At 32.2% G+C, this 144,179-nt stretch overlaps 14 protein-coding genes and 6 long non-coding RNA genes across 23 annotated transcripts; 8 read left to right on the top strand and 12 right to left on the bottom strand.

Moving 5' to 3' along the window:
• The first annotated feature begins 886 nt into the window (after positions 1–886).
• LOC123916921 lies at positions 887–4,091 on the top strand. Its single transcript, XM_045968510.1, has 4 exons — positions 887–1,164; positions 1,423–1,556; positions 2,860–2,964; positions 3,286–4,091. Exons 1-4 carry the CDS (start codon positions 1,105–1,107, stop codon positions 3,731–3,733), a joined length of 747 nt encoding a protein of 248 aa, XP_045824466.1. The 5' UTR covers positions 887–1,104; the 3' UTR covers positions 3,734–4,091.
• Positions 4,092–4,925: 834 nt separating this feature from the next.
• Positions 4,926–6,949, top strand: LOC123918321. 2 transcript variants are annotated; one of them, XM_045970328.1, is made up of 2 exons: positions 4,935–5,436; positions 5,485–6,949. In XM_045970328.1, exons 1-2 carry the CDS (start codon positions 5,387–5,389, stop codon positions 6,704–6,706), a joined length of 1,272 nt encoding a protein of 423 aa, XP_045826284.1. In that variant the 5' UTR covers positions 4,935–5,386; the 3' UTR covers positions 6,707–6,949. The 2 variants fall into 2 exon arrangements, with proteins under 2 accessions (XP_045826285.1, XP_045826284.1); XM_045970329.1 differs by having other exon boundaries at positions 4,926–6,949.
• A 1,043-nt stretch (positions 6,950–7,992) lies between these two features.
• Positions 7,993–8,427, bottom strand: LOC123915285 (egg cell-secreted protein 1.2-like). Its single transcript, XM_045966421.1, has one exon. The coding sequence runs from the start codon at positions 8,425–8,427 to the stop codon at positions 7,993–7,995; it is 435 nt and encodes a 144-aa protein (XP_045822377.1).
• Positions 8,428–12,612: 4,185 nt separating this feature from the next.
• Positions 12,613–14,272, bottom strand: LOC123918381 (probable polyamine transporter At1g31830). The gene has a single exon (XM_045970409.1). The coding sequence runs from the start codon at positions 14,207–14,209 to the stop codon at positions 12,695–12,697; it is 1,515 nt and encodes a 504-aa protein (XP_045826365.1). The 5' UTR covers positions 14,210–14,272; the 3' UTR covers positions 12,613–12,694.
• Positions 14,273–22,320: 8,048 nt separating this feature from the next.
• LOC123915778 lies at positions 22,321–28,876 on the bottom strand. The gene is made up of 2 exons (XR_006811978.1): positions 28,535–28,876; positions 22,321–22,597 (listed from the first exon to the last, which is right to left on the bottom strand). It is a non-coding gene; the product is annotated as an uncharacterized LOC123915778 (long non-coding RNA).
• A 4,127-nt stretch (positions 28,877–33,003) lies between these two features.
• On the bottom strand, positions 33,004–33,890 carry LOC123916339. The gene has a single exon (XM_045967776.1). The coding sequence runs from the start codon at positions 33,807–33,809 to the stop codon at positions 33,141–33,143; it is 669 nt and encodes a 222-aa protein (XP_045823732.1). The 5' UTR covers positions 33,810–33,890; the 3' UTR covers positions 33,004–33,140.
• Positions 33,891–40,307: 6,417 nt separating this feature from the next.
• On the top strand, positions 40,308–45,795 carry LOC123912694 (homeobox-DDT domain protein RLT1-like). Its single transcript, XM_045963249.1, has 8 exons — positions 40,308–40,661; positions 41,486–41,593; positions 41,816–42,502; positions 42,785–42,864; positions 43,235–43,711; positions 43,838–43,921; positions 44,223–44,311; positions 44,740–45,795. The coding sequence occupies exons 1-8, from the start codon at positions 40,655–40,657 to the stop codon at positions 44,801–44,803; spliced, it is 1,596 nt and encodes a 531-aa protein (XP_045819205.1). The 5' UTR covers positions 40,308–40,654; the 3' UTR covers positions 44,804–45,795.
• Positions 45,796–46,926: 1,131 nt separating this feature from the next.
• LOC123912695 lies at positions 46,927–47,565 on the bottom strand. Its single transcript, XR_006811439.1, has 2 exons — positions 47,367–47,565; positions 46,927–47,276 (listed from the first exon to the last, which is right to left on the bottom strand). It is a non-coding gene; the product is annotated as an uncharacterized LOC123912695 (long non-coding RNA).
• A 6,604-nt stretch (positions 47,566–54,169) lies between these two features.
• LOC123916370 lies at positions 54,170–54,794 on the bottom strand. Its single transcript, XR_006812115.1, has 2 exons — positions 54,617–54,794; positions 54,170–54,516 (listed from the first exon to the last, which is right to left on the bottom strand). It is a non-coding gene; the product is annotated as an uncharacterized LOC123916370 (long non-coding RNA).
• Positions 54,795–58,235: 3,441 nt separating this feature from the next.
• On the bottom strand, positions 58,236–59,153 carry LOC123915284. The gene has a single exon (XM_045966420.1). The coding sequence runs from the start codon at positions 59,151–59,153 to the stop codon at positions 58,236–58,238; it is 918 nt and encodes a 305-aa protein (XP_045822376.1).
• Positions 59,154–60,927: 1,774 nt separating this feature from the next.
• LOC123916371 lies at positions 60,928–61,598 on the bottom strand. The gene is made up of 2 exons (XR_006812116.1): positions 61,322–61,598; positions 60,928–61,237 (listed from the first exon to the last, which is right to left on the bottom strand). It is a non-coding gene; the product is annotated as an uncharacterized LOC123916371 (long non-coding RNA).
• A 3,802-nt stretch (positions 61,599–65,400) lies between these two features.
• LOC123916396 lies at positions 65,401–65,817 on the bottom strand. Its single transcript, XR_006812121.1, has 2 exons — positions 65,695–65,817; positions 65,401–65,599 (listed from the first exon to the last, which is right to left on the bottom strand). It is a non-coding gene; the product is annotated as an uncharacterized LOC123916396 (long non-coding RNA).
• Positions 65,818–67,949: 2,132 nt separating this feature from the next.
• Positions 67,950–69,478, bottom strand: LOC123916862. Its single transcript, XR_006812268.1, has 2 exons — positions 68,414–69,478; positions 67,950–68,316 (listed from the first exon to the last, which is right to left on the bottom strand). It is a non-coding gene; the product is annotated as an uncharacterized LOC123916862 (long non-coding RNA).
• Positions 69,479–73,377: 3,899 nt separating this feature from the next.
• LOC123917310 (PH, RCC1 and FYVE domains-containing protein 1-like) lies at positions 73,378–84,496 on the top strand. Its single transcript, XM_045969000.1, has 9 exons — positions 73,378–74,237; positions 76,690–76,776; positions 77,967–78,056; positions 79,027–79,107; positions 79,530–79,724; positions 79,820–81,958; positions 82,451–82,597; positions 83,349–83,716; positions 83,966–84,496. The coding sequence occupies exons 1-9, from the start codon at positions 74,145–74,147 to the stop codon at positions 84,096–84,098; spliced, it is 3,333 nt and encodes a 1,110-aa protein (XP_045824956.1). The 5' UTR covers positions 73,378–74,144; the 3' UTR covers positions 84,099–84,496.
• A 3,522-nt stretch (positions 84,497–88,018) lies between these two features.
• On the bottom strand, positions 88,019–92,430 carry LOC123917308 (pentatricopeptide repeat-containing protein At3g49730-like). 2 transcript variants are annotated; one of them, XM_045968999.1, is made up of 3 exons: positions 90,201–92,430; positions 89,691–89,882; positions 88,019–89,049 (listed from the first exon to the last, which is right to left on the bottom strand). In XM_045968999.1, the coding sequence occupies exon 1, from the start codon at positions 92,353–92,355 to the stop codon at positions 90,376–90,378; it is 1,980 nt and encodes a 659-aa protein (XP_045824955.1). In that variant the 5' UTR covers positions 92,356–92,430; the 3' UTR covers positions 88,019–89,049; positions 89,691–89,882; positions 90,201–90,375. The 2 variants fall into 2 exon arrangements, with proteins under 2 accessions (XP_045824955.1, XP_045824954.1); XM_045968998.1 differs by lacking the exon at positions 88,019–89,049 and having other exon boundaries at positions 89,441–89,882.
• A 1,014-nt stretch (positions 92,431–93,444) lies between these two features.
• LOC123917307 (reactive oxygen species modulator 1) lies at positions 93,445–96,742 on the top strand. The gene is made up of 3 exons (XM_045968997.1): positions 93,445–93,620; positions 95,578–95,615; positions 96,386–96,742. Exons 1-3 carry the CDS (start codon positions 93,548–93,550, stop codon positions 96,497–96,499), a joined length of 225 nt encoding a protein of 74 aa, XP_045824953.1. The 5' UTR covers positions 93,445–93,547; the 3' UTR covers positions 96,500–96,742.
• A 3,072-nt stretch (positions 96,743–99,814) lies between these two features.
• On the bottom strand, positions 99,815–104,806 carry LOC123917306 (pentatricopeptide repeat-containing protein At3g49710). The gene has a single exon (XM_045968996.1). The coding sequence runs from the start codon at positions 104,663–104,665 to the stop codon at positions 102,494–102,496; it is 2,172 nt and encodes a 723-aa protein (XP_045824952.1). The 5' UTR covers positions 104,666–104,806; the 3' UTR covers positions 99,815–102,493.
• Positions 104,807–107,271: 2,465 nt separating this feature from the next.
• Positions 107,272–108,439, top strand: LOC123915283 (agamous-like MADS-box protein AGL80). The gene is made up of 2 exons (XM_045966419.1): positions 107,272–107,350; positions 107,862–108,439. Exons 1-2 carry the CDS (start codon positions 107,272–107,274, stop codon positions 108,437–108,439), a joined length of 657 nt encoding a protein of 218 aa, XP_045822375.1.
• A 9,409-nt stretch (positions 108,440–117,848) lies between these two features.
• Positions 117,849–123,848, top strand: LOC123917305 (pre-mRNA-splicing factor CWC22 homolog). 2 transcript variants are annotated; one of them, XM_045968995.1, is made up of 8 exons: positions 117,849–117,865; positions 117,902–119,285; positions 119,388–119,577; positions 120,408–120,511; positions 120,620–120,722; positions 120,815–121,110; positions 121,212–121,517; positions 123,141–123,848. In XM_045968995.1, exons 2-8 carry the CDS (start codon positions 118,089–118,091, stop codon positions 123,489–123,491), a joined length of 2,547 nt encoding a protein of 848 aa, XP_045824951.1. In that variant the 5' UTR covers positions 117,849–117,865; positions 117,902–118,088; the 3' UTR covers positions 123,492–123,848. The 2 variants fall into 2 exon arrangements, with proteins under 2 accessions (XP_045824951.1, XP_045824950.1); XM_045968994.1 differs by lacking the exon at positions 117,849–117,865 and having other exon boundaries at positions 117,883–119,285.
• Positions 123,849–126,150: 2,302 nt separating this feature from the next.
• LOC123917304 (serine carboxypeptidase-like 45) lies at positions 126,151–129,906 on the top strand. Its single transcript, XM_045968993.1, has 11 exons — positions 126,151–126,514; positions 126,899–127,000; positions 127,096–127,191; positions 127,551–127,643; positions 127,726–127,796; positions 128,118–128,312; positions 128,474–128,560; positions 128,655–128,779; positions 128,940–129,032; positions 129,150–129,267; positions 129,524–129,906. Exons 1-11 carry the CDS (start codon positions 126,259–126,261, stop codon positions 129,674–129,676), a joined length of 1,389 nt encoding a protein of 462 aa, XP_045824949.1. The 5' UTR covers positions 126,151–126,258; the 3' UTR covers positions 129,677–129,906.
• Positions 129,907–144,179: the final 14,273 nt, after the last annotated feature.

Genomic DNA, 144,179 nt, shown 5'->3' with positions numbered 1-144,179 from the left:
TTAGCCCTCTGATTTTCAAAATATCATTTTTGACCCCTATGTTTATCCCCTTTTGCAAACATGGTGGGCCAAAATTACAAGTTTTCGAAATATAGGAGTTAAAAGTGTAATTTAACCTAAAAAATATTGATAACTTACTTTTTTTTTTGACTAAGTTGATAACTTACTTTGAAATCATGAAAATAATATAGTAATAATTAAAATGTAATTATTGAATATTGTATTAAAAATTGAGTAGGTAAAATATTCACATTATGTTTGCATTGTTATAAATAAATATTTTTATAAATATGTGTAACAGTTTAATAATATTGTATTTTAAAAATTAATATACATATATTATCATATAATAATATAAATAGAATAAATAAATAAATATGTATTATGCAGGTATGAGGTGGTATGAGTACTAACTCATACTTGTATCCATACACGCTCATATTTTACATACAATTCCCGTGCTTGTACCAAAAATCCCTATGTGTACCCCTATCAATTATAAATATATTACGGTAAAAAAAATATTATAAATATATTATTTACGAGTACCCACCGCATATGAGTACATTTGTCATCCTATCTACTTAAAAAAAATTATTATACAATTTAAGTGATGGGAAATGTAGAGGTATTATGTCTTTAGATATGAGAGGTATATCTATAAAAATTCCAAATTTAAAATAAACGAGCACAAAATAACCATTATATATATATATATATATATATATATATATATATATATATATATATATATATATATATATATATATATATATATATATATATATATATAACATAGGGCCCAAAATATCATATACCACAAAAAATATATAATAAATAAAATAAAATACCTATATTAATATTAATTAAAAAAGAATAATGCTTTGGACCAAAAAAAAAAAAGAGAGAATAATGCTTTCATTTGGTCCTCACTTTGAATTCAATGATTTTACTATTTCCCTAACCTTCTTTTCTTTCCCTTTGTGTGGCATCTCAGAATCATTCTTCAGCATCTCTCCCATATTCCCTCTTTCTCTGTCCTTTTTCTAGGGTTTCCAGACACACACATACATCGCACTACTGCAATTTCCACCTTTTTCAACTATGTCTTCTTCACTCGTCGAGATCCAACACGATCTTCACGATCTTTCTATCAAAGATCTGGTATTTTTTCATTCCTTCTTTTTAATAATTGGTATGTTTCATTTTTTATATGAACAAATTCTATGTTTCAATTTTGATTTTTGATTGTTTTTTAGGGTACCCAATTGGATTTTATTATCAAAGTTTTAAATTTTTTGTTCTGGGTCGTTGATTTTTTTTTTGAGCTAAAAATTAGGGTTTTGTTTGTTTTGTGAATGGATATATGTTATAATTGATGATTTTTTTGATTCCATTGTTTTTTATATTGTTGATTTTCAGAGTGAAAATGGGTGTGAAGAACAAGAGAATCACTCTTTGGGATTTGGAAATCATGGGGCAACATGTGCCATATGTTTAGATAATATAGCACTGCAAGAAACTGCTCTTGTAAAAGGTTGCGAGCATGCTTATTGGTAAAGAAACATCTCTTGCTGTTAATTTTGGAATTAAGGGCCTGTTAATTTTGCTTTCATGTTTTTTAGCTGACCATATATTCTTTATTTTTTGATTGCTTTTGGATTGATTTAGATTTTTAGTCATAACTTTTGTGTTCTCGGATATGGATTAGTGCTACTTTCCAAATGGAAGTGTCTTTTCTCTTGAAGCTTTACATTAGATGTTATGTTGATGTATTAGGACCAGCTGGTTTGTATCTGAAGATGAAATGTGTTTCTTTGTCATTTTCGAGCTTGAAACAATACTTATGTAGTAATTGTGTTAGGTTTTTAAACTTTCGTGCATGTGATTCGAGAGTTTATACATGTCCAGAGCTGAAATTCAATTTTATTTCGAAGAATTTTGTTTTTTGAAGAATGGGGGTGACATCCATTGAACTCATGATTATTCGGTCTGACCGTTAGAGAGGGTCTCTGTTCTCATTTCAGGATTAAGTATTAGAGTTTAAGTCTTAGGTAAAAGCATGGATAGTTTTACAATATGTCTAAGCTTTGGTGTGATATTTGTTAGAATTTTGCACATGTACCTGGCATATTTGTTCATTACTGAAATGCTTACATCAAGAATTTATGACAGAATTTATGTTTGGGGAATATAGGTAACGATAGGGTCATAAAGAATTTATGACTACATCACGTTGAATTGATTTGTATTGGGCCTGCGATGTGTCAATGGTATCGAAAAGCATATAAGTCTGAAATGTGGATAGATCTGGATCTGAGTTGTTACTTGTTGGACATATTTTAGTTATTTTTTTCATTGCTTTTAATCCTGCTTTCTTGGTTAAAAAGTTCGCTCAGGGTCGCATTTCAGACATAAGCAAGAGGTTTATATGATTTGCATTATTACTTTTCTTTCCTAAATATATTATATCCTTTGGGCTAGTAAAGGTTAACATAGTAGAAATTTTAATAGTGCAGAGTATTCTCCGTTTTCTTTGCTTCCACGTTGCATATAAAATAGTTGCTTAGTTGACAATAATAGGCATTGTTTTGCATTCAAATACAGCACAAATAAAATTGTTGATTAAATTCTCTTATCTGTTATATATAAGATTCTCTAGCCATGCAATTACCTCATTTCATTTCCCTTCAGGTCATCTCATAAAATTGTTGTGTGATAGATAAGTGATGTTCTGTTGCATACTTGTTGAGTTGGCTTAAACTACAATCTCCCTTGCTTTGGAAAAGGTTATGTTTATGTATATTGAAACAACTGTTATGTACTTGTTTTTAATGGTATTGCTTTATTTTTTTGTAGTGTAACGTGCATCCTTCGCTGGGCCACATACAGTCAGAAAGTTACATGCCCTCAGTGCAAACTTCCATTTGAGTTCCTTACTGTCCATCGCACACTTGATGGAAGGTAATGGCACTTGACATTTTGGTCTTTATTTTTTATTCTGTTCATGCTACTGCTTGTTGAAATGTTAATCGAAGGAAGTCGTGCTACCATTGTGTTTCCATTATATTTTCAGTCTTACTAGTCATCTTGTTGAAAAGGTTTTCTTCGTGTCTATTGCATGAAAGCTTTCTTTAATGGATTGAACATAGATCATATTTCGGAAATACCTGGTCTATTAATATCTGGTTAAATGTTGCATTAGGTTTTGTACCCAAAAAAAGTGTTGCATTAGGTTAAATGCATGCTTAATATTCTAACTGCTTGACCTTTTACGCATGACAGCATTCAGGATTACATGGTGGAAGAAAGCGTTTGCCTGCTACTTCGGGCTAAGTGGTTCACGCCTTTAACTGTTGTTGAAGAGCGTGTGATTGACGAAGATATCTATTTTGAGGAAATAGAAGAAGATTACTATTTTCAATATGAAGAAGCCGATGATGATCTAGATGACGAAGTTTACTATGGTGGTTCAGCAAGTGTCCGGATTGGCAACCGTAGATGGGGAGACAACGGTTATGTAAGGGCTGGGCGTCAAGAAGCTCGGCCGGTCCATCGACCAAGCTTCCAGGATTCAGGAGCAAGCTCATCACGCGAGCCAAAGAAAAAAGAGCAAGAGGAGTCAAAACGTATGACAGGGAGACGGGCGAAGAGGGCACTGAAAAGGGAAGCTGCTGATAAAGCAGCCGAAGCAAAACATCAGCAGCATTTGGCTAGGTTTGGTAGGAAGTGATTCTAATTTAATTACGTCAACCGAAGCCAAGCCTCCTTCCCTCGAAGTTACATATTTTTTCTTTTTCCTCATTTAAATATTTTTTTCTTGTACAGTTTCTGTGCTCTGTGAAGCATGTGGGGGAAGCTGTTTTAGAATAATGGCTTTAGTTGGATGAATCCTTAACTCACTGTATCATTGAACAAATTTAGGGTTTAAATAAGTTGTCAATGCATCTCCAAGTTGTAAATAATTTCCTTGTGATGATGATGATCCTGTACCTCAATGATGTTGATGTCTGCTATTTTTTCAAAGCAAAGCATTTCAAATTGATGAATGAAATAAAGAAAACTCCAATTGTGGAGAGTTACCAAAGAAATTGTTCAAAAACTTCTATGCTACATCAGATTTAAGAATTGCACCAACATTTTACTTTAATAGTGTAATTCAGAAAGAACTCATAATGAATCCATAAGTTTCCAAACACAACTTTGGTAGTTGTAATGATAAAAATGGCTTGTAATGCTAAAAGCTATGCTGATTAAGAATCAGGTTTTAGATCTAAATTGGTTGTCTGCTCTGTGAACTTGTTATGACAAAAACCAAGAGGTTAGAAATTGGCCATTTAAAGTAAATAAGCGTGGAATTCTTAGTCGAGCTCCGACTCTAACATATTGTATTTTGGTTTTAGTAATTTCAAAATAATCTCAAACACATTATTTGGAAACAACTTGACCATAAGTATTTGGAGTACAAGCTAGTTTGGTCATCAAAGTACTCATCATGGCTCATATTTAATTCTCTATTCATTTACCTAGAACAAGAATTAAGAATCAAGCATAACAGCAATTAATGGCGAACATTCCCAACTGAAAAGTCTGGTATTTTGATTGGATTCCCTTGTTATAATCACATAGTTAAGCACTATTCAAATAGTAGAAAACTATTCAATTTGTCACTATATGATAAGTTAACTAAAAGGAAAACTAAAATTGGGTATTTACTCATCCTAATATCACCTTTAATTTAAGCACTATATGATAAAAAAAAGCTAAAATGAAAAGTTAATATAAGAAACAAACACACTGTTTCTACGTTTCCATCATGAAAAGTGGACTAATGTTGTCAAAGTAGGTCCTCCAATACCCATACTACCAAATGCCCTTAATAAGTGAAGCAAGTAAGTAAATGAAATTAAAAGCTACACATTGTCAAGCAAAACAAAGCAAACAAAACAAAACAAAACCTTCTATCACTACCCACCCAAGAGAAAGTGTAGCATCAATCAAAGAAAAACAAGGTGGCATACAACTAAGCCAATTACAACATCAAAATTCATAACCTTCCCTATTCATTTTAACTAAAGCAGGCCGATATAGTTGGTAAGGAGCTGACTCATCCGTTAAATAGTACAAGTTTAACTCCTGGTATCAACGTAAGAATTTTATTGGTGGATAATCTGTAAATACTTCTATCAGCGCTTTATGAGTCTTGAGACATGCTCCGACGAGTATCTAAGGAGCAAAACTCACCTAATTATTATTTAATTTAAAAATAAAATATTCCTTATTCATTTTCATGCTTTCTCCTTCAATTTTCCACCTACTTCACCACCACAAGTTCCTTAACCAACCATCTTACAAACTTCTTCTATCTACAACAAGTTAATTTTGTATGAATTCATTCAATCAGAATCATCAGAGTAGCAGCTTCAGGTATAATTCAAACTCTAACAAGATGAACAATTATAATGATCATGATGATGATGTTGAATTCTCAGGTTTTCTTGATATATATATTCATCATGCTAAGAATATTCATAACATATGCATATATGATAATCAAGATGTGTATGCAAAATTCTCTCTTACTTATAATCCTGATGAAACCCTCTCCACAAGAATCATCAATAAAGGTGGAAAAAATCCAATTTTTAATCAAAATTTGAGGTTAAAGATTATTCAATTAGATGCAGTTTTAAAATGTGAGATTTGGATGTTTAGTAGGTCAAGAAATCACTTAGAAGATCAACTTTTAGGGTTTACTTTGGTACCAATTTCACAAGTTTTTGGTAAAGGAAAAGTAACTGAAGATTATAGTCTTTCTTCAACTGATCTATTTCATTCCCCTGCTGGAACTGTTCAATTAACACTTTCGTTAGATACATGTTTTCAAATCGATCCGAGTTTGAGTTCGATACCACAATCGAGTACTAATTCATCGATTTCTTCTGAAGTTGTTTTGCTTGATCCAATTGAGTATTCTAGAATTGAATTTCCTGATATCAATGTGGTGAATGAGAATCATAAAATGGTTTATGAGTATTTCAATTCGGAATCTTATGGTTCGGTTTCGAGGCCTAATTTAGTAGGATCATTGCCATTTCTACACCTTGGTGGTTCTTCTTCTCCTCAAGATGTTGTTGATTGTGAAATGATTATGAATTCGTCGGGCGAGAATCATGAATCCATTATTTCTCCAAATGAGAGCATTCAGAATTCTAGGTTTCCTAGCTCTACTAGTACAAGCTTAAGCGATGATCGAAACTCGAATGATTCTGTTAAGAAAAAGACTAATTTGAGGCATGACTCGTCGAGTTCTTTCAATGCGTTAGTCTCGATTGAACATAATATTCAAAATTCTTGTGTTGGTCCTGATACTCCAACTTCAATGTTTTCGAGCAAGGAAAAGGTAACGGATAACGGTAGGAATATAGAAGCTGCAAAATTTGGACAAGTTTTTTCAGTTCCGCCTAGGAACATCGATATGGAGGCCGAACAATCTTCTATGCAGCAGCAAATAGTTGACATGTATATGAGAAGTATGCAACAATTCACTGAGTCTTTGGCGAAAATGAAACTACCAATGGACCTTGATCACAACCATGATAATCAAAATCAAGATGTTATTCAAAATCCTAACAGCAAATTAGAGAATGATAAGAAGAAAAACGACGGATCACGCGTGTTTTACGGTAGTCGAGCATTCTTCTAATTAATTATCTCTTAATTTAGCAGCCACATGACAATATTTTTGTTATAACAAGACAGACATGAAAGTTTACTTCATTCTGATCAGGTACCAAAGTTTCTTTTTAAATATTTATATTTATATTTTTTTTTTGTAGTGTGTTCATTGGAATACTATTGTATGTTTCCTTTGGCATTGAAATTAAGGACCATTTTGAGATGTTTATATGTTCTATGTACTAAAAATTAGTAATTCATTGAGTGTTTAGTAATGATAGCAATAGCAAATCATTGTGTTGAAGTAAATTGCAAGATTTTAGCTATTGTTTTAAAGAAATGAAGTACATTCATCATTTGCATATATTGAGGCTAGATTGTATGTAGCTTCAAAAATCTTACCTACTTTTCAAAAATTATATTAGAACACACTAAAATGCGCCACAAACCTCTCCCTCAAACCAGATATTCCCATAAACTCTAACCTGCCTAGAACTACAATGCGCGACAAACCTCTCCGTCAAAATTTTGAAAATTTTCCAGGCTAGATTCGAATACAGGATTATTATTATTATTATTATTAACCAATTTATCAAATTAAAATGTTCATGTGTTTTGAAGTAGTATCCTATCTATACAAGATCCTAAATGTGTGATATATGGCTTTCTTTTGGGATAAAATGGGGTCCCAAGTCATGATCAAAAGTTGAGAAATTAAAGCCGGAATCTGAATATTACATTGTAGATCTGGTGAGTGGTAGGGTAAGTTTGCACCAATTTTGTCATTTGTCCACACAGTTAGTTGTGCAAAAGATTCTAAAATAAGCTAAAGAAAGTGCTTAATTTAAGGAGTAAACGTGTAATGCTCTAATTTTTTTTTTTTACAAAATTGCGGTTTCGGCTAATATGGACCTCAAAAAAAAGTGGCTGACTAATATGATTTTTTTTTTGTTGCTAGGACGTCATTAGGTCAAATCAAATTTCATTTGTTTTGTCAAATTTAATCGAACCAATCTCTATTAGAGAACTTGTCAAATTTAATAGGGTCTCCACTATCAATCACATTTTTCTCATTTTACAAAGTCCGATTATGAACCCTTCTCTTACGAGTTCGATATAATTTTACTCGGACCAACATATTATTCATAGAAAGGAAGAGTTTGGCAAAAATAGATGAGATATAATGAAAACACCCCTCATATTCTTAAGAGACCGTAAATTAAAGCTAAATGAAAAATAAAGACAAGATACAAAATAGTACTTTATTTATTTCGTGTTACCATAAAAGACCAAAAGTTACATAATATTATTCCATTATGGAGCAATCTTCTTAGGATCAACAAATGATACTAGTGGTGTAGATGGTGTAGGTGGTGGAGGTGAATGAATATTATCATCAACTTCATCACAATAACCTTCCAATATATAACTCTCTTCATTGGTAAATCCAAGAGATGAAACAACATTAGGCCAACAATCATGTCCAATAATCTTAATTGCTTTGCAACAATCATTGCCTAAATAAGTTTCACCATTGAGAAAAAATGTTATAATTTCACCACTACATGCTTGGAGTTTGAAAAGTGATTCCCAACAATTTGGAGACTCACCATTCACCTTCAATCTTGCTTCAAGACTCATCGAGTTTGAAGGATTAGAGATTTTCCTAGACTCCACTATTGATGTTGATGACACCAATGAAATGATCAAAAAAGCAACAAAAACTAAAATTTTGTGAGAGAAAGACATTTTAGAAAAAGTTTATATTTCTATCTATGATAAGTTTTGATTGATTTTGTGGTAACTTACTTAGGGTATATTTATATTAGCTAACTAGAGTGAATGTAATTAGTAACGGTAGGTTGATGGGGGATATGAAGAGTAAAAATAATTGTGAGTGGAGTTCAACATTAATACTAATTGGGTTGAATTTAAGGCAAGTAAGTGCATCATATATTCATATGGTCTTGTGCAAACTCAAAAATAAAAAATAAAATAAAAAATAAAAAATTTGTGAAAGTTAGACGGCAAAAAATGCTATTTTAAAAGTTAGGTGGCCAAAATCGCAAGTTTGTAAAACTTAGAATGCCAAAAATGTAATTTAGCCTACCATTAAAGAGGTTAAATTGAAATTTTTAAAAATTATATATTAGTAAAAGAGAAGATACAAATAACATACGCAAACATCAATTTTAATGCATTAATAGTGCTCTCAATCTTTAAACAAAATATAAAAATAAAAATATGTCGAGCTATATTGATAGGCTTAACTAATTTATAAAATGTACTAAACTCAAGCATTTATGTTTTTATTTTAGTTTTGGTAAAAACCTTTATTATATTGGGAAAAATATTTTTTTAAATATTATATGAAATAATTATATCTATGTACATGCATCTATAGAGAGTAAGAATTTTGGTACATATTTGATATTCCAACCCTATGAGAGTAGGTACATCAAATTTATTATTTATATTACCAAAGAAAATAATCAAATAAAGTATTTACTTAATCTAAATTTTATGTATTAAACATCATAAAAGCACTTTAATTTTCTCTATCTTACATGGATGGAATGACAATAAAGTTTGAGTAATATTAATGTCTAAAAACAGTAAACTAAAATCCTATTATAAATATCTATTTATGTTTACGAATATATATAGAATAATAATAATAAAATTCATCATCAAAAAATAATTTTGAATGTATTCCAACCCTCTCACAACATCTACATCAATTAAAATATTTATATTACCATAAAAAAAATCAATTGATTAGAAACTTAAAATTTCACACATTAAATGTCATAAACAACTTGATTTTCTAATCTTCACAAATGAAATAATTTTTTTTTTCTATTTCACTTGTGAAGGATATAGAAAATCAAGTGAGGAAAGAAAATATCACATTAAAGAAAAATATAATATGGTTCAATGTTTTTTGCACAATTAACCATATCAGCATCCTTGTATATAATATATAAACCTATATTTATTGTACTTACAACTTAAATAAATCAAAGAAAAATGAAACAAAAGAGATAAATTGCTCAGAGCTATGTCTTCCATCTCCCGATTCTCTAGGTGCAACAACAACATCAATAGATCACTGAGAAGAGTTGAATCCGGATAGACCCGACCGTTGATTTGGAGTCAAAGCAGCAGAAACACCAACACCAGCACCACTACCACCAGCACCACTATCACTCATATCAGAATTACCACTAGGAATGGAAGTGGTGCTGAGAGTACCATTATTGGTGAAGCTCTGAGGCCAATTGTTAGAAGCAACATCAACACTAGCATTGGACATGGTAGATGAGGGAATCAAGTCCAAGCCTTGTTGTGAGGTAAACATTGATCCTCCATTACCAGCCATTTGATAGTAATGTTGCAGTGATGGACGATTTGACCATTGTTATGAATCTAATGATATCTTTAGATTCATCACAAGGGTCAAATCGTTCGTCGCTACAACAATACTATCAAATGAGTGGTAATGGAGGTACAATGTTTATCTCACAACAAGGTTTGGACTTGATTCCCTTATCTACCATGTCCAATGCTAGTGTTGATGTTGCTTCTAACAATTGGCCTCAGAGCTTCATCAGCACCACTTTCATTCCTGGTGGTAATTCTGATAGGAGTGATAATGGTGCTGGTGGTAGTGGTAACGGTGGTGCTGGTGGTTCTACTGCTTTGACTCCAAACCAATGGTCGGATATGCTCGAATTCAACTCTCCTCAGTGATCTATTGATGTTGTTGTTGCACCTAGAGAATCTAGAGATTGAAGATATAGCTCTGAGCAATTTATCTGTTTTGTTTCATTTTTCTTTGATTTATATATCTGTTGTTGCACATAAAATGTTTTTGCTTTTCTTTTCATTTGAATAAGTGATTATTCAGATAGGTTTGCTTCTTCATTTTTTGTTTTTTTAAGTTTGTGGTCGTCTTGTGCGGCGTTGTGTTTATCGTCGTCTTGTGCAGCGTTTGTTGGTTTTTCATTTTAGTACGGTGTTTCGTTAATTCAAATTTACATATCTACCTCAACTCATTACAGATCTGATGAAGACTTCGACGTCAACGTTGCAGATCCGGGAGTATGAATATTCCGGTTACTTTTATTTTGTCATATTTATAGGCACTTTCATGATGCTGTTGTATGCTATTAACCTAGGTGCTACAAGTTTTTTTTAGATTCACCTTTTTCAGTTTTTAGCAATCTGGAATTTGTAATGATCTATGTATTTTCAATTTGAATGAGTGAATACATTTGTTTTAGTAGAAAAAAAATGTACAATAAATATAGGTTTATATATTATATACAGGGATGCCGATATGGTTAATTGTGCAAACATTGGACCCTATTATATTTTTCTTTTATGTTATTTTAAAATATTACATTTATTATCGTTATTATTGTGAAATAATGTTTTGTGAGATTTTGTTTTTGTTACTTGCTCTGTTGCTGAAATGTTCTACTTATGCGAAAAGTAAAGTTAGATTGCAGATTAATACAGGAGAATTAAGAGAAATTATTTTAATCTTATTATGCATGCATAAAAAGGGAGTGATATGTCTTAGTTAAAGAAGTTGATGGAATGGTTCCATGTCAAGACGAGCATGTGGATGACATGAACATATAAAATTCTCTTTTATTTTCAAAGCCTATTCGTTTTATTAGCATCAGTGTTTTGTGCACTTTTTTGTTTGATATATAAAATAACCCGCAACCACCAGCAGCAACATCTAGCAATGGTGAAATGACAATGATGATGAGTCTGGACCATGGTGGGATGGAGGAATAAAAAGATTCATCACAAATATGTGCCATAGTTTATGGTTCGTATGAGCCAAAATCTGAGATTTGGCCATCATCCCCTTGGGTTGGAAAGTCCAAAAGGTGGTATCGAAATTCAGGACAAAACCTGAATTTGAGCAAAGTAAGAAAAATTTGAATTAAGATGATTACTTGAAGCATAGAGTTGCGAATATAGCCTATAAATAATTCATTTTGAATTCTGAAATTCACTAACAAAAATCAACAAAATCACAAATCCTCCAGAACACAATTCTAATGTAGCCTATTCAGGACAATACCAATGTAGCCTATAAATAATTCATTCTGAATTCAGAAATTCACTAACAAAAATCAACAAAATCACAAATCCTCTAGAACACAATTCCAACACTCTTCGCTACATTCGAGTTTTCATCGGTCTTGTGCAAACTCGAGAAGGCTGAATTATCATGGGTATTCCTGCATCGAAACTCTAGGACAAATCGAGAGTGCTTGAAATACTATAAGGAAAGTGTTTCGTACACGATTCCAGCCTGGGTCCATTCAACTTTGAAGCTTTATATAACATTTGTGTGGTTGCTAGGTCAAGTTCTTGTTCCGCAGCTTGTTTTGTACCTTCTTTTTATTTAATGTATTGTTATTTGCTTAAAAAAAATTCATCGAACAGGAAAAAAAAATCCATTGACCTAATTTTTTTATGTATAAGATCGGAAGGACTATTAAAATTCACTAAAAATAGTAATTCCACCTTTGAATCTAGTATATATTAGACACCATTTAAAATGGGAAAGGATTTTTGTTTTTGGTACAAAATGGGATAGAACTTAAAACATTAAAATATAACTAATTGTGATCAACAATAATGTAAGTTGAATATAATTTACTTGTCATATATAAACTATTTTAATTGTGATAAATACACATAGTGAGTGATAAGCCTTTACTCAACACACTAAGCCCTTAATTCTAAAGATATAACTACCAAGTGAAGATAAGCTCACATATAACAAATCATTCTACAGACTATGTCCTAAATTTTATAAATAACAATTACAGTAACATTTTTTTTTGTCCAATAGCCTAATGATTAGACTCATACAGTATAAGTAAGGAGAAGTGGAAAAATCCGAAATTTGAATCACAATTCTTTCAATAATATTTGTAATAACTATCAACTGTGTTATACTTACTATACACTAAACAATTAACATTTATTGCACCGAAGTTTGAGTACCCTCATTGTCCAAATGATTAGGCACCAAAGTTTGAGAACCCTCCCCATTGACCAAATGATCAGGTACCAAAGTTTGAGTACCCTCCCCATTGTCCAAATGATGAGGCACCAAAGTTTGAGTACTCTCCCAATTGTCCAAATCAGGTAGGTCAGGACTAACAGAAAACTTGATCCATTTCTTTTTCTCCACAAATTTGAGACAAGGTTGCATCACAAGACCAATCACCATAACAATGAGACTTATAACCATCACTTTTAGAGAAGAGAAATATAAAACAAAACCAATCAATATTGTTGGAGGAATACACAAAATAATAGCTCCAATTTTTCCCCCAGGTACCTTATAAGGCCTTAATGCATTTGGTTTTTTAATCTTCAATAAAATGAATGCAATAAACTCAAGAATCATTCCAAAACAATATAAGAAATTCTCTGCAGCCACAATTTCATCAAAACTAAGCCATGAAAGTAAAACCACACCTGTGGCCGAAAAAAGTATCCCAAAAATGGGTGTACCGTATCGCGACCTTTTAGTAAAGAGTGCCGGCAACATTCCCCTTTCGGCCATACCTAAAAGCTGAAATGAGTCTGCGCTCATTTCAGCAACAAACAAGCCCATATTTGCTAACGCGGCCGCAGCATTAAGCCACCATCTCAACCAACCACCACCAATGATCTTAGCAATATCGGAATAATATCCGTCACTCCAAACCGCGCGGTCCACTGGGACCGCGCCAATACCAATCAAAAGAGGAAACAAATACGCCGAAACAATTAAAACCAAAGCAAAAAACAAACCTTTCGGTAGCGTTTTCTTCGGATTTTCAACTTCTCCAACTAAAGTACTAATAGAATCCCAATAATTAAGATTCCAAAAAAGAGTATTCAAATATAAACTCCAATCAATATCTTTTAAATCAACTTCAACCCATCTTGAAGGTTCCAACTTAGGAATTGAAATAAATCCCATAACAACAAAAGGGATTAATGAAAAAATTCCTAAGAAAACAGCAACAAATCCAACAATTGTTAAACCTCTATAATTCAACAAAGTTAACACTATAGTAAGACCCCAAGAAGCTAAAACTCTAGGTAAACCATTTTCTAAAGAAGGAAAAGTTGATTTAAGATAATCAAGAAATAAAACAGGATATAAAGCATTATCAATAACACCACTAATCCATTTCATCCAACCTTGTTGAAAACCCCAATAAGGTCCTAAAGCTGTTGAAACCCAAATAACATAACCACTATTTTCAGGAAACATTGTGCCCATTTCAGCAGTGATTAAAGCTTCAGGGATACTCCAAATAAATGGGAAAATTATGAAACCAAGAAGTGTTAAGAGTGGACCAGCTGCTTGTACTGCATCTTCTGAACCAAATGGTCCACCTGAAACTTCATAGAAGATGATGAAGATTAGAGGTAGGATTGAAATTTTTTTTATATGATTTGTTGTTCTTGTTGTGGTTGGTAATTCAGTCACCGCCATTGTATGATTAGGAAGGTTGATCTTGTTATTGGATTGAGATTATTGTCCTTTATAAGGTTTGTTACTCAATTTCTTTTTTCTTTTGTTTTTTTATACGATATTCCTTTCGTCCTAGAATGAATGATTCAGTTGACTGTTTTATATATGAAGATGTATAACTTTGATCATTAATATTTTAGTCGTATAATAATGTGAAAGAGTGTGTTTTGTTTAAGTAGGCAATCTTAATCACTATTTTCTTGTAAGGTCAAACTCAAACCACCAACTTGTGGCTGATCTCTTGTGGTAACATTAAAGTGGAGTTTTTTTTTTTAGGTGGTGTTCAAGTGGAGTTGTTTGGTAACATTTATAATATTGTTATGGCAAAATTGTGTCCTTTAACAAATGAAGATTAAAGATCGTGTCCTTTAATGAATGAAGTGTAAAGAAAGGGAAAAATCTTGACATATCTATGTGATTTATTTGATTATTATAACATCATGTGTGTTTTCTTTAACAATTTTTTTTTCAAATGGATAAATGTGCAAACAAAAATATAACATAAAAGACTAATTTTTTTCTTTTGACTAACATAAAAGACTAATTTGATAAGACTAAAGAATATAAATATACCATTTTTTTAAAAAAAAAGAAAAAGAAATGGCCTAACTTATAGGACTGCAGAAGTAATTTTGTCAATTTTTATTATATGTTATGTAAAGTGTCATATAATCTGTAACACTATTTTTTTTTCCTTTCAATTTTACCTTATTTTTACCTTATTATATCTTCTAAACTGAATAATTAAAAATATATTAATATAATATTATTTTATATTTATTAGCTAATTTTTCCATAAATTGCTTCAAATTCAATTTAGGAGTAACTTTTATCTATAAATTGCTTCAAATTCAATTTAGGAGTAACTTTTATCTACTATCATTAAGTTTATCGGCTAGTCTAAATTTATTCGTCATAATTAGTTAGTTCTACATCGGTTAAAAAATAATCTGAAGATATATTTATAAATATATCAGGACAATCAATATTCATCTTACAAATTAATTTTGAAGAGTTTTTTTTTAATTAAAATTAATTTTGAAGAGTTAAGTGAAGTTAAAATTTCAATTAATTTTTTTTTTACCATAAATTCTAAAAATCTAAAATTCAATCAACTTCTCTAATAATATCTTGGCTTTAATGCACTTTTGATCCCCTTATTTTGAAAAACATGAACTTTTGATCCCCTTATTTTAAAAGCCAACTTTTTGATCCCCTATTTTAAAAAATATGAACTTTTGATCCCCTTATTTTAGATTTTTCTGAATTTTAGTCTCACAACTCAATTTTGTAAGATTTTTGCTGATGTGTCAAGCTCATTAATGACGTGGCAGTTTCCATGTTGACAAAACATTTCCGTGCCGGTTCCCAAATCATGACACCCTAAGAAATTAGAGACACAAATATTCACGCTCGTATTAACATCCTTCGTCTTTGTTCGCTTCCTCTCAATCGTTCATTGACTTTGTTTTCAATCGTTAACTTTTTTTGGGTAATTTACTGATTTTTTATTATCATAGAGGTTAATTTTACTGTTTTAGTTCATCTCTGCCCAATCCGTATCATCCATGTTTGCCGGCTTCATTTCGCGCAACGCCTTCTGTAAACTCTGTTGAGCCAACATATCCTTAACCCTTCTCTGCCATAATCCGAAATTGCCCGTTCCGTTGAATCTTGCCATTTCGAATTTCTCTGGGTTAATCGTCATCTGATACCAATTGTTGACACATCAGCAAAAATTTGACCAAATTGAGTTCGGGGACTAAAATTCAGAAAAATATAAAATAGGTGATCAAAACTTCAGGTTTTTCAAAATAGGGGATAAAAAGGTTGGCTTTTAAAATAGGGGATCAAAAGTTCAGGTTTTTCAAAATAGAGGATCAAAAAGTTGACTTTTAAAATAAAATGATCAAAAGTTCAAGTTTTTTAAAATAGAGGATTAAAAGTGCATTAAAACCTAATTATCTTTAATGACCACCTACTTATAAGTTATTTTAATGGAGCACCGAACACTCCTTACTTTATTTTTATGGAAAATGATCAATGGCACGACAGATTTGTCGTCCAAGCCGCACGACTGTGTTTGCCAACTAATAATTTCATCCAATCAAATATTGTTATCATCCATTCCCCCTTTTATTTATACAAGACAATATTTATCACTAATAAAATATTGAGAAAGTTTTGTGAATGTAATTCGGTGGGTTTGTTTTTTTAAATAAAATATTAGGATGCTTTTTAAAATTTATTAAAAAATAAATAAATAATCGTTAGTTGGTTCAGTAGTGATCAGTGCTGAATTTTGTAGGAAGGACCACAGTTCGATCCCCACAACGGCGATCGGGATGAGACTGTAACCACTTGATGTCAAATTGACCCCCAAACTAGATTAAATTGTTGGTAAAAACAAAAAAAAAAATTATTCAAAAAAAAGAAAAAAATTATAAATATTGAGGCAACTATGTCAAAATCCAATGTAGCTTAGTTTATAGCTATTAGAGACACAAAGAGCCGATAATGAATTTTTCACTTTTTTACACTAAAAGTGTGTGACTTTTTTCCTTGAGATTAACTCGGTTGATAGAGACATCGCATTATATATATATAAGTGTTGGAGTTCGAAAACCGGACACTCCACTTATTCTCTAGTTACTTTATAAAAAATATCTGACTCTAATCATCAGGATATTTAATTATAAAAATATAAATTAAAAATGAATAGAAAGTTGTCATTGAGAAATAGTGTACAAACAAATAGTGTACAAAAAAAAGAAGAAATTCACAATTGTTTTCTACTAATTAATTTTTGGACTTTTTTGATAAAAAAAATCCACAAGTGCGCACATAGCCACATATTAGGATTTAGTTAGGAACATGGATATATACATACTCGTGCAATTTCAACGACTTGGCTGTCATACCATATAGCATGGCTGTATTTTTATTTATTTTTTTGGTAAACACCCTTAACTTTATTTTGCCCCCACACTGAATTGAATCATGTTCTTATTCCATTTAATATTTAAACTTAAAATTGTACAGAATTGACCAAAAAACACGTATAAAACTTTTAATTTTTTAAGGTACTTTGCTTTTCCTTTATATATATTATCAAAAACGTGATTCATTCACTGTGAAGAGAACTTAACAAAAAATTGCGTGTTGTGCGAAAATAAGTTTATGTGGGGTCTATGTTGAACTTAGTGCTGATAAGTAGTTAAGTAAGTTAAGTACATGTTTCCAAACTCACTTTGCATAAAATGGTTAAAAACAACAAAGACATATTTGGTCCTTTTAAAAATAAAAATAAGATATAATATTTGGTAAAAACTGACACTGTCTGACACGAATTCTTTGTTTAGAAATATTTTGCAAAATCACGTTATAAACTGACTTGGTTCAGGAATTAATTGTTTGTGAGAAAATAGCTCAATTTTCATTCCTCATTATAGACGCATGAACGCCATGATCAATTTTGTCTATGTATAATATTAACTAATAATAATTCAAGTGATAAGAGTTTTATTCTAGTTAAACATGTGGTGAGATGTTCGATTTCTGCCTCATATGTATGAAACAAATCCAGTTTGAAAGAGCAAATCTGTCACGGTGATTAATCATCGCTAATGGCGACGGAAACTTCATATCAATAAAAATGAAATAACCCAGAACCTATAGTCTAGCTACTACCCAAACTCCTCACCATTAGAGCAAACCTAGTGACTTTAATTTCGTTAAAAAAAGAGGACAACCAAATCCAATAGAGAAAAAATACAGATCCACCTATTTGAGAATACAAACAAGCGGATAAGTTATCCATTCCAGTAAACTTGGCTTTAAAATTTGGAGTTATACATATAATACATGTGCCATATCTCTTATTTTGGCTACAAAATGGGTTCTAAGTTTATCACTATTGCCAGCTAGGGAGAAAATATGTATGTATCCATTAAATACAAAAGAAAAAAAAGGGGTTAGTGTGCATGTGTTGTGATGGGCTTGGATCATGTTCACGTGGGATGATGTGTTTATATGTGAGAGATATAAATCCCAATGTTACAAAGCGTAACAGTGTGTGCGTGAAGACAATTCCGCCGCAAAGTTTAGTCTAGTTGTGAGGAAATTGAGTAGTATGTTATAGGTTTTTGATTTGATTCTTATCTCATTGTAAACAAAAAAAAAAATAGTGTGTGCGTGAAGCAATGTTTTAAGAATCGGACCGGACTGGCCGGTTCGACAGGTTCGACCATGAACCGGGCATGGTACCGGTCCGGAAGAAAGTCCAAAACCGCTAGTCATCTAAATCGGAGAAAAACCACTTTAAACCGGCATGAATCGGGTAAACCGGAGAACCGGAAAACCGGAAAAACCAGCCGGTTCTCTCTTAGTTAAAAAAAATAAACGAAATTTTAAAAAAAAAAACCCCATTTTCACAGCAAAAATGCGCGATAACTGAAAACATAAGAGTGGAGGAATATTGGATCTGACATTGTATAAATGGAAAAAGAATGAATATAGGATTTGTGAGATAAAAGAAGAGAATTTAGAGTGGAGAGATCATCATGTATATCCTTTTTATAGCTTCAAAAACACCATCTTGAATGAATAGATTCTCTGCTATTTCATTCTCTGTTGAGAAGTTACTGTTGTTGTAAAGCAGTGTGACGGCTAAAGAAAGATCAAGTGAATAAGAATTAGGGTTATGTGCTTTTAAATAAACCTATTGGGCCTAATCTCTTTCATGTGAATCATAAGTCCAATCACTTTTTTTTTTTAACTACTCTTTACCATACTCATCAAATAAGTTTATTATGTTTTTTTTAACTTATTTTTTCTTATATGAATTTCTTTTTTTTTTTTGTCAAGTTGGGTATGAATTTTTTTTATAATAATTTTGTTATGAATTTTTTATTTGCTTCTAAGTTTTATTTATGAATTTTACTTTATAGATTATGATTAATACTATATTCATATATTCAAACATTTTTTAATATATTTATTAATTATCCGGTTCAATAACGGTTTAACAACGGTTGAACCGATTGAACCGATTGAACTATGAACCAAAGGTCTTACCGGTTCGATCTCCGGTCCGGTTCTTAAAATATTGGCGTGAAGACAATTCCCGCAGGAAACAAAAGTGTGCTAAGGCACACATGTTTTGAGAGAAGAAGGAAAGAGATTTAAGTGCCAAAAAGAGGTACGTTCTCCGTTTGAAATTTGAAAATGTTGTTTTAGTCACTTTATTAGTTACTAGCGGGCTAGACAAGCGCGTTTTGTGTCTGTCTGTGTCTAACTTATGTTAAAAAAAACATATGTCTTATGTTATTGTGAGTTTGTTAATAAAAAAAATTTATTGCTATTAAAAAAATCAAGGGTATTGTTGGTATTATTGTCAAGTGTTATTTCAAATGATAGTGAAGGACAAAATGGACAAAAAAAAAGTCAGTCCAAACTCTCTTATCCCCTTTATATATTGTTATAGATATAGATAGATAATTTTTCTAAATGATTTTATTTTTACTTTGTGTCGGTTTGTAATACTCACTTGTTTGTGAAACTTTCACCATAGGTTATGATTATTTTATGCTTTGTAAATTCATAGAAAAATTAGAAAACATTGGTTACACTCATTATTTATTTGATTATAGTGAGGTTTTTTCTTTTGTTTGGACGAGGTGTGATTTTTTACTGACATTGAGGGTTATCCACAATAAAATTGAACAACTAAATTATCCAGCGCGTAGCAAGACCAACAATAATAACAATAAAAATTAGGGGTGTACATGGGTCGGGCAAATCCGGTTGACCCGGTTAAACCCACCCAATCCAACCCAAAAAAGTGGGTTGGGTCGGACAAGTGGGTGGGTATGAATTTCAAAAATGAAAAACCCATAAAAAAAGTTGGGTTACGGGTAAAACTGGACCCAACCCAAAAAACTCACTTACCCACTAGTTCAATGTTTTTTTAAATATTTTTTATGAAAATACTAAAGATTTTTCCAGTTGATCATTAAATATTTTTTATATTGAAAGTAAGTTATACTATTTTTTAAGAAAATAGAAAGATTGAATAATTTTTATAAACAAATATGATAATTTATCGCACTATTTAAAAAATAAAAAGAAAAACTTGAATAATTTTCATGAATATATATTATAATTCATCATTTAGTCATTTGATATTAAAAAAAGCAAAAAAAATTATTTGGGTAGCAAACTATCTAACCCGTAAATTAGTGGGTTTACACGAAAAATATGTGATTATTTTTTATAGTGAAAAAAGTTACACTATTTTTCAAGAAAATAATATGGTTCAGTTATTTTTATAAAAAAATATGATGATTCGACATTTAAATATTTAATATAAAAAAATAGAAAAATAATTTGGGTAACCCACTACCCAACCCAATCCAACCCGGAAATTAGTGGATTTACCCAACCCGGCCTAAAGTTATAACGGGTGGTTATTTTCCTCGACCCAATCCGGAGTATCCTATGTGGTTCGGGTTTTGATTTTGGTCAAACCCAACTCAATCCGGCCCACGTACACCCCTAATAAAAATAGTAAAAACGATAAATAACAACACATTAATTTTAACATGGATAACCATGTAAGACTAAAAAACGATGGGTCATTCAACGAAACTCCACTATAATTAAATAATGAATGCAATGTCTTCCTAATTTTTCTAAAAACTGACAAAGCATAAAATAAATAATTACAGCCTATAATGAAATTAATAACAAGAGAGAAAACAACATTATAAATAAGAGTTTAATTGTTGTGCACCGTCGGTGTAAAAGTTTTTTACACATACATCCAATGACACGTTGCCACATCACTTAATGAATGTGACATATCATGTGTTTTTAATTACCATACATGATGTGTCGTTATATTATTGGACGAATGTGCAAAATAACTTTGCACTGACGGTGCATATAAATTAAATTCTATAAATAAATGGTTATTACAAACTGAGAAGATAAAACTAATTTAAAAAATTTATCTAAATAACCAATAAAATGACAGAAACACCATATTCAAATTATCTAACACTCTCTTGCTTTTTTCCAAGTCCTCTTTTATGAAAAGTATGGACTAAAAATATTGACGGATAAAATTTCAAGGACTAAAAAGTGTGGAAAAAAATTTAGGGATTAAAATGAAAATTCTGAAAAGGTATAGAGACCAAAAACATATTTAACCCTAATTTATTTTAAGCTTTCTCTTAGCTAACAATAACATGTGACTTCAGCTACCAGCAATGCCAATAAGGTTAACCAAAGGTAACGCTATCAAGACAATTCTTGAGCTTTTGACAATATTAACTATTTTTCTTGATAAAAATGTCTCGTATTCTACTATTTTTTATGTTAAAATTAATTTCTTAAAGAAATTAAATTTATCGATATACTAGCAAACAAACTAGAACTAAACAATTAATAGATAAAGCGTCTGTTTGGTTGTACGTTTTGACACCCCAAACATGAGTTTACTTTCCCAAACGTGAGTTTTTCATTTTCTAGTGTGTTTGGATAAAAGCAAAATCGAATCCTGAAACGTGATTCAACACCCCAAACGTGAGTTCAATGGAAGCTACAATTTCAAGCTTCTGCGTCAAAGTAAAATCGATTTGAAGATTTTTTTCTTTAAATCACTACTACAAAAAAGGGCTATTATAGCACTTTTTTTTAGCTTTAATAGCACTTTTAAGTGCTATTGAAGCTGGTGCTATTGTAGGTCTGTAGCTATTATAGCACTTTTTAAAGTGCTATTGTATGATCAATCTTTAATAGCGCTTTCTACTCTAAAGCGCTATAGTAAATCTGTTTTGGCAACACGCTTTAATAGCGCTTTTCAGAAAAGTGCTATCATAGGTTTCAGTTTTAATAGCACTTGTGTACAAAAGTGCTATCGTTTACCCCACTTTTAATAGCGCTTCATCACAAAAGCGCTATTGTATGTCTTTTTTTTTTTACAAGCTGCAATATTTTTTTTCAACAATGGAACTTAAATTGTATTTTTGACCTGAAGCTTAAATTGAAACTTAAAACACAGGAGCAAATAATACAAAGGTCAAAAGGCAAAAACTATATTAATAAAGATATAAAAAGGCACAAAGAAGGCCAATAAGTACCATCAAATTACATGAGTCTCCCATCCTTCACAAAACAAACATAGAAGCATGACAATTTTGTGTCCAAGACAAAAACAAACTAATTATCCTAATCCCCTAGATGATGTTCATGACACTAATTATAACAAGACAAACCAATCAACCTAAGCAAATCCTCTGCTAATTGCCAAACCAAGCAAGCATCTTTCATGTTTTTAAGAAGTCCCTGAAAAATTAAAAAGAAGAGAATGGAAAAGTTTAGCAGCAGCTACATTTCATAATTTTGAGCCAACGGTCCAAAAGTTCTATAATTTATATTTACATAAACTCCACACAATAAGATAAAAATTATTGTGACACATGAGAAGTTGTCAGAGTAAAAGTAGTTAAGGAACCTCAAAATCAGTGTGCAAAATGAGATGTCATCTTCTTTAAGATCAGGAGCAATATCATTCTTTAACTCTACCAATGTGTAACATCTACAATTTGTGATTCTCTCGTGACTGCAGATCAATTTACTCATTCACTAGCACATCATACGCCAATTCTCAACAGAGATCAAGTCAAAAGAATTTGGACATGGAATAATACATCAATAAGGACATGCATATACAAGAAACAAGCTTGACTACTAATATCATGATCAACTATGCCAACTTATTCATACAATTTAAAACATAATATCCCTTTTCCTATGATTGATACCTAAATGCAGAAAAATGAACAAAATCATAAAATCACCCAATTCCAATAATAGAGGTGAACCTGAACACAGTTATTGACCATATATGTTTAAGTCAAGGGGACCTAGAGGCTATTTATTTGAATACATGAACTAGAGGCTAATAATGTATCAGTTGCTTTGAACTTTGATCTCATGTGGGTTCTAATAGTAAAACACAAACTGCATATAAATAAAAAGATGTATAAGTTGTTAATAATGTTCATAAAACATTTTGATCCCCCAAAATTATCAAACAGTTCCTGCAGTATGTGACATAAAAAGCTCAAAAAAGATAAGAACAATGCAAAGAAAAATTCATGAAAACTAGAAATCAGTGTGAGAAATTGAAACAAACCAGCTTACCATCCATTTGCATCAATTACACAAATGCACTCGTTGATAGAAACAGGGATAAGAGATGGGCCTTGATACTATGAGCTTTGACACTAGGCCCAAACCAAGAGAAGGGCATAGAGAATGATGACGTGGCCAAGTGAGGCATGGTGTGCATGGGATTATAGCTATATAAGTGGTGTCAGTGATAGAGAATAATCATCTTGGAATTCTGTTATTTGTATGGGATCACTTGTTAGTGATTTGGGGCACTTAGTGCTTTGGGGCTAGTAGAATCTCTCTACTAGTTTGTTACTTTCTTACCTTTATTTTGTTATTTTCTACCTTGTAGTTGAAACTCCATTAATATCAATTGCAAGCTTTTCTTCCATTCTACTTCATTATTACTGTTTCATTCTTTTCCATAATTCACAAACCCATCAATTGGTCCGACCTACCGGATCCATACCACCCATACCCGATTCACCATAGGTGCGACAAACACGATGGGAGATAGCATTAAGTTGTTGGTAGAGAAGTTGATAGAAGGGAATGCAAAGATGTTATTGCTATCAAAACAAATGTATCAACAGACTCTCGGGTTGAAGGAAGAGATCGGAAGGATGAGAGAAGAGATTCAAAAAGTGAAAGAGATAGAATCTGAATCACTGCAGAATTTAAACGATTCAGAGCAATCATCGGAGCCGTCAAATCGGAAATTTCAGAGCCACAAAGAATCGATGGATGGGCTCGATGCAGCAATTGAGAAGAAAGAATCAGATAACAGAGAGGTGAGTGTTAAGGTAAATCAAGTGGTGGTGATCGATTCACCGCTATTGCCGGAACCACCAGATGTGGAGATTAATACGCATCACGTTGAGATTAAGTCGTCGGGCTTTGATCAACATGCGAAAGTTAGTTCACGGCGAGAACCGCCGGCTAAACCGCCAGATCGAAGCTTAGCTTTGGATATGGGTGGATATGCGAGAACGGATGCAGAGCGAAGGAGGATACAAACAAATTTGCTCAGGCCACTGCCTTCACCAGAACCACCAGACACCGATCGATTGACGACGGCGCTACTACGGCAAACGTCCCTGCACAAGACGTCGTATCTAAACGGAGGAGTATATGAGTATTTGTGTGTCATTGCTTTGGATGGAGAGAAGGATCCGGAGGAAATAAGGGTAAAACTGGCATTTGATGATAAAGTAAGATTAAAATTGACAACTAATGAGTTGGGTATCATTGTAAACTTAAAAATGGGCCAGATAGACAAATATCTGCCCTCCATTCTGCACAATCACAAATTGTCACATGTGTCTTCATCAGAGCAGCACACATCTACTCTTCTCTCATATGAGTCATCCAAGGCACCTGGTATGTATTCCACTCACACAATGCAATGTGAGTTGTTTATAATGAGATTTATAAAATGGGCTGTAGTAGGAACACTGAAACTGGCCCAATTTAATTGCCCAATGATTCAGAAGAAAATGGTTATAGATGACCCAACACGAGATTTATTTGGTATTGAAGGTCTCACTACTAAAGATTTTCTGGTGGGTGAAGGATTGTTACCAATAACGTGGAACTCCTTTATCAGTGAGTATGTGCAACAAGAGAGGTACGTGGAAGTTTTTAAGTACTTCAAAAAGATACAATGTGCTGATTCACATATGTTGTTAAATGGAAATGAGACACATGAATATGTTAGGTGGATTTGTGTTATTAGAGATGGAACTACCATCATCACAGCTGGTGGTGATCTCATGAATTTGAAGCTGAGAGAAGCATTTTCTGGGCGTGTTTTTTGGTTTATGATGCTTCTCCAGTGCCTGATTGGTATGTACTGCAACTGTGATTCTCTAATTGGTGTGAGAAAATTGTTTGAATGGTTAAATGTGATAGGAACTATATCATGGAATTCTTTGATTTCCAACAACTATGTAGGATGTGAGAATGTTTTTATAGTTTTGAAACAAATCTCAGCTCATAAATTTTTTGAGTTAAGCTCACATACTGATTCAAGGGTACCCTTAAATTGTTGTGGAAAATCTTATGTTCCACCAACCAATCTGAGTATTGGTTTAGAGACTATCTCTTATTCACTTGAGTTGATAAATAAAGTTATGATAAATTGTATTAAGCAAATTATCAAACTGACAAGTTTGAACAGGCTATTGAGAATTGAAGAGAATGCAGCATTGACTATATGGGATGATACAAATGAGTTTGATTGTCTCTTAGCTAAAGATGTGACTGATGACATATATTTCCCTCTGCTTATAATAGAAACTAACTGCAACATGGCTCCTTATGATGTTTATCGGTGGAGTGAAAAGGAAGAGATAAATCAGGGGGTACTCTGTACTTTATATGCACATGGTCTTTGGTATGTTGTTTGGCCTTCAAAGCACACTGTGGAAGGATTGAATAAGCAATGGGGTGTCAATGTTTGCTTTGAGGAGTTGTTAGATTTAACCATTGTGAAAATTATGTCATTGTCTTCATCATTGGGGATCATACAATGGGATCCAAGGAAGCCCAATATTCCTATGCTAGTTAGTACTCATGAATGTGGCTGGAAAAGTTTTCCATCATTATACAGTTTGCAGATTTTTTTTTATGATAGAGGGAAGCTTTGTGAAATTCTATTTGATGCTAGAAACCACAAGTTGTTAGAAACCACAATTTGTGTTCTTTCAAGCTATAATTTGCTTAATTTAGTATATGACAGAGGGGAGATTATGCTCAAAAGCATTTGGGTGGTGGTGCTTATGTTGGTATATGATAGAGGGAAGTTTTGCCACTTAAGCATTTGGGTGCAAATGATGTCCGACCTCAGTAGCTTCAATGGTTTGATTCTTATGTGTTTCTCAAGTGTATTGAAGGGCCTCCTAGCAGCAAGAAGAGTAATAGAAACCTCTCTCAACCTTGAGGACAAGGTTGTTTCTAAGGAGGTGGGAATTGATAGAAACAGGGATAAGAGATGGGCCTTGATACTATGAGCTTTGACACTAGGCCCAAACCAAGAGAAGGGCATAGAGAATGATGACGTGGCCAAGTGAGGCATGGTGTGCATGGGATTATAGCTATATAAGTGGTGTCAGTGATAGAGAATAATCATCTTGGAATTCTGTTATTTGTATGGGATCACTTGTTAGTGATTTGGGGCACTTAGTGCTTTGGGGCTAGTAGAATCTCTCTACTAGTTTGTTACTTTCTTACCTTTATTTTGTTATTTTCTACCTTGTAGTTGAAACTCCATTAATATCAATTGCAAGCTTTTCTTCCATTCTACTTCATTATTACTGTTTCATTCTTTTCCATAATTCACAAACCCATCACTCGTCCACAAGAACAACCCCTCATAGAGCAAAATCAATAACAGCAAATATCGCTTCAGCCAAGCACAAAAAGCAGCACGCAGACAAATGCACTATGCTGAAAACAAACCATAAACCTGCCCAGCAACAAATCATTGTCATGTATCCTACACAAATAAACAAAGTATAAAAAATGAGACTTAGTGGTTGATTTTGCATAAAAGTTTCCTATATTTTGAGTTCATACTCATAGACTAAGCTTTCAATGTAGGAAACTTTTGCACCAACAAGAGAAAGTGGATTTGAAGATGGTGTTTGGTTTCTCTTGACCAGTGTCTCGTTTAGTAGATTTCCAATTTCTAAATTTTCCTATATTTTGAGTTCATACTCATAGACTAAAGTTAAGTACAATAGTGACAAACACAATTAAAATTACCTTGATTGTTGTTCAAATTTCGTCCCTTAATATAATGCGAGCACAATACAGTCATCAATCAAAATACTGACTAATGTTAACAATCATCATCAATCAAATTAACAAATAAAACCAATCAAAATGTTGGGCACTCACCTTGTACATGTCCAGGCTAGAAATTGAAAATTCCCTTGTATATGCTGGAATCAAGCTTAGGGAGTGATTTCAACTATTTAGTGTGCTTATCATAAAGAGCAGTGAGATCGGCGGATTCGTCGAAATCAAAATAATCTATGGAGTTCATGACTGACCCTGCAATTTTTGTAAATACTAATCAAATTAAAAATTAACAATAAAAATAAAATCGATGTTCTCACCTTGTACAGGTCTAGGGGCGAAATCAAATGTGTTCGTGATTTAGGAAAAGTAGAAAAAATATAGAGAAATTAGGGTTGTTACTCTTAATTGCCCTTTCCAAGTATATTGATTCTTGGCCTTTCTTGCTAGAATCTAAAACACATACAAAAAGACGTATAAAAAGGGAGTGAGGGTATTAGAGGTATTGGGCGCGATAAATTAGGGTTCGACATTGAGGGTTGGGAGAGAACTTACGAGATTTAGGGTTCGGCCAGATTGAGGTTGAAATATGAGAGGTTTAAATCCACCTTCACTTTCAAATTACTTTGAACTAAAATCAATTTGACAAACTGTGAAACGCGTGATAGATACTCCGCCTCTTTAACTATTTGGTCTAGGGTTCAATCCCAAATATAAAAACAAAAGAACCAAATACACTTATGAATTAACATAAAAGCTTATTAATTTGTATAAATTGTTTTTCATAAGCCAAAAAATAAGTCAATCCAAACGGTTTGGATACAGAAGACTATGTTGAGCTGCACCAATAAAGCTTATGATCAAGGGATTGTATTAATAAAGGATATAGGATAGGATGGATTAATGCTAGATCAGCTGGTATACGTACAAAAGCTTTGCATCCAAATTTTTTTTCGAAGAGTGGACATGAAATGTTTGTACTTTGTAGGAGAGTTTTATTCAAGACTACTTTATGCTTCTGTTTAATTACTCACTATTAATTACTAATGAGTTCCTCACATCTTTGGACAAAACATCAACAACAAAAATTTCGATTAAGTCAAAACATCAATTCAAAGAGAACTTCCATCAACCCAATATGAAACAAAGTGAAACAGAAGCAATTAATTCATCAACATCAGAAAAATTCATCCAAGCTTTAATCAACAAAATCCAAAAATCCAATTAACGAGGAAAAATTCATACAAAAATCCAAAATATAAAAGGCATCAACAACAGAAAAATACAGAGAGGGGAAATTTGTACCTCCTTCAAGCCTTCAAAGACGCAGAGGAACGATGGAGACGATGGTGCGAAGATTGAATCGAGGAACGAAGATTGAAGACGATGGTGCGAAGATTGAAGAGATGAACGATGGAGACGGCGAGTTCGTCGGTGGTGTGAGAAGACGGTAGAAGTGAGAAGCTGGTGGTTCTGAGACGGTGGTTTCTGGGTCGGCGGTGGTCAACAGTTCTGGGTCGGCGGTGGTTTGGGTCGAGGGTGAGCAGTTACGGTCGACGGTGAGCAGTTACGACCGGCGGTGGTTTTTGGTGGAAAGGGTTTTTATCTCAAAGTGAAAAGTGAAAAGTGAAGAGTGAGGGTGCAAAATGTTTTTTTTTTAGATCCAGCGTCAAAATGAAATTTTCAGTATTTTTTTTTTTTCACTTAGAAGGCTCAATAATAGCACTTTTGAAGATGTGTTATCTAAGGTAACAAAAAGTGCTATCTTAAGTACACTTATTATAGCACTTACACAAAAGTGCTATTAAACGCATTTGATAAAAAAAATTCACTACCTACGATAGCACTTCTGTTAATAAAACGCTATTATATTAATTTGAGTGACATATTTAATAGCACTTGTGTAAAAGTGCTATTAAATTAGTGCTATTGTAAGTCATAATTGTAGTAGTGAATGCTTTTTATTCTTCTTTTTTATTCCTTTTCTGCCCTTGACATATTGTCTTTCCCAAATTCATCCTTCAGATCCACCACTCCAACAAGATGCATGTTGCATTTCCCCTCTAAAATCAACAACCACGCGGATTTGTCAGAGCACCGTAGCAATGTTGATGATGAGGGGAAAGAGAGATTAGATGAAAAATTGCTAGAATGGGATAAGAATATTGAGAGATGGGGAAGGAGAAGTGAAAAAAAAAATGGTATGATAAGATTGAGAGATGGGAAGGAGAAAAGGTAGAATCTCGTTGAAGATTCTGGAAAAATTCTAGAAAAATGAATGGATAATGGTGGTGTTTTAACTTTGTTTTTTTTCACTAAGGTGGTGTTTTAACTTTTAACAAAACAAGTGGTGGTGTTTATTTTAATTTTTTTTAAAAGTAAAACAACTAAACAAGTGGTGGTGTTATTAAGGTAGTTTATTTTAATGGATATTTTTTTTTACTAGTGTCTTGGTGGCCGTGTGGGTGTTGTTATATGTTAAAGACATTTTGGTAATTTATAGGTTTAAAAGCAATTTTGATGCAAATTACCCAAACATCATAAATCGATAAGAATCACTTTTGTTTTAACGTATCCAAACATAAATCAATTCTATCAAACTCACTTTTATTTTAAATCAATTCTATCAAACTCAATTCTATCAAACTCAATTATTTTCAACTTCAAACCAAACACATACAAAAGCTAAGTCACTGGATTTAATTTAATGAAAAGGAAATACTATTTATAATTTAATTTAAATACTATTTTATCTATATGCTAAGCCACTCTATATAAATTAGAAATAGTATTGACTTCGACACTCTATTATATAAATAATCTCTATAGTGGCTTCAGTTACCACCCAAGCTATTTTTTATTTTTTATTGCTCTTTTTTTTTAAATTTTTTTTTTTATAAGGTCTTGAGTTCGACATTCTATTGTAAAAAAATAAAATAAATATGAATAAGCTCTATATAGGAAATCTTGGGTGGGAATCTCTATATTAATATACTATACTATGCAACTTGTTAGAGTTGGGTTTAACCTTAGTATTCTATTTCCTCTGTTCTAAATTTTTGATATTTTTAGTGTTTTGTACATAAATTAGAAGAAAATAAATATTGATAAGTTAAATTTTTTTTATTCTTATATCTTACTTTATTACGAAAGAGAAAATTTTATTTGATGAATGCTTTATTTTTTTTAAGTTTGACATCTGATTTTTATATATACAAAATAGGAAAATGATAAACAGTATCTCTGACGCACTAATTAAACATATTAATAAAAAAATATTTTAAAATTTGTGCATTAATTCAATATACATTGTAAAAAGTTAACTTCCAACATTATATTATTTTTATCTTTAATTTATTTTCTTAGTATATTTAACAAATGTCCCGAAGGCATTGTTGACCCTACAAAATACTACCTCTCCGGTATTTTTTATAAGATATAATTGATTTTTTAGGTTCATTTGAATAATAAATGTATCAGGTTTATATTATACACCAGATACATCAATTATTTAACTAATCTAAAAAGTAATTGTTTCTTATAAAAAGGACTGGAGAGAGTATTCAGTTGAGAGGATATAATTCATCTTGTATATGCCACAAATTATCCGACGAAAATTAATCATCAATAGAGAAAACTTATATTCTCTCTATTCTTTTTTTTTGGTAGAAATATTCTCTCTATTCTTTATTAAGTGTCGTTTTAACAAAAAAAAAACTTTCCAATTAAGATAGTGGATTATTGTATTCTTTTTTCAATTATACTCTCATTTAATCCACCATTTACTTTCTGTTTCCAAATAATTTTAGCATACATCGTTCCTCTCTCCATTACATTTTATGGAAAATGTAAAGTGAAGTTATTGAGAAAACAATGATATAATTAATAAATTGTACTTTAAAATCTCCAAACGCCACTTAAATAAAGAACAAAAAAAATCTTCAAAGATGACACTTAAAAAGAAAATGGGGATCTCAAAAAGAATGTTGGTTAATAGTTTTGCACACATGTTACTAAATGCAATTATGTTGTCAAAAGAAGTAGGAGTAATTAATACTCTTACTAAATTATCTTTATAATTTAGTAAGAGTAATAATTGGGGAGAATAATTGAAAAATAGTGTATAAAGTAATAATTGGGGAGAATAATTGAAAAATATTGCATTAGAAAGTGAAATGATATTCATTTTGAAACAAAATTTTATTTTTAAAGTGACACTTATTTTGAAACCGATAGAGTATATTGTATCATGATAATTAAAAAAAATGGGTTGTATTTGTGTAGCAACAAGAATACTAATACGGTTAGTGTGGTTAGTGTTGGGTCATCACGAGGGGGCAGTCGGGGGATTATCCACATTGGGTCTAAGAACAATTTTACAATTGAGTTGGACATCACACTTTAACCCAAAACCTTAAGGTGTTAGTTTTATGGGTCCTCTCACTTAAAGTGTTCAACCTCCACTTTTCTAAGCAATGTGGGACTTAACTCACACTTACCACAACAATCTCCCCCTCAAGTGTGAGTCCTTCAATTCATTATCCTACACTTGTACCGCCGTTAGCCACACTGCTCAGCGAGACTCACCGCTTGACCACCTGTCAAGAAGATTTTCGATACAAGGAGCCAGTTCCACCCTTCGTCGAACCATCAGCTCTGATACCACATGTTAAAGTAGAAGAGAGGGAGATAATAGTTTCATCAAAAGCATTGATTTTTATTATTGCTTAAGGTACAACTTATAGAGTTTACAAATTGACCATTACTTAGATAACAAGTAATCATAACCAACTACCAACTAACAAACTAACAAAGTAGTTACAACAAACTGTTATAACTAACAAAATAAAATACTAACTTGCAAATCAAGTAACTAACAAAATAGAGGAACATATGAAATAGCATCTGGTGCAGCATCTGGTATAAAGCCATATGTTACTACATCTGGTACAACATTATGCAGAGATTGAATTGTTTCTCAACGATTAGAAGATTGACTATGTTACTATGATGCATTTGGCATAACGACAATAGTGATATGGTTGGAAGAGTGACTATGTTACTTTTAGCCATGAAATAAGCTAGATATATAGAAGATTTGATCGAGTTCAATTTGAAAGTGATACAAAATTATATTGTTGGTTAACGCTATTCACGTGAAACATAGAGGCAATTCAGAGTTTCTTTCAATTGTTCATGAAATTGTTATTTTTATGTCGTCTTTTCTATAAACTTTGATGTTAAGTTTGTTAGGAGGCAAGATACTTCAGTTGCTAATACTCTTGCTACTAACGGCCAATTCTTGTATTAGTTTTCATACATTTAAAATTATTCCTATATATATTGAACATTTAGAGTTAATGAAATGCATTAATTTTGTTCTATTAAAAACAAAAAATGGGTCAAGATATTTTCAGCAACCAGCAAATTTTATTGCCACTTGTTAAGTTACCGCAGACACAATTATGGCTCGTTGGCCCAACTTTTTGTAGATCTTATGTAAATAGTTTATGCAATTTTTATATATTATTATAAATTTGTGAAAGTAGTTTATGATAAAATAGCTTATAAAATTATAATTTTATAAAATAACATAAAACTTAATTTATATTGCATAAGCTTTAAAAAAACTGTGCCAAACCGATCGTGAAGCAATTAATCAGAAATATGGGGGAAACCAAAACTGGATAATTCATCAATTATATCCTATTCTTCTTTATACACCTTTCAATTCATCAAAATATACTGTATTTGACTACTCTTCAAACAATTAATTTTCATCCCATCATTTCCATTTAATTTCCACATATAATTATGCACAGATCAGAAGAAAATTACAACTAATTATCAAAACTGTTGCCATAAATTTAAAGTTAACTCTAAAAATTTATACATAAATATGTATTAAACTCTATCTAGCAAATACAGTACTAGTTTGTGCTTTTTCTCTCTTTCTTTCCTTTCTAAGTCTAACCTTATTTTCCAAAATAGTTTCAAGCTTTGGAGACCAAACTTGATCCTTAGATTTCACAAGCATTTCATAATGTTTTTTCAATTCAGGAGTACTACAAAGAAAACTACTTTTACTATCAAGACAACAATCATTCCCTCTATCTCCATTAACAAGTCTTGTGATGAACTCTGGCATAACTTTTATCAACACTTTTCCATCTGAATCCTTCAAATACTCAAAAGGGCACTCTCCAAATTTGATTGTTGATGACTTGTTATTATCATTGTGTGATGATTTCAATGATAAGAGTGATGAAACTGAGAGTGTTTTGCATGAAAAAAGATCAATAGGTAAAACAAAATAGGCTTCTCCGGGGACGAGTTCGTCATCCAGAGATAAACTAGGGATCGCGTGTCCGATAAAGAACGAGTCTGCATGGCAAATCATTGTCTCCGGGAACTCAAACAAGATCTCACCGGCGGTTAGCTCACCGTCGATCAATCTCGTGGTGCCTTGCCAAAAAATGAGCTTAGCTGACGTGGACGACAACAAGGACGCTGACGAAGACGACGATGATAACTTTCGATTATAAGGATGAAAACATGGAGTCACTACTGAATTTCCCATTAGAAAAAAAAGCAAGAGAAATATATTTTTTTGAGAGGGTTGAGTTGTTAATGGTTTGAGAATGAAAAATAAAATTTGATTTTTATATATGAAGAGATGATAAGATGAGAGACATTATTTGACTTGGATAAAGTCTAGGGTTGGTGTTTTTTCTTATGCAATAGGGTCGGTGTGGTCTTTAGTCAACCATGCCGGCTTTGAAAATATTTTGAGCTCTATTTGTTGGGACACTCGTGTGTTAGACTTGAAAAAAATACACCAATAGGAGAACACAAAGTTAAATATGACTATGATATTCTATCGTTATAGTATTCAAACTTTATATAATAAATTAAAATGTGCTCAATTATTATACTTTCTTTGATGTTTACGTTAGGAGTATATTCCTATGGTTTTTATCGATGAATTTTATTTTATGGCCGAAATTGGGTTCTCAATGAAGAAAAAACAACGCCTTCTCGATTCATATATACGTCCAATAGGAAAAGACAAAATTTATTTTGGATATAATTTTGTGATAATCCCTCTCCTAAATTATTTCAACTAAAAAATAATATTTTGTATCATAAATATAATTTTTTTGAACCAGTATCGTAAATATAATTTAGTTGATAGTTATTTGAGATATTATTGGAGCAATAAAAAATTTTCATTTTTTCATGTATTTGAATTTGGCCAATAAACAACTTGACCAAACCAAAAAAAAAAAAAAACCACTTCTTTTTATTCCAAAAAAAAAAAATCGACTTACAGAGATTTTGATTAAGCTTTAAAAAAATAATTTTATTTTGAAAAAAATCTAGATTCTAGTTTTTTTTTTTTAAGGATTTTTAAAAAAATTTAAAGCTACTTTTTGTTTATCTATATAAAAAATTAGTATTTTTTAATGTTAAGCTCCTGCATCTAAGGCTCTGTTTTGATTGATGAAATATAATGGAATGGAGCAGAGCGAAATTCGGAGGAGTGAAATGAAATTGAGTGAAATGGAATAAATCTTTCATTCTATTGTTTGAAATTTTAGAAATTAAGGAGATAAACAAAATTGAAGATAAGTGGTGGTATGAGATAAAATTCATTTCATCCTATTCCATTATTATTTTTCAAATCCAAACAATGAAACATTATTCTATTTCAATCTTTTCATTTCATTTTATTCCATCAATCTAAACATAGTCTAAGTTCCTTGCTCTTTGAAAAATATAGATTTTGAGAAAAGCTATTAGGATGAGCTTTTCATTTCAAGGGTAAAAATAATTTTCTAAAAAGTCTAAAACAAACACTGTTAAAAAAAATAAAAAGAATGTTTTTAAGAAAAATAGATTTTTTTTTTAAAAAAAATCTATAACAATTGCACCCTAATACTCTATTTAAAAATGAAAAATCCATAAAAAAGAAAATTGAGTTTCGGGCAAAACCGGACTCATATCCAAATAACCCACTGACCCACTTATATGATATTGCTATATATATATATATTTTTTTTTTGAAATATTTTTCATATGAATATCAAAGATTTTGTTTTTGCCATTTGATCATTAAAAAAGAAAAATCCAATGTTCAATACTCTAATTTCCAAAACAAATTGTATGTGTGTATATTTCAAACGGGAAACACATTATTCTTCCGTACTTTGGTCTTTGAAAATAGTGAATATATGTTATTTTTAAGAAAAAATATGATGATATTATTATTTTATGATGCTAAGAAATAGTGAAAATAGGTTACACTAGTTTTTAAGAAAATAAAAAAGTTGAGTTATTTTTTAAATGATTCGTCATCTAATCATTTAATATTAAAAAAAAAATTGAATAACTCACTACGTACCCACCCAATGCAACCTGAAATTAATTGGGTTTATCCAATCTGACTCAACCCGAAATACCTTATGTGGTTCGGATTTTGATTTTAGTTTTGGCCAAACCGAATCGAATCCGACTCATGTACACCCTACTATTAATGGTGTTGCTCTAAAAAATTATTTTTACTTATTTTTTTAAATTGAATACAAGATTTATCTTTCTTTTGTCAAGTTTATAAGATTTCCTTTAATATAGAGTACAAAGATACTCCTGGACAAAAATAGAAAAGAGAGTCCAAAGATACTCTTAACACATTGTAGTATCTGTTGGTGCAATATACACCATACACAGCTTTTAAGGATATGGTTGGCTGGCTACTAAAACAATAACGGTACTATTTGAGAATGTATATGTCAAACCATGCCATCACTTATTGACTTTCAAATTAATGAAGGCCATGAAAAATAAACTTGAAAGAATATCATCAAATCAAATAAGAAAAAATAAGATTGTACCATAGTGTTCATCTTCATAAAATTGATTGCTTTTGAAAGTAACTAAAGATTGCTTGGAGACCGAGGCAATATAAAAGAAAATGTTCCGAGATAATAACATTTTAATGAAATAATAATAAATAATTAAGGGGTGGCTTTGGGTCGTTCTTTGACCTGGAATCACTCTTGTGCATATATTTTCCTCTGTTTTAATTTAAATAAGTGGTTTCCACACAGATTATAGTTTTCTTGTTTTATTTTGTGATTTATTTGCCTTAGTGCGTCCCATCTTCATGCGGTGTTTGTTTGATTTTCCGTCTTCGTGCGGCGTTCGTTTGTTTTCTTGTTTTTTACGGTGTTTGTTTGGTTCAGATTGACAGATCTACTTTGATCAATTACAGATTCATCAATGACAAGGTCATCAACGATGAAGATCCGAAGACATGAATATTTCGGTAACTTTTATTTTGTCATATTATTTGTAGACCTGAGTATGCCGTTTTATGCTATTAACTTGGATGATGTGAGTTTGTTCGCAGATTCATCCTTTTAGTTTTTAGCGCTATTGAATTTGTGCTTGTATATGATGTATCTATCTATTTGAATGAATGAATGTTATATTTTAGTCAAAATAAAATATTCATAAAGTTTTTTTTTTACAAAAAAAAAAAATCTTCGTAAAGTTGATTGCTTTTTAAAGTAACTAAAGATTGTTTGGAGACTGATTAGAGATAATAACATTTTAATGAAATAATAATAAATAAAAAAACCAACAATCCATCCATTCATCCGATGATTTTATTTATTTATTTTTGTTTATGATCTAGGTTCAAATTTCACCTTCTCCACTTGTGTTCGTGAATTTATAATGACTCTTTAATTTTATCCATCTAAAAAAAATTCAACATAAGATTGAACATAACAATTGCGCAATGGTGGTGCTTCAGAATACACTATAGTGGTGTGTAGTCTTGAACTCTATTTCAGTCAACATTACATATGCTCAATTTTAGGGTGTAGTTCAAAATAATTGTTATCTCAATATAAGTACGTATTCCACTCCATATCAGTGGTGGATCCACAACCCGGCTATTCTGGGATTCTGGGCACTTGCTCAGGTTTTGGTAAAAAAATTTAGTATTTTAGATTTTAGTTTAAAATTGTTGTGAAAATTCGTCTTAAAAATCACACCAATAATAGAACTTGATGTGTGGACTAAATACGATTAAAACAACCAAATAAGTTAATGTCAATAACAATCACAATCAAAAGAAAAAAACGGCGATAAATAAAGAACACAATAGAATTGTTTACCCAGTTCGGTCAAAGTGACCTAATCTGGGGAGAGAACAACTCTTCGTTCCACTATCAATGAAAAACTTGATTACAAAGATTCAATACAAGAGTTGCAAGAATTTAGAGTTTTCCTAAATTCTACCATTTTCCTGAATCTCTCCCCGTGACCAAGAGATTCAATCAATAAGTATTTACAAGGTGATGAATCAATCCCCAACCCTAGAGTATGCTCAAGAGAAGTTCTCTAATAAACCCCTAGTATTTTGTTGGCTTTAGAAACCCTAAAAATCACCTTAAAAAAGTCAGAAAACGCATAACATATATATAGGCTCGCAGGCGCTACGTCTGGACGCAACCCCCACGCCTAGGCGTGAGCAGGCAGAGTCCAGCCTAGTTTTTCACGCCTAGGCGTCAGATCCCACGCTTGGGCGTGAGCAGACATCCACCAAAACATGATTTTCTGATTTTTTACATTATTTCAAGGCAATATTCAACAAAAATAAAATTAAGATTTTTAGATGTTAGTTTAGGGTAAAACTGATTTTTTTTTTAAACTGATATTTTTCAATGCAAAACAAAGATTTTGCCCAGACTTTATAAATTTTCGGACTCCTCCACTGCTCGATGTGAAGTATAGAACTTGTTGTGAAATTAATTCAATATTTCCACACACTACATGTTACTATCATATGCTCTAAACATATGAATGAGACTTTTAAGGTTATTCATATGTGAAAATTACAATTGCACTAGTATAATACCTTGAGGATTTTCAAAATCCTCTCTAGATAATAATTTTGTTAAATGATGAGCCAAACTTTCCCTCTTACAATTGTTTTATCGAGCGCCAACAGTTCAAAGCCGTGTATTCCAACTCCTTCAAGTTCAGCTTTCAATTGAACAACAATGGGTATATGAATAATAATTTTTTGTTTTTAATTGGTTAGAGTATATTTTTATTTTGGGTTTATTTTTTTTATAACAATGAGGACCTAACCCCCAAAAACAATTATAATAAGATTAAATTTGGGGTAATAATCTACATAACATCAATAAACAATACATTTATCAAATGAACAATATTTAGTCAAATAAATAAATAAATAAATAAGCAATACATTCATCAAATGAGTAAGACAATCTCATAAAAATTGGACAATATTTCAGGGTTTTTCGATTTGGGAATTTTTATGACTATAATATAATTGTATTAAATAAGTTGGTTATCATGCAACTTGGACTATGAGTTATCTATTTGTGTTGTAAATTAGGTGTTTTATAAAAGTTTTATATTTTTAGTGAACATTTAACTATTTTATCACATTCGCTTGTATCTGGAACTCATCTCAAAATATTAATTGGAAGTGTCCCATCCAAACACATTATTTTTTTCTCTTTTTTTTTTGTCTAATAACACTTGAATAAAAATAAACTTAATTTATTATAAAAAATTAATTACTTATTTTTTACAATTTCACATTCATTCATTACAGTAATAAAAAAAATGAAAAAGCTGCTTCAAGTAAAATGACCAAATATGAGAAAGTGTGTTTTGACAATCGACACATTTTTATATTGTTTACATTCAACACTTTTGGCTTTCTAACATCAGAGACCGTAAACCTTTTGAAAAAAGTTCAAAAGGTCATCCATAGAAACATTAAACTTTATATAAAAAAAAATCAGCTGATAATATTTAATTTCAAAATAAATTTTAATATCTGGTGTCAACAAATCTTCACTCTCTTAAGAATATATTCTCTATGTTTTAAAATAAAACTTAAAAAATAAAATAATAATTTGTCCCAAATACCTTATATACTCAAATTTCATTGCAATGTTTACAATTATACTTTTTTTTTTAATATCAAAAGAGACTACAACGCTTACAAAAGCGTCAATCAAGAAAACAACATGAAAAACAAATTTAGATGCCCAAACAGATAAACGAGCTAGACCACCAACTATAGTAATTTGAGACTAGATTAGTGTTTTTTGCCTTCAGTTTGACTTTGTCTTTATCCAACAATTGAGGTAAGGACTTTTCTGAATTTTTTAATAATTTATGATATATTTCGTTTCATACAACCCATACATATGAGAGCTAAATGAGATGCATAAAGGAGCGCCGCACTCTCAGCCACCCGATGAATAAATAAACTGAAGAAAGTGTTCTGATAGATTTTGAGAATCCACCGACGAGAAGTCAATCCACGATCGAACTAACGACCAAAGAGAACCAAAAGTACTTCACGAAAGAAATAAGTGTTGAGCTGATTCGACATCGCCACACTCAGACACACAATAGTGAGCATCTAGAGAGATAATGACTCGAGTTACCAAATTTGTTTTTGTTGGCAACCTGTCTCGCAAGAGTCTCCACGTAAATATAGAAACCTTCAAGGGAACCTATTTGTGCCAATGAAGATCTTCAAGTGCATCCAAAATAACAGACTATTGTTAAGTCAATATCTGATATACACCCCTAACTAAATAGCCTCTAACAAGATTAGGTTGTCAGTGCCACTTATGTGAAGACTGGTCCTGCAAAATGAGATTGTGAAGTAAAGTCCAACACTCCCCCAACATCTCCTCCTCCCACGTCCACAACTGTCTTTGCCACACCCACACCTCCCCTCTTGCCTCCTACCCTAATGAAGAGATCTCAGCTACCGTACTCGATTTATTCTCCGCCAAATCAAATAAGCCCCTAAATCTCACGAAAAAATTAATTGTACTCTCTAATCATTATACTTTCACAACTCGCAAATAAATCATCTATATTTTTTTAAGGACAATCAAGTAAAATTCACATTCTATCCCTTTGAATATTACTTTTTTTGGTAGAGTTATTACATTTTTTTTTAAATTGTGGTATTGTAAAATAAGTTACTCCTATCTATAACAAAATTTTGACTTTTGTTACAATTATTTTTTCATTGATGCTTAATTTTCTTTCTTTTTTAATTTTTGTTTTCCTTTTCTTCCACATTCATTCAATCTGAAAAAAATAAAATAACACACGGATAAACGTAAATCCGATTCAAATATTATATTTTTTTGGTTGATAATCCGATTCAAAAAATAAAAAAATTGATTTTCTTTTTCAATTACAACACGACACAGAAGTAAAAATTGATTAAAGCAAGAACCAAATGAATGCACAGAGAGAACAATTGAGTCTCGTTTTTCTGAGAAGACAGTGAAAAAGTTTGCACTTTGAAAAGAAAGAGATTCACCAGAATCTCTCACAGCAATGGAAGGTATTGTGTTGACAGAAATTTGGATTTTTCATGTTATGCTTTTTTCTTCTCTCATGATTGATTCAAGTTCATGCATTGTTTGCATTTGTTGTAATGGTGAATAGGCAACAAAAATTTGGGGGATTTGGTTGATTTTTTTGTCATAAATTGAAATTTTATTTTTGATATATTAAAATATTTTAGCTCTTTGTAAATTAATTTAGTTCTCTTAACCTTTTTTATGATCCTAATGTATTAGTAATGTTTAATGGTTTGCTTTGTTAATGTCATACAATGATGCCTAAGGCTTGGATCAACTTTTTGTGTGTTGCACAATGATGTACAGACACTCATCCGATTAGGCGTGTCCTAGTGTCAGGACGCATGTAGGACCATGCCAGTGTTTGAACAACGACACATATGATTCCAATGAATTATGTCATTTTCTCAAATTATTATCGGTGTCGACATGTTAATGTCCGTGTCTGTGTTTCATTTTTCATAGGCTGCTGTTGCATTCTGTGTCTTTTGCAAAGTAATGGTAATTTTGAGCTTTTTTTAGGCGTGGTTAAAGTTTGTGTTTGTAATTTCTTTTTCAAATCTGACATTTTGGTTTTATAATATATAAATATAATATGAGATAACTTATATAACATCAATGCAGTAATCTGACATTTCGGATCATTTTCTTATACTGGATGTCTAAGGAAAGTGACACTTTTTATCATTTGGAGTGATTCATATGACATTAGATTTTCTTTTGAGGTTTCTAAATGCATAATATTGGTGATTTCCATTACAACACATATACTTGACTTGACTTGTACTTTTCTTTTGGTTTTCAGAACCGATTGAGTTGCAATCGGAAGACAATAAAACCTCGATGGATAAAAATAACAAAAGAAAGCTCAAAACACCGGCGCAGCTTATGGCCTTGGAAGATTTTTATAATGGTAATAGTACTTCGTTTCACGGTTTTATATTGCGGTCAAATGGGTCGATGCGGCTGCAATTTCTGTTGTGGTTGCAATGCTGTTGCAAATAACTCAAAAACCGTTATATTTCGGTTACGGACCACAATCTAAAACTATGCTTCTTTTGTCATATGGATAGATGTTAATGTACCTTGCTAAGTGCTAGTTCTTGAGGAATTTATTTTTCGTGTTTGTTTACAGATCACAAATACCCCACAGAGGAAATGAAACTTGAACTCGCTAATGAATTAGCGCTGACAGAAAAGCAAATCTCAGGATGGTTTTGTCACAGAAGGTTAAAAGATAAGAGATTGATGAAAGGTGAAATATGTGCTAATGGACGTCAAGACCGTTCAAGTGGCGTTGTTCAGGATCGTGGCAGTGGACGGCAAGACCGTTCAAGTGGCGTTGTTCAGGATCGTGGCAGTGGCCGGCAGGATTCATGTGGAAGTACTAAGCATGATGACTATAGGTATTCAGAACCCAAAGAGGTTGAGAGTCATGGCGTCTATAATCATGAATTATCAGCTGCAGAAATGAACTATGCACACAGAAACCATTATACAGAAAATGATAGTGAAACGGATAACACATCATCCGAAAATAGCTCATCTTTGCAAGAACGATTGTTTCTTCAAGGACAGGATCTGTATGATACGGAGCCTTCAAGATACATTACACCAAATGGATCTCTTCCACCCTTAAATCCCAAGGGATATAAACCATCAGGATATTTAAAAATGAAGGGAGAGATAGAGCATGCTGCTATAACTGCTGTTAAGAATCGGTTAGGAAGGAATTATCTGGAAGATGGTCCGCTACTTAATATAGATTTTGATACAATTCCACCAGGGGCATTTGTATTTCAAACTGCGAATCCAGTTAATGGTAGGTTTACTATATGCATTCACTTATCTGGAAACATGTTTGTGAAGTCAGATACCTTCTTTTAAGTACCGCATATGTCTATTGCATGCTCATCTTTTTTGACTGTGTGATTTTGCTTGATTTTTAGGGTATGAGAATTTATGATAATTAATTATTTCATCTTAACTTACCAGGAGGGTTTATTTTTTATATTTTATGTTGATTCGTTTGATTCTTGATCAATTTTCTGATCACATCTAGAGATTTTGAGAATATTGTCTGATCTTATAAATGTTTTGGCAGAACCATACCATGTTGCAAACCCGTCACTTTCAAGTTCTCCTGAAGTCTCACCTGCAAAAAGGAAATATAGTCTTAACTCTGTAAGTCGAAGTTCCGGATGCATGCTTTTAATTTTATTATCCTATTTGAACAGTGATTTGTGCAAAATATATGAAACATGTTTCATAAATAGGACATTTACCGGATTTTTAATGTTACTAGTATTGCCAATCTCGGATCGCAGAAACTAGTCTTTATTCAAATTCTGCTACATAGCTGTGCTATAGCGCCGCCATTTTGTACTAAATAGGATATCGCAGTACAATAGCGGTTTGTTCAAATTGCACTACGCTGTAAATGCTATTTAACACTAACGTTAGACAGGCTTATGATGAGTAATGGTTTCTTTAGAATCAGTGCTGAATTTTCAATCACTTGTTTCACACTTTGTTTTTCCTTGTATATTTGCAGAGATATGATTCAAATTTGAACAAATTAAGTTCCGAAGATTTACAAATGGAAGGAAGTGGCTTTGGGTCCTTGCATGGTTCTGATTTCCACGATAAGAAATCCCGCCAGCATATAAAACAAAGAACGAATATTCAGGGCCGTGCAATTCGCGCCAATCATTTGCATGGCAAGAACTTTTCCAATGATTTGTACGTAGACTCGACTGGGGAAGCACCTGCTTATGATAGCACTAGAAATCATAGAATAGGAACTAAACATGTAGTTGAGAGGATGAGTTCTGATTCTGCATCTAGTCCTAGTGATACTGAAGAGAATAACCCGGCGGTTAAGCAGATAAATCCACTACTACATGATTACAGTAACAGCAATGTGAAAAATGTACAAAGGAGTGAATATGTAAAATCTAAACCTTCACATTCAATACGTAATTCTCAAATTTCTGAGGATACTGGAGGAAGAGGGCTTTCTGAAAGAATGGTAAAGGTCTATGAAATATGAATATATTTATGCTTTATCTGCGTGTTTTGGGTTTTGCATGTAATCGTCGATTTCTTTTGTTTACATATATGACTTAACTCGCTTGGTTGGTTGCATTTTTGGCAGGAACAAAAGTTTAATGGGGGTAGAAAGATTAAAAAACAATATCATGAGTCAGATGGAGTAAGAATGCCTTCGAAAGAAACAATGGTGAGTCTTAGATGCATAACTTACCTGCATCCGTGGTATTTGATAATTTAATTTTTTTTATGACTGTTGTCAATCGTGGATCTCAGAACATAGTGGTTTGATCAAAATCAAATTCCTCTATGCAGCGCCGCTATTTAACAATATATACTAAATAGCTTATCGTGGAACAGTAATGATTTACTATAGCACCCTACCACCGCTATTTAACAACACTCTTTTCTATTGAGCTCACCCCTCTCATTCCAGGCTTGTATATAACTATAAGATGTTAGCTTTATGTATCCTTATCCTTTTTTAACAGGTTGCAAAGCGAGCGAAAGTTGATTTACTTCATCAATATGATATTAAACAAGCACATGTTGCTGAGATTGAACCAAGGAAAACTCAGAGGTGACAATTTCTATCTGTTTGATTTTTGCCTTTTCATGACCACATGTTAACCAGACATCTTGGAACTCCGTGATTTTATATTTCTGTCGATTACGGTGTTTCCCTTTTTTGTCTTACCAAAAGCATTTCTATTTTAATGTTTTTTTGGTGACTATCATTACCTCATGAAACTAGCATAAGAGGTTCATTTATAAGCTATGGTTATTGCTATGTCATTAAAGAGGAACCAAAGTTATTATGAAAAATAAAATGTGGATATTAAAACCTTGTATAGCTTTTAGTAATAGTTATAGATAATTATGCCCTTATCCTCATTATTTCTCTCTTCATTGAAGAACAAAATATATTGTGCATAGCCTTAGCAGGTCAAATTTGCAGTTCTTATTTTGATTTATCTAAAAGCATGAATTTCAATTATGATGATGTAGATCTGCTGTCGAGATGCCATCTAGCTTTAGTGAGGATGATGAAACCAGTTCCTCACTGGATTGAAAATTGATATTCATATTTTGAATGAATATTTTTACAATGAGAGACACTATTTGTAGGATTTTGGAAGCTAGATAGTCACTCTTAGGAGTCCCACATCGAGTAGATCAAAGTGCTCAATATGGTGGGAGAGGCTCATAGCTTAAGTATCACATTGAGCACTTTGATATACTTGATGTGGGACTACATTTGATTTGATGTTGTGCTTTCCTATTTTGAATGCCTTCGCAACCTAAAAGGAAGCCCTACAGCGGTGGTTTCTGTGTCGAAGCAACAGTGGCAGTATTGAATGTTGAAGCAACAGCAAAACCGCCGTTCAGACTGAGTTTGAAATGAAGAAGGTTAAATGGATAGAGAGAAAAATGTGCACAATTCAGCACATTTTTTTCACTCCGTCCATCTATCTATCTATCTATCTTCTTCACCGTTCCTTCAAAACTCCTCTTTCTCAACTACTTAAAAACCAAAACCAAACCAAACCAAACCAACTCATCACGCACATAGATATAAACTATTCAATTTTGTTATTATTTCTTTCCAAACTCTTTATTTAACCAAACAACGTACAACATTTTAAAAAAGAGGCACAAAATAATAGGAGTAATGTCCAAGACCATGCAACAATAAACCTTTGATTCCTGGTGTACGACAACAGTAACCCCGATTCCAAACAACTCGATCTGAACAATTCCGCTGTTGCACGGCGGAAAAATTTCTAGAAAGAGAACTAGATGATCCATTGAAAAAAAATATTATTGGAACTGAAAGATTCTTGACAAAGCCCTTGATTCTTTACCCTTACCCATACACAAGACACTTAGTTTCTCCAATTTATAAAAACTATACTGTATCATTTAGAGTCGAATACTATAATATTTTATTCAATCTTGCCTTTCTTTTTTTTTTTATTATAAATACATTAATGTAAGATTAATAAAATCTGAAGCGTGAAAAAAATCACAAGTGGAACAATTAAATACCACAATTTCCAATGCATTGACTTTACGTATTTTTATAAAAAAATATGTAAAAAATTTACTATTTAACTTAAAGAGTATCCCGAAGACACTCGTTAGCATTTGTCTTATAAAATTATATGCATAGAATTAAAATAAAACTATTTTTGAAATTAACTATTAAAGATATTCTAATAAGCAATATGGTTGAAAATAGGGCTGGAAATGACTTGAGTCGAGTCGAACTCGCTTAAACTCGACTCGACTCATTTATTTAACGAGCTTAATTTTCAACTCAAGTTCGACTCATTTGGTTCATGAACCAAGTTCAACGAGTTAATTATCGAATCAAATCGAGTCTCGGATTATTTTCGAGTTGGTTCAGTTCATTGCCAACCCTAATATAAACTTACTATCATATATGAAATAGTGGTTTGATACTTATATCAACCAAGATGTAACCAATGCTTTCATTTTGTATGATAAAGTTGTAGTGTTATATTGTGTTTCATTCAGATAATATTGGAATGTGGACTTGAATTGTCCACATATATTAACACATATGATCGATACTCACTAATCATTATGAAAGTAACAGATAAATTGTGTACGTCACTATCTCTTATAAGAGCTTTTTATTGGTCCCATATACAAAAAAAGCTTACTATTATATATATCGAGTTGCTCATGAACCAAACGAGTCGAACTATATATAGTTCAAGTTCAACTCATTTATTTAACGAGCTTTTTTTATTTTGAAAACTTGGTATCCGACCTTAGGACCGACTAATCCAAGGGGACCAATCTCACCGCCCACTTGCGGGGGCCCCATTTAAAGCCAGAGTTTTTTTTTGCTCTGTATGGACTTAGCCAACCGAAATTGGCACCAGTGGGAATCGAACCTGAGACCTTGCGAGGAGCATACTCCAAGGGTCCAAGCCAACACCACTCGACCAACCCCGAGTGGGTTTTTATTTAACGAGCTTAATTTTCAACTCAAGTTCGACTCATTTGTTTCATGAACCAAGTTCAACGAGTTAATTATCAAATCGAATCTTGAATTATTTTTGAGTTGGTTCGGTTCATTGCCAGTCCTAATTGAAAATAAAATGTGATAGGTCTAAATCGAAGGCGATATTGTTATCTTTGTTTATGAAAGAAGAAAACAACTTAATAATAATATTATTTGCTGTCTTATTTCATTTCATTAAAATCATCTTAGATTACAAAACCATAATCACAAAGTTCTTGAAATAAAAAAAAAAAAAAAAAAAAAAAAGACAAATTATTCCATGCAAATTCAATATATAAATGACAGCTCATAGAATATTCTAACATGACATTTATTTATGTATTCTTCTTTTGGCTTTGACAATAAAAAAGAATCACATGCACTTAAGTTTCCGGGTACACCATAGCACATACACATATTCCGAACCTTAGACACTTACGCTGTGTCCATGGCAAGAGGCACTCCCTGTTTTGACATTCAGAGTCATCCTTACAGTATATAAATTGTCCTGAATGAAAAAAGAAAACATAAGAATTTAACTAAAATGGAATAAATAATATTGTGAAAGTAGTAAAGAAGAAAATTTAAAAAGGGTTACCTCTTTCAGCGTTCGTTGCAGCAAGAAATAGAGAAAATATGATAATCATAACACAAACGAACTTAATAATTTTTGCCATATTTCTCCCTTTTGCATGTAACAAATTGTTTTATTTATAGTTTATAAATCTCATTTCCGTACATCAATTAAATAGTGTTTAGCTCTTCTGAAGTTGTAAACAGCACTTGCTAAAAGAGAATTATTTTTAATGTCTTTTTTTAAGTAATATCAAGTTGTGTATTTGTCCCTTCAGAAACATATAGTAAAAAGGTAACATAAAATACTTATTTTTATTTTACTAAAGGTCACATAAAATACTTACCAACCATAAGAATTGTTTCTTCTTTTTTAATTTATAAACTTTTCATTATTTTATAGTCTTTCATGATAATGTTGTATTTTTTTTTCCTTATTTATTTATTTATTTATATAAAAGTATAAATTACTCACTAGTGCACATCGTGGTAATTAAGGTAATTTCTCATTAAGCTCGAGTGATCTTTTTTTTCCTCAATTATAGTAATTATCCATTAAGTGATGATAGTTGGACGGTTAATATTTTGGATGTTAAATTATTTTTGTCGTGGACAAAAGTTGCGAAAGAAAGTCTTTTGACTTGGGGTCTGTTTGGTAAAAATAAGCTATAAGCTAGCTGATAGCTGAAAAGCTAACTTATTGAAATTAAAGTGTTTGGTAAAATTAGATTTTAAAGTGGTTATTAAATATAAAATTACATAATTGATAGTGGGTAGTTTATTTTTTAGAGTGGGTAGTTATTAAATTAAAGGGTAAAAATGGAATAAAGTGTAAAAAGCTATAAGCTATAAGCTCAAATGCTACTTGAAATAGCATCTGAAAAAAAGCTATAAGCTAGTACAAAAAGCTTGTTACCAAACACCTCTAATTTTTTGAAACAAGCTTATAAGCTCATATAATAAGCTATAAGCTAGTTTATTTGTGTTACCAAACACACCCTTGGTGTCTGAGACTGAGTAATTGTAATTTTGATGATTATAATGAATAAACTCTCTTGGCGAGAGGACTAGACGTAACCCTACTTAACGGGTGAACCAATATATATAAAATCTTTAAGTCATTCTTTCTATATACATCTTTTATACTTGTGTTTCAATTCTTACAAACTATTTTATCTTAGAATGAAGTTTTTAGAATATTAATAACACAATTCAATACCCCCTTGTATTTTTCTCACTTTCACAGTTAATATTGTCATACATAGAAGATAATACTTGATTATAGAGGAATTGTCGCTATGATTCATGTACTTTGTTTCTTATTTCTCGACCGAGTGGGAGAAATAAGCAGTCTTTCATTCTTTCCCTCAGTTATAGTAACTATCCATTAAGTGATAATAGGGCAGTTCATACTTCACCTTAAATTATTTCTGTGATAGATAGAAGTTATAAAAGGAAGTGCAGTTCATTTGTTTTGGTTCCCTAAGGCAAACAATCTCTTTCGGTAAAACTTACATCATCAAAGTGAAACAGTGAAATGTTTAGAAGAGTTTTAACATCTTCTGTTAGAAATAATATAAAACCATTGATATGGCTCTATCCTAACACCTTAAGGTTTTGGGATAATCGGTTATTTGATATGGTATCAGAGCCTCTATGACTAAGTGGTCTAGAGTTCGATCCCCGCTCTCCTCACTTTCTAATTAAAAAGTGGAATTTAAGCATATGGTAGGTGGGCCTATGCATTATCCACGCTTCAAGCCCAAATGGGCTCTTGCGTGAGGGGGCGTGTTAGAAATAATATAAAACCATTGATATGGCTCTATCCTAACACCTTAAGGTTTTGAGATAATCGGTTATTTGATATCTTCAGGTAAGAGCAATGGATGAAGGTATATATGTGGCTATTAAATTCCATTTTGTTTATGTTTAAGTAAAATTTGGTGTTTGAAACTGTAGAAATTCTAACATTGGTATTAGAGTCATTAAACTCTGGCCTTGCAATTTTCGAGTTCTGATTATGGGGTTTTAGGTGTATTTGAAATTTTTAAATTCACTAGACTCCGACATGTGCGTTGCACGGGTTTTGTGGAGTGTCAGATTCACATGCATATATACTATTATAAAAAAAATTACCACCATATTATTATCATTATTAGTCTACATTGACATAAATTTATTTATGGCAAATGCTAAATAGTGCCTCCGGGGCACTCTTTAAGCCCATAAATAGTAAATTTTTTATAGAATTTTTATCGGAATTTTTTATAAATGATATGAAAGTAAAAAATTATTGATTCCATTATTAATTTGACCAAACCAAGATTAAAAATGAGAATAATAAAATATAAATAACTGAATCTCGTTGTTATGCACATTGACAAACCTCACTAATTTGCGGTCCATAGTAATAAACCCACCACCATGATAGTTACAACAAAACATAATTTTTTAAACTTTTGAGGAATTGACTGCACAAACTTCAATGCCAAATTACTATTTTTGCATCCTTAATCAGTGTTACAAGGGCACTGTTTAGCATTTTCCTATACATTTATCATGAGTCACAGAAGGAAACTATATTACTATAACTACATTGAGGAAAAAACACTAGTAGAAAAAAAAAAGCTTAAATAGAATGGCGCAAATTATTTAAAAAGTTATTCATGCGTCTTAGTGGTTGATACGGTTCCTACTACTATGACGTCATGGGTATTGGGTTAGATTCCACAGTTAGCCGGTTTCAAAAACTAGAGCTCTGTATTTTAAGGGTTCGTCTGGTGCGTATGATAAGAAACATGATATGATAATTATATTATATCTTGTCTCAATTCAGTGTTTGGTGAGACAACGGAATATGATAAGTTTACATGAAACTTATTCTATCATGTCTCTCTAGTTAAAAAACTTATACTTAATTTGAGTTGGGCTACCGACATGATATGACAAGAAAATAATTTACTGATTTATTTTATAAAATATATTTTAAAACAAAAAATTAATAAAATTTAAATAATAAAATAATTTGATATTAAATTAAAAATAAAATCATTAATTTGTAATTACATACACGATTTTCTTACATGGGTAACTTTGTAATTTAAATAATCTAAAAATCAAAATTCTACTAAAATTACAATATTTAAAAGTATAATAATTATTAAAAATTGCAAGAAAGGGATATTAATTTAAATTTTATAACAAATTAAATATAATTCTTTTGCGATGATAATTTTATTATTTACATATGACATATATTATATCTACTGAAATGAATTAAGCCAACTTAGACATATGAACAACTTATTCTCCATTTCATATTCTCACGTTGTAGACATACACGATAAGATTTAGCTTTGTTTACAGGCGTCATGACACCACTTATCAGTCATGAACATTAAACTATAGTTGAATGAATCATTATTCCAACACATTTCCAACTTTTATTTCACCTACCGACAATTCACCTTATGTGATGTTTGTTATCCCTATTAGTTTGATTATTACCTGACCAGACGGTGATTTACAGTTGTTTTAAAGTCATTTTATTATGTTTTTTAGTCTAGTGACGTACTTAGACTTATATGTAATCCTCTATGAAAAGAGAGTAGTTCTATTGACAAAAGGAGTCAAGACAGACCACTAAGTGAAGTTGAAGAATACCTCAGAGATAATTAACGATAATCAGAGTCAAGACATCCTGAGTCCGTACAGATTTGATGACTGAAGTCAAAGCGTGAGTCAAACTTGGCCACGTCAGAGTTGAATGTTTGAACGAACCTGCATAGTGGAGGAAAGACAGCCTGACTATTTTCTAAGTGTAGTACAATACTTTCTATTTTATTGACTACTTTGGGGAATATTCTTTGGTAAGTGGGCTGATCTTTCTCCACTCATTAAAGGCTCAAATCTCGATGTTGATGCTTGTATAAAGGGGCCTCTAGACCTAATTTTACTATCTTTGAAAGCATATCTTAGATCTATCATCCGTACTGTCAAGCGCAGCCGTTCCGGTGAAGAGAAGACGCAACTCTGAGATCTGATAATCAGTGTTTCGCCGCCGTTGATCGGAGGTTTATCTTTCTCTATGATTTGTAAATCTCTATCTATGGTTGTATCGGTTACTCAACTCAATATGAGCTAAACTCTCTATAGTTGGAATTATGTGAAGCTTAATTGATTTCGATGTTGTTCATGTGATGTGATTGTGTGTTGTTATGCTATTTTATTTTCTCTTTAGTTAATTCTATATATTTTTATCTTAGCTTGATCACCTTAGATTTAAACACAGGTTCATTGTTATGAGACATCTAGCACTGAATGGATCTAGAGAAATAATATGGTAGGGTATGGACACATCATTCTTTCTTAAAGGACTTATACATAAGCCTTAAGGCCATAGTGAGAATGAAGCGATCTTTTCCGAAATAAAACGTACTAAGTGTGAACCTAGACATATGAATCGCCTTAACTACTGTTTTATCATCTAACGTTGCATACATGCACCACTAGGTAAGCTTGCTCACAATAGTTTTGACACCACATATCACTCACACAACAATTTTTTTTATAAGCACTCACACAACATTGATTGACGTTAAGTGGATCATAAGTCCAACTACTCTTTACTCTTGATATCAAACCCTTTTTAATCATTCCTTTACTTTACTTATTGTTACCAAAATGATGTTTTATTGTCTTTTCCCTAATAAGCATAAGTACAATTGTGAAATTGATGAGATAAAGCTCCACTAAGCAATCCTCGTGGGATCAATATTTTTCTTATTACTTGCTACAAAATTGACTGTGTAGTGTGTATACTTGCACACGATAATTGCGGACCACCTACCCTTTACAATTTATTTTCTTTTTACTTTTGAAACCCTAATTATATTTGGTTACCTTTTTGTTCATAAGTTAAAGAATGATTTGGTATGCTAAATGGAATGATGTTCCCCTGCTTAAAAAACATGCTTGTTTCTCCAATCTATGAAAACTACTCTTAGAATTGAGTTTTGGGCCTAACTCATCCTTACAAAACCGGCTTGTAAGGTGATGATTGCCTCTAGTATATAAATACTTATTCAGACCATCTCGCAACCGATGTGAGACTTCTCAACACACCCCCTCACGCACAGCACTATTGGGCTTGGTGCGTCAATATAAACGGTGGGTGGCCCGATTTCGGAAACCTGATAATAGGTGGCCCAACGGATCGTGGAGAGGCTCTGATACCATCGTAGAATTGAGTTTTGGGCCTAACTCATCCTTACAAAATACCAAATCCTCACTTTACAAGCCAGTTTTGTAAGGATGAGTTAGGCTCAATACTCCTTTCTAAGATGGTATCAAAGTCTATCCATGATTCGCTGGGCCACTTCGTCGGGCCGCTTGCAATCAGGGTTCTGATCGGGCCCTCCACCATTCATATCCGCGCCTCAAGCCCATATCGCTTGACACAAGCGGGTGTGTTAAGAAGTCTCACATCGGTTGCGATATGACCTGACTAAGTGTTTATAAAATAGAGGCAATCCTCGCTTTACAAGCCGGTTTTGTAAGATGAGTTAGGCCTAATAACTCAATTTTAAGAACTACATCATTTAGAATTGAATACTATAATAATATTTAATTCAATCTCTCCTTTCTTTTGTTATTATAAATACATTAGTCTAATTATCAAAAAAATAAATACATTAATTGCTTAGAAAAATTACATTAATCTATATTTCCGAATCGATGTAACATAGTAAATTCTAACATTCAAATTATTGCAATGATTTTCTGAAAAATAGTGATGTGCAACATATTAAATTATAAATTATTCACATTACAATTATAACTTCATCCATTTCATGAAAGGCATAGGGGTTTGTAATAAAACCTGAAGCGTGAAAAAAATCACAAGTGCAACAATAAAATTATATGCATAAAACTATTTTTAAAATTGAAAACAAAATTTGATACGCCTAAATTGAAGGTCGTGTTGATATCCAAACGCTTTATCACTATAAAACCCATTGACTTTTTTTTTTTTTGAACGGCATAAAACCCATTGAATTTTTTTTTGAACGGCAAAATATATTATTATTAATAACCGGTCTTTATACAAGACGAACAGAGGCCGGGAAAAACAGAACTACAAAACAATGACGAGCGGAACCAATGAATAAAACCAAAATTAAACACCACCTAATGGATGAACCCTTCTAAACCCGTACTTAGAAGGACAATCCTTAGCCTTCAAACCACCAAAGAAAACCATAAGTCCAACTCAAAAAGATGCCACTAAACTCTAACTCCCGAACTTGAATCAAAAGTGTTCGGTCCATCATAATCCAAAAAGCAGCTCCTCAAGTCAAAACTGATGGGGCAACGGTAGAGAGAAAACCTAGGCAGATAAGTCTTGCCTCGCAGTCCGCCTCCAAACAGTCAACATCGATGCGGAAGTGGTCAACCCGATACGAAGAAACCTGCAAATCCCAGCAGATTTTGAAACCATCAGAGATTCAAAAAAAAATCCTGCAAATCTCAACAAATTTGAAATCGGCCAGAGAATCTCGTATCGAATAAAGCTCATCACACACGACATCAACCACTCACCAGTGGTGCCAAATCCAACACTTCCACGTCAGCACCTCGCCACCACACTACCGCATCACCTCTAACTCATTTTTGTCGCAGCCAACACCACATCCCTTCTCAGATCCTTCGTAACCACCACCACCCCAACTCAAATCCGTCGCAGCCAACACCACATCTCTTCTCAAATTCGTCGTAACCACCACCACACCAACTCACACCACACAAAGAAGAAGAAGAAGAGACAAATTAAATAATATTATTTGCTGTCTTATTTCATTTCAATAAAATCATCTTAGATTACAAATCCATAACCACAAGGATCTTGGAATTAAAAATAAAAATAAAAAGAAAATAGAATCAAATTATTTTGTGCGAATTCAGCAAATAAACGACAGCTCATGGAATATTCTAACATGATATTTGTGTACTCTCTTGGCTTTGACAATAAAAAAGAATCGCATGCACTTATTTTTCCGGGTACAATTTTTTAACACATTTACATATTCTGGCGTCGATGCACTTTGGTTTCATACGAGGGTCAGGGCACATATCTTTTGGACAATCAGAATCAGTAATACATTTAAAAAATGTTGCTGAATGAAAAGAAAAAAAAAGAATTATAACAAATATTATAAATATTGTGAAAGATGTAAAGGAGAAAATTTAAAAAGGGTAAAAAAAAAAATGACTTACCTTCAACATTTGTTGCAATAAAAAGTAGGGAAAAAAAGATAATCAGAATACAAACAAACTTAATAAATTCAGTCATATTTCTCCCTTTTACATATAACAAATTATTTGATTTATAATTTATAAATCTAATTTCCTTGTATCAATTAAATATTGTTTAGCTCTTCTAAAGTTGTAAAAAAAAAAAAAAAATTATTAAATGTCTCTTAAGTATATCAAGTTGTATTTGTCCCTTTAAAAATCATAATAAAGAGGTCACATAAAATACTTATCAATCATCAAAATTCTTCTTTTTTATTATCAACTTTTCATTATTTCGTCCGTTCATTTAAGCGCCATTTTAATAGTTTAAAGTACAAATTATAAATTATACTCTTATTTTGTCAATAATTCCACTTCACGTATTCATTAAAATTTAATGGAGAGAGAAATAGTGTACCATCTCCGGTCCTAAATATAAGAGAAAATTCACTTTTTAGATTCGTTGACAATCTAATGTATTCGGTCTATATTATAGGATAGATACATTGAATTATCAATGAATCTAAAAAATAGACTATCTCTTATATTTAGGACCGGAGAGTCCTAAATATAAGAGACCTCAGAGGCCAAAAATTCAGAGTCTGATGACCTCGGGTTTTGATGGCTTCAGGTTCTTATCTTCTAGCTTCTGACCTTCATTACTTCAGCTTCTCTTCATAATTGCTTTCAACTCTTTATATGTTCACTGACATAAAAAATTCTTAATTCTCCATAATAATTAATAATTTTAGTGCACACTTGAACATACATTAGCTAATCCAATTTATACTTTTAATATTTTGTTATCATCAAATCCTAATAGTAATTGTTCACAAACCAATTTTGTTCCAACATTTTTTTTGTGTGTAAATCGTGTATCATTTGCGTGTAACTGCAGACACTAATTTCCTCGAGCCTTTTGGGAGTCAAATGAGTGACAAACTCTCCCTAAGGGTGTGTTTGATCCGTTAAAGAGTAAGTACTGGACAAAACAACATAAGATAGAACAGCACAACACATGACAGAACAACACAGAACAAATTTTTATGATATTGAACAATTTTTTGTTTTATATGATATTTGGTGAACAAAATGATATTTTGGTATTTTAGACAAATTGTACTTGGGACAAAAAGTTGTGCTATATATGATTTAGTGAGTGACATAAAATTCTGTTTTTGTGCTGTCACTTGCCTCCAAATTTGTCCAGTCCCTGAAATAGTTTTACAATCAAACTCACCCTAAGAGTTTTAACAACTAGCTAGAGTTGTCCTGTCAGTTTCTTATTTTTTAGCAGATCAAACGCACTCTAAGAGTTTTAACACCACTGAATGCACAAGTCAATGATCAAATCCATAACCTTGATTAAGCAAGAAGAAAACCACATCATCTCATCTAAATGCTCTTGGATGAGAATATTTAACCTTTCGCGATAAAACACTTGTCAGTATGTTGTGATTCTCTTCTTAAAGTTAACGCATGCTTTCATTAACTTCTCCTTAATTCCATCGCATCTCCGAATAGGTGGATGAATTGTATTAATATATCATTAGATGGTTTCAGTTTAGAGTCTCACATTTAAAAGGAAAACAATACGTATGCAAATAAACTAGATAATTATGGATTTCAAATTTTTACTTCATTTGGTGGGATTCATTACCAAGTACCATCAAAGAGTACTTCTATAGAAATAGATCACGTCTTCCTAATTATAGATTTAGATAATAATCGGGGCAGGGACGGATCCAGACCTGATATATTGGTGTGGCTAAAAAAATTATGTTCACAAATTTTATAGTTAAAAAAAAAAAATCACGCTTGCAGATTGGCTGAAGAAGTAGTTTTATCTCTAGAAAGCACATTAAAAAATAACAAAATAACAAACAAAGAAATCATATTTGTAGTTGTAGAGTTGAGAGTAAAGTAAAAGAATAAAATATAGTATGTTATTGAGATCAATTAAAGTTAACAGTGTTCAATAAAAGTTTATAAACCTTTAATGTTGGTGAATTTCAATAACATATCAAATAATTTTAAATTTCTGTGAAATTTTACATGAATTATCGATATATATGAATTTTAAATTTAACGATAAATTTTGTAAATTTTACACTCGTTAAAATGTTACCGGTATAATTTAATTTCTCATTTCTCTAATATGCATATATATATATATATTGATCACTCCTTTTTTCTTAAAAAAATAATATTGATCACTCCTTTAATAAAAAAAATTACCACAGCTATTATTCTTGATTCTTTGCCGTTAACTAGCAACAAAGCAATTTCTTTGTAAGAAAAAGAAATGAAAATGGCGCTACCTAATCACCAAGCCAAAAGAATATTTGTGAAAATATTAGCAGTTATACATATATATATATATATATATATATATATATATATATATATATATATATATATATATATATATATATATATATATATATATATATATATATACAATAATTCTGGTGTGGCTATAGCCATGGTCAGCCCCTACATGAATCCGTCCCTGGACCGGGGTTGGTTTTATTTTGAGTTTGGTCTTGTTTATACTAATGTTATAAAACTGCATTCTTTTTTAGTTCACTTGAATTTATCCAATTAAGTTTTTTTTTTCATTACGTTTTTATTGAGGCAGTAGTTTAAACTCTTTGTTGTCTTGGGTTTAGGCCTAATCCACTTATATATCTTTTTTATTTTATTTATCAATTAATTTAAGGTTTTTTATAATTCATCTCTCGATATATTTGTGGTATTTATCCATCAACTAATAAGAACGAGCTATATGCATGTGAAATAAAATTGGTTATAAGTTAATTGTATTTTTTTTTTTAAGATCAAAGAGGTGGATGCAAAGAGCAAACCACCCAAAAAATTGGTTATAAGTTAATTGTAGGTATCACATATAAATCTACTTATGTGGCTTGTTCTCATTGATTGTTAGGCAACTACCCTAAATTATCAAGGGATAGAATAGGTTTCACCTCAGTTTAAAGTTAAATAAGTTTTTGTTTCCTAAAATATAGTGAATTTTTATTTTAGTCCATAAATAAAAATAGAAGGTTTTCGCCTTCATAAAAAAATTTGTTTTGATTTTATTTAGTGTTATAATGGTTTTATGTTTAGTAGTACATAGAAACTAGAATGGATCGTCTCCCATGAGACTCTCCAGGTGTGGTCATCCACACCATTCAATCACTTTTTATAATTTTTAAAATGTTTATTCTTTTAATTTTAATGGCCATGATTGAACTGGACTTTCCATTTGACAGGAGAGAATTCAGTCTCCATAGAAACTATCACAATGGAGCTGATTTACAAAAAGAAATCACAAGATCTCTCTCAAAGAATAGATATGAAAGCTTAGAAAATTAAATTTATGGAAGAAAAATATTATTCTTATGCATGTGTTTGGAATATAACAACATTACTTAAAATTTGTTTTCGATAATGGAGATCTATGTTTTTAGTCTTAACTATTTTTTTGAATCAAAAAGAAAACTTTGATTAATTCAAAAACCAAAGGTACAAGGCGATCGCAAGGATCCAGCCCACAGGATCAAAAACGACAAAAGAAAAAACCAAAGAAAAGGACTATTTACATCATGAGTTTAGCTAGGCATGTCCTTAATTTTCTATTGGTCCAACCCCTATAGACAATAGTATCAATAATTTTCTCATCAGTATGATTGTTCTGTACAGCATTACCAAAACTAATATCATTTCGATACCTCCAAACCTCATAGACACATTCAGTGAAGGCCAATTTTAGGATCTTTGCACGATCTCCTTTACCTTTAGTCTGTTTCATAATCCACTCCACTTCTTGACACCAGCCCAGTGGATAATGAGCAATCTGAATCCATTCAAGGACTTTCCTCCAAATATCTCTTGTTTCATTACAATCAAACATAAGGTGCTGCTGAGTTTCATCAGCACTGCAGAAGCAACAACAAGTTGTGTCAATAATCCCAAACTTGTGTAATCTGTCACGAGTTGCCAACCTCCCATTACAAGCAATCCAGAGGTTGACAAGAGCTCTAGGACGGGCCACGTTTCCGTAGAACAAAGTTCTCCACGGAACACTTTGAGATCTATCATAATTAGCCAAGTACATCTTTCTCATATTAAATTTCTGGGCATTCAACATCTCTGTCCACACCGGATTTTGAAGGGTATACTCGCGTTGCTTCATAACAGCCTTCATTATCCAGGAGGCATTATCTGGTATAGCAGCCTCCATGATCTGCTGGTTTTTAGTATAATATGCATGGATCCATTTTACCCAAAGGCTATCTGATTTGCCACAAAGATTCCATAACAGTTTCAGCAAAGAAATATGATTCCAACCCTCAAGGTCAATGAGATTCAGACCACCATTACGCTTAGGTTGGCACACAGATTTCCAAGCAACGGGGGCTTTACGGCTTTTCTCTATACTACCCGTCCAGAAGAAAGTCCGACATATGGAGTTAATCTTACGTATCACTGCTTTAGGGAAAGGCAAACACTGCATCCAATAATTCACTTTTAGTCTTAACTATTGCTTTAGCAAATACAATATATCTTCATTTTAAAACACATGTCGTTTATATGATAAATGATTAATTTACACAATCATATTGACTTAAGTCTTAAGTTATATAAGTTTTTTTGTCAAAATAAAGTTATATAAGTTTTATTTTGAAATGGAAAAATATATTATAATCACACAGTAGTCAATATATAGCAAAAGGAATATTGAGCTTGGCTTATACTTTATAGTATTGGAATTAATTTAATATTAATAATAGACGTGTTAAACATATAATCTTATAATTGAAGTGCGAAAGTTAAACAAACATATGAACATATATACAGGATATACGACATATTGATTTATCAACGATTATAGGAATACCTGAATAGATGAATCGTTAGATAGAAGTAGAACAAATCGTAAAAAGAGATACGGACAACGAGTATCTGTTGGCTTGTGTGGTTCTTCCTCAACCTGGACTCTTTATGCCCTAAGCACTCTTCAGACGGGGAGAAGAGGCGATATGCAGTGTGTCCGATATATTGGGGACCATAGCCTTTATATAGCGTGATGACCAATTATAGTTCTCATTATTCCGAAATGGACCATCCTGACGTCCACTCATATTGAGCCCATATCCAATTAATTAATTAATTAATTAATTTCTAAATAGAAATCTAATTAGAAATTAATTAATCCCCCTATTTTTAAATTTTTTGAAGTTTTGATCCCAAAAATTTGAAATAGGGGATCAAAAAGTACCAAAATTTCATTTAAGCCAAGAAACAATTAATTAAGCAATGTAAATTATTAATCTATATTATATTATATATATATATATATATATATATATATATATATATATATATATATATATATATATATATATATATATATATATATATATAGGGGGTTGTTAATTTACTACCAACTAAAAATATTAACGTGTAAATTAGCAATGCGCACTTTTTTTCTAATAGGACAAAAAAAAAACCTTGATATTTATTTATTTAACACTAGGAAATTTAGAGTTAGTTAGGTAAAATTTATTAAATGATGTGAACTCATTTGCTAATTTACACCCAAACAATTATAAATATATACAACCATAATAAACACAAGACAACCTAGGAAATAAAAAAAATAAAAAAAACAACTTGAGAAAAAAATTTATTTATTTTTAACAAAACAAACTATTTTCTAATTTTATGTAATCCTACTCATTAGTAACAAAAAAACTATTTTCTCTTTTATTTAAAAAATAGAAATATTATTAACAAAAAAAAAACAAGTTCAGTAACAGTAACCGAAACATACTCATTAGTAACAAAAAAAACTCATTAGTAAATAGAAAACCATTTTACCCTTGAGCAACAATAATGAGTTTATCTAAGTTGAAAATAGGCACAATACTCATTGGTAACAAAAAAACTATTTTCTAGTTTATTTATAAAAAAACGATGAAACAAGTTTCTTGAAAGAGAAACTATGTAAATTGGAAAAAACAGGTTGTTTATTTAGGTTGCACATATTTATAATTATTATGTGGGTGTAAATTAGCAAATGAGTGTACAACATTTAATGAAAGTTACCTAACTAATCCTCAATTTTCTAGTGTAAAATAACTAAATGTCAAGGTTTTTTTTTGTCCAAATTAAAAGGTGCGCATTACTAATTTACACCTTAATATTTTTAGTTAGTTGTAAATTAGCAATCTCATATATATGTGTGTGTGTGGATATCTATTAAATTAAGAGAGAAGAAGACAATCTAAATAATATTATTGCTACCTTATTTCATTTCATTAACATTACTAAGATTACAAATCCATAATGATGAGGTTCTTGAAACTAGAAAAACAAAAGCAAAAATAAAATCAAATTATTGCATGACATTCAACAAGCAAATTATAACTCATGAAATATTCAAGTACAACATTTGTGGACTCTCTTCGTTTTGACACTATTTATCTGGATAAATTATTGGAACACATCTACATACGAAAGCGACACACTTTGGTTTCGTACGAGCTTTGGGGCACGAATCTTTTGGACAATCAGCGTCTGTGTAACATCTTGTTGCTGAAAAAAAAATTTAAATAAAATTGAATAAATATTGTTAATGAAGTAAAATAGTAAATTTGAAAGGGTAAAAAAATATCTTACCTTCAACGTTCTTTGCAACAAAAATTAGGAAAAGAAAGATAATCATAAAACAAACAAACTTAATAATTTCAGCCATGTTTCTCTCATTTGCATGTAACAAATGGTTCTATTTATAATCTTTACATCTCATCATTTCCTTACTTTAATTAAATAGTGTTTAGCTCTTATGGTGTTGTAAAAACACTTCCTAAAAGAAAATTATTATTAAATATCTCTCAAGCTTCAATGTATTGTGTTTGTCCTTTTAGGAAATGATCTAACCTGATGATCAGAAAGGTTGAGGTCGGTCCGTTGAGCAAGCTTCCACACCGAAGGGGGGGTTTGTACCTGCAGGTGCTCCGATGCCTAAGTCAGCAAAGAGGACAAGAGATACAAAGAAGAGAGAGAAAGAAAGTGTAGAATGGTTTAGAATATCTGGCTCTCCTGTCTAGGAGAGCTTATATAGTGCCCCCAGCGCTGGGCCAAAGGTTGGCCTATTGGGCCGGGATAACCGGCCCAATAGACTCAACTGCCAAGATAGTCCCTGTATCGTAGGGGAAGGCCGTTATTTGCCTCTATCTTGGTTGGAGCCGTTCCGCTATTCGTGGGTAAGGGATAAGCTCCGTGACAGCTGTGGTTGGATAAAGGAGCACGTGTTAAACATGCTGCTTAGCTGTTAAGCTACGTGGGAGTGGATCAACATGCACGGATGTATGAGCACGTAGTTAACGTGATGCTAATCCGTTAAGTCGAGCAGGACACGTCATTGGCTGACATGTCGGGGAAGTCTCCCCTTATTGGGTTGTGCCCCAAATGTCGGGCAGAAGGGATTGGGCCAGCCCTTGGCCCAGTCCAGAACAGGAAACTTAGTAAAGAGGTCACGTACTTACCAATCAAGAGAGTTCGTTGTAATGAGGTCCAATGTGATTAAGAGGATTCTAAAAACTAATGACGTACAATCACAAGAGGGGTCATAAAATATGCAAGGCAAGAATTCAGTCAGTGGAATGAATGAAAAGAATAAGCCACGTAGGGGGTAAAGGATGAGAAAACCGCATAGCATGTGGAGAGAATATGCAAGAGCATAAGGCTATTGAGGGTGTGGGTGTGTGTATTGTGAGTGAAGTTGTAACTTCCCTCTCTCAAAACTCTCTTATCTTTATACATTGTTGATTCTGTGATCGTTATCTCAATCACTCCCTTTGGTAGAGGTTTTGGATCTACAATCTATTGTTATCTTTTTATTCAAGTTGTTATTGTTGATTGTGTGATCATTACCTTTAACCATTAGTCTGTGTTAGGGGTTTTGGATCTACAATCCTTGCTTATTGTTGTGCACAAATAGTAACAGAAGGTAATAATAACGAAATTGCAAACAATAAGAACACAAGAAGTTTGATAATGGAGTTCCCCTTAGGTACGTCTCCGGCTGCAGAATTCGCTACAGCTCGTTTCTATTAGATGAAAGAATGAATTAGGGTTTCAGTGTTACAAGCGGTATATATAATACTAATAGAATGTCGTAAATACCCCTGCTCTTCCTGATGTATATATGAACCATACTCAACACTTATTATTCAATACAATTGCTATTTCGTTTGGAATTATACCATGTTCCTTCGATTTTACTCTGTTCGGTTATACTTTGTTCATCTCAATTGCTATTTTCTTCGATACTTTGCTCCTTTCGATTCTCTGTCCATTTCATTGGTGCTCTCATCACACCATGGATCATGACAACGAAAACACATCAATAACAGAGGACAAGCCAAATTCCAAAGATATTTATTCCTGACGTCCACTCATATATGTGTGTGTGTCGATATCTCTTAAATTAAGAGAGAAGAAAACAATCTAGATAATCTGGATGGAGTATTGGTTGTGAACGAATTGATCGACTTAGCCAAGAGAAGGAAAGATAATTGTTTATTGTTGAAAGTGGACTTCGAAAGAGCCTATGATACAGTAAATTGGTCTTTTCTGGAGTATATGATGCGACGTATGGGTTTTGCGGATGGTTGGATCCAATGGATGAGAGCTTGTATTTTTAATAGTTCGATGTCGGTACTTGTAAACGGCAGTCCCACTAAGGATTTTGTGGTCGGTAAAGGGTTGAGACAAGGTGATCCGCTATCTCCTTTTCTTTTCTTGATAGCAGCTGAAGGTCTCACAGGCATGATGCAGAAGGCAGTGGGTATTGGTGTTTTCCATGGCTATAAGGTCAGTGATGATTTACTTTTTCATACTCTTCAATTCGCGGACGATACTATCTTGATTGGTAAAGGTAATTGGGACAATCTTTGGTCTATCAAAACGGTGTTGCGAAGCTTCGAGTTAGTCTCTGGCTTAAAGATTAACTTCTTTAAAAGTAAACTTTATGGAATTAATCTGGATGATAATTTTTTGAACGCTGCGTCCGCTTTTTTACATTGTGGTGTAGAGTCTATTCCATTTCGTTTCCTAGGAATTCCTGTTGGAGCCAATCCAAGAAGAAAGATAACATGGAATCCTATTGTGGACAATATGAGGAAGCGACTAAGTAGTTGGAATGGTCGGAATCTGTCTATTGGTGGTAGAGTTACTCTAATTAATTCGGTGTTGTCTAGTCTCCCGCTGTATTTTTTTTCTTTTTTTAAAGCACCTTCGTGCGTATTAAAAGAATTGGTTAGTATCCAAAGGAAGTTTTTATGGGGTGGAAGTTTGGACACTAAAAAAATTTGTTGGGTTAGTTGGGACACAATTTGCCTACCAAAAGATAAAGGAGGGTTGGGTATAAAGAATCTTGATTTTTTTAATCAAGCGTTACTTTGCAAATGGAAGTGGCGAGGACTTTGTGAAGAAAAATCTATGTGGTGTAAGTTGTTAGTGCATAGGTATGGATCAATGTCTGAAAACTTTCTTCTAAATATGAACAAGGAAGTTAAATTACAATCAATTTGGTGGCGTGATATTGTGAAAATAGGAGGTGAAGAGAGTGGCGGTTGGTTCAAGTCCAATGTTTGCAACGTGTTAGGTAACGGTAATACCATTCTATTTTGGCAAGAAAGATGGGCTGGTAATGATAGTTTCATGAACTTATTTCCACAATTATATGTTAAAAGTATGCACCCAAATTCAGTCATAGCAGAGTGTGGTTTATGGAATGAGGTTGAATGGAATTGGAGATTGCTTTGGAATGGAGATTTAGCGCAAGATGATATAGAAGCAGCAGCTGAATTGGAGTGTTTGCTTTCAGATATCAGTCCTAATAAGGATCGTACGGATTATAGGAAATGGATCACGAACAATCTCGGCATGTTTTCGGTAAATTCAGCGTATTGTTTTTTGCAAAACTGTTACTCTCCATTGACCATTAATAGCAATGTGGTGGATGCACTACAAGACTTATGGGCGAATGATGTTCCATCCAAAGTGAGCATTTTTGGATGGAGGTTGTTATTAGCGAGACTACCGACTCGGAAGGCGTTGGAGAGAAAAAGAATTATTAGTAATCCGCGTGAACTTTGTTGTGCTTTCTGTTTTAGAGAAGAAGAAGATATCGATCATTTATTTTTTAATTGTTCTATTTCAATTCAAGTGTGGAAAAAAGTGTATGAATGGCTGGACATGAATTTTATAACATTTGAGGAAGTATGGAAGCATTTCACTACTTTTGGTGATTTGGTGAAGAGTAAGAGTCTTGCTAAAGCTCGTCATGTCATTTGGCTAGCAACCACTTGGAGTATATGGCGAACTCGAAACAACATTATGTTTCGTGGAGATGTGTTTAATTTGGCCTTACTTGTTGATCAGATTATTTTTATTTCTTGGGTTTGGTTTGTAGGTCGAATAGAACTTAATCCTTCATTTGTATTCTCAGACTGGTGTAACGATCCATTAGCTTGCATTCTAAGTATCTAATGGTTTTCGTAATTTTTGTAAGGGTTGAGTGCCCCTTGCACTCTTTTTAATTCAATCCTTTTGCTTATCAAAAAAAAAAATCTAGATAATATTATTGCTACCTTATTTCATTTCATTAACATTACTTAGATTACAAATCCATAATGACGAGGTTATTGAAACTAGAAAAACAAAAGCAAAAATAAAATCAAATTATTGCATGACAATTCAACAAGCAAATTATAACTCATGAAATATTCTAGTACAACATTTGTGGACTCTCTTCGTTTTGACACTATTTATCTGGATAAATTATTTTAACACATCTACATACGAAATCGACACACTTTGGTTTCGTACGAGGTTTGGGGCACAACTCTTTTGGACAATCAGAGTCTGAGTAACATCTTGTATATAATGCTGAAAGAAAAGAAAAGAAAATATTTAAATACAATTGAATAAATATTGTTAATGAAGTAAAATAGTAAATTTGAAAGGGTAAAAAAATATCTTACCTTCAACGTTCTTTGCAACAAAAATTAGGAAAAGAAAGATAATCATAAAACAAACAAACTTAATAATTTCAGCCATGTTTCTCTCATTTGCATGTAACAAATGGTTCTATTTATAATTTTTACATCTCATGCATTCTTTCCATACTTTAATTAAATAGTGTTTAGCTCTTATGGTGTGTAAAAACACTTTCTAAAAGAAAATTATTATTAAATATCTCTCAAGGACGTCAATGTATTGTGTTTGTCCTTTTAGGAAACTTAGTAAAGAGGTCATGTACTTACCAATCAAGAGAGTTTGTTTTATTTTACTTTTTATCAAATCTCAATTATTTTAAAAATATTAACAAAACCCATTAAGAACTTCCAATTTTTTTATCATCTCAAGAGAAAGATTGAATCTTACATATTTTCATGTTAGATTGAATTAAAAGAATAAAATCCATAACAATATATATAAAGAATAGGGATTTATGTATAATGTATCATTCGCTTATCCCACAAGCCCAAGAAAAATATTATCAGTTAAAAATATTTTTTGCATCTCAAAGAAACATAATAAGTTACATTAACCTTCCTTCAAAAAAAAAAAAAAAAAGTTTGACTCATAACTTTTATGAGTTTCAATTACTGTGATAATCATGTGGTGTTTAAGGCGTGGAATTGATATTTTACTACAAAATAGAATTATGCACTTGCGGCCTATCAATTTTACGTAGTAATATTTATTCAATAAACTTGTATAATTATTGTGATTCATATTTTAGAAAAATTTATAAGAAATTTTATTATTCATTTAAAATGTAATAGAGTTATATTAGTTAATTTTTATTCTTAAAAAGATAATATTTTACATTTACAATTTCATCGGTTAATTTTCGAAAAATTGAATGTTATACGTCACTTCAACTAAAACAATGATTTTAGTTGCAAGTGCTCTGAGTAGCTAGAACTATGACGGTTAACCAACAAGAACTATTGGAGTTTGGAGAAATTTGTGATACCATATTGAGAAATAGAAAAATGAGTGAAATTAAAAACTTCATTAATTATTGTAAAATTGATCAATTATAGTATACTCCTACAAGTTTCTAAGAGGTTCTACCATAGCTAACAGTAGGCTAGATGTACAGAATCATAACTAACTCTACCTAGGGATTGGGAAAGTTAGTTACACAGTTGCAACTAATTTTTGTGACTTAGAAGCTTCAATAACTTGTGTTGCAAGTAGGTTCTGCTCTCTATGTTCTTCTATGTGATTGGTCAAGTCCACTTCCATATGTTCACTATTGATTTTTAATTTTTTTTATTTTAAATCAAAGGTATCATCTCCAAAAGAAGAGGCAATAAATTTATTGTGACAAGAAAAATACACGAATTGCGGTTGCAGATGTAATTGCGGTTAATTGAGATTACGGTTATCCGCCAAAGGAGTGGAAATAAATATCATATTTATCTATCAGAGCGGACACATATATCATACTATCCACTCTTTTGATAGATAAATATGATATTTATTTCCGCTCTATATCTATGCAGATATCCATTAAATTGCATAATCCACAAATATTGAAGTACCCGCGGATATTACAAATATCCATGGATGACGTCTTTTTTAATAAAATTGATTATTAAAAAAAAATTGGCTTCGTTTATAGACATAAAAAATATTAACACATAATATTCATACATTTTGCTAAATAGAATTTTTATTCAATATATGAAAAGTTGTTTCAACATAATAATATGAAAAGTTTGTAAAAAAAAAATATATATATGAAAAGTTGTACCTCAAAAGATTAAAAAAGAATATTAAAAGTTTTATTTATTGAATATGAACAAAAAATGTAACTATCAAAAAACTATTTCTTTCTACGTACATGCTAAAAATACTAGTAGAGTTTATATTTAAGTAGAGATTTTTAAATGACTTTACTATTTTATTAGCGAGTCGGGATATCTGCGGGCATGTGTAGTAGTATTGAATGCAAATTCATATTTATTTAATGTGAGTAATTGAAATTCATTTATTTTATTTACGGATATCTATTGAGGTATGTATCTGCCCCTTGCTCGTGGCAAATTTCATCTGTAGATATAGACAAATATGATTTTTTTTGTGATTCCTAAATTTATCTGGTCCAGATATAACAACCAACTATACTTATTTCCATCATCTAGTCTAGTCTTGAAGTTGAGCTTGAAATTTTCCACGTACTATAATCATACAAAGAATAAAAAATATTATCTAGGTGATATATACCCGGTCCACACCAATAACGATTTATTTATTTATTTTTTTATTTTTTGGTACATCAATAACGATTTATTTACATGATTAGGAAACCATAACTACACAATTCTTGAAATGAGAAAGAAAAACAAAATCAAATTATTGGGTGTCAACTCAATAAGCAAGAACAACTCATGAAATATTCTATATAGCTGAATGTTTGCATGCTCTCTTGAGTCTAAAACTAAAACAAAATCATGTGGGCATATTAATTTCCGAGTACGTCTTTTGAACACATTTACATATGGAGTTGTACATGCACCTTGGTTTCATACGAGGTAAGCACAAATTTGTTGGACAACAAGCATCTCTATAACATCTTATAAATGTTGCTGTAATGAAAAAAGAGATTTTTTTAACTAATATGGAAAAAAAAAGTGTATAAAGTAAGAAAGAAAATTTGAAAAGGATAAAAAAAAAAATGTTTACCTTCGATGTTCGTTGCAACAAAAAATAGGAAAAAAAATATCATTATAACACAAATAAACTTGACAATTTCAGCCATAATTCCCCTTTTACTTGTAACAAATATTTTATCACTTTGTAATTTATAAATCTCATCTTTTCCATATATTAATTAAATAATTTTTACCTCTTATGTAGTCGTAAAAGACACTTTCTAAAATAAGAACGATTGTTGAGTGTACGTCTATTAAGAACATCAATATGTTGTGTTTATTCGTTTTAAAAAAATTGGTAAAGAGGTAACATAAAATACTTACTAATCATAAGATTTGTTTTTTTAATTAATTTTCCATTATTATACCCTTTTCATGATAAATATTATCAATGTGTTATGATACTCTACATGTGGTTAAAGCTTTTAGTGACTCATCCTTGATTCATCGTTTAGAGTCTCTCAAATTTTATAAGGAAGATAATACATGCGTAGATAAACTAGCTAATTATGAATTTTAAATTAACTTTGTTTTATCGGATTTTTTAGGGATTTAGATGATGGCTTTTTTTTTTACTTTGATCTTGTTACTAGTTATTGTGTTATAAAAGTAGGATTTGGATCCTCTCCAATTTTTCTTCATGTTTTCTCTCTTTTTCCTTAATTCAATGGTTGATTATCTTTTTTCCTTCATATATCAACCATTGGATTAAGCAAAAAGAAAGAAAACATGAGGAAAAATTTGGGAACGTGTACACTCTTTTTTTTTTATTACATCGTACACTCTTTTTCTCTTCATCTAATTTTCCTAGTCCATCCAAGATATCTTTGTATTTAGATATTTTATTTATAATTAAATTTATTAGTGTTCTGTAAATGATAAGAGGTTAATTTGGGATCTCAAGTTTTGTCTTGTCATGCTTTTACACTCTAACTTTATTTTTTTTTTGAGAAAAAAAGAAAAATAACCTTTCATGATATAGGAAAGACAAAATAACTATAACGATAAAAAAATATTGGATGACAATGTTTGCTTCAAAAAAATATTGGATGACTTTATATTAATTAATTACATTAGGTGTGCATTAACTGTTATTGCTTCGAATTATTTTAGTCGAAAAACACGTGTGGATTTGAGTATCAACAATACGATTCCTAAGAACCACCGCCGGCCCTAAAACTCTTTTTGATTTTCTTCTTCTTCTCTCGCCCATAGAGGGGTGGTTTTAGGTCAATTTTTGGCCTAAAATCACCCCTTTACATTTTTTTCTTCTTGCTTTTTAATACAAATAAGTGATTTTCACATAGTTTAAGTCTTATAGTTTTGTTTTCATCTTTGCGATTTTATCCTTTGTTTTGATTTTCAGTATTGTTGTCCCGTCTTAGTGCGGAGTATTGTTGTCCCGTCTTAGTGCGGAGTATTGTTGTCCCGTCTTTGTGCGGTGTTCATTTGTTTCAGGTTTGAAGATTAAGGTTGATCCAGTGCAGATCCAATCAATGACTTTTGTACCATCAACGCTACAGATCCGGCGACATGAATGTTCCGGAAACTTCAATATAGTCAAATATGTAGGCTTTTGCAATATGCCGTTTGATGCTATTAACACGGATGCTGTGAGTTTGTTCGCAGATTCATCCTTTTTGTTTTTAGCGATTTTGATTTGTATTGCATCGATGTACTCTTATCAATTTGAATGAATGAATATCTTTTATTTAGTCAAAAAAAAAACTGTTATTGCTTCGTGTGACCTCTATTTTTTTTTTTATTACAATGGTATTGGTATGAAATTTAGCATTTAATGACACAATAAGAATTTTTTTTTATAAATTAAGAGCATCTAGATATCAAGGTAGCGATAGACATCCAACCTTAATTGACATCCCTATTTTTCTCCGTCCTCCACCTGCAGCTCATATTATTATTAAAAAAGAAAAACAATAACAACTAGCACGCAATATAAATTCACGCAAGACTAAATCACCCTCTTCTTTTTATGTTGCGCGCCAAGTTTCTTCTGAAGGGGTACAAGATTCTCAGCGAGCAGGAGTTGTTACAGAAGTAGTTACGAGGAAGTTACAGTCCAATATCAGTATCGGGAAAAATTCGGCGTGCTCTATTTCTTCAGTCGGTGACATCCTTTGCTGCAGTTCGATTAACTCATCAGACATTCGTAACTGTAGAAGAATTTTTTCTAGTGTGAACAGTACCCACCAGAGTCGATCGCACCACCGCGAGTCCAGTCTACATCTCGCCGGCAGCTGCTAAGATAGGGAAAAGGAAAGACGACGGTTGGGAGCCGATGGTTGTGATTGTGAAAGAAGAATGATACAATAAGAAGTTGAATACAGAAGTTCCAATAAAATGTTATAACATTTGTCTTCTAAACATGTTAGCATTCTCCTAAAAATATAGGCAAAAAATTACCTCAGAGTATTTTAACTTATTTATTTGTAATAAAATTGTTCTTTATTTTTTTTTCTCGCATGGGTCATTTATCTTCGTAAACGTGCATAGGTTAAGTTTTGTATCGTATTCATTTGCAACATATTCATCTTTAATCTTATTTTTTTCCACACAAGTCTTTTATCTTTATAAGACATGCAAGAGTTAGTCCTTTATTTTATTTATTTATAACATAATGAAAGGTTTAAAACAAAGAGACATGTGAAGTGTTTGAAACATTTCATTAAACCTTAAAAAAAAAATTGGTAATTTTTTTTTTTGACGGAAAAATTTGGTAAATTTAGTTTAATGAGAATTGAGTATTTCGACGTTGGAGTTTAGAACAAGATTTTGTAGCAAACAAAACACACGTAGATTCATATAATTTTGAGACGTATTTAAGTATAATTTGTGATAAATTAGGTAAGAAGATGATGAATATGATGAAGCTAATCGAAGATGAACAAGATGAATGTTCATTATCATTTTTGGTTTAATGAAATGTTTCAAACCCCTCACATCTATTTCAAACACATTATTGTGTTACAAATAAATGATGAATCTGTTATAAATAAAGGGTCATGCTAAATAGTGCCCCTGGGGCACTAGTTAAGCATACTAAAAAGGAAATAAATGATAAAATTAATGATGAAGAGAATAACTTTCCACTTCATTAAAACATTAAATGCACAATTTACGAGATAAAACTTCTATATTTGTATCCTTAACTAGTGTCCTAGCATTTTCCATAAATAAATAAAGTAAAAGAGACTTTTGATGTAATTTTCACACAAATATATTTTTAAGATTGCGATCACAATTGCAATTATTTTTAGTACTCTTGAACTGCCAAGATTTTGGAAAGTAATTTCTGATTAAATGGGAAAGTATATCTATTGTTTGTATATTGTCAGAATCTAATTGTCGCTAAAATTTAAACAAAAGTCTTATATATCGTATAATAATTGGGGGGCTCTTTGCTTGTATTATGAATGAATCTCAAATTGCAGAAATTGCTTGTTTAGATAATCTTCGAGCTAGAGTATTTTTGGTAGAGCTGTCAAAACGGACCCGACCCGTTTCGGACCGGAAACGGGCCGGCCTGGTCGGGCTTTGTTTGACAAGTCCGGATAAAAAATAGGATACAAATTTTAGTGTCCGACCGGTACGGGTTGTCAGGCTTTCGGGCGGCTCGATCTTAAAATTTTTTATTTTATTTTTAATGTTATTGGTTTACAACGTTGGCCATAAGGATCGAACCTTGGACCTAATGCATACTACCAAAATTTCTCACCACTAAACCAAATCTAGTGGCTTATTTTATTTTTAATGTTCAAACTCAACATAAAGAAATCTCTAAAAAAATAAAAATAACTAACGAACTATTTGGTTTTTTTTTATTTTTGGGTTACAAAGGGGCTAAAGCCCAAAAAAGAGACTAGCAAAATGGCAAAAAAATTTACCTAAAAATCATTCATATATATATATATATATATATATATATATATATATATATATATAAGATCAATAATTGTCGCGCGCCCTATTTTTACTCATCCGCTACCTACAAGTTTTTTTCGTGCCCTATTTTTACTCATCTGCTACCTACGAGTTTGTCGTGCGCCCTATTTTTAACAGCCTAGGCCCCACCAACTTAGGTGGTCTCAGCACTTCCACCTCACGATTTTCTTCACGCCCCTCACTAGTGGAGTTTTTGCCTTCCGTGGGAATCGAACCATGTACCATGGGGTTCAAGTATATGTTCAATCTATTCCCTCTACCATTTGGGTTTTGTAACAGCGTGAACCCCTTTTCTACCTATTTAGTAGGCAATCTCGACTGTCACCTCACGATCTTCTCTACTCCCCTCATTAGTAGAGTTTTTGACTTCTGTGGGAATCGAACCACGTACCCTGGGGTTCAAGTACATGTTCACTCCATTCCCACGATCTTCTCTACTCCCCTCATTAGTATCTCTAAATAAAAACCCTCTCATTTTACCCACGTAATATCAAATTACTTTGATTTTAATCATTAATATAGTCATGTCGCACAAAAATAGTGACATAACCAAAATCTACTGACTGAACTATTGACATGTATTTAGAGGGCATTGACTTAAAAAATTACACAGACAAAAACTAAAATAAAATTTGCATACATGACAAAACCAAAAACCAAAATTCGCATAAATTACAAAGACAAAAATTAAAACTCGTACAAATTATAGAGATGAAATTCGCTAACTTTAACTTTTAATTATAAAGTTGTTTAATTTTCAAAATATATATACTCTAGTAAAGTGTAGTATAGGGAGTACATATGATATATATATATATGAGTTGGGATCCTCTCCATTTTCTATTCTTTCCATTTCTTCCATTACCAAAGTTTTTAAATATTTTTGGGTGTATAAATGATATTTGGACCCACTTAATGTCACACTTTTGCATTTATATTCCCAAAACTATATAATAATGGAGGAAATGGAAATAATTAGAAATGGAGAGGATCCTAACTCTTATATATATATGTATAAATGATTGACCAAGTGACGACCACTGACCAGGTTCCATTTGTTTAGGAATTTATTACTTACTGTCAATTCCGGGTTTCCCGTTTCCACTCATTCTCGATTTTCTCATCATCATCAACGAATCAAACACATAACTTTCAGTGGCAAACCCGTAATTAATTTCCAACACTCAGGGTAATCTTTTCCACAACTTCACTTTTCTATTACACTTTCCTTTTCTCAGCTTATTTTTCTTTCTTTCTCATTTCACTTCTCAACCATTCAGACACAACACTCAATTTTCTCTCACTTTCTCTCTCTTAACACATTTTCTCTCTCTACTGTAACAACTTCAGAATCAGATCACAGTTTTCTCACAGATTTTCCCGCACATTCTCTCTCCCGTTTTCTTCTCCTCCGCACTGCCACCAGCTCATCGATCCATCATCAATCGCCGGAATCTCTGAAGTATTTCATTCCTTCATTGATCTTGTGGTTCCTTCGTGACCTAGAAGCTTCGATCAGTACCTACCGGAGCTCACTTTGGAGCTACCAGAAGCTTCGTTGTTATGATGTTAACAACGAAGATGATAACGAAGATTCTGTAATTTTGTAAATTGGAGTTCGATTATGATGGTGGAGGTTTTGGAATTGAGCTCGTGTGAAGAATTTAGCGTTGTTATTCGGGTTTTGGAAGGGTTTTTGAGTGAATGGAAGGGTTTGGGTATGAGAATGGGTGAATGAGTGGAAGATTGGTGTTTAGATTTTGGTAATAGTTTGTTAATTTTTGTTCTTCTTGATTTGAATGATGTCACGGTCTGATACGATTATGATGACGAGTACTTCAACTAATTCGGATCTGAATAGAGCTGGTACTGTTGAAAGAGACATTGAGCAGGTATGTTGATTAATTCATGTGTTTAATCTTCAAAAAATTGAATTCAAGTTGTTTATATTTTATAGGTTTTTGATAGTTTAGTGTATAAATAATGCTAATAATTGTTTGATTAAAACTAGTCTAGCTAGTAGGTACTACAAAATATATTTGATAAGGGTACCATAGAACTTTCATATTAGTATGGTTCTAAGTTGCTTATGAAGTAGGGACACAGACACGGATACCGGGTACGACATAGACACTGGTACGTCAACATCGATAATAATTTGAAGAAAAAAAATGATATGATTCAATGTAATCATAAGTGTCGATGTCGGACACCGGCGCGTGTTCGACACTGGAACACGCTTAATAGAGAAGTGTCCGTGCTTCATAAGAGTCACAGAAGTCGCAGTTATTTTGCAAACTTTTATATTTCGGGCAAATGTGGCTGCAATTAGGGTTGCATTTGCTGTTGCAGAGACCTTTAAAACTGTTATGTTATGTCAGCAACTGCAGTTGCAAACTACAATTTGAAACCATGCTTACTAGCATGATAATTTGTTTTTTGGTTCTGTGTGGATTTCACGATAGAGTACTACTTGGATTTAGATTGTGTACTCTTACAGCATAATTATCTGCAATTTTTATGTCTTTAATGTTAGAGGACGATTGTGATTTGGTGTATGTGAAACAGCCCAATTTAGTGGCGTTCTTTGTTCTATGAAGCTTGGGTACTCTTAATATGTGAATATTATGTGGCACATGTATGAGAATACATGAAATTTTTAATATATAAGGTATGAAGCAGTCTAGATACGTTAACGGGAATATGTGCATGCATGTGTGTGTAAAATCCATAAATGCGTTATGTTTGTGTAGAGTTCGTTGAAATTGTTCATTAATATATTACCATATCAGTAGATGATGATGACAATTTATAAAATGATACTTGTTGTGAGCATAACCAAAAAGCATAGACACAATCATATGGTGGATCTTTGAGCTGGTTTAGATAAAATTCTCAAGATGCACTTATGGAAAAAGAATTACTTAAAGAATCTTGCAATAATTATGCTATTTTTTAAACAATATAACTTCTCGTAGAAGTGAAAATTAGCTTCTGCATCTCAATTTTTCTGGGAGCTCTATCATTTAAATTCTTCATTAGTATACACAAAATTATAAGGACTTTTTAGCCAAGAACTATGAACTTGTTTTAATTAAAAAGCTCCCATAAATTAGAAGTTAATTAAGATTGGTGCCATGTACAATCCTTTTAGGTGTGTATAAATCTTTTTTGTAAAGCACATAAACCAACTCCTCCGCATTCATTTTGTCTATCTTAAAAGAAGTACTAAAGGAGCATGTACTTCAATTCCTTTCACAGCATGATGAACACAGCTGTACAACAAACTTCAAGACACGTTCTTTGAACTGTATTAAAGTCATATACCAAAGTCATATCCAAACAGATCTAGGCATATCATATGCATATTGTTATCGGACATGTGAACACACCAATAGTTACATTGCACAATTTTGGAGTAACTTGGCTTCATCATTCACAAGGTGGTAGTGGTACAATTGTAACAAAGATGGTTTTTGCAAATGTGAGAAAAAGATTGATAAATGTTAAAATTAAAAGAGTTAATTAGTTGGAGAGCATAACAGGGTTGAGGTAGACCATGAAGATTCTAAGAGAAACCATAAAATAGGATCTTGAATTGAATACTAGAAAGTATATAGGCGACATAGGAAATGTGGATAAGACAAAATTTAAAAATTATAACACAATATGTTTGTAATAATAAAACACGTAGCTATAAATTAATATATAAACGTAAGTCTTAAATTGAAAGAGAAATCAATATTTTTAAGTTAAAACAAGTTCCTTTAGACATAATAAAATGCCGTCATTCATCTAATCATTGTGGTATTGTCATCTGTGTCGCTATAAAAGTTAAAAATTAAAAGTATGAAAATCTGAAGTGCGCAATAAATTGTTTACTGCATGGGTAAGACGTGGACAAGACTAGTATAAGTGTTTGTGCTACATTGGTTTAATGTCCCATTGAAGAATTATTCTTGGACATATATATACAGTGATATCATATGATTGATTCATCTAGTGAACAGATCTAGTGGGAAAAAAAGGTTTGGACTTTTATTATTGTGTCTTAGCTGTTTATGCCTTTGAAATCTGAACATGAAAATTACTGGAGGAACTCTTTCTCTTCAATTGGAGACGATGATATTTAGGATGTAGAAAAGGATACTGACTAGAGAATCAGGATAAGATGAAGCACTTTCCTGTGCCCTACTGCATCTTGAATTTCCCTGTCTCCTTGAATTCTTGCTTGTAGAGCTGCATCTTAGTAGTGAATCAGGATAAGAAGGAACATGTTTTGAATTGTGCTTCTTTTCTTGCCTATTGTGCAGACTATACTGACAATCTTTATTTCAACTGCAGGCAATTACTGCTTTAAAGAAAGGGGCTTATTTGCTTAAGTATGGAAGAAGGGGGAAGCCCAAGTTTTGCCCATTTCGGCTTTCTAATGTAAGTTTTTACTACTTTTATGTATATAAATCAACCTTTGTGAAAGTCTATCTATCTCTTTTTTTTCTGAGAGGTGGAAATAGGCTAGGCCGCCTAACAAAGTTTATTGTGCATTTCAACCCTTATGTTGGTTTAGTTATTGCCATGATATTGCTGTGGTTTATTGTGCATTATCTCCAGCACATACCTTGATTCTATTACATATGTGAAATCATTTATATGTGTTGAAATTTCTCTATTTAATGGTTTTCCGTAATATAGTTATGTCCTTGTATGTTATGATTTGATCAGTTCTACATATAGTTGTAGAATAGGCATTACATGTAGTTTAGAATAGGAAATTGCTGCATCTTCTGGAGTTTGTCCTAAGGTCGAGGCTTTTAGTTTTGCATCAATTTAAATATAAATCCGATTTAGTATTTTCAAGCAATTCAATCTTTTATTTATTTTCAAGTTAGTATCACATATTATGTTTAGTGAGCCTAAGCCAACATGCAACACCCTCATGGTTAGTAGTTGGATCAGATCGGGATTTACATGGTTAACTCTAAGATAATTTTTCAATCTGCCTCCCTCATGTTACCGGAAGCACACTTCCATGTATTTTATCTGAAATACACTACCGGAAGCACATATATTGGGTCCTGGCCCATATAGCTGATGGGACAAGTGGGCTGGGAATTCTCTTCCCATCTTATGTAGTGACAATGTAAAAGAATTCATTTATGCTCCATTTAATCATTTTATGACTTAACATGGCATGACAAAATAGTAGTGTATACAGAAGACATTTTGTATTATTGAAACTGCTCGAACTATTTTTTTTACAATGTACCTTAAAAATTTTGGGCTGTGGCTGTACTCATAATTAATTTATCAATAATCGAATACCATCCTTTAGTCTAAGTAATGAAGCATCTCACTATTGGTTTTTGTTAAAATTAATGCACTAGGATAATTGTAGTTTAGTTTTATGTAATTATGGTACAGATAACTGTAAATCAATATTAACATATTTACGACTCTCTCAAACACACACACACACACACACACATAAATATGATTTTCTCTAGTGTAATGTAATTCAAACACCCAAATTTGCTCATATATATGGTTTGATTTTGTGTGTCGAAGATTTTGCTAATTGGTTGTCAATTGTTGGAAGTATTTAATTTTTATATTATTTTCAGGATGAATCTGTTTTGATATGGTTCTCAGGGAAAGAAGAGAAGCGCCTTAAACTAACTAATGTTTCTAGAATTATATCTGGACAACGAACGGTAAGTCTGTTAAAATGACAATTAAATCATTGATATTATTTTGCTGCTTCAGATTTTGTAAAAGATACCATATCTAATATACATAAATAGTTGCTACAAGCTATAATTTGTATATTAATAAAATAAAATTTGCATTTTATGTATCCACTCTTCTGGCCTCACAATTTGGTCATAGTTAAGATATAGGCTTAATTGCACTTTTGGTCCCTTATCTTTATTTTAGATTTCAAGTTGGTCTCTTATCTTTTCTGCAGGTTTCAAGTTGGTCCATTCCGTCAATTTTTTCACTATTACCGTTAAATTTGGACACATGGCATACGGAAACCACACTTGGAAAGATGACACGTGTCCAAATTTAACGGTAATAGTGAAAAATTTGACGAACGGGACCAACTTGAAACCTGCAGAAAAGATAAGATAAGGGACCAACTTGAAACCTGCAGAAAAGATAAGATAAGGGACCAGAAGTGCAATTAAGCCTTAAGATATATTATAAAATTGAGCTCTTAATCATTATTTATCTTCGACCAAGAAGCTTTGTTTTCTTTTTTTTTTGTTTGTTGCTATTTTGGATGTTTTCCAATGTATGCGCCTGTTTATGGAAATTGTTGAATCATGTTTCCTTGTTGGAGAGTTTCAAATTTATATTGATTTTCTAGTTATTCATGATTAACTTGTGGCGGTTGTGTTCCTCTTTCTTTCCCTAGCTATCACTTATATATTCATCTAATAGCAGCTACTATACTGATGCTGTCCGGGAATTTATATACATACTGATAATATTTTGTGCTGACTTTTCCATTAAATTCTCACTTATGTAATAATGCACCTCCAATTTGTGATATTCTGGTGAGCATGGGTATGAATGTATGTACAATTATAAATATTTTCAGTTACATCTTGACTTTGACCTTGCGCAGGGAAAGCATCTCAAGTTATTATGACTGAATTAAACTTCTATTTTTTTCAGCCTATCTTTCAAAGATATCCACGGCCTGCAAAGGAATACCAGTCATTTTCACTTATCTATAATGACAGATCACTGGACCTGGTACAAATTTCTTCAAATCCTTATTTTTAAAGAAAATGGCCATAGATGTGGCTTAGAAAAAAGTTTTCATTTCTTGGGTAAATGATATTTGAGTAACCAAGTATTAATTAAATTTAATCACTAATCTACCCACAATCAACCACAAATCTGTGAAAAGGATTATGATCCATAGGTTCTTGGTTAACTGTAAGTAGATTATCTGCGAAATTAAACTGATACTTTTTTAGTCAAAATATAATCACAAACTTGAACTATTTCCTAAGCTACATTTACTGGTCATTTTTCCTCTACATGGGATTGGGGGGATGAGATTATGCTTGGCCAGCTCTTTGATTGCTCATATATTACATACGTTATATTGAGGTATTTTGTGATATTTACCTTACTTAATAGAATCTTACGATATGATTCTTTTCTACTAGATTTGCAAAGACAAAGATGAAGCTGAGGTATGGTTCAGTGGATTGAAAGCATTGATTTCACGGAGCCATCACCGGAAGTGGAGAACAGAGTCAAGAAGTGATGGTTTTCCATCTGAAGTTAATAGTCCTCGAACATACACTCGAAGAAGTTCTCCCTTACATTCTCCATTTGATAGTAATGAAAGCTTGCAAAAGGTATTAAACACCATGTGCATCCTTCTATTTGTTTCATGCTTATCTATATTTCAGTTTTAGAGGTTTATTGGGAAGATTTTTTTTTCCCTTTTCAGGATAGTGGGGATCACCTTCGGCTTCATAGCCCGTATGAAAGCCCTCCAGAGAATGGTTTAGATAAAGCATTTTCTGATGCGACTTATTATCCTATTCCTCCAAAGGGTTTCTTCCCGCCAGATTCGGCCAGTGGTTCAGTCCACTCTGTGTCATCAGGAGGATCGGATAGTGTGCATGGCCACATGAAGGCGATGCCTATGGATGCTTTTCGAGTTAGTCTATCTAGTGCTGTTAGCTCTTCTAGCCAAGGTTCTGCCCGTGATGATGGTGATGCCTTAGGGGATGTTTTCATTTGGGGGGAAGGCACAGGTGATAGTGTTTTGGGTGGTGGGGTTCACCGAGTTGGGAGTTGTTTTGATGTCAAAATGGATTCTCTATTGCCGAAAGCCTTGGAATCAGCTGTGGTTCTAGATGTACAGAATATTGCTTGTGGTGAGCAACATGTGGCCTTAGTGACGAAACAAGGTGAAATTTTCTCTTGGGGAGAAGAATCAGGAGGCAGGCTCGGGCATGGAGTTGATTCTGATGTCCCCCATCCAAAGCTCATTGAATCTTTAAGTAATACAAATATTGAACTTGTTGCTTGTGGGGAGTATCATACTTGTGCTGTGACACTTTCAGGAGATCTTTATACATGGGGGGATGGCACTTACAATTATGGTCTTCTGGGACATGGAAACCAGGTGAGTCACTGGGTCCCAAAAAGAGTAAATGGCCCCTTGGAGGGTATACATGTTTCATCTATTTCTTGTGGTCCTTGGCATACTGCTGTTGTAACCTCTTCCGGGAAGTTATTTACTTTTGGTGATGGTACATTTGGTGTTCTGGGTCATGGAGACCGAAAAAGTGTTTCCTTGCCAAGGGAAATAGAGTCCTTGAAGGGTCTTCGTACTGTGCAGGCTGCTTGTGGTGTATGGCATACTGCTGCAGTTGTGGAAGTAATGGTTGGAAATTCTAGTTCCAGCAACTGCTCTTCAGGGAAGCTGTTTACTTGGGGAGATGGAGACAAAGGTAGACTTGGGCATGGTGACAAGGAATCTAAACTTGTTCCAACCTGTGTTTTAGCCCTTAGGGAACCTAACTTTTGTCAAGTTGCTTGTGGGCATAGTATGACTGTTGCACTTTCTAGAGCAGGTCATGTCTATACCATGGGCAGTTGTGTATATGGCCAGTTAGGAAATCCTCAAGCTGATGGGAAGTTACCAACCCGAATTGAAGGGAAGCTTTCAAAGAGTTTTGTGGAGGAGATAGCCTGTGGTGCTTATCACGTTGCAGTTTTGACTTCGAGGACTGAAGTTTACACTTGGGGGAAAGGTTCAAATGGTCGTTTAGGCCATGGCGATACTGATGATAGAAACTCCCCAACATTAGTGGAAGCTCTGAAAGACAAACAAGTCAAAAGTATTGCTTGTGGTACGAATTTCACTGCTGCCATATGCTTGCATAAGTGGGTTTCTGGTGTTGACCAATCCATGTGTTCTGGCTGCCGTGTGCCATTCAATTTCAAAAGGAAGCGCCATAATTGTTACAATTGTGGACTTGTTTTTTGTCACTCATGCAGCAGTAAGAAGTCTCTTAAGGCTTCAATGTCACCAAATCCCAACAAACCTTATCGTGTCTGTGATAACTGTTTTAACAAAATAAGGAAAGCTACAGAAACTGATGGTTCGTCTCACTCTTCTATTAGCAGAAGAGGAAGTATTAATCAAGGGTCACTTGAGTCTATTGGTAAGGATGATAAATTGGATTCCAGATCTCAAAATCAATTTTCTAGATTCTCTACAATGGAGTCCTTCAAACAAGTAGACAGAAGATCTTCAAAGAAAAATAAAAAATTGGAATTCAACAGTAGCCGTGTCTCGCCTGTTCCTAATGGAGGTTCACAATGGGGAGCAATGCATATTTCTAAATCTTCTAATCCTGTGTTTGGATCATCAAAGAAGTTTTTTTCAGCTTCAGTTCCTGGATCTAGAATTGTTTCCCGGGCAACATCCCCAATATCTAGGCGGCCTAGTCCACCACGGTCAACTACTCCAACCCCAACGCTGGGAGGACTGACAACCCCAAAGATAGTTGTCGATGATACGAAGAGGACTAACGAAAACCTCAATCAGGAGGTTGTTAAATTAAGATCACAGGTATACGTGCTACTTTATGCTTTCATTGATGGACAATTTATATGTTTATTTTAATAGAATTTAAATATTTGCCAATCGGCACCCCTTTTTCACCTAATTATATGAGCTGCTCCTCTTTTTAAATGAGATTGTTGCTAGCTAGATTGGAGATGACTTAATTACTTGTTTATCTCTTGTCAAAAAAAAATTCTCAACAGTTGGAAACCTGACATCCATATCCGGAACTATGAGTCTTCTCGTCCCTGTATTTTCGAAACCACAATAAGATGTTAAACTCAATCGAATAAGCTGGAAATTGTTCATTTCTTTGTCTTTCCTTTTTTTTCTCTCTCTCTAAACATGTTTTACTCATTTGATTATCTATTTGTCGTATGTCGTTTGATCCATCTAGCCAAAATGGAACTAGTGGGATAAAGCCTGCTTGTCGTTGTTTATCTATTTGTAAAATAATCTAGTGGTATTGAGCTCAATGAATATTTTGGTTCCTTTTAGGTGGAAAACTTGACTCGAAAATCCCAGCTTCAAGAAGATGAGTTGGAAAAAACAACTAAACAGCTAAAAGAAGCAATAGCAATTGCCAGCGAAGAAACTGCCAAATGCAAAGCAGCAAAGGAAGTGATCAAGTCGCTTACTGCTCAGGTAGAAATTTCAATCCCTCAAACAACTTTTAACAAGCTAGATTCCTGTTACATAGCTAAAAGCTTTCAACTTATAACAAGCAATGCGAGTAGTTGGTTGGTAATTTTTTTTCCATTTAAATAAGACAATCAATATCTCCTAGAAAAACCTTATCCAAGCAAATCAGTTTTCTTAGGTTGTTGGATTGAACCTTGTTTAACTCAACAAGTAGAAAAGTTACACTGATAAGTGAAAGTCTTTAGATGAGGAAAATAAATGTAACTGTGAGACCAAGACTATACCACTGGTGACTAGTGCTTAGTGTGTCTTATAAAATTTCTTCATTCAATTTCTTTGTCTGTGTTTATCATTTATATTCACAACACGGGGCTCAAAGCAAATGGCCAGACCTTGGGAAATAAAAGCCTAAATGTGCTGATAATCTCACAAATCTCAAAAAACTATGCATTGATTTGACATTTATGTATATCCAGATATAATATTCTAATAAACATACTAAAATAACTCTTAAGACTTTCTACCAAAAAAATAAAAAATAAATAACTCTAGGACTAAAGGCATAGTACCAACTGAATTATAATTACTATTAAAAGCATGATCAGTTATATTTGGGCTCTATATCAATCAAAAACTTAACCAATGGATTGTTTCTTAATTCTTTAACCTTATGTCTATAGATTTTTACTAGATGTATAAAAATTAATCAGTAGGCTTGTTGATCACACATTTCCTCGTTTCTTGCTCGAAATAGTTGAAGGACATGGCTGAGAGGCTTCCCATAGGAGCAGCTAGGAATGTCAGATCACCATCTAACTCCATTTCCAATGACTTAAGCATTGCTTCCATCGATCGCCTGAATATTCAAGCAACAAGCCCAGAATCAGACGTTACTGGCTCATATAACCAGTTATTTTCAAATGGGTCAAGCACCGTCACCGACCGTTCTGTAGGCCACTGTAAACATACTCTATCAGATGCAGCTAGCAGAAATGGGAGCAAAACAAAGGATAACGAATCCCGTAACGAGACTGAATGGGTAGAGCAAGATGAACCTGGTGTATATATTACTCTCACTTCCCTATCAGGCGGTGCAATAGATCTTAAGAGAGTTCGATTCAGGTATGGAATGCTTTATTGCATTGACATTGTTTTTTTCTTGTCAACTTGCATAACTCATCTCCAATATTTGATAAGAGTAATGTACATTGTGTTTGATGGTAACAAGCAATTTCCTTATATATATGTTTTATTAACTAATTCGGTATATGATGAGAAAGCAAAATATTTACCAGCAATTCAAATAACTATGCTGTATTTCATACGTTAGCCATGTTATAACCTGGAAAATCTTTGGATTGGTGAATGCAGTCGCAAGCGGTTTAGTGAGAAACAAGCAGAACACTGGTGGGCTGAGAATCGGATAAGAGTATATGAAAAGTACAACGTGCGCATGATTGACAAATCGACCATTGGTATTGGGAGTGTGGACCTAGCTCATTGATGTGATAACCTGTAAATGATTGAGATGTTTTGGCTGGAGTTAAAGCTAGAACGTATCATCAGCTACATTTGGCTTCCATCTAATATTAAGCATTGAGGGAAGCTGGGATTGGCATAATAGTAGGACAGGATAGGGATTTGATTGTGATATTTTAATTTCACTTCTTTCATTTTTGTTTCCAATTTGATTTCATTTTTCCCCTATTTCTACCTTGTGTGGGGATTGTAAGGTGAGAAATGTAAATTCTTGGTAGGTTACTCTCGCCGAAAGTAGCTGTTATGTAAATTTCATAGGCAAATGCATTTACAAATATTTCTTCTACACCGTTTATAGTATACTTGGAACAACCAATGCGAGAGGTGGTTCAAAGTAGTTAATATAGATTCCCTTCCGCCAAATGTGTTTTTTTCTTCATGCCGTTACAATCCTTTGTAGTATTACTATTACCATTATCATTCTAAGATACCTTCCGTTTCTTGTTATGTCATTTTTTTCTTTAGCAAACTTTTGTTCCTACTTGTCATTTTTGAAGTTCAATACAAAATCATTGTTTTATTAATAACTATTTTACACGGGATATATTGGTAACAACCATTTATACCGGATATATTTCTAAATAACTTGAAAATTTGGTTACTAATTTTTTTTTTAAAAAAATAACTACTATTTAAGAAAAACATTTTAATAATTATGCTAATATATATACTTCTTCCGGTCACAATTATAAATAAAAAACCATTTTTTAGGTTTATTAAAAAAATAATGTATATGGTCAATATATTTTTTTTTTTGGAAAACATAGTATCCAGCCTAGGACCGACTAATTCAAGGGGACCAATCCCACTGCCTATTTGCGGGGTCCATTTAAAGCCTTTTTTTTTCTTTGTATGGACTTAACTTACCGAAATTGGCACTAGGGGAATCGAATCTAAAACCTTGAGAGGAGCATACTTCAATGACTCAAGCCAACACCACTAGACCAACCCCAAGTGGGTTTGTATCTGGTCTATATTATTGACAAAATACATTACTTTTTCAATCAACCTAAAAAATTGATTTTCTTCTTATAATAGTGACATATATACGACTTGTATTGATTAATTAGGAATTTAAGATTCTTTGCTGCATGTGATTATGGAGGGGTTAAATATAGTTATTGACTTTTTGTGTGGAAAGTAACTTATGAAAACTGTTAACATGGACCCCTTAGAGTACAATTTTGTTTTTGAACAACCGAGTATATGGTTTAGGGTAATTCTTTAAAACTTACTCCTATGTTCATTATTACATTGCATATACAATTTGTAGGATGAAAGAAAGAAAAATCTATTATAGTTGGCATCATTTTCTCCACTTATATAATGATATTTTATTGTAGTTGTTGGAAGAATTTTCAAATATTTTACTCATTTCCTACTGTATAATTTTTTCCCTCTTAGTTGCTAATCACTAAATGAAGCATGGATGGTGCTTGAACCAATGACTTTAATCAGTCTGATGATCTCAACAAGATTAGTTTCTTGCTAACATGTGTTTAGTTCATTTGTTATATGTCAAATTTATTGTAGTTGTATATCATGTTTATTTAATTAGCCTTTTTTAGATTTCTTAACGGATGATAAATAATTTGTAATTAGCTTGGATTTTGGGCTGCAAAATCGCTAGGAAAATGTTGCTAGAGATTTATTGCGAAATTGTTGTGAACATATATATATCCTAGCGATTTTTTGAACAATATTTAACTAGGTAACTCACTTGGGGTTGGTCTAGTGGTGTTGACTTGGATCCTTGGAGTATGCTCCTCTCAAGGTTGCAGGTTCGATTCCCCCTGGTGCTAATTTCGGTGGGCTAAGTCCATATAGAGAAGAAAAAAACTCCGACTTTAATTGGGCCCCCGCAAGTGTGTGGTGGGATTGGTCCCCTTGGATTGGTCGGTCCTAAGTCGGATACCAACTTAAAAATAAAAAATTAACTAGGTATTAAATCGGAACTAGATAGGCTTTACTTTATATTAGTTGCAAATTAGCTCGGAAATAGTTTGCTAGATAATTTGCCACCTAATCCATGTTACGCCCTATACAACAGCTAATTCATAGGAAATCTGTAGCTAACCCTGTTTTACTAGAGATTAGCTACGAATTAGCTACAAAGGCCGTCGTAGCAAATCCCATATTTTCTTGTAGTGTTTAACCCTACCTGTCATCATAAGGCACATTTTTTTTAGCCGCAAAAATCTTTTATTAACAAACTCACCATAATATAAGGCATATCTTTTTAAATTGGACATAAGTTAGACACAGGCAGGCGCGTAACGCGCTTGCCTGGCCCGCTAGTTGGTATATATAAAGAGAATGCATGAATTTTGGTGTGGACTTTTCATAATACCAACAACATCCTTAATTTTTTTTAGTAGCAACAAAAATCTTTTATTAAAAACTCACCATAACCTAAGACACATTTTTTTTAGCAACAAAAATCTTTTATTAATAAACTAACAAAAATATAAGACATGTCTTTTTTTTTTTACATAAGCCCGCTAGTTTAGAATAAAATATTTAAGAATTTGTTATATAATATTGTTAAAATATAATTGAAACTATTGTGCTATTTTTTATAAAATTTATAAAATTAATAAATTTGATTATAATTATCAATGATAAATTATCCAATTTTTTATGTATTCGTCACAAATAATGGTCCCGTGTATATTATTTAATATAAAATTAAAAATTTGATTTGGAATATTTTTTTATAATTTAGTAAATTTGATAAATTAACTTTATTGTATGATTATTATATTACTATTATTATTAATAATTAATATTATATTGTTTATGTTTTTTTTATGAAAAATATTGTTTATATTTTTATTTCTATGTTCCTATTTTTATGCATATTCATCTTATTTTTCTATAATCTTTTTGATTGATTATTTTATTCTCTTTTTTTTTTAATAGAATTGACTATTTTATTCTTATTTCTATATTCATATGATCTATTTTATTGTTATTTTTAAGCATATAATCTTTTTGCATAGGTTGCTTGAGTTGAACGTATTAATCTATTTTTTTGCTATTTTTATGAGTATAAATTATTATGTTTTGTTTCAATCTATAATTTGTTTTGTTTCAATATTTAAGCATATCATTTTTATTTTTATATAATGGAATATATTGTCGTCTATAGAAATTTTAAAATAACTACTCCCTCCGTTTTCTTAAAAGTGTCAGTTAGAATGATAACACCAAATTAAGAAAATGGATTTTTACACCCTATCTTCCTATTATACATTCATCTTAATTCACCAATAAATTCCTATTTTTTTTGCACAGTACTCATCTTATTTAAATCTTCAATGAACCATTGTTATAGCTAACAAATTCTGTTTAAATCCGTTTGATTCGTAAAACAGCAAGGACTGGACGGAACAGTGCAGGACAAAACAAGATAATACAGGACAGGACAAAACTGAACCGGAGAGAAATAGGACGATAATATTTTTATATTCGAAAATAAAATGGGTATTTTCATATTTTTTTATAGTTGTACTATGGACAAAAAAATGTTGCGTGGTTCAGTGAGGGACAACAAAATCTTGTTTTTGTCATGTCCCTTACAACCTAATTTGTCCAGTCTCTTAACCAGTTTCAAATCAAAACAGATACAATAAAAATTATCTTGTCCAGTCCCCTATTTTTTAGCATATCAAACGCACAAGGAAGCAACAAACTTTCCTATCTAAAAAAAAAGAACAAACTTTCTTTTTTTTTAAAAAAAACTTTAGTTTTTCAAATATATATATGAAAAAATATATTTTAAAAGATAACAATAATTGACAAAAGGTATAATTGACAAATCATATCCTTAAAAGACAAACTAGACAGTCCGTTAGAAACGCTAAATATGATAGAACTTCACACTTCTAAGAAAACGGAGAGAATAGTATTTTACACAGAACAAATTGCCACAATGAGAGAATTTTTACAATTTGTAAGAAAAAACATTTACAAGTCTTCATCTCTAATTGTTTTTAATTTGCCATACATATCCACAATCTATATAAGATGATATTATTTTATAAATATACACAACCAGATACAAGCACGAGCATTTTACTATAACTTTCAATTTAAAACAATAGATCAAGTAGGATCACAGATTTTATTATAGTCTATCTACAACTACAACATATCTTCAACCTCACGATTCTTTGCCAAACACTGAACGCAACAGGAGAATGACATGAGCGTATGGCCCTTGTACCCTAAATCATGTTCATCAATTTAACTTGGCACAATTGTGTAACCATAATGTTAATTGAGGTCTTTTTGGTGGGGATAATTGAAAGTATAAAAAAGGTATAGAACCTCAGAAGTTTAAAGAAGAAAAATTATCAAATAGGCTCCATAAAAATCTTCATATCTAAGAGGCACTTTTGTGAAATGAAAATCATATTAACAACTTCATCTTTCAACTCCAACCGGAAATGGTGATCGGAAACTCAACCACGGTGGTGTGATCGCAATGAAGATCACATATCCGGACTTTTTCCTTGTGCAGGTTCAAGTTGACCGGAAATGGCATTTGAAGACGGTGGTGGTCTAAAAATTCAAACTACTCCAATCTTAAAAATAAAGAAGAGATGATTTCAATGATAGTGGTTGTGTAGCTATTGGTGGTCAAAAAGGCTCTCGCAAGGTGGAAATTTAGCCGACGACAAAAAATGGTGGATTCAATTATTCCCGTTCTTACATTGCTTCATGAGATCGTTTGTGTACTATGGTTGTTCCAAACCCCAACCAACCTACACTTGGAAAAATTACTCTGTAGATTGCCCTTTTCTGCTTGAAGAATCTAACCACAGTTGCATGATAGTGTAGCTTCTGGCGGATTTAATTGTTATGATAAATCATTGTGCTGACCATAACTTCCAAAAGCAAAATTGTATATTCTGGACAAAAGAAATAGAACATGAGACACATTAATTGAGTTAATTCAACAAAATCTCTTCAACCTACTTTGCCACCTCAAGTTCTTCCAATGGGTAAAAAAAATAAGGAACAGGTTCATTTTCCTATGAAACACCGTCTTATATACTCCCATTGGAGATGCTCTCATAGGTTGTTCTTCGATTGGAGCTAGCGAAACTGTATATTTATAGATTACTAATATAATGATAAATCACACTTGGACTGTCAACACATGTAAGCAGTATCACACCTCTCTTGGGGTTGTTGATAGGTAATGACACTGATTGATACATATAGACAACAGCTTATAGAAATAGAAATATGAATAAACTTTATATATAACATCAGAGCAAAAGGGAAAGACACATATAATATAGAAATTGAAATATGAATAAAATAACAAATGTATATCTCTTTTTCACTCATTATTGTTGTTCTACGTTTTGCAAAACAAGAGGAACTTTTTTCAATGCTACTGTTGAGGAGATTATCAATGAAAATATTAAGATCTACTCACTGAAGATAGTATGTATTGTAATGCTCGGAATGCTAGTATTACTATCAGGACATAAATAAGTAGGGACTAGTAAATAAAATCAACGGTGAAAAGAATAAGTTATACCATAACTAAAACAAGCAGGACAATGTCTTGAATCCCATGGCACATTTGATCATTTCCCTTGCCTCTTTCATCATCTCTCATCTCATAATTATTCGCTTATCCAATAGGTTGAGAGGCACACAATGTTGGTGCAAAGGAGTATTCTTGTTTGAAACTTTGTCGAGCTTTAGTAGTGCTTACTGCTTAACATAGCTGCAGACACAATTTCTATCCTTAAGACCTCACTTCTCCATAGATTAAAAATGTAAAATGTGTGTTTACAAAACAAAAAACTGATGGAATTACCTAAGCCGTAAGATCAGTTTGAAAGGGAGAGATAAACAGGTCAAATGAGATAATAAATAGTTAACGATATTATACGAAAAAACAAATAATTTAATTTAAAGTAACACAATTTATTAGTTTTATTTGTATGTGTAAATAACCTTAAAACAGCGACTGAAAATGCACCAAGTAGTAATGATTATAAACTACAAAGGCCAGAACTATTTTGAACAGTAAAGTTGATACCTTAAAGAAAGAAACAACTACTCTATTGCCATCTAATTATGCTCATCTCTCCTTAAGCCAAGATCAATAACACCACTTAATTTCCATTCAATTGAATTACTTGACCAGCATCTGCGCAGGAATCAAACTACCAGGGAAAACCTGTGAGTTGTATTTGAAGCCTCACCCCTGTAAATTATAGTGTTTTTTTACTGCTGCCGGCGCCACCCCAACGACGTTGTCTAGCCCTCCTCTTCCTCCCATCTTTTTTCTCCTTCACCTTTTCTTTCAAGTCCCTCTCTCCTCTCCGTTTATACATCTTGAAAGTGATATGTCTATCAGCAGCCATTTTCCTTACCTTCTCAGTGATTTCAACTGCAAATTCTCTGTTATACAATTTCTTCAGACCGCGCATAAGCTTTGCAAAAGTATCTGGCTGTGGCATTAAATCGCTTTCCATCATGTCTATACAAAACGAACAAGCCTCTTTCACATGTCCTTTTGAAAACAGTGCATGAATCCAGATTGTCCATGCACTCACATTCATCTCACAACTTTTAGAAGCTGTAATACAATTCCAAGTATCTTTAGCCATTTCAAGCTTCTCAGCTCTTAAAAGAGAATTCATCAACTCCTTCAGTGTACCATAATGAGGAGCAGCAAAAAGCCCCCTCCCAACCATTTCTTTGAAATACTCACAAGCTTCAACTAGACAGTCCTGCTCTAGAAACCCATCAATCATGATTACAAAGGTGTCGGTACCCGGACTGAGTCCACTTGCTTCCATCTCATTCCAAAGCCGAACACCTTGCTTGACCTCTCCCAACTTGCAAGCCAACCTAATGACTGTATTATATATTTTAAGATCAGGAACACAACCAATCTTCTGCATCTCATTCACAAGTTCCATACACTCTTCCAATTCTTCCTTCTTTTCATGAGCCAACATGATATGCAGATAAGTTAGCTGATTCGGGGAATGACCTTCCTGTATCATCTGATCCAAAAGCTCATAACCCCTTTTGATTTTCCCCCACTTGCAAAACCCACTTATCAATGTGGTATACGTTATGACATCCATCTGACAACCATTCCTCTGCATCTCAACAAATAACCGCATTGCCTCCTCCAATTTTTCATGTTTACATAGCGACTGGATCAAAGTAGTATACGAGGCAGCATTCGGTTCGCACTCCTGCCTTCTCATCTCTTTCAAAAGATCATAAGCATCCGCCATTTTCCCAGCTTGAGCATACCCACCAAGCAAATTATTAAAAACCACAATATCCGGCTCAATACCCGCATCCTTCATTTGCACCAAAACATGCTTTGCCTCCACAAGCTTCCCTTCCTTACACCAACCATACAACAATGAAGTAAAATGCTTAACAGTCGGCGGAAACCGATACCTCATATCCTCAAAAAGCGAAGCCGCCTCCTTAACACTACCATTCTTACACAAAGCATCCAAAAGACACCCAAAAACATATTCATCAGGCTCACAACCATACTTAGGCATTTCATCTAACACCTCAATAGCCTTATGAACCATCCTAGCTGAAGCAAATTTCCTCATCAAAATAACAAACACTTCCGGCGAAATCAATTGAGGATTTTCAACTCTCATTTCTTCAATCAAAGCCCAAACAGCCCCAAATTGTCTCATTTTACTCAAAACCTTAATCATAGCTTTATAAACTTCTTGACTATGTCTATAACTTTGTTGCTTAGAAGCCCAAGAAAAAAACCTATAAGCTAAATTTCCAGCATCACCACAACGATTCAAAACACGTTCTGTTAATCCAGACCTAATAACAACTCCAGATTCTTTCAATGCAAGTTCCAATTTAGGAACCCTAGAATGGTATTTTCTTAATATTCTATAAACTTTTTCTACATCAAAAGCAAATTCATCATTGTTTTGATCATTGAAATTGTTTGTATTAGATTCAAGGTAAACAAGGCCAAATTGGTCATTTTGGGAATTTGGGGTTTTTTTAGGGTTTGGTGTTGGTGGTGAATGTGAAGAAGATGGTTGAGAAGAATTTACCTGGAAAATAGTAGTTGAGAAGAAGAAGCGATATAATGTGGTATTTTGGTGGCTAATTGGAAGTGATTTTTTTAATGGGAGGTTGAAAAGATTGTGTTTTTGGAAGAAAAGTGAAAATCTTTGCATCGTTAATAATGGGGAAAAAAATTGTTGTGAAAATGAAGAGGAAGAAGAGTGAATAGTGTGACCAAAGTGTAAGAGGGCTGGAAGACTGAGCAAAATGATAAAACATATAAATACTCCTTCACCTTCAGTCTTAATTTTTTTTTTTAATATTTTTTTTTCTTTCTAAATTATAAGAAAGAAAATAAAAAGTAACTTTTATTGTTTTTAAGTTTTACTTTTACTTATTTTTATAAAATTAAAAGTAAATTATTTATCATCCATAATCAACTTTTCTTTTTCTCTTCCAAGTTTTAATCCTAACCGTCACCATTTTTTATTCTTCTTAGATTATTAATAAAGAGAGATGATTTTAGGTCAAATATTTAGTGCTCATTTGGCCCAATTTTTTTTAGAGTTTATGCAATATAAATTAGATTTTATGCTATTTTATAAGTTCACACTAGTGAAAATTATAATTTTATAAACTATTTTATCATAAACTACTTTGACAAACTTATAATAATATATAAAAATTGCATAAACTGTTTGCATAAATTCTAAAAAAAAAAACTGAGACAAACGAGCTCTTAGAATTTGGCTTTAGAATATGTAAAAAGTGTCTCATAAATGTAGCTCAAATAGTAGCTACCAGAGATATTATTTGAGTGACCGGGGTTCGATCCACATATTTCACATTTCCCCACATTTAAAATGTACGAGTCTAGTCAATAGATTATTTCACAAAAAAAATACTATAAAAAAATTATTTTTAAGATTTTTTTTGGATCAAATTTTTTAAGACTTTAGAATTTTTTAAAATGAAAAGAACTAAATTTAATTTTTTTAAATTTCAATAGATAAAATAAAATTTTTAATTTTTTTAGATAAGCTTTTCATAATGTTTTAAACTATGTGAATAATAGTTTATACTTTATGGAGATCAATACTTTTTTTTTTATAGGCATCAAAAACAAAAAATAAAATAAAATAAAATTTGGTAATTAAGTAATTTTATGGTGACAAAAAACATATTTAAAAATAAATAATAATTTTGTTCTTACATATAAAATCCGCAACAATTAAATTAAATTAACGAGACTACTTGGAAAAAAAGCAAAAAAAAAAACAGTTTGCGTTTATTGGTGAAAGAAAAGGAAAAAAAAATTGAGTTTAGTTTAGTTTCACTTTCCTCCAAACAACGCACAAAATCGCAATGGCTAGAGACAGTTGCCTCGCTCGTGTCACAGCCGGTGCTGCCGTAGGCGGCGCTGTTGGCGGTGCCGTCGGTCAGTTATCCACTTCTTATACAATTATTTTATTTGTTTATACCTTATGCTTTATATATGTTCTATTTGTAGTTTAACTTCAACTCTTATTTTAGGTTCTTTATTATTTATGTGATTCAATTAGGTTTTGCATTATCAAATTTGTTTTGATCGGTTATTCAGTGTAATAAGTATCTTCCCTTTGATAATGTGATTTTAATTAAGTAAACCACAAAATCAGTCCTTGACTGTTAAATTTTACTCATACTAATCTTTTAAAGAATATATGTTAGGGACTAAATTGAGAATAAGTTGATAAGTGGATAAACATAATGATCAAATCGATAGTAAGTTGTAAAATATAAGGACTTAATCGATATTAAGTGATTAAATATAGGGACCAACTTGACAGTTTAATAGAGTCAAGAGACCTTTTTGAAATATATATAAATTCAGAGACTTATGTGAGAGTGTCCTACAGAGACAACGAATAATTTGGTGCTTTACTCGATTTTAACGATTTGGTTTATTTTATTTTTTTTTACTTGCTTTGAAGTTCACAATTAGTTGATCGTGCTTAATAGGGATGCATTTACTTGGCCTCATATTGTGATTTTAAATGTTGATGTTTCTAACTGCTAAAAGATGATGATATTGAAATTAACCACACTTTGTATAGAAAATGCGGTGAAGCAACTTTATGTTGTTGTTTTGTGTTTAGAGTAAAAAACGATTTTGTTACAGAAAATGTTTTCAGAAGCCAAATAAACTGTTACATTTCCATCTTTGTCACAATGCATTTGGGTGTTTAGTCTTGGAATCTTTAGTTGGAGATTTGCTGATTTGAGTTTTTCATACGGCATGGAGACAGATGCATAGATGCTCCCTCCGGTCTCTTTTATAAGAGACTGTTGATTTTTTAGATTCATTGAATAATTAATGTATCTGGTCTAAAATGTAAAACAAATACATAATTTATTCAATAAATCTAAAAAGTAAATCGTCTCTTATAAAAAAGACCAGAGAGGGAGTATTAAACAAAGTTCCGCAAGTTTTGATAGGGTTCGACCTACTCATTGTTTTTGAGTCTATGTATCTTTTTCAATATAAATGTCGTAAAAAAAAAAACTCACGTTATAGAGGATCCACTTCTCTTTAGCATATGCTTGTTGTTTGAACTCGAAGAGGAATAATTGAATTATGTCCTTTTTTTAGCTATGTACTTGTAGCTAAAAGAAAGCTTAAAGTTACATTGATATGCTTAATGGAAATTTCGATGATGGCCCTAGAGATTTAGCATAAGTTTAGTCTTTGGGGCAGTACCTTCAATATTTCTACTGAAGCTATATGTCTCAACTAGCCCATTTATTCCCTCCATGCTTGGTCTTTGACCTTCTTTGGAACATGAGAAATAAACGAAATTGTTTGAGGTGGTTTAGGTTAGTGTTTTCAGTTGTAATGCTCTTTTAGGTGATCTGAAGGTATTTTAGAATCCTGGACCTTGGGGATTCTGAAATAAGACACTGATTTATGTGTGTGTTCTTGTCATAAGGTTTTGATGAGATGGCACTTCTATGGAAGTCTTTCGATAATGCATAAAAAATATATGTACAAATCTTGAAATCATGCTTAGTAGAAAGGAAAGAGGGCTGAGTACTTACTCTCGCAGTGCTTTGCATCTTATTTTGTACTTACTGATCGTATCCAATTGAGCTTGACTCTTAATCACATGTATGTAATATTTTAAGTCTGATGCATCAAATTTTACGAATGAATCATCTGAAATCTTGCTTTGAAAAGTAGTGTGGACATTGTCAGTCAGGTGCTTTTGTAAAAATGTGAAATAACTATTATGCTGAAATGTTAACGTCAAATGCATCTATATGATTATTTCATTTTGTTTTTTCATTTTATTTAAGTTACTTGAATTTAAATGTTTCAGTGCACCTTTTTACCTAATCTCTTGGCTTCTTTTCAGGTGCTGTGTATGGAACATATGAGGCTATTAGATATAAGGTATGTGATATGATCTTGTTTAGAGCACCATTTTTTGTAAAATTTTGTAAGTATCTATACATCGATAGCTTTGAAGTAAAGCTAGATTTTTAGTTGTAGTATAGCGGAATTTGAACAAACCACTATTTTTCGAGATCCACGATTGACAACACTATTTTTCTTGTTATTTCTCTTTTCTTTGGCAGTCTTGATTTTTATGTATGTTTAACCATAGGTTTAACAACTCGAAACTTGCCCCTCTTCTATTTATAGAATAGATCCCTTAGATTGTTCTTGCAGTCCTTCCGTAGAATTCGAGTTCCATTATCTGTTTTACTATGTATTTGTGATGGATATGTTTGTAATCAACCTGCTGACTGAATGCACTGTTACAAACATATAAATAACAATCTGTGGATTTGTTACCGAGAACTCACTCTTGATTTCCTCAGTTCTCATTAACGACATGGCACAGACACCAAACGCAGCATTGATACGTTGACACCGATAATAATTTGAAAAATTAAATATTTGAATGTAATCACATATCTCGGTGTTGGACAGTAATATGTGTCTCCTTCAATCTGAATGTGTGAGTGTTACATTACTTAAGAGAATATTGAATCCACTTTAGCCAAAATAAGAGATGCCCCGCCATGCTGTCAAAAGACACATCATAAATATTTTATATTGATATTGAGTCATATTACTTTATGTTAGACGTCAAAATGTATTAATTCTCAGAGGTTATTTGTGTCAACATTCCGATCAATCAATTCATTGAGATGCAGGTACCCGGACTTTTGAAAATTAGGCATATTGGACAAACTACACTTGGAAGTGCTGCTATATTTGGTCTTTTCTTGGGTGCCGGAAGTTTGATACATTGTGGGAAGTCATACTGAGCACACAAAAGATTTTATCTACCTACCTGCAGAGGTTTGCTTGCTGCCCTTGTAAAGTATGAGTAGAGAAAGAATTCACTTATTTATTTTCTTAATTTTTTTTTTTTTTTTTGGATCTTGTAAAATGTTTGATGGCAGTAGCTGCAATACTGCTTATTTTGTATGAAAATTTTGATTTATTTATCTCTCTGGACAGTACTGTTGAAATATCTTTGTAAGGGCTTTCATTTTCCTTTTGATTCATCTCCTTTCCTTTCATGCCGTGACAGCGAATTGCATAAAAATAATGCACGTGAGTGTGCATATCTGTGTGCGCGCCCGCGTTACAGTTGATAGTATTGTGTTTATGTTTAATTCAACATTGCCCCTCTTCCTCAAAATATACTCTCCCAAACGTAGACCGAATTAATGCAGAATAGAATATTTGATTTCATTAAATTATTTTGTAAAATTAGATGTGTTATGATTTGCAAACAATCTTGTAATTCAGTTTGCACTATACAAAGTATAAAGGTGTTAGCTCCATGAACCACTGTTGATCCTAATATATATGTTGATGGCCTAACATTTTTCCTATCACTCAATTTTCCATTTTCTTATGAAAAAGTTATAATGTCACTCACTCAAAGGTGAAAGAGTAAAAGGATCTGATTTAGTACCTCTTTTGGATGAATTGCAAATTAAACACCTTCATTCTGATTTGATGACAGCACAATGGATAGAAGTGAAGACATAACAATGTCATTTGTTTGGATAAATTGTGTATCAGGTTTTTTGGATAATAGTCAGATCTGATACACAATTTATCCAAACAGATGACACACTGTTAAGTAGATGAATAAAAAATTGAACTGATTGTTGTTTCTTGGATTGTGTTTATGTGCATGATCCTAAATCCTTAAGGTCTTCAGGTTTTTTGGTTATAATTTGGTGATGTAATGTAAGTTATGTAACCTTGCTTGCTTCTTTTTCTTCTTTCATTCCTAAGATAAACATTATCCTAAATAGAGTAGTAGGATGGATAAGACAAATGATTCGTTTAATTTGCATTTGGACTCCAATTTTCACGTCCCGAGACATTGGTGAAGGTTTCTATTCCTCTCCTCCGGGGTTCTCTTATCCCCTTGAAATTTTGCCTTCGAGAATTAACTTCAGAACGTAGATTTCGAATTAAAAAAATCATGTCTCTCATTAAAACACACTAAAACATGGTTTTTTAGTTCGAAATCTATTTTCTGAACTTTATCCATAGGAGGAAAAACATGATTTTTTGGGAGATAAGAGAACCATGGGAGGAGGAAGGGAAGAGAAAAAGTCGGAGACATTTCTACCCTGTATTTTCTAAAGCTACAAATTGTAGCATGAGGTTGGATGTAAAACTTTGCTAAAAAAACAAATGCACAAAGCCACTAGGTTTGCTCTAGTAGTGAGAAATTTGAGTAGTATGTTAGAGATCAATGAATTCGATCATCAATTCCTTTGTAAACAAAAAAAAAAAAAAATATGCACAAGTGTCATCCTTTCAATAATTTAATTCAACATGACGTCTACGTGTGTTCTCTTTACCACCTAAAGGCACACTTTGATTCCCAATAACAATAAATATATATATATATATATCTATATTATAATTAATTGTTTTGCTCAAAACAAAAAGTACACATGTCATTCTCATATTTCTTCTAAAGAAGGAACAAATACACAAGTGTCATTCTTTCAATAATTTAATTTAACATGGCGTTTGCCTGCAGCGTTTTGAAACGATAATTCTTAACAATGACTATAAAATCAAAGAACTGCCACACAAAGAAAAGGACACTAAGTAGCTATTTGCAATGAAAATTAAGCATCTTCCTTCTTTAATTTGAAGCGGCACAATGATAGTTGAAGCAAGATGATCAACAACACAACAATGTGCTATATGTTTAGACAAATTGTGTTAACAGTTTCAAACTTTGATCTATTTTACAACTTGTCTAAATATATAGCACAATGTTATGTAGCTGAAGGAGTGTTAATTTTTGAAGAATTCATAAAGCATTCGTGTGCATCATTCTAAATCCACAAAGAAAAGAAAAAAGAAATTAGGTTGGGGAATAAAGCAGGACCGGAAAAACAAGAACAATGATTTTTGGTGAATAGAGATTCTTCAAATTCAAATTGAAAAAAATCACAAGTGAAGTAATTAATAAATATATATGGAAAAGATGTGACAGACTTGGATTGGGGGTTAAGTTAAAGAGAGAAAATATTGGAGAGTTTGTTTAATTAATAAAATAATTGGTAACAATAGGATTATGGTAGAAATAATTGGTAACGTAGGGAGATAAACTTTAGTTTAATTTTATTTTCAATATTTTCTTGCGAAACAAACCACCAAAGAACATGTTTTGGTTCAATTTAATGGGGTGACAATATTGTTGTGCATCGTCGGTGTAATTTTTTTTTACACATACATCCAATGACATGTTGCCACATCATTTAATGAATGTGACAAATCATGTGTTTTTAATTACCATACATGATGTGTCACTATATTATTGGACGCATGTGCAAAATAACTTTACACCGACAGTACATGTATATTAAATTCTTTTAAAAATGAAAAAAAAATTATGTATATCAGAAAAAATGAAAAAAAAAAAAAAATCACCTGGCCCCTAATTATAGGGTTTTTTGCTGCAGGATTATGTGCAAGATTTTAATCTTAATTCTTAACCAATTTTTAGACAAAAAAAAAAAAAAAAAAAAATCTTAACCAATTTGAAAAATTGAAATGAATAACATAGCATATCTATTTTTTTACTTCAAATTCTAAATTTCATTATCTAATATTATATTTGATTGTCTAATAAGATTCACCAATTTATTTAACTCTTTTAGTCAAAAAAATAAATTATTTAACGCTAATAGTTCGTTTGGTTGATTGTCTAATAATAATCACCAATTTGATTGTCTAATAACATTCACCAATTTTTTTTATTTTAGTCCAAGTTTATTTATTGGTTTTCGTAATTTTATTTTCTTCCTCTTTTTTTCCACTCAACCAAACTCATGAATAACTTAGCTATGCAAAAAAAATTAAAAATTCAAGGATAATTAAACAGTCTTTAAATTTTTAAAAATTAACGGACACTAATCCTACGTGCATAAAAGATTTTCACAGAAGAAAACATTCTAACTTTTTTTATAGAGACAAAAGTTAAAACTCAGTATTTTTAAAGTACGAAAAACTTATTTTATCCTAAAAAACATAAAAAAAATATTATTATAAAAAACTACAGTTATTTTGCACATATTTTAGCCATCTTTTTTTATTGAACAACAAATATATTATTAATAAAAATCAGGTCTCTGCACAAAACGTCTTGTAATTCTCCTCAACGTCTTAAAACTTGTTGTTTGGATGAAACATAGAGAACAAACTAACTAAAACTTACTAATTGATGTAAAACATATTTAACTCTTAAATACAAAGGCTAAGAGACAGTGAAATTTAATTGAAGATATGAGCATTCTTCTCCAATCTAATATGGCCAAAGAAAATGGCTCAAGTATTCCACTCTGTTGGTTCAAAAGCAACTTAGATTTGTGAGGCATAACTGTATTGCCCCTTATGATTACGAAAACCAACTTGAGGTGCAGCACACGGTCAATCATGGAGGGACTACATACCAATATTAATATATTATCAAATAAGATGAACGCAAACCGTCGTAAAAATGGATGGAAAATATGATTCATGAATGATTGGAAGAAACTAGAGCATTGGTTCAGCCGAAGGATACGACCAAAAACTCAAAACAGATTGTGCTATGCTCTATGCTGTATGATACCATGTGACAACATTTCATCAACCAAATTATCTACAATGTCCTTTAGAATAATGTAATACTGAAAAGGACACAAGTTGAAATGTTGAGTACCTTCCTTTAGAGTGAATCCGTAGTTGGGTGCTCTGCTTTAGTGTGATTGACGAAGGCTAGGCTAGTAATACCCAAAAGAAATGAAAAGAGATCGGGGTCGATAGTTGGCAAGAAACTTGATCCCCCCAAAATAAAAAAGGGGCTGCTGCAGACGAACTCTAATTCCGGAAATCAAATAAGTCGGGGAATATGATAACTAGTGATTGATTTTCATTTCTTCCATTCAGTGCTAAATAGCAGCAGTTTATTATTACACACACACAGAGCCTAAAAAACTTTCCACTACTCTGCCATCTATGCAGAACCTAGAAGCAACCAAAAGAAAACTTTTACTTAAAGAGAAATTACCTTCTAACTAACACCAAGGTTGTAATGTTCCTATACAAACTAACAAGGCCATGTTACATTCACTCCTCTCATGAAACCAAGTAACGGACATCAACTTGACATTTGGCATTTGCTTAGCTAGAAGTACATAGCTCTATCTTGCAAAGATAATTTAAATTTAAATTTTAAACTAGTAGACTTCGGCATCTGCTTAACAGTTAAACTATGCTGGAGTGAAATTGATGTGAACCTAGAATCAAGTAAGGCAATAGTCAGGAAAATAAGAGATATCAATGGATGAACTATAGTATTTTATTGATGGAAAGGTAAATACAGCTGGGAACAAGACTCCCAACGACCCACAGAGCTAGGCTCGTCTCAGAGAAATGCACTCCTCTGGCCAAAACAGAAAATGATTCTTTTGCATACCCCCTCACCTCACACAACTTCCTTTATATAACCGAATACATCGCACAATCCATATGCTCCCTCACCCCCTGCCATGTCAGCATCCTCAAACTGTTCCCTCCTAACATAGAGTAGCCTGATAATGGGCCTGGACAGCTGATGTTCTAATTTCCTATTTGGGCCAAAGTTCTCATATGGGGTCCTAACATTGCCACCCTCTTGAAAAACAGACTTGTTCTCAAGTCTGAGCTTAGGACATTGACTCCTAGTAGTGACTTCTTCCTCCCATGTAGCTTCTTTCACAATGTCTAATTTCCACTTAATTAAAAATTGGCTAACAAAATGTCTTCCGAAAACTGTCCCTTTGCAATTAGAAAAATCAGAACTACCCTGCTTCACTAGTCTACCAACATACCAAAGATTAAGTGTAAAGGAACCATAGAATGCAAACTGAAATAGCCCATATGCATTTCCACATATTTGTCCCTTCCAACAGCAGGGTTGCAGTGGAGTTTCAAGATTGGAGGTGAGAAGATTACATCAACCATTTCCTTTTCTGAACTAAGGTTTGAAATAGTCCTTATATTGGTTACTACCGCTCCATACAGTCTTGTGGTCTTAGTAGAAACAACTTCTAGGTTTCTAGACCAACCCAATATGAACTGCAAAACAGCAGCTGTAACGGTGCTTAAAAATTTACCACAAGGACAAAGACAAACTGCCACTGCAATACAAATCCCAAAATTTTAAAAACCTGATCGCAACCGCTAAACTTTGTTTTTCCACAATAGTCATCAAACCGTGAGTCACTTCGTCCAGAATTCCATTGTTGGGAACTTGATGAGCCGATTTCAAACATTTGAACACTCCACACAGTTTCAACCACACCGCATTAGGTAGCAGTCAGCAGTTACTTTGATCTCCTTGCAGAGAAACTAATCCATCACCAATCACAGCTTGAACAATGAAAATAACAAGCTTATTTGAAGTGCCTAATATATCCCAAATTTTATATCCCCTTGTCAATATGGTAGCATCATTTGTCAACTCAGGGAAACAAAAGAAATAAATCTCGAAATCAATTCTCAGACTTGTTGATGTTCATACGAGACATCATAAAGCTCCTTGACAGATGACAGAAAATTAAATTTTCATATGGGGCCCTAACAGAAATTTATAATTTACTATTGATAAAATTATATGGATAAACAAAAAATTGTATTGGTCATTTCTCCTATTTTTACAATAGTTTTAGCTACTAAACTAGGTATGTAAATAATGTGGTGGTATAATTTATTTTCTCACTGAAATAACACCTTCGATTATATATCTATCACCAATAATCCCTGCATGAACACTTCCCATCCTTAAAGCAATGGAACCTGTGTGTATCTCTAACCGTGATTTCCCTACCAGAAATCGCTGATATAAGTTTGATAGCATTGTGGCAATCACCACAAATTCTTAGATTCTTCACAACCAGTATTGGCACCCCTTCTTCAGTTGAGATCAAACCAAAAGCAATTGCTAGTTTCTCACTATGATACCATAACCTTCTTTCTTTCTCTTCTGCTTCTACCTCTTCATCTTTCACCAATGCCAATCTTATATCTGCTACATACCCAGCTTGCTTCAACTTCCTTAACAACTTGCTCATGTACTCATAAATCTCTTTTATCCTTGGATGTGATGTGTCTTCAGCTACAAAGACATGCACCTTCTTATCTATCTCAATCCAACTACAACCTGGTTTCTTCTTCACTCCTCTTTCACGCATCATCCTTTTGACTGTTGCAGCCTCTTCCCATCTGCCGGCACTGGCATACATACTTGAAAGCATTACATATGGAGCTGCATTATACGGTTCCAGCTCGAGAAACTTATTGGCTGCTTTCACTGCTAGCTCCACATTGCCATGCTTCCTACATGCACCGAGCAAAGCACCCCATTCAATAGAACCAGGATCAAATGGCATTGTCTCGATAATCCTCTCAGCTTTCTCGAGTTTCCCGGCCCTACCCAAAAGATCTATCATGCATGAATAATGTTCTGCTTCGGGTTCAATCCTATACTTTTCTTTCATCATATTGAAATACTTCTCACCCTCCTCAACTTGTCCGGTGTGTGCACATGCAGAAAGAACAGATATGAAGGTTATATTATTGGGCACTATTTGCTCTTGCAGCATCAGTCCAAAGAGCCGGAGCGATTCAACCTCAACACCATGCTGTGCATAGCCTGCAATCATTGAATTCAGTGATACGGTATTATGTTCGGACATTTTATCAAATATCCTTCTCGCATCATGAAGATTACCACATTTGGAGTACATTGCAACAAGAGCATTGTTCACCGAAACACGGTTAGAAGGGATATCAGATTTGATTGACAATGCATGAACCTGTTTCCCCACAGAGGGAGATGACAAATTAGAGCACGCACTAATTACGCACACAAAACTACAATCGTCCGGACAAAAACCAACACGCTGCATCTCCCGGAAACTAGAAAGAGCATCCTCAGACAAATCCTCGTGTTGGGAAAATCCAGAAATCATGGTATTCCAAAGAACCAAATCCGGTTTAGGGATTTCCTGAAACACCTTCATACATTCCAACATTCCATGAGGAGCACACTTGGAGTACAAGTCAATCAACCCACTCCCAACATGAGAATTCCTATGGAATCCACTCTTGATCATCTTCCCATGAAACTGCATTCCCCCAGACAAATCCTTAAGGCAAGTGAATGCAGTAAAAACACTAGCCATAGTAAACATGTCAACCTCCAAACCCATCCTCTCCATCTCCCCAAACAACCTTAGGGCCTCCAATCCCTCCCGGTGCTGTCCACACGCCACAATCATCGCATTCCACGAAACCATATCCCTACACCCAACCCCCATTTCTCGAAAAACCCGCCACGCCTCATCCAACCGTCCCTGCTTACCATAACAAGCAAGAACCGCATTACACACCGAGGCGTAACAATCATATCCACACAACAAAGCAAAACAATGCAATTGCCTAACAAGGCCAACATCCTCCACACAGGCACTAATCATGCCAGAAAGCGTAAACCCATCAAGCACCAACCCAACCTCTCTAACTTCCTTAAACACCCTCAACGCCAGCCCACACTCACCTCGATGAGCATAAGCCGCAATGAGAGTGTTATAAGAAACAATGTCCGGTTCAGGAATTTGATCGAACAGTTGGCGGGCAAGTTGGAGGAAAGAGTGTTGAGCACAAGCATGAATAATGGTGTTGTAGGAAAAGACATTAGGGTAGTTTGTGAGGTGAAAAGCTGTTAAAGCATTAGGAAAAGTGCCAAATTTGGAATAAAGGAGTGTGAAGTGGTTGGAAAGGTAAGTTGAGTGTGGAATGAAGGATTTGATGTAGAAAGCATGGAGGGATTTTCCAGTTAGAAAATCTCTTTGGGCTATGCATTGTTTGAGAAGGGTTCGGAAGGTTTGAAGTTGAAGTGGGAATGTGCATTGGTTCATCTAATCAAGACCAGAGTTGAACAACAACAACAACAACGTTGTAGCAATGGTCACTGGCGCAGCCATGAAATTGAGTTCTAGCTAATATGCCTCGTGTATTTCTCTCTTCTTCTTTTTTTTCCTTTTTGTTTTCCCACATCTTTTCCATTTATATCATAAAATTGAATATTAATTTTTTTTAATTATATACGGATGGATTACGGAGTATGTACAAAATTTTCACTGTGATTATAAAAAAAATATACTACTAATACTATTATTATTAGTGATATAGTGAAGTGATGATCGATCTTTATTGGAGTATTTTCCCTTGTAAACCAAAAAAGAACGTGTAACTAAGGGGACATAAACCTAGGTGTGATAGATAGTTCAATTGGTTAAGTTAGTTGAGCTAAGAGTTAAGAAGCAGGAGGTTTAGGGTTCAAGTCCTGACAAAGGAGAGAAAAAAATTAACATTGTAATATTAACCACTAACACGACTACTACCGTTAACACAGAGTATCTACGCACTTAGCTCATTCGAACATTATCAGACCAAATCAGATCTTGATGAATTCAGATTGTGGGAAGTTTACAACAAAACAACACATGAGCCTTTTATTTATAATAATAATCAAATTAAAGTTGAACATATTGGTGCCACCAAAAGGCATCGTATAAATCCAACGCAATCATGATTCCCTGGCTTGTAGGTCAATGAAAAACGTATACATAAACCAAAACATGAAACTTATGATATTATCCCTCTTGTAGAATCACAAATCACATCATGCAATAATCCAAACAACGCCAGAAAATAAAATGGTTCTTCACGATGGTTAAGCAAAACCTCACCGCCCCAAAGCTTGCAAGCCTGTCGACCAATCACGCAAGCTCTGAAAACTTCGACGAACACCGCAGCAGATCATAAGTACCACGATCTAGGCCTTGAACACAACAATCGAACCAAAAAATGACGTGATAACACATTCGCAGAGCAACTTAACAGCCGTGGTGGAGGAGGACTCCGATGGCTAGTGGTGGTGTGCGACGCCATTGGGCTCGATCGCACCACCAGTCCTCCGTGTCTACATCTCTAAGGATAAGATATTTTAATTTATTTTATTGTTTACATGATATAATATGCATATATAAAAATTTCATATACATAATAACTTATTTTTAATACCAACAATATAGTTCTGAATCGCATGAAATGATATGTTTTGACAACTACTTTTTTACTTAAATCATTTTTTGTAATAGTTAAAGTTTGCCTATATTTTTTGCATACACCGGCCACATTATTTTTTTAATGTCTATTATTAATGTCCCTTTAGTATGAAGTGGTTGAATTTGAGTTTGTTGTTCTAATTTCAATAAATTTCAGATATTTTCAGTGTCTCTCTCACCAGACGAATTCTCAAATTATTAAGGAATGTTAACAAATGAATTTCAAGATTTGTCGCCTTGGAATTAAAATTTAACACCGACAATGCATTTTCTATATTTTCATATCAACAATTCCCATCACCTTTATGAACTGCTTTGTAGTTTTCTTAATTTTATCACTATTTTCAGGCCGTTGGTCCAATATAGACTAGGAAATGAAATTATTATGTCAATATAAACAAATTAAAATCATGACAACTATGCTATTGTTTATGTACAAAAGTTACTACCTCCGCCCTTAAATATATATGAGTGTAGTTGATTATTTTAATATTTTATTAACTTAAAATGTTGTAAATTGACAATTATATCCCTTAATTTAGTTAGGTGTTTAAAAATGGAAAAATTGAGAAGGGATAAATATGTAAAATTCATATAATCTTCATTTATTAGATTTATATGATTATGTTTTAATTGATAAATTTACAAATGTATATGAAAATCATTTAAGTTAGAATATTATTTTGCCCACACGTAGCTGGGAGTGGATTGTCTCCCATGAACAATCCATCCAGTTAAATCATGGCCTTTCAATAAAAAAATTTAAAAATATAAAAAGAAGAGAAAAGAAGATCTAATAGTTGTCACTGAAACTGGAGAGAATCCAATAGACAATGCACTAGAGGGAATCATTTCCCTGCTGGAAACACTGATACACAACCAGGATGCAATTGTATGGTTTTATCGTGCATTAATGTAAATATTCTCTTACATTTCCTTTTTGTATTTCTGTAAACAAGGAATCCGAGTTTATTCTATTTATCTATACCTTCTATTTATCAGAAAGATGGACACAATATTGGTGATCGTTTAATACTGACCGAACGATAAAAAAAATGCACGTTTTAATTTTATAATTCAAACAAATACCAAATTTAAATCTTACCTTCTAATCTTATCGTGAAGTGAATAAGTGTATAAATGTGCTGGCAAATCTTGAATGCCAGCATACATGAAACTACTTTTGATGATTTATGAGCATTGTCCAGCTCAACTGAGCATTGTCCAGCTCAATCTTACCGTCTAATCTCTTCGGCCCTCTTTTTATCCAAAAAAATAATCATCTAATCTCAAATCTATCTATATAAATATTACATAACAAAAGTGAATATACCAAGCTTCATCTTTTTAGAATTTCCTTCTTATTTCTTTCTTTCTCTATTGTCAACAAAACCATGGCTAGGAAGAAAGTAAAGCTTGCCTACATAACCCATGACTCAAAGAGGAGGGGAACATTCAAGAAAAGAAAAAATGGTTAGATATTTTCTTCTCTCTTTCATTTATATAAACCATGTATATATCAACCTTGCATGCATATATATTTTAATCACCATTGGAAAGATATATCTACATTTGATAGTTGATAGTGTCTCCAGAAGAATTACCATTGATGGAGAGAACCTATTAAAAACGACAAATATATTTTTTTTAGACAGTTAAATGAGTGAGTATTAAAATACTCGCTAATTTGCCTGTCACTAAATTTAGTTACCGAATGAAAGAGAGATTTTCATATTTTTGCTTGCGTTTGATTTATGCCCCTAGCTTTTGTTTTATTTTAATATACTTACCATGCTGTCAAACAATTTATTGTAGTAGTGATAACATAGCTGGGATAATTTTTCTCTAACCAAAACTACATGTCTTTTGGTTAAAAAATTGGTTTTTCTAGTAGTAGATGAAAACAATCAAATTAATGTTTTACTTATGTGCTTACAAATTTCATCTTTAAGAAAAGTATCATCTTGCTGAATTTGCTTAACAGGTTTATTTAAGAAGCTTAATGAAATAAGTACCCTTTGTGGAATTGAAGCGTGCGCTATAATTTTTAGTCAAAACGATCATCAACCAGAAGTTTGGCCGTCACCATGGGGAGGAGTTCAAAAGGTGTTGTCGAGGTTTAAGAGTTTATCTGAAATGGAACAAAGAAAAAAGATGCTGAATCAAGAGAGTTTCTTGAAGCAAAGGATCCAGAAGGGACAAGAACAATTGAAGAAACAAAGGAATGAAAACAGAAAGAAGGAAATGACCAATCTTATGTTTCAATGTGTTAATGCTGCCCATATTATTGGCAATGTTGGCCTCAATGATCTCAATGATCTCTCATGGATGATTGATCAGAACTTGAAACAAATCGAAAGGCGTACCAATGAGACTCAAGCTGAAGAGGTGGTCGAAAATCGTGATGAAAATGTGATTGGTAGGGAGCAGGGCATGGAGAACAATGTTGATGCAATGCAAAGTCAACATTGGTCATTGGACTTCACCAGCAACAATTTTGGTGATGTGTTGCCATTTGAAAATGGTAATAATAATGTACCAAATGGTCGGTGGCCTTATTAATCGCATGTCATTTGAAAAATTGTACTTTTCTTTGTAGTGTTTTTGGACTTCATTGGTCGCTCTGCACTCTTTTTTCCTTCCCTGTAATTTTATCCTTTTGGATTTTCCTGGTAAGGTTTTTAACGAGGTAGATGTTGTTTATGCCATTGTCTGTTTGTATTGTATTTTGGCCTAGTTCCCCCAATATTCGTAATTTCTCTTATTTTTCCTTTAATTAAATTTAAATAGGCATCTATGCCTCTTATTTATAAAAAAAAATGAATTAATTAATATTTGGTTTAGTTTCATGCTTTTTTTAAAAAAATGTTTTTATGTTTTGAACTTAGTATTGGACTTACATTGCATCATAATGTAGTATACTCTTCATGAATGTTTATTACTCCACCCGATTTTTTTTTTGGTACAAACTCCACCCGATTTTAAATATAAACAAAAAATTATTTTCTGGATTCATTGAATGATTAATGTATTTTGTCTATAATATAAGCCAAATATATTAATTATTCAATAAATCTATTTTTTTTTTTTTTTTGTGAATTTTTTTAAAAAGTTCACGATCCAAACTCTCTTTTTTGTGAAATTTTTTGCTACTGCAACTCATACTAAAATTCCTTAGGATTAGGGTGGATTCATTCCCATTAATCACACCTCTTATAGACGTCCAACTTGACATACATGTATCGACTCAATAAAATGTCATAGGATTAATGTAGATCAATTTCCGTTAAACACACCCAGTGCAATTGATAAAAATTTAGCAAGTGTACTAAATTACCGTCAAGTAGTGTAATAAAATCGTTCTCTCCTCAGAGATTGTTGTAATTCAAAAACAAATTGGAAATCATACTTAAGAAAATTGATATAATTGTAAAAAGGGGGATTTTACTTGATTTGAAGTTTGATCGTTAACTTTAGAAAAAACTTAGGATTCAAAGTAATAAAAGAACAGCGATTGATCCTTTTTGGTTCATCTAATACCAACTTATCTCGGTAATTTCATGTATGTTAACAAATAACTCAATTTAGTTTCATGGTTAGATTAAAACACGATTGATTATGCTCATTGTCTTGGTAACATAATTCTCTCTCTTGATCATTAATCCCTAATTTCTTAGGATGATCGATGATCAAGTTAGGAATATAAACTTTAATCCTTGAAATCTCAATTAACAATCCAAAATGTTTTAAGCGAAAGTCAATTGATCAATTATTCCTAAATCGATGATTCATTCATACTTTTCATAGTAAAACAAATAATTGAAATCATCACATAATTGATCAGATATTCAGCATTGCACACAAAGAATAATTGATAGAAACTAACTTCGTAATTCATTAACATATCAAATGAGAATTACATGGTTCAAGATAAATTGTAATTAGAATCACCTAAGGACCGATGATAATAGAGTTAGCTACACATAATAAAATAAATAAACAATGAAAGAAAGAAAATAGAACCAAAAGCATGCATCAATGGCGTCACCCAAATGCAATCTCTCCTCTATTCTCTACCGAGCACTGTTCATCTATTTCTTTAGCATAAGACCATGTTGCATTTTCTTGGGCATTTATTGGTTTGTTTTCTATTCACACCAACTCATTACACTAAAATACGTGTTAATAATTTTTATACTCAACCATAATTTTTGCACTGTTCATCTATTTCTTTAGCATAAGACCATGTTGCATTTTCTTGGGCATTTATTGGTTTGTTTTCTATTCACACCAACTCATTACACTAAAATACGTGTTAATAATTTTTATACTCAACCATAATTTTTGCACTCAACCATAGACATGTTAAGTTGAACCAAGAAAATAAAAACAACACAAAATATTATTTTTTTTTTTTTTTTTTTGGTCAGGACACAAAATATTATTTTAATAGAGAAAAATATTTAAAATAACTCTAAATTAAACACTAAAGTAATAAAATGATATTAAAACTTATTAAAAAAAACTCTAAAAATAGTGACCGATGATGATTCATCAGCAATCTGACTTGACATACATGTAGTTATGAAATGTATGCATGAGCATAAAATTGTCATATATATATATATATATATATATATATATATATATATATGAAAATGCATCAATTATTACATATTTAAAAATCAATATCGTTTTTATGACAAAATTAAAAAATCAACATTTATACTTACATTAAATATGATACAGTAACACATTGATAAATACATAAAGAACTCAGCATGCCGTTCAAAAAAAAAAAAACTCAGCAGTCAGCACAATGTTAGGAAGTGCACTTAGCTAGCTTCCTAAATCAAATAATAGCTCACGTGCCTGACTGGTATCATGTGTCGTAAACCACATACAAAGATTTAGGTAAATAAAAGAGCTATAAAAAGTTTAACCTTTATACTCGAAAACAATGACGGAACCAGAAAAAATAGTGTGAGAAGGCAAAAAAAAAAAACTTATATATATAAATGGCTTAATTTTGTACTTTTGGTTTTCTATTTTATCAAACTCACTAAAGTAGTCCCTATATATTAAAATTGAACTTTTTGGTCACTCTATTTTTATATTTTGCAATTTTTGTCTCAATCTATATTTTTACTCTAAAAATTGTAATTTTTTGTGTCACCAACGGTGATTTATTGTCTCCAAAATTAAATCTAAAGATGAAATATCACATTTGAGACCAAAATTTATAATTTTTGGCATTAAAAGTCGCTACTTTTAAGGCAAAAAAAAAAGAGTTAGGATTAAAATTGCAACAAATATAAAAATTGAGGAGTTAAAAAATTAAATATATATTTTTATGTCATTTCATATTTGTATGCTAGTTCAATTACTAATTTTATCAAATACTATAAATTCAATTAGTTATCCTCTATTTTTGACAAACAAAGTCTAAGTTGATTATTATAAGATTAAAGTGTATAACTTAAAATAATACTCTACGTACACTGGATGACTTGAAATCATCAATAATAAACTATGATTTAATATTTGCACTAATACTTGAAATAATATGTATATCAAGTTACTTACATCGATAATAAACTTTCAATTAATATTTACATTTATATTTACTAAATGACTTAAATCATTAATAAAATATTTGAATTAATACTCTACCTATAAAAAAAATTGAGGTGGGAATGAGCTATGGCCAACCGCAGCCCACTCTTAATACCGCCTCTGCTTAAAAGTTGGGTAAAATGTTTTGCCATCACTTAACAAAAATTGAACATTTTCTAAAAACCAACTCGAAATACCTATATATTTTTAAGCCTTATTTTTTTATTAAGTAATTTAGTAGGTAGAAAATTCACCTTAAAAGTGAATAAGTAGAGTGTCTCGGATTCGAATCCGAACTCATGCACTGCACATAAAGTGTGATGTCTTCACCAACTAAGCTAACCTCGTGAAGATATATTTTTAAGCCTTAATCCAAACCCTCATGTTCACACAGCTTGTACAATAATCATAGGAAAATAAAAATGGCAACAAAACCATTGTTACTCTTATTCAACAAACATACAAATTTTCATCCTACAATTTAACAATATAGCAATCACATTTTTTAAACACTCCAACTCAGATAATTTTTTAGCGATCATTGGAAACCAATATCCATTTTCATTGTTTCGGAAAGCCGGATTTAATGGTGCACGGTTTAGGACAACTTTTAACTTAAAATGTCCTCACATATTCGGAGTACATATAAACAATATTTATTTGAAAATCTTTTTCGACAAAATCAACAATTTGTTCATAATTATAAACATACTCATGTAAATGATATTTCAACATTTTTTCAATATCTCAAAAATTTTAAAATGTTCAAAACAAAAAATATCTTTTGAATATATAATCATAACAACTCATATTACAACATTAATAAAGGAAATGAGCACAAAAAGTAAAAACTAAACACCCATGATACAAGAAATGGCTTATGAGAAAGGAAAGGGAGAGAAAATTAACTTAATTACAATCTAGAGCCACCACATGTCCACAAGCACCACAACCGAGAGTAGAAACTTTGATTCAAGACTTATCTCTAAAAATGAAGGTTTTGCTATATGAGATTTTCTCTCCTCATCCACATTTTCATCAAGCAAGACAAAAAGAGACTTATAAAAAATGAGACTTTTATTATATAATAATGTAACATGAGAGAGCTAAATATAGTTCAATTCACATCAAAATAACACAATGAAAGTTTAAAATATGTCAAACATTGTCATAGGTTACAACAAACCCTTCAAATTTAACAAAGAAAAATAAAATTATAAGAAGTCTTGGCATTGTTGGCAATAAGGTGTTTCAACATGCATGCTCTCCAATTCCTTTAGATGCCCCTCAAGAACATCTATTTCATTCTCTTTGTTATTCTTATCAAGCAAATTCAAAGCGACAATAATTGCATTTTCCAATTGTTTAGAGTGTTGATCAAATTTTCTTTGAGAAGACATTGATATAAGATCAAGGACTTATGCATTTTCCAATTGTTTTGCTCCAATTTCGTCAATTGCACTTTGGACTTCGTAATCCTCTACATCAAACAGCTCTTGCGGTTCAACTTCTTCTTACCTTGCTCAAATTTAGAATGATTTTTGTATTTTGTGATAATCCTTTGGACCTCCCATGGGGAAGGCCAGACCTCTGACCTCTTGCCCCTAATGAAAATTGATATAAAGTATATCACAAACATCAATCCTACAAAGGGTGGTGAGTTCATCAATTTTCTTGGTTAAACCCTTTTTTCTTTTGTTGTAAGTTGTCCTCTTAGCAGGATCACTAACCACGAATACTAGTTTTAACTTTTTTCAAATTAACGGTAGATGTGAAAACTTTTTTCTTGTGTGAAGTTTTCATATCCACCGTATCAAAAATGTTGAAACTAGTATTCATGCTTAGTGATTCTACTAGGAGGATAATTTACAACAAAAGAAAAAAGGGTTTAATCAAGAAGATTGATGAAATCACCACCCTTTGTAGGATTGATGTTTGTGATATACTTTATCTCGATTTTCATTCTAGGCCAGAGGTTTGGCCTTTCCTATGGGAGGTCCAAAGGATTATCACAAAATACAAAAGTTATTCTGAATTTGAGCAAGGTAAGAAGAAGTTAAACCATGAAAGCTATTTGATGTAGAGGATTACAAGGTCCAAAGAGCAATTGACGAAATTAAACCATGAGAGCTATTTTATGTTTGGAATTTATTTTCATGGTTGGGAGATCTTGTTAGAAAGCAAAAGAAACTTCTAATTAATTTTATAATAAAAAATTCTTTGAAATCAATAAGATGTTATAATCCTCCTTTTAAAGCAAAGATACATATTATTATCAACCTTGTGTGATGCAAACAATATAGTAGTCATTTAAAGATATAGATTTTTTTATATAGATGATTTTTGTTTTTAACTTCAATAAACAAATAATTAAAAGGGCTAACTAACCGCTGTTGTATAGAGTGATGATTGAAAACACGGCCGAATTGAAGGAGACAAGGCAGTGGCGGCGTGATGGTGGTGTAAAGTAGCACGATGGTGGTGCAAGAGTGAAAGGGAAATTTTGAGAGGGAGGGAGAGTGAGAGAGAGTGAGAGAGAGATGGGAAATGATTTATGAAAGAGAAATTTGAGAGAGAAGTGAAAATGGGGAATGAGATAGTTGGCTTCATGTTGTTGAATTTATAGACGCGAGTATTACTGTTGACGATAAAAAATGGAATTTCATACTCCCGCCCAAGGTTTTCATGAATACCCCTCAAAACTACCGCCCAAGGTTTTCAAACTCCCGCCCAAGGTTTTCGAAGTGTATACGCCTGAAAAATTTAAACTTTAAACTCCCGCCCAAACTTTTTGTTGTAAAGTTTTGCAATAAAAATTGGAATTTCAAACTTTCTTTCAAGATCAATTTTTTCTCCGAGTTGTCTTTCTCAAAAATAATTTCATCTACATTAATGTTTTCTTGTGTTGATTGATACTATAGACTTTTTTAGTAAAAAAAAAAGATACTATAGATTTTTGATCGTGTCTTTAACTTTGAAAATTATTTATAGTTTCATTGATTAACAAAAACATTTCTTATTCTCATTTTTTTTTTTAAGTTCTAGCTCAGTGGTAATAACTTAACTTTCTGATCTCAAGATAGTGAATTCACATCTCATTAGAAACATTTGTAAAATTATCGTTAGTGACAATCTAGTTAATGTAAACAATATATATATAAATTAAAGTGTTTCTCTTATTCAACAATTAGTTATTAGTAGGGGAACTTTAAAACATAGTTAGTCAAAAACAAAAATGCTCAGGCGAAAAATACATTGTTCACCCTCGTACCTTCTCACCTGGCTTCACGACTTGTGATTTTCTAATTCGATCATCATGGAAAGCTTATGTATCCCTTGGTCTTGCCTTGATTCATGTTTGAAACAACCCAATTTAGTTCTTGAGAAGTCACAACACTGAAAAACCTTTGTGCAAGCTCTCTCTAATGCTTGTAATATCTCGTTGTCGTAGCTACCTCAAGTGTGTGTCAAAAGCGACAAACTTGCTATTACGGTCCCAAAGGAGGAATACTCGCATGTTTTGGAAGCATGCAAGCACAATTTACACGGACACATCATTTAGCCCAAAGGGGGAAACACTCTTCATTGTTGTTGCCTTGAAGAACAACCTATCTCCACTTGGAATGATCTAGCCAAATTATTATTATTATTATTATTATTATTATTATTATTTTATTTTATTTTATTTTATTTTGGGAGGGGGGGGTTCAAGGTAAAGGATTCTATGAATTCTCATTTTCATGTCTTGAAGATGTTAGAAGGGTTTAATTTGTTGCTTCATGGTCTTTTAACATGTTAAAATTGTTCACGTGGTCAAAAGTTTTCAATCCTTGGGTTCAACAAACACACTCAGCTCGGGTTTTGGTTCGCTTCTATGGTTTTTCACAAGAGTATTGGCGTCCAGATATCTTGTTTTCTATTGCTATAGTAGCTTAGGTACCCGTATGCACTGAAGCTATCATTTGTAAAACCTTTGTATAATTGTAGTTTGACCAATTTGTTAGAGTGTTGATTTACATGGACCTATCTTAAACCCTTAGATATAAAGTTTTGGTGGAAACGAATGAGTTTGTGTTTTTTTTTTTGTGGAGATTGATTATGAAAACATGTCTGATTTTACGCTCATTGCAAAGTCATGTGTCATTTTGTTGAAAATTGCGAGAGACTGTCACCTTCAGAAGAGGATGAGCAAGATAAGGATTCCAAAGATAGAAGGAAACCAACCAGATAAGCAACAAAGATCTTTGTGCGGACAATAGATGGCAAATTAACAAAAAAAAAAGTGATAAATGTTGAAGATTCTAGTTTTACAATTGTTGATAAATAGGCTTAGAACTTAGGAGAGTCCTAGTTCATCCAATGATCCTAATAGTAACTTAAATCAGGAGATCAACTTAACAATGCAAGTGGTTAGTGCTTACATGACCCCTAAATCCATGGCAAATCAAAATATATTCTCTACTCTTGAATATCAATAGAGGTGAAAATAAGTTAGGCCGGCCTACAAGGGCCTATAGCCTAGCTTATATAGGCTTAGGCCAGACCAACCTATTTATTTAAATAGAGCAGTTCAAGACTTTTTTATTAGCCTAATAGGCCAACATATTTAAGTTAATATGAATAATATTTTTTGGGTCATGTTAAACAGTGCACTCGGTGCACTTGTTAAGCATACCCAAAATAGAAATAAAACATAAAGTTAATGTTGATAAAAACAATTTTTTACACTTTTAATGCATTGAATGCACGAGTTTCAAGATAAAATTTTCTTATTTATGTGCTTAATCAGTGCACCGGGTGCACTATTTAACATTTTCCTATTTTTATTACTATTATTATTTATATATTAAAATTTGTAATTTGGTTAAATTATAAATTTAATAACTTTTTTAGTAGTTTAAGCTTATTAATCTACGATAGTTTTTCACATATTTAAATATATTATTATAAGTTTGAATATGTTCACGCAAAATAGGCTATTAAACAGGTTAACAGACCACATTGCCTTGGAAAAGGTTAAACTCAGGCCTAAAAAATAAGTCTATGATAGGCCACATGTTAGGCTCAAGCCTTCGATTTTTTGAAAGATTAGACTTGAACTTGGCAATGTCTAACTCGGCCTAGCTGATTCTCAACTCTAGATATAAGCAAGATGATGTGAATTTTGAAGTGCGGCATTCCAATCAAGACAAAGAGGACACCATCTTGCATAATTCATATATATATATATATATATATATATATATATATATATATATATATATATATATATATATATATATATATATATATATATATATATATATATATATATATATATATATATATATATTTTATCAGCAGTTTTTAACAAAACAATATAAATATATACTCTTTTCGTGATAATATATAAGCAAAAATTGATTTTTTATGTTCATTGCATATTTAATGTATGTGTCTCATAATATAGTCCAGATACATTAAATATACAATAAACCTTCAGATACATTAAATATACAATAAACCTAGAAAAGTGACTTTTGCTTATATATTGTCACAGATGTATATTTTATAATTTGGATTGAATTGTCGAATTAATCATTTTTTTATCCCCTTACACTCCTACATACATGTATAAAAAAGTTATATCGTATCTAGAATTATATGATTATTTTTTTATAAGTAATTTTTTTAATAAGTAATTTTTTATACAAGAATTTTTGTGTTTCATTTAACCCAATTATAATTTTTTTTTGTCAAGTAACATAATGACAAGAAATTCACCGCAGGCAAATAAGTGAGAGATCTATATTAAGTTCGAACCAGACCTGCATATCAAATACACTATCTATACCAATTGAGATATTCTCACTTTGATATTATCAAATACACTATCTATAATAATTTTTTTGACGCAAAAATATACTCCCTCCGTTCCTTTTTCTTTATCATTTTAGAAAAAAAAATTATTTTAAATTGTTTGTCGTTTTGATAATTTAAGGTTATATTTTGTCTATTATACCCTCCTTCCTAATATTTTTTTTATTGAATAAATTTTATATAATCTTTTCATTGTATCTACTTTTTTTTACTAAACTTTTTTATATAATCTTTTTATTGTTTTTTTTGGAACATAGTAACATATTAAATATGTTTTTTTTTTATATACATAATATATTAAATTTATTGGAAAGAGAAAGTGTGTGAAAAAAAAAAAAATTTATTGGTGAATTAAAATAAGAGTATATTTTAAATTTTATATTTTAGATTTTGTTTGTAACCAAAAAGATTTTGTTAAAAAGATATTCCTAAATTTTAGATTTTGTTTATTATATATATTTCACCCATTAGTCCAAAAAAATAAAAATTATATTCACCCTTGTTCCTAAATCCCTTTTCCGCTATCTGACTAAAAAAATAAATAAATCCCTTTTCCGCTCTATACACCACCGTTCGCAAACACACCCAAACCACTGATTTTCTCTTCAAAAATCGCCGCCGCACAACAGTCGTGCTCTGCCGCACACCCACCGTCCGAACAGCCGAACTTCGTGTCAGGCTTGTTTTAATTCTTTCCTTTGTATCTGTTTTTCGCGTTTGGAAGCAAACCCTAGAAATGAATGGTAGAAGTGAAGAACGACGGAGTGATTCAGAGGAAGAAGAAGGACAATTCATCAGAAATCGGGAAGAAAGAGAAGACAGTAGAAAGCGTCGCGGTCGCGATGAGGATAGTAAGCGAGACCGCCGTGGAGCTGAGGAGGAAGATCGGCGCAGAATTAAAGATCGTGGTGAAGATTCAGAGGATGAAGTTGATCGAAAAAGGAATAGGGATAAGGATAGAAGTGAAAGAGATGGTGACATTGTGAAAGAGAGGGATAGGGATAACCGTCGTCGGCATAAGGGTTCTTCAGATGAAGAAATTAGGGATAGGGAAAGAAGGCATAGAGTTGATAGGGATGGTGGTAATGAGAAGGAGAAGGATCACCGTCGTCGGTATAAGGATGATTCAGAGGAAGATGATAGGAAGAGAAATAGGGATAGGAGGTATAGAGATAGGGATGATGATAATGAGAAGGAAAGGGATCGCCGTGGTCGGTATAAGGATGATTTGGAAGAGGAATTTGATAGGAAGAGAGATCGGAATGGGGATAGGAGGCATAGGGTTGATGATAGGGATGGTGATAATGAAAAGGAGAGGGATCGACGTGGTGACAATGATAGAAGAGGGAATGGGGAGAGGAGGCACAGGGATGGTGATAATGAGAAGGAAAGGGATCGACGTGGTGATGATGATGATAGAAGAGGGAATGGGGAGAGAAGGCAACGAGTTGAGAAGAATGGAGACAATGAGAGGGAAGAGATTAGGAAGAAAGAGGAAGGACGTGGGGGAGCGATTCCAGCGATACCTGCTAGTGGTATCAATGGTGATGCTTCTACTTTGGGGAAAAGTGGTGGTGTTTACATTCCACCATTTAAGTTAGCGAGGATGATGAGAGAAGTTGATGATAAAAGTAGTCCTGAGTATCAACGGCTGACTTGGGATGCTCTGAGGAAGAGTATTAATGGTTTGGTAAACAAGGTCAATGCGATTAACATTACAAATATAATTCCGGAATTGTTTTCCGAGAATTTGGTTCGTGGAAGAGGACTGTTTTGCAGATCCTGTATGAAATCGCAGATGGCTTCTCCTGGGTTTACTGATGTGTTTGCTGCAATGGTTGCTGTAGTCAACACAAAATTTCCTCAAGTTGGTGATCTTTTGCTTAAAAGGATTGTTTTGCAGCTGAAAAGAGCTTATAAGCGTAATGACAAGGTGTGTGATTGAGCACCCTGATGTGTTTTCTTTGTGGAGATCAATTTTACTTTTATTTGCTTTTTGTATTGCTTCTAATTAGTTTTTTATTATCATTTGTAGCCTCAATTACTTGCTGCTGTTAAGTTTGTAGCACATCTTGTGAATCAGCAAGTGGCTCATGAGATCATTGCTCTAGAGTTACTCACGGTTTTGCTTGAGAAGCCTACCGATGACAGTGTTGAAGTAGCTGTTGGTTTTGTAACTGAATGTGGTTCAACACTGCAGGATCTCACACCTAAAGGACTTCATGGTGGGTATTCCCTTTTAACTATATGGCTGTAGTGTGCTTATCTTTTGTAGATATAATATATATATTCTGCATGATCCTTTTTATTATTTTTTGAAAATTCTAAGCATGATCCTTTCCTTTGGTCTTTATTTTCAGTATTTATTATGTTTATGAATCCTACCTTTTCTTTTGCTTCATAGTATTCATGGTTCAGTATTTATTATGTTTATGAATCCTACCTTTTCTTTTGCTTAATAGTATTCATACTAACACGGTAAAGATAGGTAAATGATTTCTGGTTGAACTTTACCTCCTCCTCTACTAGTGAGGAGGAGAGTGGAATCTAAGATCCCAGGTTCATGAAATTGTGTTATAGTTTGAACGAGGACCAAGACATGATGATGTGTGGTTTGCAAGGAATTAAAATGTATTGATCAGTTCGGTTGCTGTTAGTGTTAAGTGTTTATAATTAAAATAGGAGCTCAAGTCCCTTCTTGACTGGATTCTACTTCTGGCTATGAGGCATATGTTACACTGTTACTCTTTATTTAAAATATCAAAGGCTCACTATTATCATTTGTTTCTAACAACTACATGTAAACTTCTGTACCTTAATTTTTGGTAATTTGATGCTATGAAGTAAGTTTTTCTATCAGGTTATAATGCCCAAACAAAATTATTCATGCAGTTGCGATGATATGCTTAGGGCTGGGTAGCTCTGCCTCGTTGATGTGTTTTTTTCATATGTATAAGTATACCTTTGAGTTTGACACACGAATATGTGCACCTGATGCTTAAAATTGATTTGAATCTTCAATATATTTTCTTAAGTTAGATTTATTGTTTTGCAGGTATCTTTGAGCGTTTCCGTGGAATTCTTCATGAAGGAGAAATTGACAAACGTGTTCAATTTCTGATTGAAGGATTATTTGCAATAAGAAAGGCAAAGTTTCAGGTACACTATTTTATTGTATGGGACAGAAACAACACATTAACAGTGAGAAAGAATGTCAACATTTTGTAAAGCATTTTAAAGTTGAAATGTTTGATGATGATTATGCAGGGTTATCCAGCTGTTCGGCCTGAATTAGACCTTGTGGAGCAGGAAGATCAGTTGACCCATGAAATCTCCTTGGATGAGGAAATAGATCCTGAGACTTCCCTTGGTACATTTTCTATTTTTAAGTTTGTATTTATATATAATTTTATCAACATGTGGCCATATTTCATTGTGATTTGTATATTTTGTTTTTCTCAGATATATTCAAACCTGACCCCAATTATATGGAGAATGAAAAGCGTTATGAAGAGTTGAAGAAAACCTTGCTGGGCGAGGAAGAGAAGGAATCAGAGGGAGAAGAAGGTTCTGATGATGAATCAGATGAAGATGGTGAATCTGATGAAGAGAACGAGGAAAGTATGCAAATAAAAGATGAAACAGAGACAAATCTAGTCAATCTTCGGAGGACCATCTATCTAACAATCATGTCTAGTGTCGATTTTGAGGAAGCTGGTCACAAGCTTCTCAAAATTCATCTCGAGCCAGGTCAAGAGGTAAGCATTGAATTGAATATCTGCTGGAAATGTATTGTTCTATTGTTAAAACTATCTACTTGCCAAAACAGAATTTAATTGAAATTGTGTCATTGATGCAGATGGAACTGTGTATTATGCTTTTGGAATGTTGCAGTCAAGAAAGAACTTACCTCCGATATTATGGTCTTCTGGGCCAGCGATTCTGTATGATTAACAAAGTGCATCAAGAAAATTTTGAGAAATGCTTTGTGCAGCAATATTCCATGATCCACCGACTTGAAACAAACAAACTGCGAAATGTGGCAAAGTTTTTTGCTCATTTGCTTGGGACATTTGCTCTGCCTTGGAACGTCTTATCATACATTCGCTTGACTGAAGAGGACACAACTTCTTCTTCACGTATATTTATTAAGATTCTCTTCCAGGTACTTGAATCAAACTCAAATACTCATCTATTTTTGTTTCTCCGAGTACTTGCATTATTACTTCAAGTTTTCCCAGTTTTAAAAAATATATGCTGGTTCTAGACTGGTTAAAATGTGATATAGGAATTTAGAATCTGTAGATGCAATTTTTTTTTTTTTTTAACAATAGCGAAATTTCATTGTGAGTAAGGAAAAAAATTACTAAGACAAAACAGAAAAATTCCGAAGTCCTAGCATTTTACTACCTTTTGGGGTTGGCTACATGGATCAATTGATGCCATAATATCTAATGATGGATCATGGCTAATGACTCCATTTAAATTCCAGTCATCATAACAGTAATGGCTTGATATATAGTTTTCCTTGGTTTACTTATGCCTCTATCTATTGGGCTGTATTTATCTGTTCAGCCAGTCGTCCTTATTGTGTGTATCTTTCATCCACCATTTTCACCATTACAGCTTCAGTTGGAAATGCCACTGATGCCATGATGAGAATGGTGGCCATAGTGCATGTATATGCAGCCTTGTCAATAAACTGTGTTGCCATACTGCTATGGAAAAGTAGATCTGTTCAAAATAATGAGTGAGAAATTAGAAAACTTTATTTTTACAAGAAAATTCCCGACCCCCTAGAAGGTTGAATGGGTAATTTGGTGTTATAAAATATTGCCATCATAGTGTCTAGGGAAGGATTAAATCCACTATGGGTCTATTTAAGGCAGCGCTACTGCACATCTTGCAGGTGAAAGTGAAAGGGTAATCACTTGTTTTTATCATGTTATTTAAGGCGAGTAAAATTATAGAATAAGCAATCTAGATGACAATATGTTGTGTTTGAGCATAAATTGTTAAGAAGTTGATAGAGACCTGAGTGAGGGCTTATATGGAAAAAGGGATATAATGTAATAAAGAGTGTTGTAGGATAGGATGCTTAGTTCGCAAGTTTGTTTGCCTTATTAGTATAAATTGTGAGGTGGGTGAATTGTAGTGTAGTGGGCATCGAAGATTATTGAGTGAACCATTATGGTTAGGCAGGGATTTTTCACCATCTGAGGAGTTTATCTCTGGGGTAGATTGGGATTCATTCCCTTATACAAATTTTACTTTCTTCAGCAATCAAATGTGTTCTATTTTCCATTGTTTTATTTTATCTCTTTCATTAATTTCTGCTTTTAATATTTTGGTTTCCATAAATACAAACTTAATTTAGTGTGCTGTAGTGCCCTAGATTAAGTTTGCACTCCACTGCTATTATGTCACTGCCAATTGCTGCCATTAGTTTTCCATGGCAAACATGTTTTTCTGTTTCAGTACCAAGTTCATATGAACTATTTTGCCCATCATAAATAGTGTTTTGCCCATCTTTTTTAAAAATTTCTCAACCATCTCTTTAGGAAGTATTGTGATTTTGTCCCTTATACATCCGAAGTATTTTAGTTTTAGATTCTGGACACTTATATATAGCCCTTCAAAGAAGGCCCAGATCCCTCTTTTGTTCCAAACTTGCACCTTAGTGGGATATTTATTCTACTTGTTCTCTTGCATCATCTGTGGGATGTAGTGGTAATTTATTCATGTCTCTTTTTATGGAAGATATTAATTTCATTTTTCAATGCTGCAGGAATTGTCGGAGCATCTTGGAATCCGGTTGCTAAATGAGCGGTTAAACGATCCAACAATGCAGGAGTTTTTTGAATCCATATTTCCCAAAGATAATCCTAAAAACACACGATTCTGCATTAACTTCTTTACCTCCATTGGTCTCGGTGGTCTTACTGAGAATCTACGTGAGCATTTGAAAAATATGCCACGTATGATCATGCAACAGCAGAAGCAAGTTTCAGATTCTGACTCGGATAATGAATCTGGAAACTCCAGTTCATCAGATTCAGGAACCAGTTCTGAATCAGAGTCAGACTCGGCAAGTTCTGATGAAAGTGATAGAAAAAGAAGAAAACGTAGAAGAAAGTAAAGCTTTGTATGCTATTTTCAAAACCTGTTGCATCAACAAACCCGTGTTTGGAAAAATCCACGGTTTCAAAATTTGTATGTTTTCTTAAAGGGTGAAATGAGCTCTGCTTTGATCAAAGGGATGTTAAATTTGTGTATTGGATAGTTGTTTTGCTTGGAGATTGCCCTGTCTATTTGGATTTGTTTAAGGTTTTTCTAAGATCTGAAATTTTAGTTTAAATTCTAGCTCTGGCTTTGAATTTTTGTATCAAAACCCTCAAAGTAGAACCTTTACGCTGTGGATCCTGTAGCCAAAATGCTAATTAAGATGCTCCATAATGGGTTTTTAACCCGTATTTGTTTAAATGTTTGAATTGAATTTAATAGTCATTCATTACATTAGAGATTCATTGTTCAGTAAACTACTAAATTTCTGATTTTTTATGGTGCAATAAGCTCGTTAGAATGAGTATTTCAAAAAAGTCAATTTGTCTTGAGAATATTGTAGGAACTTAATTGATAGTATCTGTTTAAATAAAGTTAGAGATCTTTATAAAATATGGGTTATGCTAACTAGTACTCTTGGGACACTAGTTAAAAAATAAAATTGTATGGAAGATATATATATATATATATATATATATATATATATATATATATATATATATATATATATATATATATATATATATTAATAGTATTTTTAACAAGTAGTCTATACAAGTTTTAAGACCCTTTTATGATATTGTTTTTTATACGTTTTTTTTCTCTGGGTTCCGGTCCCTTTTTACTATAAATAAATGATGTGTAATGAAAAATTCATTTAAGTATCTACTAAATGGAGAGAATTTTATTGTGGATTACTTTTACAATCTTTTACCTACTCACGTCAGTGCAGCTGAATTTGCGTAGGTGTGGAAAAGAATTTGAACAATAGAGAGCAATGATTCATCACCCACTATTGACTTATAGTACCACTATTGCTATTTTCAACACCCAATAATAAACATTGTGTTGTTTTGTTTGTACTTTGTGGTATGCATGCACTGACGTTTTATCTCGTGACGAAAAGGACAAGTTTTGTGGTCACATGTACTTCTGATTTCATATCCTTGCTAGGCATGTACAAGTACAATGAAACCCCACCATTATTTAGAAATGAGTCTACATAAAATTGTGAGACTATTAAAATTCACTCAATGAAAGAAATATGATTGAAAATAGAGTGTGATAACATGTGGCTTTGCCACTTTCATTATCTTATCTTAATATGTAGGTAAGTTCTATATATTTATAAATTATAAATGGTTTACCAATAGTTAGTTGGTTCAGTGGTGATTGATACTAAATTTGGTAAGGATTACAGTTTGATCCCCGTAACTACGATTGGGAGGGAGTTGCAATCACTTGATGTCATAACTGATCTCCGAACCGAATTAAAATAGTGGTGAAAGCAAAAAAAATAATTATAAATGATTTACCTATTAGACTTAAACATAATTACAAATATTAATGACAGTTCTCTTTTATCTAATGGTGTAAGAAGAATAAGATGAAATAGAACTTATTGTCTACTCTTGGTAAGTAATAATTTGTGATTTTTTATTTTATCGAATCAGTGTATATATTAATTCATTATCTAATGTGAGTTTCGTCTTTTACACTTTAAAAATCCTCAAATTTGAATTTCTTACATGTTTCATATTAAACATATAATATTGCTTTATATATATATATTTAAATCAAAAGAAATACTCTATATGCTTTAGAAAAACATAGTAACACCACCACCAAATAAGCACTCAAGATAAAAATGAAGCTCCAAAACTCGAGACATTGGGTTGTGGTCTGCACCAAAACTTGTCTGTATAGACATGATCCAATTTCTACGTTCACACACACATACTATTAATATACTATATATGTAACAAAAAAAATACTATACACTATACAATACTATACTATACAAGTATATATATATATATATATTTGGTTTTATAACGCTCTGGTTTCTAGGGGAAAGGAATCCTAGTAGTCCAGAGTTCGGCCGCGAGATAAATAAAATCTGTCCAATTGTTCCACAAAGTATATATTTGTACAAGATGGCAAAAAAACCCAAACCCGAGAGACCCACCCGAACCCAAACCCAAGTCAACGGGCGAAACCCGATTTGACTGGGTTTGGGTTCGGGTGACACCCGATAATATGGGTGTGGGTTTGGTATCAGTCAAACCCACACCCGAAACCCATACACCCACCCGAAATATTTTATAATTACCTAATTACCCCCATAGTCTCCCTCAATTTCCTTGGAAGACCTTAAATTTTAGTTGTAATTTAATTTCTTGAAAGTTTATGTTGTAATTTCTTGAAAGTCTATGTTTGAATTTCCTTGGAATACCTTAATTTTAGTTGTAATTTAATTCAAAGTCTATGTTGTAATTTAATTTCTTAAATTTGCAAATTATTTTCAAATGTGATGCGAGTTTGGGTTAGGGTGGAAAAAACCCGAACCCAATGGGTGTGGGCGTGGGTGTTGTTTTGCCACCCGAATAGCCTTTGGGTTTGGGTTTGAGTTTGGGTGATGATTTCGGGTGTGGGTTTGGTAAGTGTCAAACCCGTATCCATGGGCGCCCGTTGCCATCCCTATGTACAAGCCTTTATTATATATTCCTTCTTCTGCATTTATTCAACCTTTATATCACTATTAGTTTTACTAGTTCAATATACATAAACAGAATAAAAAGCCACAGAACCAACAACTTCTGAGTCAGATCTTATTAATTACCATGATATCTCAGTCTCAATCATGTGCTTTAATTGCAACAATAATATTTGTTCTTGCAACACAAATCATAATAGGAGTAAATTCCTTTCCAGAATCTGATAAGATAAGAACTTTACCTCAGCAGCCAAAAGTTGAATTCCAACAATATGCTGGTTATATTACAGTTGATGAAGTGCAAAAGAGAGCTTTGTTTTACTATTTTGTTGAAGCTGAAGTTGAACCAGCTTCTAAGCCAGTAGTGCTTTGGTTAAATGGAGGTATGTAGTTATGAATCACTGACACAGACACGAACATGACACATACGGATAGACATCAACAATAATTTGAGAAAATTAAGTTGTTACGACTAACCACATATATTAGTGTCGTGAATCGTGATGAACACTAACATGTATCAGACTGCAGACACAATTTCCATCTAAAGTGTGCTACATAGATTATAGGTTTATGAAGTACAAACACTCCTCAGATTAGGCGTGTCCCTGTGTCGGACACATGCTAGTGTCTGGACTAATACATACAATGATTTTCTTAAATTATTATCTATGTTGACTTGTCAGTATCTATGTCGTGTCTGGTGTCTGAGTTTGTATCCGTGCTTCATTATGCATATGGTTAAGATGAGTTTTTGGGTTTTGAAGGGCCTGGATGTTCTTCTGTTGGAGCTGGAGCATTTGTGGAGCATGGTCCATTCAAACCAACTGAAAATGGTCTTATTAAAAATGATTATAGTTGGAACAAAGGTAATCTTACCACTCTACTACAAATTTATTGAATTTTGATAACTCTTTTGAGTTTAATTACTCAAAATTGATTTTTCGTTTCCTATTTCTTGTAGTGGCAAATATGCTCTACTTGGAATCACCTGCTGGTGTTGGTTTCTCATACTCTGCCAATAAATCATTCTATGACTCTGTCAATGATGAAATAACAGGTTTTTATACTTGTTTTTAAGCAAATTTATATCATTCACCAAAACCATATTGAAAAACCACGTTGACGCGCGGATTGAAGACTGAAACGTCAAACCAAACATATGCTAAGTATTGGTTTGGTTGTATAAATGTCAAAATTAATTTTGTATCGAAAGCTCAAATTAAATAGAAGCGATGATAAAAATAGTTTGTGTTAGGTTGATAAAGTTACATTACATTTAAACCAAACTTGATTTTAGAGGAAAAGAAAACAACTGTACAAAATCAACTTAACCAAAACATGCAATTTTACTCTGGCTTTGAATTCAGATTAATTTTTATTTTTCTCAAGATCTGATATTGGCTCTATGCTATACAGCAAGGGATAATCTTGTCTTTCTACAACATTGGTTCTCTAAATTCCAAGAGTACAAAAACAATGATTTCTTTATCACAGGGGAGAGTTATGCAGGTAGAGTATCTTTGTCCTAAATGAATAGCATCTTATTTTCATTTTGGAGCTTGTGTTATGGATAATGCATACATTTTTTCAGGTCACTATGTACCCCAACTTGCACAAATCATTGTTCAAACCAAAAGCAAATTCAATCTCAAGGGGATAGCAGTGAGTACACATTCATGAAATATTTTTAATAATTATAATTATAGAATAAGACTATGTCTGTAGTAGCACTTACACTTCAGATTGAAGACATGTCTTGTATCTAATATATGCTGATGTCTTACACTGACACGTGTAATTACATTCAGTTACTTTCATTTTCTCAAACTATCACGAATGCTGACATGTCAATGTTGTGTCCAGTGTTTGTGTGTTGACGAGCTTCAATAGAAGAAACATTTTGTTTGGTCAATAAGAATAACACTAACTTGTTCCTATGTTGTTTAAAAAAAACACTTCTTGTTCCTATGTTGATATTTTCAGATAGGAAATCCTCTTCTTGAATTTAACACAGATTTCAACTCAAGAGCTGAGTTTTTATGGTCTCATGGACTGATATCAGATTCAACCTATGAAACTTTCACAAAAGTATGCAACTATTCTCAAATTAGAAGAGAATATCAAAATGGGAGAGCTACTATTGTTTGTTCAAGAGTGAATAGGCTAGTGTCAATGGAGGTTAGTACACATACCTTATCTTTTATTTCAAATAAAGAAATCGGTGAAGGACGAAATTATTATTAATTAAAGTCGATTATTTTACAATTATTTCTAAGAAGATTTGAACCCTCGACTTATACGGTCAAACTCTTACTACTGATCTGACACCTGATGGACAGATTAGTAGATATATTGATTCATATGATGTTACACTTGATGTTTGTCTACCATCAGAAAAACAACAGGCATATATACTGACTCAATTGGTATGTATATACACTTCATCCATTCTCTTTCAATCTAGTTTCTCTTTTGTTTTTCTTGTTAATTTTTTTATGCTTGATTTCATCTATGGTTTAGCAAGAGGGAGAGAAGATAGATGTTTGTGAAGAGGATGAAACAATTACATACTTGAATAGGAAAGATGTGCAGTTAGCTCTCCATGCTAAGCTTGTAGGGATCCCCTTATGGTCAACTTGTAGTGGGTAAGTTTTAATTTATTAGAGTTTAGAACTTGTTGAGTACGACTCATATGCATCAGGAAGAAATTGGAGGCGGCCTAGAGTGGACATGCAAAATCTCAAATACAATACCATTTGTATGGGTGCTATTGTGCTAATTAACACCATTTCCCTTATGTTACAGTGTTCTGAAATATGACATGCAAAATCTAGAGATTCCAACCATATCAATTCTAGGGAAACTTGTTAAATCAGGTGTAAGAGTTCTAGTATACAGGTAAATAAGCTTTTTTTTTTACTCCAATTTCCTAGTTTACTTACATTCTTACCATTTCCATTGGTTAATCAATGTCATATAATTTTGAGCAAGCAAAGATATTTATTTTTTCCGCAGTGGTGATCAAGATTCAGTGATACCTTTACTTGGGACAAGATCTTTAGTAAATGGATTAGCCAAGGACTTTGGGTTGAACACAACAAATTCCTATAGAGCTTGGTTTAATCAAAGACAGGTAAATATTTGGAATCTATAAATTCCTTATGGCATAACATAAAATAAACATTATAGGATATGTTATATTAATAGATGACTAGTAGATTATATCTTGCATATTGCATAAATTATATTCTACTATTAGATCAATAAATTCTATGATTAAATCAAATGAGATACGATGAAATTATTGATCAAACGGTGAAAAACATATTTGTTCATGTTGCAAGACTATTTTACTTGAAAACAACTTATTTTGATCTTTGATTTTTCAGGTAGCTGGATGGACCCAAATATATGGTGGTGGCATCTTATCATTTGCAACCATAAGAGGAGCATCTCATGAGGCACCATTTTCACAACCTGGGAGATCATTGGGGCTGCTAAAGGCATTTTTGGAAGGAAAGCCACTTCCAACTATTCTTTGAAATATGAATGAATACACTACTCAACACAACTGAAGGAACCACAATAAGTAGAACTTCACATAAATTTTTAATAGAAACACTTTAATCAGCATCAAATTATGTGATTTGGAATTTTTCCAACATTATTAAAATCAGATGATTTCATTTAGATTTCAGAGCCAAACCTTTATCTGATAACTTCCTAAAGTTGTCTTCCTTGGAATATTCAGAAATGTCTAGTACATTTTCAATTATAGGTGCGTTAAGCTCATCCGACGGCTTAATAGAGTCCTGGTGTATCATATGAGATGGTGAACTGTTTCTTGTAGATACATGATCAATTTCATGAGCTGAAAATGAATCTGCAAATGGCTTTAGCTTTGGCCTTAACCGTGGAATGTGCTTCTTAAATGATGTTAAAAAGTGATTATGGTCTTTTTGGTGGAGTCCGTGATACTACATCATCCCATTTAGGTGTCTCAATAACTGTTCTGGTATTCAACCAATTATCGATCACAGAAAGTTCCTCTCTTTGCTTCAAGTTCAATGAACCCTCTCGAAAAGGTTTCAGATCAATCACTTCGTAACCTGGGAAGTTAGAAGGAGATAACTCCATATCTTCTAGTATGATAGGTTTGTGATGTAACATCCCCTTCAATAGTTTCATTGCTTGATCGAATGATTCACAAGAAGCTGTTCCATCGAGCTTGTTCTCTTCAATAGCTACGGAACCTGCCACAAACACAATTGTTTGAAGTATGAACAATAAGAGTGACGAAAAAGGATACTCATACCAGAAACAAAAACAACAGTAGCCGAATAAGATCCAAACCGGGATAATCAAGCCTGACCATATTAATTAATTGTATAGAGTAGCATTCACTCACCAGTTTCTTCAACATCCAATGATGCACGAGAACCTTTGCCTTTGACGGTGTTATCATCAACAGGATGAAACACGTGAGGGACCGTCGGACCATTACTTTCTGTCGGACCTTCCAGGTTTTTCATGTCCAGACTCGGTAACAAATCCTCAACAGAGGGACTGTCAAGTATCAAACACGTGAGAAAGATGTATACAAACAAATTTGACTAACAAAAATATCATAAAAACATCAAATAAGCTTTACTTTTTGGTTGGCCTGAGACTGAGCTCTAAGTCCAGTCTCCGGTTACGAGGAAACTCTTCACCCTCTTCAGAAGCAACAAAAGAATTTCCCACATCTTGCGTCAATTTTTCTGTGCTGAATCCCAAATTATCCTCCAATATGGACTTGCCTTGCTCCACAAGCTTTCCAGAATTTGGCAATGCCTGTACAAAAAAATAATAGACACAAATCGCAATTAACAATACTAAGATAAAAATAAAACTAAGATCAATTTCAATTTCTTTCAACTAACAATTACTTTCATTACCCTAATATTGTAGTAAAATTAAAACCAACTCCAATTTCTTGTAACTAACTAACTAACAATAATTTACAACAAAAATCAACTCCAATTTATTGTAACTAACAATCATTTTCATTACTCTAATATTGAAACAAAACTAAAATCAACTTCAATTTCTTCTTGTAACGAACAAGCATTTCCAGTTAAATGAAGACGATATTTTTGTAACTAGAAACCCTAATATATAACTGTAAGTTAATGCGAGGAATAAAATGGAAAATGAGAAAGAAGAGAAGAAGGAATTGAGAGAGAGGAGTTACCAACTTACCATTGTTTTTAGATGGTTGTGGAATCGTTAAAGGGTTCAGAGGATGAAACTGAAAATGTTGAGAATCAGAGAATGGCGCGAATGGAATATATTTTTGGTTTCACATATATTCTCTCTGCATGCCCTTTGTATTTGGCTTATTTTTTTAGCTTATGAAATGCTTCTATGTGAGGAGTTTAGACTTAGTCCTTATGTTAGAATAAAAATTTCTCAAATTTTATTTACACGATAAGATTACTTTGAAATCATTCAATTTCATCAGGTATGTACCAAAAAAAAAAGAATATGTACTAACAATGTAAAATAATTTTATACTATAAACAAATCACAATTATATTTTCCGCCACGTCGTTCCACTTAACTGCACCTTCTTCATATATATATATATATGAAAAGTTGAATTATTTTTATTGGTTGTCGGTGGAAAATTAATTTTCACCGACATTGCATGTGTTTTAAACTCTAATAACTTTGTTAGCTCTAAAATAAAATAATTTTATTCAAAAGAAAATAATTTTCATAGAAACATTTACTTGCCTCAAAATATTTTACATTATTGAACTTGCAAAAACATTTTCATCATTGAAATTTTGATTAGGGTAAAGATATTGAGTAGAATATTGAGGAGGATAACTAAACATAATTATATGTCCACTCTCTCTCTCTCTCTCTCATTATTGTTTTTCTCTTGTTCTTTTTTTCCATCTTCTTTTAAATTTATGATATCAGCATGCTTTCCAAATTTCTTTTTGACATATTCAACAAGCTTTGATGACTCTACTGTTCTGTTCCTCTAATAGTCACATGTGATTTTTCCTTGCCCAATTGCACAGATTCCACACCTATAATATGACACAATTAAACACATTAATTAATTAAATGTTAGCTATAGTATAAAAGGTCTTAAACTCCTCTACTTTGTTATCTTGATTTATTTCAAATAAAATAGAGATTGAGATTCTTTTACAAGACTTATAAAATATTTATGAATAAAAAGAAGTTATTATCTATCAAATAACATTGGAGACTTATCAAGATTTAATTAATTTGACTACAATTCCTTGATGTTATTTGCTAAATTGCCATCCGTAGAACATCAGATTTTCTGACGAGAAATATTCGGATTTTTTTTTTTGTCGGGTAGTTTAGTGGTTAGAATTTCATCTTTTTAAGGTAAATAAGTGGAGCGTACAAAGTTCGAACCCCGACCTCTGCATATAAAATACAATGTCCTTACCAACTACTTAAGTGCTAAGCTCACGGGACAATATTCGAGGATTATTATTTGAAGAGAAAAATTGATGAACAAAAAATGAAAAAAAATTGTACATTTTATAGAAATAAAAAACTTGTTTAAAAATAAAATTATACAATGTATTTATTTTGGAAGGGAAAATCAGAGAGCAATGAATAAAAACATAGCTTCCATTTTCTCAATTTTTCTCTTGACATCACTTTCACAACCTTCACAATGAATGTACATCTTAAGCACCACCGTTTTTCACTGTTTTCACTTTTACCTGCTTACAATTATAAATAAACAATTCGTCAAAAAAAATTATAAATAAACAAAAATACATAAATTTAACAAGATGAGAGAGTAAATATTTAGTAAAAATAATATGATGAGAGTAATATTAAAAAAATTGAATTGAAAAAAAAAGAATATAGAATTTAACTTGTTCCTTTTTTTCAGACTCGTTTTTCTGTTTGTTTTCAGGCTTTGGGTTTTGGTGAAATTAGCTCAACATTTTTGCTGAATTTCTTTTGAAGTCTTTCCAAAACTTTTGATGGATCTTTTATAACATCTCCTTTCAGATAGATCTTTGAATTTTCCCTATCAATCCTTATATGATTTATTCCTAGTCATTGTACACAGCATATCATAATTTAATTATTAACTATATAATAATTAGAGTATATAACACAAATATATCTTTTTTGTCAGATAGTCCAGTGACAATAAATTTCACCATTAAATTGGATAACTGGGAATGTCTGGAGTTCGAACCACGACCCGTACATATAAAATGTGATGTTTCCATTAATTAAGTTAAGCTTATGAGACGAGTATAACACAAATATTTATCCATCATAAAATGTTAATTAAGTAGACAAATTAATATATTTAATTACCTTCAAAACCTTTCAAGCACTTAGAGATTTGGTCACAACAACCTTCACAATGTATATTTGCTTTTAACACCACACCCCCTTTGTCTGAATCCTTCTTTTCATTGTTTTCTTCTTTATTATTATTATTTTTTTTTATTATTGTTTTGCTCCTTATTCTGTCCACACACAAAATATAAATTTGACAATGTAAAATATATGCAATAATTTAGGTAAAACAAATCTTATCTTATATATATATAAAGATTAAGGATATCTTTTTTTAACAAGATTAATTAAAAGAATGTGACATATATATACTTCAATAAGGAAATGCAAATAATAAGCTCATGTGTAATCTTATACAATGTATTTAGTTGGAAGGCAACCTCGCGGAGTAAATTTCAAGAAAATGTAATCATTTTTTAAGACTCGTAACTCACCCATAACCAAATCATCTACAGTATCTAATCCGTTTTGAGAACCAAACGTGGTGTCTTTATACAATGTATTTAGTTGGAAGGCGACCTCGGAGTAATTTTCAAGAAAATATAATAAATTTTGAAGGCTTGTAACTCGCCCACAACCTAACGATCCACTTACCTTTATCTTTATCCCATTTTGAAGGTGTAAAACCAATCCTAAATAAAAAGCTATTTAACAATTTTAGCTGCATATCAATATTATAATTTGAAAAATCCTAGAATTAGTGGACAACTGTCTCTAATTTAATTATTTGATTTGTTCGGATTTTAAATTTGGCAAAAAAGAATGATGTTCACACATCGTTTAAGGAAATGAAAATTGAAATAAACACGTACATGCACGTTTTCCCTGCCCAAACAAACATATCTATCATCTATCAATATTCTTAAGTAATTACTAAAGAGAAATAAAATTAATTGACATATCCATATAAGGAATTACTTAAGTAAATAATCTTTCTCTAAAGAGAAATATAAAAATTAATTGACATATCCATATAGGGAAAGTCAATATAAAATTTGATTCATTCACACATCGTTTAAGGAAATGAAAATTGAAATAACCCCCTTAATCAACACGTTTTCCCTACCCAAACAAACAAACATATCAATCAATATTCTTAAGTAATTACTAAAGAGAAATAAAATTAATTGACATATCCATATGAGGAATTACTTAAGTAAATAAGTTTTGTTAATAATAATAATAATAATAATTAATATTGGAAATTCCTTCCCTTGTTCTATATATAAAAGGGATCAATCCTCCTAAGAATTAAAACAAACATACATAGTGAGTAATAAAAAAATATATGGCGATGAAAAGAATGAGTGTTACTTTGATTTTTATGATTACTCTCCTGATAGTCATGAGTGATATTCCTCAGATGGTCAAGTCTCAGTCTCATCAAAACACTTGGATAGGATGGATAGCTTTTTGTGCCGATCTTTACCAGAAATGTTTACTTGACCGTCATTATTGTCAAGAATACTATGCCATATGTGTCCTTCAGCATCACGCCCCCCCTATTCCTGTTCCTGTTCCTGTTGCTGCAGCTGGATCCATTCCTTCTCCAAAGGTTAATTAATTAGATTCATCATCATATTCATATATCTATTATATGAATCATTAAATAAATCGATGATGTTACAATATTAATAATATATATTTCTTGTGTGTGTTTGTTATGGTTATTACTTATTATTATTATTATTATTATTATTATTATTATTATATTATGGTGTAATCATAATATATCTGTGATTTGTATCATGCAATCAGAGCTGTTGTATCCATGATCTTTTTTAACAGAATAAGATGACTTACTTTCATGGTTTTGGGTATGCCTTTCTTGTAAACAAAATTAAAAAAAATAATTTCACCGAGTGCCGAATTACCTACCTAAACTTTATTGATATTTTCGTCTATTGATAATCTCGACATGTGTATCATCGTGAAGAACCGGTTGAACTCTGAGAGAATTGCGCAATATTGCAGATAATTCCTTAGTTCAGTGACTACACACTTTCAGTTATTTACTTTCCAGTCATCTGCACCACAAGTTTAACCACTAGACTACTTAACAGAGAATAACATTTAAAAAAAAAAACTTTTCTTTTCATTTTAATAAAAATTTAACTAAAGATAAATAGTAATTTTATTTAGAGAGGATTTCAGACTAGTAAATAAGCTATGAGTTTTTTTTATGGGTGTTAATTACAACTCCCTCCCTCTAAAAATATTTTTTTTTTAAATTTTTTTATTTTGCTAAGTTAAGAGAATAGCGGGAATCAAATGATCATTTGATATACCAATAAAGTTGGCATGTCCAGAGACTCTCACCGTCTATCATATTCTCATAATAATATATGATATAAAAAAATACAAAATAAATAAAAATACTTATTTTTATCTTTAAGTGAAACACTCTTAGTTTGAGACCAAAGTGAAAATATGACAATTTTAAAACCAACATAAATTGATATATTCTAGAAGTTATGTTTTAAAATAGTTTGTTTGAAAATTACTTTCTGAAAATTACTTTCTGAAGTTATTAACAAAACTTATTTAATTAAGTAATTCCTCATATGGATATGTCAATTAATTTTATTTCACTTTTGTTTGGGCAGGGAAAACGTGTTGATTAAGGGGGTTATTTCAATTTTCATTTCCTTAAACGATGTGTGAACATCATTCTTTTTTTGCCAAATTTAAAATCCGAACAAATCACAGGGCTTTCAAATTAAATTAGAGACAGTTGTCCACTAATTCTAGGATTTTTCAAATTATAATATTGATATGTAGCTAAAATTGTTCAATAGCTTTTTATTTAGGATTGGTTTTACACCTTCAAAATGGGATAAAGATAAAGTTAAGTGGATCGTTAGGTTGTGGGAGAGTTACGAGCCTTCAAAATTTATTATATTTTCTTGAAAATTACTCTGAGGTCGCCTTCCAACTAAATACATTGTATAAAGATACCACGTTTGGTTCTCAAAACGGATTAGATACTGTAGATGATTTGGTTGTGGGTGAGTTACGAGCCTTAAAAAATGATTACATTTTCTTGAAATTTACTCCGAGGTCGCCTTCCAACTAAATACATTGTATAAAAACACCACGTTTGGTTCTCAAAACAGATTAGATACCGTGCGTGGATGAAGTCAATTGTCATTATCTATAAATCATTTGATTATAATTAAGATTAGGTGATTTTAAATTTTGATTTTTATATAAAAATCGAGGTTAGGATTTTAAATCATTTTGATTTTAAATTTTGATTTTTATATAAAAATCATGTGTGCGAAACTTTATCATGGTGATTTGCTATATACTATTTAGGATACGGATTCTCTCATATACTTCATCTCCAATTTGATGTCTTGTGCGGATTTGAACTGTCCAATAATAATATTTTTGTGTTGACTGTTTATATTTAATAAAAATCAATGGCTGGCATCAATTTTACCTACACTTTTAATTTAGGATTGGTTCTACACTTTTAAAATGGAATGGGGATAAAGGTAAGTGGATGGTTAGGTTGTGGACAAGTTATGAGCCTTCGAAAGTGATTACTTTTTTTTTTCCAAATGTATGTGTATCACATTCAAAATGAATTTTTTGAAAACATATCATTATTAATACTTTAAAATACAATTAATCTAATAATTTAACTATTTAGTCTTTAATTTTTGTTAATTTAACTATTTAGAGAGAAGAATTGCAAGAATAAATCCGGGGGTGCATCCCCTCACTTATAAAGGACACCGCCCCTACTTGTGGTAACAATGAAAAATGGACAAAGAAAAAGAACGAAAGGGGGTTCCTTCAAATGTAGCACTTTTATTATGTGTTTGAACTATTATTGTCTTGGATTTCTCTTCAAATTCAGCACGTTGATTTTAAAATGCAAGTCATAATATAGAGGTGCATGCCTTAATATATGCATTGTTTGTGGTAATGTGCATAGGTTGACCGTTGGTCATCATTCTTGGACTAGAAGAGGAGGATAAAATTGAAGAAAATCTGCTGAAATCTTTTATCATCGTGGCACGATGAGCTGTTATCGTGGCGCGATAAGGACGTGAAAAATAAGCAGAAAATTTGGAACAAATCTTCCATCGCACCATGATAGGATCCATCGCGGCCACGATTAGGCGAATTTGCACTCCATCGTGGCCACGATGGGTGCGATGAGTATGCTGAAAAAGCCTAAATCCAGCTGCAAAACTATAATTAGACCCTTCCTCCTTCACAACTATTCATTCAGAAATATTGAGAACAATTCAATATTCACTAAAGAGTTAGGAGAACTCTATGAAATAGGCTAAGGAACTCCGTGGCCAAGAAGGTTCTTTTCTTTTAGTCTTTGTCTTTTATTTTTCCTAGGTTAGGTGGAGTCGAGGAACTCCTTTACGAATGTTTGGTTGTAATATTTAATATTATGGTTAATAGTAGTATTTAAATATTGTTTGTTTTATATGATATTATGAATTTCAGTTATTTTGCGAAAAAACGTAAAACTCTTATGTCTGTCTGGTTTTATTTATTTTAATATTGATCACATTAGAATAACATCTCTAGGACCTAGTGGATATCAGATAGGAAACGAAGCTAGTAATCCCGATCGAAGGACAGCTTGCTAGGCCAATATAGCCGGGACCATTAAATTCAGTACCTGAGGCTTAGTACGAGATTAGAATTACGATAATAATAAAAGAAGATCTTGAAATAGTTAAGGTATAGTGACAACTTGATAACGGAGACTGCCTTGGTCTTGCAAGAAGCGCCAAGTGGACGATGATAATTAAATAGAGTATTTCGTTTTTAGTCTTTATATAATATTTCACCAATTTTTGGTCCCTAAAGTATTTTCTGTCATATTTTTGGTCCCTACTTTTCAATCAACTCGTGCATATCATTTAAACTTTTAAATTTGAATTGATGTCTTGCAAAATTTTAAATATTTTTTAATAAAAAATAAATGAAATATGAATTTTTTAATTTTTTGCACATAAAAAGTCATAAATAATTCATCTTATGTTAAGAAATTCTAAATTTTTATGGGAGAGATTCTTATAATATTATAAACATGAATACAAAAAACTATTCAAAATTGTAAAAATACACAAGAGTTTAATTAAAAGTAAGGATCAAAAGTTGTGACAGAAAATATTGAGGACTAAAAATTACTGAAAAATTTTATAGCGACTGAAAACAAAATTCAAATATTTATATAGGTACCAAAAACTTATTTAATTCTAAAAAGAAATAGACCAATTTAAAAAGCAATTGGTGCAATTGATACATTGTTATTTACATGTGAGAGGGTGCGAGGAGAATTGGTGTAGGCATACTATTGAGGGGGTGCAAAGTGCATAAAGTATTGGAAGGTACATACGTGTAATTTCTGAAACTTGGGGGAGGGTGCAGGTTTACTACTGTGGACCTAACGTAAGCCCACCACTGTCTATATGCCAATACTAAGGATCTAATCCCAAACAATAATTTTGTTTTCTCTCAATAAACACCAAATCAAAACATTTCTCATCATTTGTCCCAAAAAAAAAAACATTTCTAATGAATCAAACACAACAAGATTAGTTTATAAATAAACTTCATGAACCGAAAATTCAATGTAATACAGTTCTCTCAAGATTAGTTTTTATCAGCATAGTACAAAACTTACTTTTATTACAGTAATTTAATTAATTAATAAACAACAAATTCAAGCACATATATATATTTATTGCTCGATGCAATCTGCAGGCTTAAAAGAAATAATATTTTTTTGGAGATCAAATCCAACTAAAAAGTTTTGTTGTGCTACATTGCCGAAGATGACACCTCGAGGAAACTGTGCTCATGTGACAAATGCGAAGCACCAAACCTCATGATCTGTTTGATAAAAGGTGTTAAGAGCATTTAGTTTTACATCTGCGCCACTAAAATGTGCAGTTATAATAGGAACCTCCAACTTTTCAAACGGAGTTTTGTAGCAAAGGCTTAATTGCTTAGTAGGATCCTTAACACGCTCTAATTTAACCATGCTTGAAACTGCATATTCCAACTTAGAATAAACATCTTTTGGCAAACTAGTTAATGTTGATCCTGAATCAATAACAGTATTTCCTTTACCAAATCCAAATGCATAGGGCATCAAAATTTTAGGGCCACCAATTTTTATTTTTATTTTTACTTAGTGCACTTGTGTGTGCGAGCGTGCACTCGTGTATGCGTGCGTGCGTGTTTCCGTGTGCGTAAAAATAAATAAATTATATAATTATTATAAGTAATTTTAAGATAAACTTAGACTCTTATCATTTAAATAGTGAAATTTATTTGAAGAATTAAAGGTTATTAAATTCTAACAATTGAATCTATATTTGATGTGAATTTTCGATATGAATATAATCTATAACCTTTTTTTTCTTCTTCATATTATATATTTATAATTATATCTATAACAATATATAAAAAGGATAGGTGAGTTTGAGATGAACTTTTCAATATACCTATTTTACCCTTAACTTAGTTTCACAACTTCCATTAACTAATCAATTTAAAAAAATAAAAAATAAATTCAAATAATAAAAATGTGAATAAGTGGCAAATGGGTTGCATGAATGATTACCAACTTAATACTACATCTATACTATATAAAAAGAGAATACAAATATTTTTGGTGTCAATTTTTCATAATACCAACAATATCCTTAATTTTTTAGCAATAAAAACTTTTATTAACAAATTCATCATAACATAAAACATTTTTTTGAACATAAGTTAGACACAGGCAGAGGCGGAACGCGCCTGTCTGGCCCGCTAGTTCATTAATAAACAGCAAATTCAAGCACATATTTATTGCTCGGTGCAATCTGCAGTCTTAAAAGAAACAGTGTTTACTTGGAGATCAAATTCAACTAAAAAGTTTTGTTGTGCTACATTGCCAAAGATGACATCTCGAGGAAACTGTGCTCTTGTGACAAATGCGAAGCACCAAACCTCATGATCTGTTTGATAAAAGGTGTTAAGAGCATTTAGTTTTACATCTGCGCCACTAAAATGTGCAGTTATAATAAGAACCTCCAACTTTTCAAACGGAGTTTTGTAGCAAAGGCTTAATTGCTTAGTAGGATCCTTAACACGCTCTAATTTAACCATGCTTGAAACTGCATATTCCAACTTAGAATAAACATCTTTTGGCAAACTAGTTAATGTTGATCCTGAATCAATAACAGTATTTCCTTTACCAAATCCAAATGCATAGGGCATCAAAATTTTAGGGCCACCAATTTTTATTTTTATTTTTACTTAGTGCACTTGCGTGTGCGAGCGTGCACTCGTGTATGCGTGCGTGCGTGTTTCCGTGTGCGTAAAAATAAATAAATTATATAATTATTATAAGTAATTTTAAGATAAACTTAGACTCTTATCATTTTAATAGTGAAATTTATTTGAAGAATTAAAGGTTATTAAATTCTAACAATTGAATCTATATTTGATGTGAATTTTCGATATGAATATAATCTATAACCTTTTTTTTTCATATTATATATTTATAATTATATCTATAACAATATATAAAAAGGATAGGTGAGTTTGGGATGGACTTTTCAATATACCTATTTTACCCTTAACTTAGTTTCACAACTTCCATTAACTAATCAATTTAAAAAAATAAAAAATAAATTCAAATAATAAAAATGTGAATAAGTGGCAAATGGGTTGCATGAATGATTACCAACTTAATACTACATCTATACTATATAAAAAGAGAATACAAATATTTTTGGTGTCAATTTTTCATAATACCAACAATATCCTTAATTTTTTAGCAATAAAAACTTTTATTAACAAATTCATCATAACATAAAACATTTTTTTGAACATAAGTTAGACACAGGCAGACGCGGAACGCGCCTGTCTGACCCGCTAGTTCATTAATAAACAGCAAATTCAAGCACATATTTATTGCTCGGTGCAATCTGCAGGCTTAAAAGAAACAGGGTTTACTTGGAGATCAAATTCAACTAAAAAGTTTTGTTGTGCTACATTGCCAAAGATGACACCTCGAGGAAACTGTGCTCTTGTGACAAATGTGAAGCACCAAACCTCATGATTTGTTTGATAAAAGGTGTTAAGAGCATTTAGTTTTACATCTGCGCCACTAAAATGTGCGGTTATAATAGGAACCTCCAACTTTTCAAACGGAGTTTTGTAGCAAAGGCTTAATTGCTTAGTAGGATCCTTAACACGCTCTAATTTAACCATGCTTGAAACTGCATATTCCAACTTAGAATAAACATCTTTTGGCAAACTAGTTAATGTTGATCCTGAATCAATAACAGTATTTCCTTTACCAAATAGCATCTTATTTATTTCACTTTTGCACCCCCTGAATATTTAATGTTGCACCATGCACCCCAATTTCATTTGATCAACTGCATCATGCGGACGTCTAGAGTTTGAATCATACGGACGCAGGGCATTTAACTTTGTCATTATCACTGCAACACACTTTTGGAAAGACTGTCATCAATTCTATTTATGTCTTTTCATTTCATTTTATTTAATTATAGTATTATTTTATATTTTCTCATTATCTCATTAACATATCTCATCAACATTTTCCATAGTAACATATATAATAATGACTCGCCTTATTAATTAAGATAATAGTAAATACTACTTCGGTTCAAGAAAAAAAAAAGTAAATACTAATACACATTATTCTAACAGAAACAAGTGTTTTTTTTTACATACCTAATCATAGTATACAGTTACAATTTCACATCGATCATAGAGTATGTTTTTTTGCTAATATATACTTTCTCCGATTTTTATAAGAAACAATTATTTTTTAAATTTCGTCAAAAGAATTATTTATTAACTGATTATTGTATCTAGTTATATTTTTTTAATTGTTTCAAAAAAAAAGTTATATTTTTTTAATGAATCTTAAAAGCTAAATATTTTTAATAAAAAGGACCTAATATAGAGTTATTGGTGAGACTAAGAATTTTTAAGAGATGCTATGTTAGATGGGTAATCAAAAGGCAAGTTATAATAAAGTCGGTTTGGGTTATCAACCAAAAAGACACACTTTACCTTTTAAAAGAATTTTAGCTCAAACAAGACTTCTAATAGACCTTTTGTTAAATGTTTCTATTGCAACAAAAATGGTCATACTTCCTCCATTTGTAATTTGAGAAAAAATCAATATTTAAATAATAGATGGGAAGGAATCTCAAATGACACTTTGCCTAAAGCTAACTCTCAAGGACCCAAAATGATTTGGGTACCAAAAGGCAAAATTTGATTTTATGTTGTAGGTGTGCTTGGAGCCCAAAAACTCAAATATTATATTTTTAATGGCTATTCAAAGCACATGATATGGGATAAAAAGGAGTTGTCCTTATTATCACCAAAAAGTGTCTATGCATCGCAAGGCGATGTTATTGAAAGTTCTCTAAAAAGAAATTGCAAATTCAAGAGAAGCAAAAATGGTTTACTCTTTTCACTTTACTATCTTTTTTTTTATGATTTATTTTTTCTGAATATATGTCTTGCTATGATTATTTCTTTCCCGCTTTTTGATAATGCCAAAAGGGGGAGAGTTGTGGAATTTGCAAGTTTCAGGGGGAGTAGTTTGTAAATGTTTGCATATAGAAAGTGGGAGAATAATCTGCGCTTATCTCTGACATATATACTTTATTATTGATTAATTTTATCCTAACCCCTTCATTGAGCAAATCTCACCATGAGATGTTTGTCATCATCAAAAAGGGGGAGAATGTGAATATATGCCTTGACAAGAACATTGTGGTTTTGATGATTGACAAAAGAAGTGTAAGAATGACAAAGATGCAAAAAGCGGAAAAGTGGATTAAGCTTTTAAGACTTGAATTATTGAATTAGTGGATTGTAATCCATCTTTTTTAGGATCCTTATGTGAGTAGTAAAAATAGTTCTCTTGAAAATATATCACACACTCACAATGATTTTCATTTAAATAAAATTTTGCATGAAAATATTTTTGCATGAAAAGTCATAATTTATTAGTAAAATTGCATAATTGTTTTTTTCATTTAAATCATGATTTTGCGTGATCTCTTTCTAAAAAGTCATAAATGATTTTATTGTGACTTATTCAATTAGCTCATAATATTGTTTCAACGTGTCTTAATTCTTAGCAAATGCTAATTGAGAGATAATTGATATATTTCCTGAATTGTTTCTAACGGCTACTTTACACTTAATTACCAACGGCTATTTCTTCTTAAGGCAGCTCACTTTCATTTATCATGTATAAATAGGTGTCTTACGATAGCTCATGAAAAACAACTGAATTTTACATAAAATTATACACAAAATAATACTCATCACTCTCATTATTTTTACACTTGCTAATATATTTTCTTGAGAGCTATTTTATACTAGATAGTTTATCTTGTAGTACTTAGTGCTTCAATTTGTTATATCTACACATTTGGTGTAATCTTTCAATCTTGTAATTTCTATTGTATTGGGTGTGATCCCAAAGTTTTCAAGAGAGTTGATATCTCTTGGTTTAGAGGCTCTTGCACAAGGGAGGTGATATCCCATTGTTTGTGTTGAGTGAAATCTCAACACAAGTAGACCCTTTGTTTTTGGCCGAACCAAAATAATTTCTTTGTGTTTTTCTTCTGACACTTTCATCTCTTT

The sequence above is a fragment of the Trifolium pratense genome, linkage group LG3, assembly GCF_020283565.1.
Source record: "Trifolium pratense cultivar HEN17-A07 linkage group LG3, ARS_RC_1.1, whole genome shotgun sequence".
NCBI lineage: Eukaryota > Viridiplantae > Streptophyta > Magnoliopsida > Fabales > Fabaceae > Trifolium > Trifolium pratense.
This window is presented reverse-complemented; position numbering and strand designations above follow the sequence as displayed.

Coding starts and splice junctions, on each gene's coding strand:
- LOC123917304 (XM_045968993.1), top strand. CDS start 126,259: ATGATATCTCAGTCTCAATCATGTGCTTTAATTGCAACAATAATATTT. Junction 127,001..127,095: donor TGATTATAGTTGGAACAAAG/GTAATCTTACCA, acceptor TATTTCTTGTAG/TGGCAAATATGCTCTACTTG. Junction 129,268..129,523: donor CTTGGTTTAATCAAAGACAG/GTAAATATTTGG, acceptor TTGATTTTTCAG/GTAGCTGGATGGACCCAAAT.
- LOC123915284 (XM_045966420.1), bottom strand. CDS start 59,153: ATGCAGTGTTTGCCTTTCCCTAAAGCAGTGATACGTAAGATTAACTCC.
- LOC123917305 (XM_045968995.1), top strand. CDS start 118,089: ATGAATGGTAGAAGTGAAGAACGACGGAGTGATTCAGAGGAAGAAGAA. Junction 120,723..120,814: donor AGATCCTGAGACTTCCCTTG/GTACATTTTCTA, acceptor TGTTTTTCTCAG/ATATATTCAAACCTGACCCC. Junction 121,111..121,211: donor ATCTCGAGCCAGGTCAAGAG/GTAAGCATTGAA, acceptor TCATTGATGCAG/ATGGAACTGTGTATTATGCT.
- LOC123917306 (XM_045968996.1), bottom strand. CDS start 104,665: ATGAACCAATGCACATTCCCACTTCAACTTCAAACCTTCCGAACCCTT.
- LOC123915285 (XM_045966421.1), bottom strand. CDS start 8,427: ATGTCTTTCTCTCACAAAATTTTAGTTTTTGTTGCTTTTTTGATCATT.
- LOC123918321 (XM_045970329.1), top strand. CDS start 5,387: ATGAATTCATTCAATCAGAATCATCAGAGTAGCAGCTTCAGGTATAAT.
- LOC123912694 (XM_045963249.1), top strand. Junction 43,712..43,837: donor GAGGGCTTTCTGAAAGAATG/GTAAAGGTCTAT, acceptor CATTTTTGGCAG/GAACAAAAGTTTAATGGGGG. Junction 44,312..44,739: donor GAACCAAGGAAAACTCAGAG/GTGACAATTTCT, acceptor ATGATGATGTAG/ATCTGCTGTCGAGATGCCAT.
- LOC123916921 (XM_045968510.1), top strand. CDS start 1,105: ATGTCTTCTTCACTCGTCGAGATCCAACACGATCTTCACGATCTTTCT. Junction 1,557..2,859: donor GGTTGCGAGCATGCTTATTG/GTAAAGAAACAT, acceptor ATTTTTTTGTAG/TGTAACGTGCATCCTTCGCT. Junction 2,965..3,285: donor CATCGCACACTTGATGGAAG/GTAATGGCACTT, acceptor TACGCATGACAG/CATTCAGGATTACATGGTGG.
- LOC123917307 (XM_045968997.1), top strand. CDS start 93,548: ATGGCTAGAGACAGTTGCCTCGCTCGTGTCACAGCCGGTGCTGCCGTA. Junction 93,621..95,577: donor CGCTGTTGGCGGTGCCGTCG/GTCAGTTATCCA, acceptor GCTTCTTTTCAG/GTGCTGTGTATGGAACATAT. Junction 95,616..96,385: donor ATGAGGCTATTAGATATAAG/GTATGTGATATG, acceptor ATTGAGATGCAG/GTACCCGGACTTTTGAAAAT.
- LOC123917308 (XM_045968999.1), bottom strand. CDS start 92,355: ATGCAAAGATTTTCACTTTTCTTCCAAAAACACAATCTTTTCAACCTC.
- LOC123918381 (XM_045970409.1), bottom strand. CDS start 14,209: ATGGCGGTGACTGAATTACCAACCACAACAAGAACAACAAATCATATA.
- LOC123916339 (XM_045967776.1), bottom strand. CDS start 33,809: ATGGGAAATTCAGTAGTGACTCCATGTTTTCATCCTTATAATCGAAAG.
- LOC123915283 (XM_045966419.1), top strand. CDS start 107,272: ATGGCTAGGAAGAAAGTAAAGCTTGCCTACATAACCCATGACTCAAAG. Junction 107,351..107,861: donor ATTCAAGAAAAGAAAAAATG/GTTAGATATTTT, acceptor TTTGCTTAACAG/GTTTATTTAAGAAGCTTAAT.
- LOC123917310 (XM_045969000.1), top strand. CDS start 74,145: ATGATGTCACGGTCTGATACGATTATGATGACGAGTACTTCAACTAAT. Junction 76,777..77,966: donor GCCCATTTCGGCTTTCTAAT/GTAAGTTTTTAC, acceptor TATTATTTTCAG/GATGAATCTGTTTTGATATG. Junction 82,598..83,348: donor TCAAGTCGCTTACTGCTCAG/GTAGAAATTTCA, acceptor TGCTCGAAATAG/TTGAAGGACATGGCTGAGAG.